The sequence below is a fragment of the Gordionus sp. m RMFG-2023 genome, chromosome 4, assembly GCF_954871325.1.
Source record: "Gordionus sp. m RMFG-2023 chromosome 4, tfGorSpeb1-WG-v2, whole genome shotgun sequence".
Lineage (NCBI taxonomy): Eukaryota > Metazoa > Nematomorpha > Gordioida > Chordodea > Parachordodidae > Gordionus > Gordionus sp. m RMFG-2023.
This window is the reverse complement of record NC_088778.1, coordinates 8,012,622-8,156,800: the sequence shown is the minus strand read 5'-3', so window position 1 is coordinate 8,156,800 and position 144,179 is coordinate 8,012,622. Positions and strand designations below refer to the sequence as shown.

Here is a 144,179-nt window from a genome sequence, read left to right as displayed (position 1 = left end):
AACATTCAGCTTTATCGATTTGATTCAAACTAAATAATTGTTTAACGTTTTAACAAATCTAGACCGGTATCCTAGTGGCTTCTAAGTTTTTTTAGCGTATATCGACATATCAATAGTCTATTTTAGTTGGGATTTTATGCCAATAAAAATACAAACGATTGTGTAATAATATTAATATGTTTTCCTTAACTTTGAAACGATACGTTTTAATTGAATAATTTTTTTAATTTAACCTATTTAATAACTCATTATTATTTTTTAAATCATTAATTTTTATTTCAAATAATAATATTTGGACTATTTTCTTATTAATGTGTTGTAGGTTTTTTTTACTAATCAATCAAAATTCATGGGGTGCTATAAAATAAATCATATCCTTCATACTCTCCAATCACCCTCTTCAAAAAAATGAATGAAAAACGAGCCAAAACCCTTTCATGGTAAAACCCCTCCTTAAGAAAATTTTAGATAAGCCTAGTATCATTTATCTACTTATATACATACACATATAACATAATGAACATGAGCAAACCTTGTATGACATGAGCCTAAAATTACCGTCAGGGGGAATAAAATTGAGTTTTTTCTCAGTTTCCCAGTGTTTGAGTCTCACACAGAGATGGAAGCTAGAATCATCTAGGATTCTGGGATTCGTGAAATTCATGGTGAGTTCAGGCATGCCGCTCAGTTTTATGGCACAGTCGATCTGATGAGGTTTTGATAAAATTGTTATGCATAAAATAATTACTTTTGTTGCTAGCTATGCTATTAAATACCAAATTATAGGGATTTAAAATTTCTCAATTATTTATTTATTGAAGGCAATCTATAGTGCCCACATTGTTGAATTATAATCATACCATTTATTTAAAGTTACATTATAAATGAATATAAAAAAATTATAAATTAAGAGAAATTCGAAAGTTCACCATAAAAAGGTTATCCGAAATTCATAATGTAAGCATTATATTCTGGAATACATTTTATATCAATTTAAGATTGAAATTTCGAAGCCCTATTAGATTCTATATTTTTTCTTTCTTTCATCTTTATAGTAAAAGAGAGAAATTAATATGAGATTATGAATAAAAATACATGTGTTTACACTTATATCAATTTAAAAACTAAAAATTTTCATTTGCTTGCAATTATGATGAAGATATATTATTCCTAACCATTAAATAAATTGTTAATACAATATTGCAGGAGAAAAAAAACAATTTTCATCCATATCTAGAAAGTTTGAAGGATCTTAAAATTTAAGATGGTAAATTCGTATATCGTCAAACTAAACTGGCATGTCTAGGATTTTATTTTAAGAGGAGGGTAAATTTTTCGAAAGAAGTAAGAGTTAAATTACTAATATCCTGCAACTCATATTTTTGAGAATACAGATTTTAATAAATAATTTTGGTGAATAAAATTATTGGTTTTTAAAAGTTCTTCCTCACAGTTTTTTTTAACCTTTATGGTTGAGATAACATCTTTAATCACATTTATATATATGTTAGCGCCATTGTTATTTTTTCAACTTTAAATCATTTTTTGAGCGCGTATTTTTAAATTTAAAAATCTGATTTTACCCGAAATGTAATCTATCATGTTTGGAATACCTACCCTATAATTCCCAGACAATTTTTACCATGAACTTTAGAACTTAATAAAATTATATTAGATTTTCCATAAACTTTTTGTATAAATTATAGATGTGACTCAAGGGTTAACAGCAAAATTGTCTATAATTCATAAGAGAGGTATTCCAAACAGGATGGAATGTATTTCCGGTAAAATCAGATTTTTAAATTAAAAAAAACGCGCTTAAAAAATGAATTAAAGTTGAAAAAAAACACATTGACGCTAACATATATATATATATCTTAATACTTGCAATCTTTAACAATTTGAAAGAAAAGAAAATTATATACGATAATATTACATTGCCTTGAACTTCTGAAAATATAACGGAACCAAATTTATCTATAATCGCATCAATTTCTTCAATAACATCAAAGTACGCTTCGTTATTTGAATATTTAATTCCTGTTCTTCTCCAGGGGACATTCGAGAGTTGCCCTTTGGGAAGATCGGAACTTAAACTATTATTTATATTATTTTTTGTAACATAAATTAAATATTCTACTTAGATTTTCCTGTTACTGTATTTGCAATCGTTCTCAATATATTAGGAGGCTTTATTAATTCTTTTAATATATTGGATTCAGTGATCAATGGAAAACCATTGTCAAGCATTTCATCTAAAACCTATGGAATCATAATAAAAGCTATATTTTTTTTTGTGCAGTAAATTAAACATTTATAAAAATTTTGTGCAGTATTTTTAAAAAAATTAAGTGGTAAAAAAAATATAGTTGATTAAGATTGCCCAGCTAGTATTGATTAAAAAGTTATATATTTAATTAATATCCTTTTTTAAAAACTATCAATAAATTTTTGATAAAATTGGATTTCGTTATCTTGGACCTACTCATATTTTCCATATTTATTGATAAAAAAAATTATGAATTTGATTTATTTTTACTAATTTTGATAAATTGACGTTGGTCATCTTCCTTCGATATTCAATTTATTTTTATCAAAATTTCTAGAGCTAAAGGTTATTTTTAATAAATTTTCAATTTGATATTTTAAAATTTAAATCAATATTAAAAAAATAAAAAAAAAAATGAGTGTTTTTTTTAAAAATACAATATTTTCTTTTTATTTATAAAAAAAATTAACATGTTATATTTGGTTCCCACTATTTTTTAGTAGTAAATATAATATTCTTAAAGTAGTGATTAACATAATAAAAATGGTATTAGTATTAATTTTTTTAATGTAATATATATATATTAAGTAATAATAATTTATGTTTAATAATTTTTTAAGAAAAATTACAAGGGAAGCAATCCTTGATTTCTATGAATGCTTCATCACTGATAATTAAAATAAAAATTAATAGATATATTTCATTTAATTGATTAATGGACAGTTTAAATCTTTTAATAAAATCATTCCACAAAGGAGAAGCATATGCTATTTTTATTTCAGCATAATTTAAAAATTCATAGGAACGTAATCATAATTTGAAAATATTACAAATTGGTATTGGTCTCATTTTTAAGGGTTTATTTAATTTTTTTTTGATAGTATTTATTTTTTGAATTAAATATTTTGATGTTTTGATCTCTACCTTAAAATAAATTAAAAACTTTAGGCATTCAGACTGATTTTCAAAAACTTTATAGGTTCATTATAATCAGCTGAATTGTGGGTATTTACTAATCACCAATGTTATCAAAACCCTATCCAATAGCCTATTTTAATCCCAGCTTGCTTGTCTATCAAGATAATTTTTTATAAATTACTATCTTATTAAAAACTGCACAAATAATTTATTATAAAAAAATATTTATATTACCTCATACACCACAATATAATTTTCTTTAATAATAGTTTCATTACAATCCTGAAAATAATCTATAATTGTATCAACTATTTTATGCAGAAACTCAATAATAAATAGAGGAGGGCCTAAATGATAAGTAAGATAAATTAAATAGTATATTTACATTCAGTAGATAAGACAGCTACAAAATATAATTTACATCTATGTATATTTATAAGTATATGTCGCGGAGTTGGAATAACAGGAGGTATAGTATCAAAGTTTGAAATCTAATTCATTGAATTTTATACTGATTATTAAATTAAGAAAACTTTCTTTTGTTCCTCAAATAAATAATCACATATAGAACGATTGATAACGCTCTTCCAATGCTTTTCCATAAATATATCACTATATTTGAAAATATATAAATTATTAAAGCTATTCTGATTAATATAATTACCCATGCTTATTAATTATAAATAAACTATGAATCATATTGAAATTTTATGTCTGTATGAAAAAAAAGCCTAAAATAGTATTACTTTTTAAAAATATATCTTGCCAAACAATTATAATGAGTTTGTTCTGTATAACATTTTTATGGTGGGTATTGTTGCGTTATAATCTAATTCTTTATTTTACTTTTTGTTTTTGAACTTTTTGTAATCTAATTTTTATTATTTTTTGTAATTTGATTTTATAACTTTATTGCATAACCTTATTTTTATAACTTTCGGCATAACCTTACTTTTTATATTTTATAATATTTTTACTTTTTTGTTTTTCGTTTGTATTCTAATTTGGACTTATAAAAATGTATATAAACGAAGTGTGAAATGGAAAAGAGGGTGATAATTAAGTTAAATATAAATAAATACATTTTTACTTTTATGCACATTATCATGTTACTTTGCAGGTATATATAAACTTTATTATATAATTGATATTATACTATATGTTTCGTGTTCTGTAAATCATTAAGGAATGTATAAATTACAAAACAGCATTTTAACTAATTTCTTACTATTTTATTAACTCATTAATTGTCAAGATTTTTCTGGTAGATAAAAATTCTCAATTTTTTCAAATTATATTGATATATGCTTAAATATGATATTCTAAAAATATCAGCCAAAAAAATAATCTTAAATAGCAAATTTAGCCTTGTGCATTTCTGTGCACTTAATCATTACGAAGTTAAAAAATAGTGTTGTTAAAAACCCGATTTGTGTAGATTTTTCAAAACAGTCCGATAAGATTTTAGCTAAAAAACTTCGAGATTTGGCAAATAGATGTCCAACCTTTCTGCCAGCTAGCTATGAGTAAATTCTTCAAGCTTATATAAAAAAAATTTATAATCATTAAAATCGACTTAAATCGGGCTTTTTAACAAAACTATTAAAAAAGATAAAAATTATGTATAATACCATAATAATGAGCACAAATTGAACTTTTCAGCGGTTTAAACTCAAATTAAAAAAACGTGAACTTAACTATATTTAAACTGAAACATTAATTTTTATTTTTTTAATATAAAATGTCTAAATATAAAAGAAAAAAAAATTATTTGGTGTTTAATTTAAACGAACATGTTTAAAATGCATTATTTACGTTAAAAGCTGTTAAAACGTTCAATTTGTAAAGATAAAAAAACAACAGAAATCTTTATTAAAGGAACTTCGTTTAACGAAGTGCGATTTGACATGTTTGGCCATATATCTTGAGTGCGTATGGCAATATCTGCTTATATCTATAATAGTGGATAAATAATGTTCAGATGAATCAGTATGGTTCTCACTTTGTAAATGAATTCTATATTTCAAATTTCGAAATTGTAATTGGTAAATTGTATTCAGGATTATTAGAATATTAATATCATGATCATTAGACCGAAACATCCTTTATTGTATGATTAAAGGATATCCAGTATAATAGAATTCCATAAATCACTTAATATCTGGGATGGTTATACATATATTAGTTCTACAATTAGGGAATATAAGTCTTTCGGAAATTAAAGAAAATATATCTGGTAGACTTTTAACAAGAAATCGTTTACAAGTTTTATTATATCTTTATCTTCCTCATTGAAAGGGCTTGTATAATACAATCTATTTGTCTACATTTTAAATTGGGATAAATTACAGAATTTCATCTTGTAGAAGATGGTCCTAGAATGGCGTCATTAATTGAATTATTAATATCTAATTCACCAGTATGTGAAAGTAAAACTTCAACATTTATTCACTCATTATCATCAAAATCTTCTTCATCACTATGCCGAGAGGTTTGTTGGAATTATAACTATATCTCTTTTCTCAATTGGTAGTTTAAAAAGGAGCAAGTTCTTGTCAACTGTTAGAAAACGATTCAATAAAAATTAATTAAATTTTTTTTAAATTAGTCATATATTATTTTCAATATTTTGATTGAATTGACAAAACAGGTGCATAATAAAAAAAAGTTAAATGAATATAAATTTAAATATATAAAAATGTTTGGCAAAAAAAGAGGTTATAAATTATTTTAAATTTTTATAAATTATTTCGAATATACATATATGATGGATATTTTAAAATAATTTTATATAATTTGATCAGAATGGATAATGTTAAATATAAAAATAAATGAATAATGTAACCTTTAAAATTTTATAACCTTAAAAAATTTACTTTCTTACTTATCTTTTTCTATATGTAAAAACTTTAAATACTATAAAATAAATCTTCTTAAATATAAAATTCTTCTTTTGTATATATGTAAATAATTATAAAAAATAAAAATATATATATAATGAAAATTGTAAAGAGAGATATATATAATTTAGATAAATAAAAAAAGTAATTTAATTTATTGTTTTTTTACTGCCTTCCTTGTGTTATCATGGTGGCAGCAAAGCTACTTCAGAGATTTTTTTAGATATTTTTTCAGAGACGAATTTTAGATATGATTTTAGCTAATGGAACATGGTCAAACTAGATGAAAGAGGATTCTGGAATGTTATGTTTATTTAATTCTAAAACACGTAAGGTATGATTAAAATGAAAAAGTGAAACATAAATAAAATTTTAATAATGAAATCTATAAAATATGAATAAACCAATATGGGAGCATCATAAAACAAAATCGGTAGATAAATTAGAATTATTTCATATATTATGATAGTAAAATTACTTTAAGCTTAAAATTTAATTTACCAGATAATTTATTTTTGGCTATGGAAGCAATGGTATCAAGATATGAAAGTTCAACTTAAGAGGAAGCAATGTATATATTAAAATGTTTATGTAATTATAAATCGGTAATGGAGATTAAAGAAAATTATCCTAATAAAAATTTTCAACCTCAAAATTATAAAAATAATCATAGTAATAATTATTATCGTGACACAGACAATTATTATAACAGAAATCAATATAATAAATTTATTAATAAAAATTATTATGAAAATAGAAAATTACATAACAAATATGATAAAGCGACACGTAACAATAAAAGAAATGATCATTATAATTATAAATCTCATAATAATAAAAATTTGAATAAAATTGAATTATGTAAATTAATAACAAATGATAAAAACGAAATAGATTCTTATAAATTAAAAGAGATAAATTATATGATAAAATTAAAGAAAAAATTGTGATTAAAGAAAATAATGATATAAACATTAAAGAAAATAATAAAATAAAAACTTTTATAATTAATAAAAAGAGACAAGGTAAGAGTTAAATATATTGATATTAAAAATATTTTTAGGAATGTGATATGGAGATCATATGTTAAAAATGGAAGGCGAAAGAAATTTTTTTCTATAAAGAACAATTTAAAGATAAATTTTGATATGAATGAATTGTTTGAATTGAAAAATAAGGGAGTAAAATTTAAATTTAAAATAAAAATAATTGAAATTTAATAATAATTAAAAAATTATTATATAAAACGCTACAATTCAAAATATTATATGATTCTATATCCCAAACCCAATGATTAATATTCTTATTCTATGAATGATTCCAATAAATTATTTAACCCACTATCATTTCAATTATTCCAAAATAATTTTATTCGATATAAATTGATCATAATATTCACTATAAACATGATAATTAAATATAAATGATAATAAATAACGATTGGAACAAGCTAATGTGATGATGACGATCAAGCGAATGATCAGACGATCATGATAACAAGTGATTCGAACAAACCAATGAAAAAAATATGACTGAGGCTAAACAACAAACATAATAACAAATAAAAATATTACACAGGTTTTTAAAGTGGGAAGAAGTGAAGATCAAGTTCAAGTTCAAAAATTACAAGTTCAAGTTTAAAAACACAATTTTAAGTTCAAAATTCACGAGTTCAAAGTCAAGCTCAAAATCGGAATTGTGACTTGCGATCTAGAAAAAAATGATGGTTATAAATAAATAAAATTTTTGATAAAAAAAATAAAAATTTGAAAGCGAAATGGAAATGGGAATGATCAAATACAAACAGCAAATCAACAAACAATGATTCAACGAACAAACAAGCTCAAGCCCTACTAACAAATGACTAATAGAGCAATAGATAAGATGATCAACTGAGGACTGAAGTCACTTAAAAAAAGTGGAATATGTTAAATATAAAAATAAAATGAATAATGTAACCTTTAAAATTTTATAACCTAAAAAAATTTACTTTCTTACTTTTCTTTTTCTATATGTAAAAACTTCAAATTAAACCCTTTTTCTTTAACCTTAAAATAAATCTTATTAAATTTTATAAAATTCTTCTTTTGTATATAGGTAAATAATTATAAAAAATATATATAGAATGAAAATTGTAAAAGAGAGATATATAAAATTTAGATAAATAAAAAAAAGTTATTTAATTTATTGTTTTCACACTGCCTTCCTTGTTTTAACAGATAAAATATTTTAAAAGGATCTCAATATATTATTCTATTTAATCTCAGGTGGGTCAAAAAATTTTTTTAAAATTATTTTCAAAATACATTTTATAACTAGCATTTTTAAAATGACCTTTCTTTGGGTATAAATAAATTCCTTCCAAACCCTCACCCTAGTGACGGTTATTTTTCTATGTATAACACAAAAGATTATGATTCATTATATTAGAATTGTAAGAATTTTTTAAAATAATTTATACTCGATGGTTGACCGTGCATATATGCACCAGTCAACTTTATTATGCGATTACCTATCAAAAATTTAAAAATTTTAAAACTAATGATAAATATCGATATATCTATAAAAGAATATACACACTAGTTATATCAAAATAATTTATTCCTATGCTCGTGATTACAATTAGAAAACTTTGTATTTTTTAAACATCATAAATCCGCCATGTTTGAGGGCTTTTTAGGGATATAAATAATTTTTTTTTCATATTTTTCTTTTTTATATTTGAATAAAAATCTCCGAACTATATTAAATTTATTTATATTATTTTTATGAAAACTACTATGTTTAAAAATGATATATAGGAGGAGGTATGTATGTGCACCGTTAACCAGTAACGGGAATTGAATATTGAAAACCTAAAGATTATTTTGCTGTAAATTCTATATAACGTTAATATAAAATATTCTTTTTAACATTATTTTACTCAATTTTTACGATATTAAACTTTTGTTACATTTTATATCACAAACATCGTTATTTCTTATATTGTGTGTGGATGTTAAATATTTAAAAACCCGCGAAATTTGCCTTTTTTCATTATGTCTTTGCAATCCACTCCTAACTCTAGAAGAAGATATGGAACTGGTACCTTTAAATTTATTAATAATTAATGTTTAATATTTATTTAAGAGGCAAGTTCTCCTATGCCATATGGAACTCCAAGATCATTGATATCTGGTGATAGAACGTGAGCCTCTTATATTGTTACTTATAATTTTTTAATTAAAGTCCAGGGACACCATATAGACAGAGACCAGATCTAGGTAGTAGTAATAGAAGTAGGGTGCTAACTTTACATGATGGCAATCAGGTATAATAATTTGTTAATTTTTTTAAAGACTTTTTTGATAGGATGAAAATCAAAATGTTATGTCTCCATCTGCTACCTCAGATATTAGTATTTTAGATAATGCAGCAGGTAAAATGGTTATATGGGGCACTGATATTAGTATAAATGAGGCTCAAATGAAATTTAAAAATTTTTTAATGACATTTACCCTCCAAAGAAAATTTGATGATTTAGATGATACTCTTAATGAAGATGACATTCAAACACCTTATTATTTACAAAAAATTGAGGAAGTAAGTCCTATATTAAAATTTTTATTTTGAATTAATTTGATAAATATATCACATAGATGCATTAATACCACTTTTTATTTACTAATATCAAATTTCATTAATATTTATAACAGAAATCTTTTTTCCTGGAACTCAGCCTGTCTACCTATATAGAATAGGCCACACTAGTGTGTAATTATTTTTTTGCCTGCATAGAATTTTTGTAAAGTTATTTAGCTTGTGATTAATTTTTATATAGAAAAATTCATATTGCTTACAAGCTATAAAAAAAATTTCTTGAATCCTGGTACTTAACCTTGACTTAATTCTTTTACGGCCAGGCTATGCTGACTAGACTAGATGTTTGTACCAGTGGGCAAATAAAAGATTCTAAACAATGGGTGGGTTTTCAGTTTAAAAATCTACCCTGTTCTATGGGTGTTTTTCTCTTATAATAACACCTAAAATTTAAATAAAGCACATATCAAATTTATAACACAAGTAAGGAAGTCCTATATTTATTTTGCTAAATAAATATTCATAAAAATTTTAGCCATATCTAGGTTCGACATTTTGATACTTATTTCTGTTTATCTTTTTTTTCTCTTTCTTTATAGGCTTTTTAGCATAATCTATATAGCTTAGTGATCTGCATTGAGCTTAATTTTTCAAGCCCAGTCAGGTTCCCGAATTTTTTTTTTAAATAAGTTCTGCCAGCCCAGTCCAAACCCCAAATATTTTTTTAAGAAATTTTACTGGCTCTGCCTAGCCCGAACTTATTAAAATATAGAAATTAATTTATATAATTACTCAAAATAAAAGCCATATGTTATGGCGTTTAGTTCTATCATAAAAAATTCAATATAAAATTGATAAATTTAAACATATTTAAAAAAAATTATAATGCCTGACATGACTCGGCTCAAATTTTATTTAAAAATATCAGGCCCAACCTGGCTGGAACCCGATTTTTTAAAAAATTAGGCTTGAACCTGGCCCAAAGCTCGTTTGGGACGGGCCATGTACGGGCCTGGCCTACTTTTGCAGATCTCTAATATAGCTAGCTTAACAGTCAGTTATTTAGTAATAAGTTGAACTAGTACATAGCATAAACAATTAAATTACTGTTATTTAATTATAAATCTAAAAACTTCAAGTGTTCTCCAAATTTCTATAAATTTATACTTTGTCATTCACTTACTGCAGTATTTGTCGAGGGACTCTTGACAAATAACCAATTTAAAAATATAAAGAACATGATATGCCTGCATTAATATCTGAAATGAGATTATTTATGCAATAAAACTTAACTAATTTAATTAATATTAGCAAGATTTTTTTACAGCAGTTGCCCAATTTATGATGCTATTTTCTAATACATAGTAGTTAATAGGAATTTGATTGGAACTCAAAATTTTAATCAAATTAGAGAGTTGTCTTATCAATAGCTAAATAAGACAAGTTTTATATTAATATTTTTATGAATAAACTTTTACTAGGAAATAAAATTTATTTCAAATAAATTTTATTAAAAACCAATCTATCAAATCTTTAAATAACCCTAGCCCATAGCTCTCTGACCTTTAATCCTACTCCTTGCTTGAGATACTCATTTAATTTTAAATATATTTCATCTAAATGAAAAATTTACATCAGTAAGATACATTATATTTTGGTTCATAAAATTAAACAAAAAGTATTTTGCTGATCCTCTAGGGGCAAAGAAAATGTATTTTAATTTATATATTTCCAATTTTCACACAAAATGACCTAAAATTTCATTTGTTTGTATGATTAAATTTCTTGAAAAGATATTTAGTATCCTAATGCACCTCTTTTGCAAGAAAATATTATGATTGACATTATTTCCATTATATTTCTAACAACTTTTCTTATAAAATTACAGATATAATTATGGTAAAAATAACGTATTGAAAAAATTAAAAAAATAAATTTTACATTTCGATTTTTTATACTAAATTTTGTTGGCATCAAACAAATTTACACTGTTTACCATGTATGTTGTTTTATCGATGCACTGCCAACCGCTTGTTTTAAAATGCAATCACCCCTCTTCACAAATCTACCATCTACCTATAATTACTTCATAAAATTTTAATATCTTAATTAACCCTTGACCCCAGTTTATTTATTGAATATGAATAAAGATTAAAATTTTTTTATTTTTACCGATTATTAAAAATATTTAATTTTCGCGTTTAAAAAAAATCGCGAATTACGTTTATTCCATTCTCATAATTATAGCATTATGTTCTTTCATGATGTCCGTCAATTTTTCTGCCAGACTGTTATCAGTAAACGACATTTCACCTCTATCGACATTTTGTCGCCAAGCCTGAAGTCCCACCTCTTTAACTACCGTCTCATTGAACTTCATGAAATCGACGCAAAAATTTTTATCCTTGTCTAGCACAAACATATTTTGAAATCGATGACCCCACAAAATACTAGCTTTTTAAAAAATAATTAAATCAATAGGCGTAATCTTATTAAATTATATAATATAATATATATACTTGGATAATACGATTTATAGACCTGGATCGGTATACCCGTTGGTTTAGCGTAACCGTTAACCATAAATAGAATTTGAAAGTTTTCGTTGATGATATCGTTTTGATTAATCGCCAAATCGTACAACGGCGATTTCGAATTTATGTGATGCAAAATAATTTGCGGTACCGTAAGATTAATATTCTCGCAATTTTCTTGCCCTTCCCACGTGTGAATGGGTAGGAAATACGGGTTGAAGGGTATGACCTCCCCTTCGTGCGTTATTTTTTCGCGAAATAGCACTGCCGTTATAGAAACGTTTGTTAGTTGGATTTGATTGGTCTCCGAGACTCTGGCCATCAGATACAAAAAACCGTTCCTTTGATTCACCACGCAATGTTCGCTAAAGATGATGCACTTTTCTTTCTTCTTGGGGTAACAAAACTTTATGAATAATATTCCCGTAGTCAAACAATCCACGATTACCCCCACAACACACTGGAACATTAAAAGAAAGATGCCCGACCTGCATCTATCGTCTAAAGCTTTGGTGCCATAACCAATTCGGTGCTGAGTCTCTATGGAAAATAGGAATATGGAATAGAAGTCTCTGATGCCAGTTATACATGTTTGAGGTGTCGACTCACTACGATAACTGAAATCGCCATGGGCATACGATACGAACCACCACATCACAGCGAAAATCGTCCACGATAAGAAATACGCGAACGCGAGTAAAACAAACACCCAAACAGCGTGAAGCTGCAGAAGACTATCCACGTAGTTTATGTATCTAGGAAATATGAACTGATTTCTTTGCGGGAAATTTGTCACATTGGAATGCGAATCCTTGTACGCCGGCTGAAAAATGTTATATTTATTAATTATACTTTTTATTTTAAATGGCATTTTTTTATTATTATAAGCTACAATTAATAAATTATTTATTAAAAATAAAAATTTTTAATTTTAGATTTGAATTCTTTTTACATATTATCTCATATCTCAAAAAAGAAAATTATATAGAATTGTTCCATTTATAATTACGGAAAATTATAATAGCAACAAATAATTCCAATTTTAAGATCTTTAAAAATATTCTTATTTTCTAGAAAATTGGTCCCGGAGGATTACCCTATAATGTTATTTACCCCCCCCCCCCCCCCCCATTGCTCGGAATCAATAAGTAGATTATTTATAGGTCTAACAACTAACATAACATTTTTTAAGAAATGCAATCCTATACTTTCGGTATCGATGGCCGATATAAATATAAGTGGCTGATATTCAAAAATGATAATTACTTTTTAGTCTTGGGTTCGCCTGTTATCAGCACGAGATACTATGTCTCTTCCAAGGGATGCGTAACTCATCTGAAATATAATTTAATATTATGCATTTTGTAACTTAACCGATTTAAAATAGATTTTCAGAATAATGAAAATAAAATGCATAAATTTATATAGGGTTTGATTGACACGGAATTTTTTTTAAGGAACTCTATAACATCGATGAAATTAAGGGTGCTTAAATAAATTGATCTATAAAAATACACTGAAGAAAAAAATTACAAATTAATTTTATTGAAATTTTTAAAATGCGTCGCGAATTTTTTTTTATCAGATATCGAATTCGCGCGTCGTCAGCCGCCATTAAAAATAAACCGACCATGTAGATCACGGCGCTCAGGTCTAATTATAAATTAAGATATTATTTTGAGAAACTATAAATTTGGGCTCGGTTTGAGCCTATTTTTAGAAATGGCTAACTCATTATTCCCACAAAAATATCGCCTAATCCTCGAGATTCAGCTATTGCCATCTATGAGCAAAACAATACTAGTCGAGGTTGTAAAAGAACACACTATATCAGTGTAAATGTGAATCAGATTTATCGATGAATTATTAATTTATTTTTAAATTTGAAGTTGATTAATATATTTATTTTAATATTTATCTTTGCCACAAAATAACGAAAAAATAATAAAATGATAATTTTTAACCAAAAAAAAAATGTTTGTATGTCATAAAGAGTTAAGAAAATAAAAGTTTCGATCAGTTTGGTTATATTTTTCGCGGGAAAAACGGGGTTAGAAGAGTTATTTTTTAAATAAAAAAACAATCCCGAAAATGTTCATATTCTTAGATGGATCTGATGCGACATGATTTAACATCTGATCGATTTTAAAAATTCGTTTTATGAGATCAATTTTTCTCTATTATTATTGATTTTAATAAAGAAAAATTGATATTTTAAACAGATTTTAAATCGACCAGCTGTTCAGATTTCACTATGAATGCGGTCCTGATCTCCGGTCCGCTATAACTACTCTTGCAAATAAGACAAAAATGTTTGAAAAACAATTAATTTAAAAATGATTTTTTGATTATACAACTATTAATAAATGATTTTTATTATTTTGAATCATATATTATTGTTATTTTATGGGAAAAAGAAATTCTACACTATTCTATATTATATTATACAAGTTAAAAAGATTCCAATGTCTATGAAGGATATGTTTAATAATTAAAAAATATATATTTCAAGATTTGAATAATGGCGAATAATTTACTATAAACGCGTTTTTAATAACCGCGCTCAAACGATGCATAATTTTAAAAATACATGTTGTTCAAATATGCAACTATGCTATCGTTTAGCAATAAATAGCGGATCGCTTGAGCGATGTCCCAGCTTTTTGCCTTTACTATAAACGAAGCATAAACATTGAAAGAGAACATATATCGATTTTCGCCAATGAATGACGCACGTTATTCTTTTTTTTTAAAAGACAACATTAATGTAAAATAAATTTTCCCCAAAGATAAGCATATTGGAAGATCCCTTTTTGGATATAAATTGCCTGCATATTAAAAGCTTCGATAGCGAACTATATAGACAGCTGATATGTTACCCGACAGAGATAATTTCTGCTTTCGACATTGCGACTAATGAAATATTTTTCGACAAATACATGGATACCGTTCTGAAACATCAGATTCAAGTTCGTTTTTACAATGCCCAGCGAACTTTCAACATGAGACAATTGAATCCCGAAGGTATGCCATTTTTAAAAAAATAAATATATATAATATTTTTTTAAATGCCGCCTCCTATAAAAGACATAGACAAGCTTATAACAGTTAATGGATTAGTTATACGCGTTTCCGGAATAATACCAGAGATGTATCATGCCTTTTTCAAATGTACCATATGCGAAAGAACCATGGGTGTAGATTTGGACCGGGGTAAAATAAGCGAGCCTACATTGTGCGACAAATGCAAAAGCAACCATTCTTTCACTCTAGTGCACAATAGGTCTAAGTTTTCGGATAAGCAATACGTTAAGCTACAAGAAGCCCCAGGTTAATATTCAAAATATATTGTATATTATGTTTTTACATGGAAAGCAATGAAATTAATGAAGGTGTTAAAATTCAAAAATAAATAAATCTATTATAAGGAAAGATATTTTGTTTATTTTAGTTAATATATACAGGAAAAATAGCAAAAATGCTATAAAGAAATTTTACAGGATAAATGTCTATATGGCTTTGCCTCCAATAAAATTGATTGTAAAAAACAGAAATTCAATGAAAAAGAATAGTTTCCGTAAAATATATATAGTATATAGTTATAACCACACTATAAGCAATAATAATATTTCTTAAGGGGGAGTGGAGGGATATTTTAGCATAATTATATTGAATAATTGAATAAAATTAGTTTTTTCTAAATTTAATTATTTGTTTTTGAAGATTTTCATTTTTTAATAATTTTGATCTTATTAAGAAAATCGGGAACCTTTTAAATTTTCATGTCCGGAATATTTTATATTATGAATAATATTTTTTAAAAAACGATATTTACCTTGGGTAATAAGATGATACGGGCTCTGGACACACTCCCCAATCGTTGACTTGTTGGGTATACTCGGATTTGGTAGATAGTTGCGAGCCAGGAGATAGAGTGTCAGTTACCGGTATTTTTAGGGCTAAGCCTTCTAGGATCAACCCAAGAAATCGGACAATAAGAGCCATATACTGCACTCATCTTGACCTGCTACATGTGAGAAAAATCACCAGACCTTCTGCATTAGTAGAGGATAACGCCGATAATATGGATAAGTACATATACAATCGTGTTTGTATATAATAATGTTACAATGTTTGTATCACAAAATCAAAGACTTTGATGGACAACACTTTTACCACCTTTTTAAAAAAAATGCTTATATGTTTAATTTAGACTTTTTAAAACGTTTTTTAAAATAATTTACTATGATTTAATAAATAGAATTTTTACCTAATTTTTTGGAGAATTTAAAAACACGTTAATGTACATTTGATTTTTTGTGCATATTTATTCCATATTCTCTCTATAATTTAATGTCAAATAGTATAAATTTTTATGTATTTAAAAGAAAATAAATATTTAAAATATCCAGTGTACAGAGGCATATTTTTTGCAAAAAAGGTTATTAACTTTTATAACGAGATAAAATAATATGATTATTTTTGTAGAATTAAATCACCATGTAAAAAAGGAAAAGATAAATAATAAAAAAAAATTACATATTTTCTTTAAAAGGGAGGAAGAAAATAAAAGAAATAATAAAAACGGCTGGGCCGATGATAAATTCGATGCTATGGAACGTTTGTCTCAGAACCCCAGGCTATACGATATTTTAGCTGACTCCTTAGCGCCATCCATTTACGAGAACGCCGATATCAAAAAGGGTATTTTGCTTCAACTCTTTGGGGGTACTAAAAAAGACTTTAAGGGCATAGGAAAAGGAAATTGCAGGTTTACTATTTCTGAGTGTTTACTTTTATGTGTAATTGACTATTCATGAACAGGAGCGAGATTCACATACTGCTATGTGGTGATCCTGGCACTTCTAAATCTCAATTGCTGCGGTACGTATATGGCTTGGTAGACAGGAGCCAATTTTCGTCTGGGAGGGGATCAACTGCAGTGGGATTAACGGCTTCCATAAGCCGAGATGTGGATACTAATCACACCGTTCTTCAAACGTATAGTATTTTTATAATTATAATTGATCATTTATAAACTGTTTACAATTTATACCTTAAGTGAGTAGTGATTAAGGGAATGACAAGCTAATCATTTTTTTTGAAAACCACTTTATATTTCATTTGAAGAAAGAAAAATTATTTAAAAAATTTAATCTTCTGGCAAATTATATTTTTTTTAAACAAGGGGCTTAACTCCATTCACAGTAAGCACGAATTCGCGGCGAATTATATAATATATGCTTGTTTTTAACTTCGTCATGAATTCACGCTAAATGTGAATGTAGGGTAACTCAATCCGATTTCGATCAAAGTTGATAGGTTAATAAATATTTATTTGAAATCCTTTCTTTCTTAATTTGAAATAAAATAATAAGGTGGCATTATATTTTATAATTATAAATACATTTAAGTTTACCTTTAAGACATTGCTCCTCATTTTAGTTTTGTAAATAAAAACCATCAAGTAAAATTTATTTCATTTTTTACACATTTTTCTAAGTGGAGCGTTGGTTTTAAGTGACAAGGGTATATGTTGCATAGACGAATTCGATAAAATGAATGACAGCACACGTGCAGTGCTTCATGAAGTCATGGTATAATATTAATTAATAATTCATTCAGTCACTTACCTTCCTACTCATTGTCTCCGTAGTTTCTCTGATTTCTAGGATGAAATAAAACTATTTTTTTTGGAAAAATTGTTATCTATTTTTTTTAAACAAGGAACAACAAACACTGTCAATAGCCAAAGCAGGCATCATATGTCAGTTAAATGCTCGGACTTGCATTTTAGCGGCCGCTAACCCAATCGATTCCCAATGGAACACGAAAAAAACTATTATAGAAAATATTAAATTACCTCATACTTTGTTATCCAGGTTAACATTAAAAATTATGAATTTAAATCTTAAAGAAGGGATGAATAAATTAATTAAAACTAAATTGTTTATATTTTATTTTAACACCCTTTTTATTATACACGCACCACTTTTTTAAGATTTGATCTAATCTATTTGATACTGGATTACCAGTCAGAAGTTTTCGATAGAAAATTAGCTAATCATTTGATATCACTGTATTACGACGGAAATTACACTAATACCAATGGAAGTTCTAATAGCAATTCCACTGGAAATGAATCTAATGCTGAAATTATTGTAAGGCAATTTTTTTAAAATAGAATATTTAGTATTAAAAAGGGAAAAAAAGAAATGACTATAATGATAAGGAAGAAATTTATTTTATTAATATTCCTTCTTTTTTTTAAGGATAGTTGCTAAAATAAACTTAAAACATCTAATACCCCTATAATTAGTATGATTTTTACTTTTCCTTAATAATTAACTTTCTCATAAAAAATCACGTTAATATTTTATAAAAAGATTGTTTAAAAATGGGGTTTTCCCTTTTTATACGACTTATCATCTTTTCTAATTTATCAAAATCTTTTAATTAAATTGATTTTTCTTTAATGTAATCATTTCTTAAATTAACCTCATGAATCGGAAATCTTTAATATATATTGATAAATATGAATTGATTCCATATAAAAGATTTTATTTGCTCCAGCTGTTAAATAATATCGCATTGCTTTTAGCATATATTTTGCCTTGAAGGCTGTTCGTCATAACTTTTTCACATTGCACTTAAGGGAAGTCAAACTCGGGGCATTTTTTGGGCAATTATTAATTTTTTTTGATAACAGTTGGTCCAATTTCAGCTATTTATTAACTTTTAATCTATTATATATATGACTGAAATTAATAAGATCTTACCGAGTATTATTATTATTATTCTACGAATAAAAGTTCCATCTTATTAAAGTTTTAGTGCATATGTGTTATTAACTTATATAAATCACAACATTGAAAACCACAAAAACCTTTTTAGAATTTTTATAGAAAAAACGTGGAATGCATTTTAAAACAAAGGGGAAAAACATGCTCCAACTGCCTCTCAAACTTTTGACTACAAAAATAATACGATTTTTTTTAAAAAAAGGATCAAAAGTTATTGAAAGATTACATCAAATATGCTAAAGAGAATGTTCATCCCAAGCTTAGCCCGATAGCTCAACAGACCCTTATAAACGCTTATACCAATATGAGAAAGGTAACTCATCAATTACATTAAAAATTTTATTAGAAAATCTTTGTAAACTAATCATCTATAAATTTTATCATTTATTTTCAGAAGAATTTTATAATATATAATGAATCTTATGTCTAATTTCTAATTTTGTCAATCATTTAAGATCGGAAGCACCAAGGGTTTTATTTCGGCTTACCCTAGGCAATTGGAATCTCTTATCAGGCTTTCTGAAGCTCACGCCAAAATGAGATGGTCTCCATTCGTAGAATTAAAAGATGTGGCAGAGGCTGAGAGGTTGATTTATTCATTCATACAATTAATTTATTATATCCTCTTAAAGATTATACAAGGACGCCTTAAAGCAAACTATAACTGACCCTAGTACCGGCTTGATAGACATGAGCATTTTAACTACTGGCCAAAGTTCTGAGACCCGTAAAAAGTATGGGGAATTACTGGAAGCTTTGAAAAGATTGTTAGAAAGCAAAGGAAAGAGTGTAACCATGCCCACATTTAAACTTTTCCAGGAATTCAAAGAGAATTCCGATATTGTTAGTATATATATTTTTTGTTTGTTTTTCACTATCCTCTTTACTTTATCTAACAAGTCTCCGTTAATTAATGTTTTCAAAATAAGAAAAATTACCCTATCCTATATAAATATTTTGGAAATTTTTCCCATAATATATTACAACCAAATATGTTTTTTAAACAGTTGATATCGAGAGAAATGTTCGAAAAAGGTTTAAAGGATCTGCAAGAAGAACATTATTTAGTCATCACTGGAAAAAATATAAAAACTGGTTTGAAATGAATGCTACTCTTATATTCGTTAATATTAAATTGAATTTTATACCTTTTTTTAAAAATATATTTATGTTATGTTTCATGAATCGGAAATTATATTTGTATTATAAATGTAATATATAGAGATTTGATTTTCAAAGTAAATATATTTTCCTTAATATCATTTTTTCACTTTTTTAAAATTAATTTATTCATTTTCTTTCTAGCCTTAAAAGTGTGAATAAATTAAGGGTTCTAATTATATTTATCAGAGACCTGTGAACTCGGACCTAAGCCCAGCTTGGGTATACAGGTTGGATAGGAACGTATGATAGAAAATTTATAGAATAAATTGTTAATGTATTTATTTCTGCATTGAATGTGATAAATAAATGTAAATTGGAAAAGATTTTTTAATAAGTAATATTTTTGAAGAATATTTTAGCCGGCATCTAAATTTTTTCGATTTTAAATTATATTGCATACATATAATTGATCTTAAGAATGCAAGGATAATCTATTCCTCTCATTTGTTCATTTACTATAAAATAAAGAAAAGCTTCTTTTATGTTAGCATCATGTGCCGGTATAGCAAAAATGAAATTTGCTATAATCAGTATTCGTTATGTTCAAGGATTGGGATATTAGAAATATTTGGCCCATTTTTGGTGAAAGGGAAGTTTTGCATTTTCAATATTACTCATTTTATTTGTAATAAACAAATGAATGTTGCAAAATTGGTTGTATAACTATGAATCATTTTTAAAAAAAAATTTTTATTTTTTAAAAAACTCTTTTATAAATTTGATTACTTTGGAATAGGTCAGTGAGAATCACGAGAGTATGAATAGATACCTCTGGCCTAAGGTTGGCTTCGTTCCATTTAACAGCTGATCAATTATTATAATCTGTTATGATATAAATTTGATGAAAATCGAAGAATTATCGATTTTAATATAAAAAAATTGATCTCATTAAAGGATATTTTAAAATGGCTCAGCTGTAAAATTGTGTAGGACATTTTGGAACCAGTCTAATCAATCTTTATTGTCGCGATATTGGTAGCGCATTTAGTAAACGGAATTACGTGGATGATTGTTATATTCTTCTAGTAAATATTCACCTTTATTCTGCTTTTTAAAAACTATCGGCGATTTTAAATTAGGAAATAGGAAATGGAGTTATTATCTTTAAATATAGCCATGAAAGATTTTTTTTAGCAAAAATTACTTTTTTAAGCTCTAAAAAGAATGATGATAGTTTAACTCAAGCACGTTCAACTTAAGGAGAATTTTTTAATTGGATGAAATGTTTATAATTAAACAAGTATAAACGAATAGAAATTTAAATAAATCAGCTATTGTAACGGCAATTTTCTTGAGTTAGACAATATTTAAAAAATTAGCTATATAAAATTTTAGATTAAACCCCTGAGAAACCAATTCACAAAATTGCACAACCACCCACTAAAACATCTATTCTACTATTTCCTATTCCAAATAAAAATTAATTTAATATTCTAATTATTCTATGAAATGTCTCTAAAAAAATATGTTCATCTATAAATTTAAACAATGTTCATCTATAAATTTAAACATTCTTAAGCCTAGCCAGATAAATTACAAGAGTAACCACATCTGAAGATATGCCATCTTCTGCTTTGTTGGTAATAATATCATTAGCAGCACATATTAGTATTTTATTCATCTATAACTTATTCAATGATATTTTAATATAAATTACAATTGAAAATCCACAAATATAGAAAGAAATGGAAATCAATTACTTCAATTGCCTATTTAAAAAAATATCTAATATTCGAATTCTATAAAATATCTCTTTAAATGAAGATGTTTATCCAAGTCTAGCCTATAAACGCATATTATGATTTTTACAAAATTTATAATCATCTTTAACTCCAATATTACTTATTAAACGTAGCACAAATTACACTAGAAAATCTACAACGTTAAAAAAAATGTTTGTTTTAATAGGCAATGGAAAAATTAATTTTGCAAAATTAAATTATACAATAATAAACCCTGAAGTTATAATTAATCATTTAAGAATGTAATTTTAAGGGAAAAGACAATATAAATACATTAGTTATACGATAACATTTTTATTTTCACGATATAAAGTTTTCACCTTATAATTTTATTTATATTATGTAAAAAATATATTAATATTCCCATAAAATTTTATTGTAAATATTATATTTCAAAAAATAAAACCAATGTAGCAAAAATATATAAAATTTGGCATACAAATTAGCTGGTATAAGAAGCTTTCGTTTTTTGGGGTGTATATCACTTTGCTATAAACTCCGAAAACAATTTAAATCACGTTAAACAATATATATTTTTTTATAATTATATCTGTTTCAGCAATGATTAGAATTTTTTTTAAGAAAGGAGTAAATAATTTATTTAGCTGAAAGATAACTATGAGTTTAAATTGTGCAACAAAATATCTAGAATGGCGCACGTTTAAACAGCTTATGAAATCTTCCAGGTTTCCATTTGTTAAACGCGAGCTTATGACCACCGGGCAAATGACTAGTTAAAGAAGTGGTCGAAGCCGAAAATTGAGACGAGAGCCCTCCTATATGTGTTCCATTGGAATTGAAATAGGAATCATCCATACTTATAATCCCGGATGATTTATTTGCAACGATATCGTTCCCCTGATCTGACGAACTTATAGTGAAATTGGCATTTCTACTATTAGAGGGGGAGTGGTTCGAAATGCTTTTTGTATTGTTATTGTCACTACTAGGACCGCTGGATAGGGGAGACGAAGAGAGCCTCGAAAGAGTATGATGAGGTGGGTACAAGTAATTACCGCTATTACCTACGTTGCTTAGATGGGATGTGAGATTAGGCCCGTATTTTAAATGGGATTCCTTCTTGTCACGGTAGAAAAATAAATAAAATAGACATAAGATCGCTAAAATTGCTATGCCTGATAGCGCCAGACTCAGCCTAGATAGATGATGCCCTCTGTATGGTTGGTTTTTAATCTGACCTTGTTGTTGACTCAGACTTTCTTCAAACAAATGGTCATTGATACGATGAGAGCTAGCTCCGAGATGGCTCGCATTGCTGGAATTAAAAACCATGTCCAGTATATTGAATAAGCCTTTAATTTCTTTCAACAAAAAGACGTCGAAACTTTGTTGTTTGGCCAGAATAGTAGCGATTTGAGCATTAGATAACGTGCCATTCTTCTCGGATACCTTCCCTTTTTCGTTTATATCAACCTTCGCTTCCTCTCCAGCAAAATCTTTAGATTCTTCAAAACTGTTTAAAGACATATTTTCACTGTGTGACATCGATTCTGTGGTGGTAAAGTCATGCTTTTCTTCGGGGCCCGTGTCCTCTTCTTCCCCAAATTCATGTATTATGTCAAAAGAGTTAGAGGAATAATTGTAAAGACCTCTATCATAATTTTTCCGACTATTGTTAATATGGGATTCGATTTCCCTAATCTCGGAATCACACATGAAAGCGTTCAATGGTGGGTACGATATAGGTACACTTATCATGTGTAAAGGTGTTGCACATTTGGCTCTACTCAGTATTGTCCTGGCCTTGAAACGATGCAAAAAAAAGAGGTTAGATATCCTAGCTTCCATCCACAGCCTAAATACTCTCATGTTACAATCACAATGCCAAGGGTTAACTAAGCGTAATAAAAAAAAAATTATAGAAATGTTTATTAAAAGAGAAAATTAAAAGATTTTAAAATCAAATGGTACGAAATTTGTATCACTGGTTAAAAAAAACATGTTTAAAATTTTCTTTATAATTGTCAAAGTCGAAGATATATGAAAAATAAGGCGGACTTAGAATAATATAAAATTAAAAATATTATTAAAATTAGCTCACCAAATAATTATTTAAAGAGATAATATCGCAACTTAAAATCTTTAAGACTTGTCAAATTCTAAATGATGATAACTAATATCAATTATATTTATTGCTTTAACTAAGTGAAACTTACATGATATGTCCATGTATGTTAGACTGTCTTGGCAATTTTCGAACAACTCGACACTCAAAGAAGTCAAGTTATTGTAACTCAAATCAAAAAGTGACAACTTTTTTAAATCTTTTAGCACTGCAGGAGCGATGTAGGAAATTCGGTTATGGAAAATTTTGAGATCGTGCAAGCTGTCTTCTAGGCCTTTAAAACTATTTGGCTCCAACAGGTATAAATGGTTTGAAGATAGATCTAAACTCACTAATTTTTTGTTATTTTCGAAACTGAATTTTTTTAGTTTCGCTATAAAATTTCGGGACAGGTCAAGTGTTTCTATGTTGGGCAATTTCGCTAAAGCATTTTTTGGTACATCGCCAAGGGAATTGGATTTCATTAGCCATGTTTTAACGGAAGAACTATTGGTTAGAATTAATCCAATGGAGCTTATCCTATTATATTTTAAGGAGATGAATTCTAAAGATGGCATATTATTAAAGCAACCATCAAGAATATGTACCAAATCGTTCCCTGAAAGATTTATGACACGCAGTTTGTTTAAATTTTGGAATGTTCTAGGGTCCAAATTTCTAAGTCTGTTGTTTTGCAAGTCTAAATGCACTAAAGTGGTACTCAATGGTTTGAAAGCAAAATAATGGATGTAACTAATATTACAATTAATAATAAAAAGTTCTTCTAAAGAAGAAAAGTTATTTTCAAAGTCATCATTATAAATTCTAACCAGTGCTAGACTCGATAGGGTAAACTTTTTGACTTGGTTAGTCACAACTGAAAACTTTGGGACGGTCTCCAAAGAATCACCTATCAATTGCAATTCGTAGAGATTCGGTGGTATGTTACCTGTACTATGGTAAGAATCATTGCTTTTAGCTCCAACGTCGCTTAAAACGGCGGACTTAATAATCAAAGTCTTTAATCGGATAAAATGACCTAAGGAAGTAATCGGAAAGGCTCGTACATTCGGAGAACTTATCTGCAATTGTTCTAAAGTGGTGGCAAAGGGGCGAATAGATTTTACCGGAAATTCCGAAAAGTACTCGTTTGGATTTAGATGCCAATGATGTTCCACAATTTTTATGCGTTTTAGGCCCCTGGAATTATTGCTATCTCCTGCTGACTTTAATCTGACATTGTTGAAATCGTCAAATACATCCTCATTAATGGATATGATCTTGTTGAAGTAAAAATAAAGCTCCTCGAGCTCGTCCAGTCCTTTCCCCTCATCCAGGAGGGCTATAGTCTTAAATATTTCTCTTTTAAGATAGGGTATGTTATTAAATGAGAATGTCAGGCTTGTTATATTGTAGACATAATGGTTTTTCTTTGTGGAGTTATGGACATTCATTTTGTATACATTATCATCAGTCACACTATTAAAATAATTATGACTGTCAATGAAAAATTTGCTGGGTGGGTTATTTGTTATCCTGTTCTCCCTGCCCCTGTTTCGTTTCCACAAATCATTTACCATGATATCCTTAACATTACCTATCGCTCCTTGATCTCCTTTAACATTACGATTATAATCATTTTCCGTGGTATTCTTCATACCTATAACCTTAACGTTAGTCCCTGTCACATTTTTCAAGGAGTCCATCAGGGTTTCGTAAGTCATGCTCCTGCAAGTCGTCTCGGACCTAGATCGGAATAAATCCAATTTGCAGCTGCATAGCGGCAAGCATTTTATGCTAAACGGCTGAGATGCTGAATGGGAGATTAAAGAAGGGGATAACAGCCAAAAATGTGTCGGAGATAGTAAGGAGTCCAAATGGTGGGATAAAGCACTTAGTATACTGTGGGCTTTTATTGTTTGATGAATGACCGACGTTCCGTTATCATCTTGAGGTTCTTTGTTATCGGATTCATCATTCGGGGATTCGTTATTGTGTCTAGCATAGGAGCTCTTTCCCTCGTCAGACTTGATCAGACTGCCCTGCCCGCCATGCGAATCCGAAAAATGTGGAATGTAGATAAACGATGATGTTTTAGGATTGTTAGAATTAGCTAATGATGTTATCAGTGGTGTTATGACCAAGAGAATAGTAAACTGAGATATGCATAGTTGATTATTGCAGTTCTTTGACATGTGCTAAAACATAAATAATTATATTTTTTAAAACTTTGGGTAATTAATGTATTGAACACGTATATGTAGATTATATAGAGGGAGGTGGGAGTGTATGTTAGCAATCGTATTTCAATTAATACTTAAAGTGAAGTGTTTGGTAAAAACATTGATATAAAAAAAATTCACATAAAAAATACGAAATTATATCTTATACTATTTGAAATATGATAACCAGTTTTCGCTATACTATGCTAGAATAATTTTTATATGAATGAGGAAAATTAATTAAAAAAATAAATAAATAAAGGATCTATATGGGTGGATATATGTAATATCTATTTTTTTTTACCCATTTAGTATGTTTTCCATTAGAGTTAATAAAATTAATGAATATAATGCTCAATCTTTTATAATAACTATTGTTATAGAAAGAGAAGAAAAAAATAATTAATATAAAAGAGGGGGAAAAAAAATTAAAATTAATTTAATCCTTATTTTAAATAAAAAAAAATAAAGCCATTAATTTATATATTTTTTAATATAAAAAAAATTTTTTTTAACCATAAAAACTCTAAAAAATTTTCTCAAAAAAATATATTTTTAAAAAATTAGTTTTCTTTCAATGAAAAAGCCCATTCACAATAATAATTATTATAGTAAAAGCAAACAGTTCAATTTTCTTTTCCTCTCAGGGTTTAACTAATGTTATAACATTTTTTTAATACCGTTGGCTAATAACAAACCCTTAAAATTTCATAAAACATAATATAATATATTTTTATCTAAAAAACTAATTAATAAATGTATAAAATATATAAGGTTCAAAATTAGGTGACATTTTAAAAAGGAAAGCAATTTCAACACTCGAGACATTATCATAATATAAAAATTATATTTACGTATATTTTGAAAGGGGTGTATAATTTTAAATAGTTTTAATTAAAATTCATTCTTGCAAGTTTAAAATAATACACTACGGTTAGTTCAATTACGCTATAGCTAGTAATTATTATAAAGGTTTGGTTTCCTATTTGATTTTATTTATAATCAAATAATATATCATGAAAGCTAATTATATGTAAATTAGGGATTGCAAATTTTTAAAATTGCTCCTATAATAATAAAAAATTAGAGGCAAAATGGAATTAAGGTTTTATTTTTTTTAAAAAAAATGATTTTAAAAAATATATAAAATTGATTTAGGAGTAGTGCTGTAAAGTAAAGTCAAAAATTAACGTCATTACTAACGGCGTATTTGAAGAAAAGGAACGTCATTCGTTACTAACGGCGTTACTATTTTTGAAGAAAAGGAATGCCATTCGTTACCTTCGGCAGCATTTCTTTTTTTAAGTAACGTTAAACATTACTAGTTACTTAAAATTTTTCTTAAAAAATATGGGGAAAACATATTTCATTGATTTTTCAAATTTTATAAATAATTTAAGCCGAGTTTTTAATTCACATCAACCACCATTTATTATTTTATATTTTTGTTGTTAAATTTTCAGTCAAGATTTTTAATCTAATAAATATTGAATCAACAATGTATGTATATTTATATTTATATTCTTATTAATATTATAATTTATTTTATAAGGAATATTATGTCAATTCAACATTTTCGTCAGATGAAGATGAGTAAAGCCTTCCTTGTTTTTATACCAATGAAGAAAACTAAGGGTACAAAATTTATACTTTGTAATTGTAAATTTTGTCCTAACTCAAATATTTAAACTTCAATTGTGGAATAAACATGGACATCCTCCAAACCGTGCATCCATTTTTAAGGAAAAATGGGATATCTGATTAAACTGGTTATAACAAGATGGAACTCTTTCTATAACTTCGTGAAATTAATATTGTCTTATTAAGGAGAATGATCACAAATTTGATGAATCTTGTGGTATAGATTTTCAGATAATGATAAGTGGTTCATAGATGAATATTGTATGGCTATATATATGATTTTATAGATTATGGAACATGCTCCTACGGCCATATTTTAAATTATGATTCTGATCCATACATTTGTGAACATTTTTAAATATAACTGACGAGGCTGATAGTATAAAACTGCATTGCACCAACAAATCTAATTTATAGGAAAAAAAAATTGCCCTACCCGCTGGTACAACATATTAGTTATGCTAGAAAGTATCCGTAGTGTTAACAAGATTCCTATAAATTATGTTCTAAATAAAATAAAAAAACATTCTTTGAAACTTTTCAATACACGGATTTAGTTGACCAGCTTTAGCTCAGATATGCTTTGTCTAAAATAAAATATGCAAAAAAGCTTGATCATAGCTTTCCAATTACCGAATTTCAAATAATTTATATATTTTTATTAATAAAATTTATATTTTGAAATTCGAAAGAGACTACTTGATCGGAGGTTTTAAAATCTTAAAATTGTTTTAGAATATTTAAATTCGAATTCTACACATTGCAATTTTTAGACATTTAAAACTTTTGGAGCATAATATAAATGCACATAGTGAGATTCAAGTTATAGGAAATGGTCAAATATCCAGTTCATATATACCCAAAATGGCTCGTAAACATTCCATTCCAAGCAACGATTATAACAACATTGCAATCTAGAGCAAGAATGCTATGTTTAACTCAAGTAACATAGTATTAACATAGTATACTAGAAGAGGATGCGCTAACAGCGACTGAAACTTCCTAGGCTTGCTAATTTAGCTGAGAAGGTTTTTTGTATACCTGCAACTAGTACACTGAAAGAATTTTTTCCATCGCTGGATTAATACTTAATGCAAAAAGGACTTCTTTATGTCCCATGAATCTTGATAAAATACTATTTATTCATGACAATTACAATTTTATAAAATCTGGTTTCTTATTAATTATATTTCTTACCAAATTTGTATTTTAATTTGTTTTGATAAAAATAAATTAAATATTACTAATATGTGTTGTGTTACTTTGACATGAGTAAAAATGAAATTCCTTAGTCTATTTCTGAGAATGAGAAAATATATAAATTTAAGAGTAATACAGGGAATAATTTAAGAGCTGAACTAAACATTATTAACAATGTTGGAGTGCCCAACTAAATTATAAAAAAATGTAATACATAAATTATAAACTAAATTAATTTAAAATATTTTAAAATAAATAGCGCGTTCGCGGTTAATTTGATAGGCGGCAGCAAAATCGGCGGGCCGCCGAACGTCGATAAAAATATTTTAAAAAACTGACCCTGTCAATTGAGGCTTCGGCCCACAGATCCAATCACGAGACTAAAGGGGAAAAATTTTAAGGCAAGTTAAGAATATTATTTTTTTTATTTTAAATAAGTCAAACATTCAAAAATTTTTTAAAAAAAGAAAAAGTTCGTATTTCCATTTTTGAAATAGTTTTAAATTTGAAATCGTATGTATTTTCATTTTTAAGATATAAAGAGCATATAGTTTCGCTTGATAATGAATGCTCTATTTACTACGTTTATTTAATATAATAAAAGATGAGAAAATCAAATTTCAAGATTTAATTTATTATCATAAATGAAAAATATCAAAGTTGAAGAGGATTAAGAATTAACCTAGCTTTATTAGTTTTTTAATGTTAAAGTCAAATTTTTTTGAGCGCGTTTTTTAATTTTAAAAAAATATGATTTTTAGTTGGAAATGATAGAAAAACTTGCACTGCGATTTTTAGAAAATTTTGTCTCGAACTTTTGAAATATAAATTTATATATGACTCCAAAGGTAAAAACAAAATTGTCTGAAATTCATAAGGTAAGAACTCTAAACATGCTGAAATACATTTCTGGTATCAATCATTTTCAGAATTATAAAAATGCGCTCTAACACATTGATGAAATAAACATATTGACGCTAAGCTAACATTGTTAGCGTATAAAATAGGTAAAATTTTAACATTGCTATTGAGATGCACTAATATATTTTTTAAATCAGAGTTAGATCTTCAAAAATTGGCCTTTTATTAATTATTTTTTTTTAAAAATAATATTTTAATAAACGATAATTTATTCGCCACAGTTTTTATTATTAATTAAATTCGAATATAAGCCCGGATCTTTTGCACCAGTTGTCTAGCCCGTTATTCATATGTTTGTCCGGTCTATAGGCCCAATAATTTTTTTTTTGCTAATTTTCCGCTCCGGCACGTTAAATTTTATGAGCCACGGACCGTTTAATTTTTAACGAATCTTCCTGACAACACATTTTTAATGCCTATTAGAGATCTGAGAGTCTTATTTTAGAAAAATAATTTCAGATCGGACTGGGTCGGGCTTAATATATTTTGAAAAATTTCGGGCCGGAACGGATTGGGTTTAAATAAGATATCATTACATTTTGTCAAATAAACGGATATATTTGAAAATTCTTACTAGAAACAAGGCGCCAATATTTTATTTTTATCTATAGAATATTTTTTTCTAATAAAACAAATTAAATTAAATAAATTCGAGGCAGGCGGACAAATATTTATCTTTATTTCGGGTCGAATTTTTTCGGGAAAAATAAAAATTCTGTTAGGGATCGGGTCAGGTAGGAAAATTTTTTAAAAAATATTGGTCCGGCCGGTCTTGAAAAATTAGGTGGATGCAGATCATTAATGTCTATATCTATCTCTCCTCTATGGCTATCTATTTCTATACCAATCAAATCAAGTGTTTTTGAATTTGGATCATATCATAAATAACTTATTTAAATTATTTTGTGAATTTTCTATTTTAATTTTATAGATTTAGTCTAATAATTATATGACTCTTGAAATTTAAAGAAATATAACACATTGTAATATTATTTTGAAATAAGTATTTATAAAATAATAGCATTAAATTCAGAAGAAGAAAAAAAATATAAAATTTTAATGCCTGGGTTGGCTCAATAAATTTTTATGAAAGAGATTTGCTAAGTCTGGCTAGTTATAATAATATCTTACCTGGCCCCGCTAGCTGGCTTTGCATATGTTTATAAAGGATATAAAGCAAAAAAGCATATATTATTATATTTTTAGGTCAAAAGACAGAATCTCACACAATCACAATTACAATAAAGGTCGATAACTAATGAATATCCTTAGCAGCTTTAACCGATATTTATGTTAAAAAAAAATTGTATCATAAGATAATTTTTTTAAACCTTAAATAATAAAAATATGATTTCTTATTCATTAATAATAATTACGTATTGAGCCTGGTCAGTCACTGCTAGCAATAGTTATGTTACCTATATTTATTTTAAAATCAAAATATAGTCGATATTCCAGCTACATTATTTCTTTACCTTTGACCATATTTTATATAAAAAATCTACCATATTTTTAAGAAATGGTCAAAAAAAACTATTCACTTATAAGCGTGATTGATCTGGTGAGAGAAATAAAATAAATTATCTTATTTACTACTTCATTCGTAATATAAAAAGAGATATTTTTTGTTACTAATTCAAGGTTTAGTTCATTTAAGGCAGACTAATATGAAACTATGAAAAGCTGCTCTTCACAAAATGAAATCTTGACTGGGCTAAAACCCCTGATTCCTTAACTACATTTTCCCATGAATTCTAATAACCCGAACGATGAACGTATAGTATGGGTTACAAAACCGATCGTATTTTTTTTTAATATAAGAAAGATAAATGATGAAAGAAAGATAAGACAAGAAGCAAAAAAATAATATAATTTAAAAATAATGATATTTGTTATCACATTCTACTTACAATAATATTAATTATTTTGACCTCTTTTTCTTTAAGTCGTAAAACATGTGAGTGATATTAAAATCATCATTTTTGAAAAATGAAGCATCAATTCTGAAAAAATTGCGGAACAAAAATTCATGTTGTTTTTATCTTTATTAATTACAAAACTTATAAAGCCATTTATACAATATCTTATGGAATATACCATATAAATATAATTATAAAAAAGGCGTTTTTTTTAGAAGCTTGTTAAAAAGGCGAAAAAGGATTTAAGAGCCATTTAATTTAATTAAATATAGATTAAAATTCAATTAATAAATAAGCGTAAAATCGCGTTTTATCAAATTATGAATACCGAAAGATAAAATTAATATTGTCATCTGTTAGGTCTCCTAGTCAAAAAAGAATTTAAAAAAATGAATTGTCCATATTCGATCTTGAACTACCATTCGTAATTATAACAATCGAATAAGGATAGTATATTTACACTTCATACTAAAACGCATACTAAATCATTAAAAGGGTATATTAAATGTGTTTGAAATAAAGAACCCGCATCGTAACTTTCCTGTACAAGCTTCGGGTCGGATCGAAACTATATTTTTTTAAGAATAAATTCAGTTCCTGGGTGAGGCTTAATAATTTTTTTTTAAAGGTCTAATTTTTTATTCACATACACGTTCGCCCATTTATATAAAAATTAACTCTCACGGTCCAGTTTTTTAAATTACTTTGATGGTTTGTTTGGCTCTTTATTTATTTTAGTGTATATAAACTTAAACTTATAAGTCTGTTCTGCCCCCCCCCCCCCATAGTAAATTACTTGACGGGAAAAGGAGGTAATGATCAGTGTTTTTAAAATATCGCGCTACTTTTTTCAGTAGCGGTAGCTTTAGCTGGCTACTTTTTTTAGAAAATAGCGATAGCGGTAGCTCGCTGCAAATTTAGGAAGTTCAATTTTACATAATAAATACTTCTAAAAATTATTAAAATATATTTTTTATTAAATCTAAAATTATAATCCTTTTATTTAATTTAATTTTGAAATTTATATTTAAAAATATGCATTATAAATCTAGTTAGCATTATAAATCTAGTTATTAAAAATGTGTGAGATTGTTGAAGATAGCGAAATTTTTTTGGAAAATGAGAAAAATATAGATTATCCTTTCCCAAAATTCAAAAAATACTTTAATCTTGAAGAAAAATTTACTACTGGATATCGGTTTCGATGCAAGATGTGTCGCAAAATTTTATCCTCAAATCATACAAGCAGTTTTAATTAGAATAAACATTGCACGGGATATTATGTTCCCACATATATTAATTACCAAGCTCAAAAGAATCAATAATCTAAAATTTTGCCAACCGCTGGTAGAGTCTATGCTAAAAGGCATTGAGAAAAGGTCAAAACAAAACTTTATTTTTATTTTCTATTATACAATTATATAAAATGAATGAATTTGCTTGATTAGCCATAATTTAAATTGGCTTAATTTACAACACAATCTATAATAATAATATATAGTATTAATATAAAATTCAAAATTAATATATTATTAATTACATGTGTAAAATTTTTAAAATCTTTATTTACCATAATATAATGCTATTCTAATATTTTTTTATAAATAATAAATCTCAGATAAATTTAAATTTTGAAAATTAAAAAGGTATTATTTTTTTATAATAAACACAATCGCTTTATTTAAATTAGATTTCCAGATCTGTATGATGATGATAATGATAATGTAATGGGTGCTATCGTTCATCCTAGTTTCAAGTTAAATTGGCCATTAATTTGACTAAATCTAAAGGGCAACTGGATAGGCTGATGGTAACGTTAAAAAATGTCATGCCTAACCACGATACTAATACTATAGTAAGATCGAAACCGCGGCCTACCATAGACGATTTTTTTGAAATTAATAATAATAATAATATTATTGAACCTCTAGATGCTTTATTTAAATCTAAAAATACTCATCTAAATATTTTTGATGATTTTTTTCATATATAAAGTGTGTTTACAAAATTTAATACTGTGTTGCCCTCAAGTGTTAGTGCTGAACGATTATTTAGTATGGCAAAACTTATACTTTCTGATCGTCGCTCTAGACTTGTGGATGACTGTACCCAAATGTTATTATTATTAAAGCAATAATAAATAAATTATATATAAATATATGTAACAAATTATAGTCATGTTTTTATACCAATATTTTATTTGTGGAATTAAAGTTACGTAAAAAATATTTTAAAAAAAAATCAAAATAGCGTAAAAAGTAGCTAAGCTCTAATAGCGCGCTACTCATTTGAAAACGATAGCGGTATCGATAGAGGGCTACTTTTAAAAGTAGCGTTTAACAACACTGGTAATGATTATAACATTTGGTTTATTCACTACAGTAGGGCCTCAACCTAGCTATCATCGACTATTAATTAGTGTTTTCTTCATATTATTTTGATACTATTTAAAAATGATTATATACATGATCTAATCTAAATATGATTACAAAAATTACATAAGAAAATTCTTAATAAATTTTATATTTACAGAATTTTTATGAGGAATAATGCAAATAGTGAATTTGTTGGAAGGAAAAAAAATTTTCCGAATATATGACAAGATAATAAGCAGTTTTTAATTAAAAATATTTAAAAAATAAAATAATGTCAATTTTAATTAATTCAAAAAATAAGAGAAAAATGGAACTACTAATTGATCTGAAAGCAGATAAAATGATGGACCCGAATTATATTGTGTTTTGATAAAATTTAAATAAATAAATTTCTCCGGGCACTAAAGTGCTAGAATATGCAGCATTTTAAATGCCAAAATTGACGAAATTTAATGATATAGCACACCAAAAAATAAATATTTTCCGATTGTTTTTTTTGCTAAGTTTATATTAGTAAAATTTAGGAGCAATTTAAATGAATTCAACTTCAAAAACTATTACGTGAAAAAAAATCAATAAACAAGCAAAGGATTTTAAAAAGTCAATTGATAATTATAAAACATAAATCACGACAAACTAAAGTGGCCTAAATAATTTTTCGGACAACAGAAATAAAATATACATAAAGAGGTAACATAAAGGTTGTATATATAATTTTATTTTTTTAAAATGAAATGATTATAAATTTACTTTGATAAAAACGTGAATATTCTTTCCTCGTCTATTTTTTTTTGAATTAAAAGCTTAAAAAGTAAAAAAATAATTAATTGTAAAAAAAATTTTATATTAAAAAAATAATAATAATAAATTAAAATTAAATAAAATAAAATATCAGCTTAATGTTATATTTTTAATGTTGTGCCCATGAGGCATTGCGAAACGAAACTTCATATCATTATAATATTATATGTGTCTTTTCTTATTTTCCAGGTATGAACGAAATTAATAATAATAATATTAAAATATAAAATGAATATTTTATGCACCTCGTAAACATAATTAATAATAACAGATTTGATGAGTAGTGAGATATATATAAAACAATGAGATTATCAACAATTTAGATATTAAATATGACATATTAAAATAGATATAAAAAAAGTGTCGCTAGAAGGGAATAAAAAAGGTCAAAACTTTAAGCATTTAATTTTAAAATAAAAATTTATTCCTTTATTTTATTTTTATTCTTTTGTCTCTTCATATATTTTATTTCCTTTACCCCGGATTCCCATGTATGAAAATTTGACTTTCTGTTTTCTTTTTACTTTTATAAGTCTATAAGAATTTTTTTTTTCCCGTTTTTAAATTCTTAATTTTATAATAAATAAAAATATATAAATAAGCAATTTTAACCTAATTATTTTGGGGAAAATTAAATTTTAATTTAAAAATAAAAAAAATCTATGTTTTAAATAAAATAAAAATGTAGATTTTCTTAATTACAAGTTTTATTCAAATCTAAAGAGTGTTGTAATTCGTTTGCTAATTAAACTATGGAAAAATATAATTTATATAGAAAATATTTTTAAAAGTTTTTTTAAAAAAAAATTATTACCTAGATCTTGTGCCACATGCTTAGAAAAAAAATAAAATATTTAAAATCTTCGATATTAAGTTAGCATTTATATAAAAAAAAGTAGAAATGCTTAAAAGAGGCTAATCTTAACGAGATGGATGCGTCTATGTCACTTCTTGGATGGATACTATCATAATCTCCTTTTAACCTTTAATTTTTAAGGAATTAGTGTCTCATTCGAGAAATTAGTTGGGATGGATAGCTGGTAGGAATAAGTGAGGATTAACTGGGATCGGTTAAGACTATCCCGTCATCCAAAAATCACCTTAATGACAAATAAAATAAAAATTCAGTTTTGGTTCTAAAATCGATCTGCTTTGCAGCCACTTTTTATAAGAAAATTCGGAAGATATAGTGGTCGGAAACCATCATAGTGTAAACCTTCATTAATTGGCCTCAGTAGAGTTTAGTTCGGCTATTAAAAAATCAAATGAAGATTATCAATTGGTATTGAAGACCGAGGATGGTATGGTAATATGTCGTCATTTCTAATTATGTTAAGAGAACTATAGTTTTTTCAAAATTAAGTTTAAAGTTCAAATAAATATTTTTTATAATGCAATATATTATATTTATATACCCTAAATAGTGTTGTTAAACGGCTTGTTTTGAGCCGATTTTTAAAAACGGCTAACTCAATATTTCATTCAGAATACAATTACGCAAGGCTGAAGATTTTGTTTGTAGAAGTAACAAAGGTTTAGATATCTATTAACGAAATCTCAAGGTTTAAGCAATATTTTTCTGGCCAAAATATTGAGTTAGCTGTTTTTAAAAATCGGCTCAAAACGAGCCGTTTAACAACACTAACCCTAAATTTAATTTAAAAGTATAAAATATAATATATTATTTAATAATAATTGTAAATATTTAAAATTGTCTTACCTTTTAAATTTATGTTTTATCATATATCAGTTTTTAGTTTTAAATTTATTATTAAAGTATACCCTTATCTTAAAGAATTCGGATAGTCAGAACCATGTTGTTGGAGTTTAGCATGAGCCACATCTATCCCGCCATCAACAATTACATTCGGAACAGAGTATTCAATAAACTCGACATTATTTTTTAATAGAAGTTTAGATTATCCATAAATTCATGGGGCTTTAAACCAGTCCCAACTAAAGGCTTTTTCCCTGACTGTGTACCCCAAAGTTTTTAGCAATGTGCTAACAGATCTTCATTTTAATTTATAATATATAAATCTGTCTTTTATCAATTGCTTATGATTGATTATGGCGCAACTTAAGGAAATCATTTTTAATCACATGACCTATCAGATTTGATTAGTTATTAATAAAAATGATTAAATTTTTTTTAAAAAAATTCTCTTTATTACATCTTACCCTCAACCTCAACCCATATCTCTTAAACCTTTAATTGACCCTTCCATATCTTTCGAACCTTTAATCCTACTTACTAGTTTAACTTTATATATATTCCACCCTATTAAAAAATTTTCTTAAGTTTCAGAGATTCCTTGAAATGGGTTATCCTTAAGATTATGAATTTAACATTGAAAATGGTTATAGTAAAAAAAGACTTTTTTTTATTTTATTATAAATTGGATTTTTAAAATATTATTTCAAAATTTAAATTTAAAAAGATTAATGACATTTTATATTTATATAATTTTTTACAATTTTTATTTAAAAATTATGTATAATTGCAATAAACATCTTTTAGTTTATTAACCAAGGAAATATGGGGAAAAAATTTTTATATTTGTTTTAGCTGTAAATTTTTTACCGCAAAATGGTGCTCTACATCTTTAGAAATGTATAAAATTTTAAACGATTAGGTTTTATACCAGATAAAAAATCTTGGATAGTAGACCAGTATTACAAAACCTTTGAGAGTAGTTTAACATTGATGGTGCCAATTACCTTTTCTCCTCAATGGGAAATGTAAAAAATTTTAAATAATTTGGGTTTGAACTGGATAAAAAGTTTTGAATACCAGAACAGTATGATAAAACTTTTGGGAATAGTCTCAAAAATTTTTTTGTACTTTAGAAGGGGAAGAAAAAAAGGTTTGGACAGAGGCAGTTTGAAATTAATAGTGCCAATTTCCCTTATTTCACGAGAAAAGTTAAAATTTGAAAATTTAAATCAATCATCTATCCAGTTCAAAATTAAGTTCTTCAAAAACTTTGACTTTTTTTATCGAGAGCTATGTATTCAGTTAAATTATCAAAAATACATATATGAATAGGAAATATAATGTTTGATGTAATATTAATAACGAAGAAATACTGCCAACAAAAAGAACACTAATCTAAATGTTGATGGATATATTTTTTTAGGCTATTTAACTATCTGATATTTATTCCTAACTTTCCAATGATAATAGCCATTTTACAGAATAATTTTTGAAAAATAAAGGTCAAAACATTAGATGCTACAAAAAAATAGAGTGCGCGACTACAATATTTAATTACTAGAACATTGTAAACTCAACTCCTTCATTATAAAATAAGTGCAGTCTTGTCACATCGATTGATCGAACACCTTATGACAATAAACCAGTAAATAGTGTTGTTAAAGACTCGATTTTTAATAACGGCTATCACAATATCTTAGCCAAAAAATATCACGCAGCCTAGAGATTTAACTCATAGATGGCAGAAAGGTTTAGATTTCTAATAAAGAAATCTCTAGGCTTGTGTTTTAGCGAAAATTTTAATTTAATTGTAAAAATGAACCATTTGCTAACACTACCAATAAAATTTACTCAGATCGAAAGGAAACCCTGCTATTATTCTTTTTTGTGGAGTGAGGGGCATAAATTTAAGCCATTTTATTGCAATTCTTAGTAAAGTGGGGAAAAAATGAGGGTGAAATCTGATTTAGTTTAATTTTATTTTCAATGATCGATGACTAAAAATAAATTGGAAGCCCTTCTCCATATAAATAATCTTGTTAAAAATCCTCTCAATGATATATAATAATACCTAAACGACGATTCATGCATAATAATGCATTTTAAGACGTCATTGAATGCAAATCAGCTGGAGACCACGAATATTTAAACAAAAATAATAATTATTTTTTTCAACATAAAACACAAAATAATTTAAAAATAATTTGAATTTGGTTTTCCAATACATATTTTCTTGTGAGAATATCCTTGGAATAATTGAGAATATTATTTTACTATATTTACATTAAAATTTAAATTTTTTTATATATATTATACAAACCAAAATGACGTCACAATGGCATCCTCAGTTGTTTTTCATTGATGTATACTCTTAATGAATACATTTCATTCTTGGTATTATTATATGTCATTAGTTCTACTATAAACGATATCTGAAGGCACGCGCTCTATTACAATCTTAGTAACTAATGTGTCATAAAAAAAATTTTTTATAGTAAAATAGCTGAATTAATTAGGAAAGCTCTCTTCTTATTGTTAGACATAAGTTCGATAATTCTAAAAAATTATTTACAATTAAATAACTGTTTTTTAACCTTAAAGTGCAATGAGTCTTTAGGAATCGGGAGAGAGCCAAGTTTTTAATTTCGTGAACACGACTCTTTCTTTTATTTGAAAAATCTCGTAATGCCACTGGTTGTATAACCACAAAAACCCTTAATTGATGAGGATTTAGTATATACATAGTGCAAGATGTGCCTAAAAAAATTGCAAACTTGCCCACACATGTTAATTCATTTTAGGAAAAGAACATTTGCAATCATTGTCTCGATTGGAAAACCTTGCTCATTGTTAATCTCAATGGTAATAACGATAGTAAATAGTCCGAGATAGGTTTTCGTAAATTTAAACAGTGAGAGTAAAAAAATACTTTTAGCAATTATCTTTCTTAAATAAAAGACGATATTTAAAAATTTGCAGCTAAGCCATCAATAAACAAACCGAAAGGTTTGGAGATAAACTTTAAGATCAATCAATAAAAAATGCCGGTATACAAAAAAATTATTAGATAGAATGTATGTCGAAACACACATTTACGTTTTAACCTGTAAACAACCCTTGGATTATCTTCTGATTTAACCAGAAAAGGAATCTGATCTATTCAGAAGCACCCTTCGTGGTATCAAGTGTAAGCCTATATTTTTAAAGGACCTAAGTAACCATTCCTCATTTTGTTCTTCATGGTGAAAAGACTTTTATAAAATTGCCGTAAGAAATTTGATTGTTTTGTTCTTGTAAAGCCCAAACTTCCGTCCTTCTTTCCTTCCTCCCTCTTTCCTTCCTTCCTTCCTTCCTTCCTTCCTTCCTTCCTTCCTTCCTTCCTTCCTTCCTTCCTTCCTTCCTTTCAAGATACAAATATTTGTATAAATAAGGTAGCGAAAGCGTAAATTTTTCCCCTTAGTGCAGATGATCCATAGGCTTTCTCCAGGACTTTGGTGTAGGTGCATTTCTGGTCATTTATTGCCGGATAGGAACTATTAGTTTATACATTGGAACATTTATTAAAAGAATCTGTAAAACTCTCTAAGTTCTGCCATCAGAGGATCAGGTTATCAGAAATCATTATTGTTACTATAGAAATAGGTTCAACAAGGTCATAAATATATTTTACCTCATATTACAAAATAGACCAACTTTTGCAAGCTATAATCGTAGAAAAGATAGATTAAATTCAATTCAATCTTTCGTAATTTCTAAACCTGATAGAACTTCAAATTTCATGAAAGTATGCTGTCATTTTATTAAATCTTAGAAATTAAGCTAATAAAAGCTTACCGACTGCAATTTGCGAAAAAAAGGGTTTGTTTAAAAAAAAAAAATTTGGGGATTTTCCCACACTATATCATATTATTTGCCGATAAACCTAGGCTGGTTAGATTGCGATTTGAATATATAAGACTGACTGTGAGGTTTCTAAATAGTATTTAACAAGATGAGTATAATTCCCATTATATATGCTTGGAGCACAAGCTAGAGAAATTATGTAAACATGGAACCCTTCAATTCAACAACAACTAAGGTACAATGAGCAACTCTAAAGTTAATGTTCATAAGAACAATAGCGTAATTACGGATCTAGGATTATTATGTAATGCGGTCGATGATCTTCTTGAGAAAGTACAGAAAGGGGTAAAGTACACAATAATTGATTACACACAAATAGTGATAGAGATTAAATCACAAGAATGTTGAAATATTTTGACACATAGGGCTACTTCAAGTATAGATGACTTCTGGGTTATCATGGACTCCTATAATCATTTCAAGGTATATGAAGAACTTATTGCGAGACTGTAAAATGACGGTAGTATGCATTAACAACGTAGTAGTGTCGGGTAAAAATTATAGTTAACATCTCATGCATCTAAAAGCAGGTTTATACAGGTTGCAGCAATCTGAGCCAAAAGCCAAAATAACTGAAGAAATTTCACTAATATGCGATTACATTTCCAGAGGTTAACCAAGGCAAATCGGGAATGCATCCAACCCTTAAAGGTCAAAGCAATCATGGAGGCATCGGCACTACATAATACATCAATTGCGAGATTTTTAGAACTAGCCAACTGATACGAACGATTCATTAGGTACTGCTATTTCATAGTTAAACAGAAATATGGTTCCCTTTGTATGGTGGAACCTGAAATACCAAAAGATAAAATATTGTTGGGTAGGGAGAAAAAAAATACTAATTCCGTATTCAATCAAACAATAATTCTGGAATGAAATGCTTCTCATGTCAAGAGGTTGATGCCGTTTTATTGCAAACTTTAGATGTAAAGGATTAAGTTATAGAATATGTTCCGATTTATTCGATTCGGAAGAGCATCCTGTTCTATTTGACAAGGAAAAGGTAACTTGATATTTGGAATGGAGAAGTTTAACTATTGTCTTGGTCGGAAATATAGTTTGATAGAATCCCAGATCTTTTGAACACGGAAAAGGAGTTCTAACAAAAATCCCAAGTATGTCTTACTCGATGGATGTGGAATACGGTTCAATATTAATATGATGTGTAAGTCAGGTAAAAAATGCTATGGCCGATGTCTTGCTATGATTATTTGATTTAATAAGAGCAACCAAATAGAAAAGCTGATGCATTTTAAATTTGATTATAGATATAAGCATCCTGCTGCTATCCAAGGGAAGATTTTAGAAAGAAAAAAAGGAACATTATGCTAAATCAGGTATCACATATATAGCAAAAGTATGGGAGTTTCGAAAAGATTGGAAACCCTAATTTGACCGAGTGAACTATTAGTAAATCAAGATATATTGAGTGGAGTTGAATAATAGTGATTCCAACAATTTTAAGAGCAGCTGTATTCAATTATATACATCGTGGACATCCGGGAATAACCTGTATGGAGTTCATATTTCAACTAATGTGCTGGTTTAAAACACTATTTGAAAAGCTATTGTGGGTGCCATGCGTACAGATTAGAAATATCAAAAATTATCCCTATTTTTCTATAATGTTAGTCAAAAACCGTAGGAATAAACTCATTTTGACTTTTCAAGATGTAGAATGAGTGTAGGGGAATTATGGGATTCTTCCTACTGATTTTATAATTATGGAAGTAAAAAGATCGTTGGACAAGTACAAGATTTGAAATATCAAAGCAAGTCATTTTTAATAATGGTTCTTTAGTTTATCTCTAAAAAGTTTCAAGGGTTTTAAAATTCGAAAAATATACTACAGCATGACTTCCTATTACCCAATATTTTTTAGGTGGTAAAGGTCAGCACAAATGGTAAACATAAATGGTAAACATATTTTTTTGTATAGAAGCTATTGAGTAAAATATGTAATGTTATTGTAAGTGGTAAGTAATTAAGAAATTGCTAAATTTTAAGTAAATTTACGTGTGTTCTATTTTTAAGCAGTCGGATTTAGCTGGACAACCTATACTATACGTAAAAAATATCTAGTTCGTTTAGGAAGATTTACGTTATATGATTGGTTGGCACATAAATATTCAGAAATAGTATAAACAGAGGAGATTTTTTTATAAACAAGAGGCGGCAAACTTCTTTCTTTTACACTTGCGTGGAAACTTTTTTTATAAATATAATTATATTATCTTGTAACCACGACCAGTGGCGTCACTAGGGAAGGGCTAGCAGGGTTGAGCCCCCTGAAAATTTGAATAGCCCCCTGAAGCAAAAAATTTTTTTTTTAATGGCTAGTGAACTAAAAATAAATTTTTTTGATTGCTCCCTGAACGATTTCTTTCATAATTCTATTAAGTAAAATATAGATCTAATTTTATTATTTAAAAATTAATAAGTCTATCTAAATTTTTATTAAATGAATACTATTTTAATTATTAGATTAGATATTATATTTTCACTATGTCAGCTTGCAATCAAATTGTTAAAAAAATATCAATATCACTCATTAAATAGTAATATTAGTTGAAGCTTAATTGACTTTTATTATTTAAATATATTTATAACCCTATTAAATTAATTAATCATTTATTAATTGAAAATTAACAAATTTAATATTGTAAATAGCTGAGTTCAAATTCATTAATCTATATAATTCATTTTTAAATTTAATTACCATGCCCCTTCTTAAAAATATTTTCAAGGTCCAAATTATTATAAGAGATAAAAAGTAAGTAGACATATAGTTTATAATCTTCTATTATATATAATTGTTTATAAAATATATTTGACAGTTATATAATATATTAAAACTAATATTTTAATATATTTTACCAATAAATGCTTTTGATAATAAATATAAGAAGCAATTTATATTCAATTCTTTATCGCATCTTTTAGTTTAAAAATATTATTAAAAATTAAACATCTTATTATTCATCCCAAAATGGATGCAATAAATTCTTTTTTAACATGTTTTAGGAAAGCTATTTTTTTCTTCTTTGAAAAACAGTTTTGTTATACAAGTGTATTTTTGATATTATTACAAACTACTATTATTTTAAGATATAATATTAACTAGAGGTGATGTAACAATAATATATAAAACCTTAATAGCTTTCATCATATCACTCTGGTTCTTATTTTATAGTTACAAAATGTTTCATTTCTAATATGGCATCCTTGCCATGTAAATAACTCAAGGCCTCAATATATTTGCATAATTTCTTCAAATTATTATAAGTGTTTTTGTTATCAATTTATCTAACATAATAAATTCTGATATGAGTTAACATTGTTGGTGTCATGGCTATGACTGCAAATTAGCCAGCATCTATTATTTGTGTGGCTATGTAATTTAAGATTATTACTATAGCTGCTGAGAGCATATTTTAGATAAGCAATAATGATCAACTGTGTAGTCGTTTATGTATCATTAAAAATGGAAGATAATCTTTTAGAATATAATATCTCACAATAATTTTCTAGTTTACTTATCTAGCTTGTCATCTAAGAGGAAGCTCTAAACTTCATATAGTTTTATAATTTTAATTGGTCGTTTTATTCTCTTCTTCAAGAATTGTTAATTTAGTTAGGCCTATAAATTTTTCTTTATTGGTTCATTCTATAAAACACTGTTGGTAACAGAGAGTTATATTAGTTTCAAGACCTTTTGTCAATGTAAGTTGCTAAGAATTATATTGACTTATGTGGTCTTTAAAAACTATTATCAATTGAGGCATATGTATGAGTTAATTAACCTTTTTTATAATTTGTAATTCTTTAGACGCAAAATTTTTTATATCAGCGAAAATATTTTATACTGTAATAAATAGATTTTGTATTAAAAAATATTATATTTAGAAATGCCTGTGACTGTAAAGGCTAGCGATGCCCCACTACGACGCATACTTATATATATATTGAACTGATAAATGAGATGAAGAATCTTACATAACGTGTGTCATATAAAAATGATTATACTATGCAAAAATTTATAAACAGATGTGGATGTTTAAAAATGACACTTTTATTGATTCTACTAACTAATTATCATTAGCATATCAAATTTTACAGAAAATAACAAACGAAATAAAACCCAATATTTCAAAATGCTATCCGAATAATTGGCCGAAAACATTTTTTAGAATTAGAATTCTTATAAATATCGAATTCTTTTCTATAAGTTATTTCTTCGAACTAATTTTCTCAAATTTTATTAAAGATTTCTAAAAATGCACAATAACCTCATTTTATAAACATCAAAATATAATACAGTAAATATTTAATTATCTAGATCCGAATTCGATAACCAGTTTTTAAGCACAAAGTCTTTCTAATGGTTTCTATTGAACAGTGAATAAATACTATAGAATAAATTGTGTAGATTGTATTGCATAATTAAGGAGGAATATTGAACAAGAATAAAGACTATAGAATAAATTGTGTGTGAGATTGTATTGCATAATTAAGGAGGAATATTGAACAAGATGTGGTCTTTTTATTTGATAAAAGGAGGAATATTGAACAAGAATAAATACTATAGAATAAATTGTGTGTGATTGTATTGCATAATTAAGGAGGAATATTGAACAAGATGTGGCCTTTTTATTTAATAATATAGTTATACAAAAGAAAATAAGTGGTCTTTTTTATTTAATAATATAGTTATACAAAAGAAAACAAGTGGTATTCTAAATTAAAATATATATCAATATATATATGTTTTATCGCCTTGAGATGTATTTATATACATGTTAATTTCATTGAATAAAAGATAATAACAATTTAAGCGAACATGCAACAGTTTCTTCCTTCAAAGACATTCTATTCTTCATTATCATATTTGTCCTTATTGAGAATAACTGCTCACATGAACCCCGTCTGTATGAGTGATACACCCCCATAAGTTACACTCCTATATCATTAATATAAGCTGCCATATTCAACAACACGGGGAAATCATCCCTAGAAGCGATAATTCATTAAGTTATATTTCAACGCTTATTGATGAGTTGATATTTTGTTTGAATATTTTATCCATGTTTGACTGGACTATTGTTTATCAGATGATGTTTATTATATTTAACTTTGTATTCATTATTTATTTACTTAAATTATTATCATAAAGTTTTTGCATTTATTTTATATTATGAGATAGGTATAATTGTTCAAAGAATTCCATTATAAATAATTTCGAATAATATAAATAATTATAAATATCGAATAATTTGAATTGAATATTAAAAAGTTTTCTATTCGACGAATACTTTTCTCATTATTCATATTTGTGCTATTCGTATTCGTAAAATACGAATCAAATCAAATAACTAATAATTCGTTTTAGGCCTGGTTCTCATATAAATCTAGATGCCACCATATTTGATGTTAAAAGTTACACGATAGAACCGGACTCTCTATCCCATCAATAAATCTCCTTTCCTTTAGGCCTATAGCCCAGAATCTACATGGAATGATATTCATTGGAAGCAAACCCCTTCAAGAACCTATACCGACCCACCCCTCTAAAAAATTTGTCAACTCCTGCACCGATAATCCCACATTCTTAATTACACATTTTTAATTATAATGGTAATCCCTTCATATATTTTAAAAAGAATAATTTAATTATCAACTCTAAATAACCAACTATCAAAAAATTTTAATTTAAAAAAGTTATTTCTTAGAACACATGAATATGAGTTTGCTAATAAATCTCTAACCTTTTTAAATGATAGCAGAAAATTATCCAGAAATAGGTTTTATATGAAAAATATAGATTTGGTCGATGTTTAGCAATATTATTTTTTTTATAATAGACCTATTATAAAAGTATAAAATAATTTTATTACATCAATATATTAGGCCTTATTTCATCTAAAAATTTAATATAGCCCCCCAATAAATTTATTTACCCCTTGCCTATCCCCTTTAAACTCCTTTCAAAAAATTTGGAAGCAAAATGTTCCTTCATTCCAGGCTCTTGTAGACCCTGATCTTTTACACCTGAGCAAGCCGGCGCCCCTAATAAGGTTTACGATAGCTCCTTCCAGTCCTTACGTTTCACATAGCAATAGTGACGAAAGGCATAGCAATATTGAACGATCGTATGCACGACAGAATCAGTAATGTGACCAACATGTTCAATAGACTGCCAATATACACAAATATCTGGGTATATAATTAAACTCCAATATTAAAGAAGTTGTGTCAATTTATAGTTACCTATAATCTAAAGCTCCAAACAATATGCACCAAGCCCTTCACATTCATTTTATGGTAATTATAAAATTGTCTTTTAATCCGAAAAATTGAAAGATGATAAAATGGAGATATTTCTATAATATGAGACCATTCTTGGTTTTTAAAACCATATATTTGAAATTTTTTATCACTATATAAAATTTTAAAAAGTTACTTTTAGGGAAAAAGGGGAGGGCTTTTTTAAAAATAAATTCTAAAATTAAATATTTTTATATCCCCATATACATTGATCTAAACTATATGTGGAACTGAAAGGTATATCATAAATCAGTGATAATGCCAAGTTTTATCTGCGAACTAAACTTGAGATTATATTGAAAAGGAAGAGTTAATGCATATTTTGAATACTATGAAAATAATATTGGAGAATTTTAAGATTTTATGACAATTTTATTTGTAAGTGTAAGAAATGAGTCCATTAATAAAGCACAAAACTGGTTTCGAGTAAACAAAGATGGATCGGGTTTGGTCAATAATATATATTAATTATAGTAAAAATTAGGGAATGTTAAAGATAAAGTAAAAATCCAACTAAGATGGGGGAATACCTGGCAGAAATAATTTTCAATTTTTTTTAATATTTATTTATTCCTGTGCCGGATGAATAATTTATTATTAACAAAATATATTTTTCAAAAAAGTGAGACCTCTAAAAATTTATTTTATTATATCGAATAAAGAAATAAATAAGAATCAAAATTTTCAGAATCGGAAATTTTACAAAATAATTTCAAAAAAAAGAAGAAGAGGACAAAATATTAATAAGAAATTTATAAGGGACTCGGTAAATCAATTAATAATGATAATTTAATAATTAATAATTATAAAGGATATGATTGATTTTATTGATTTAAAAAAAATATATTTTGGCAAAAGAAGTTTAATTAAATATCAGCAAATTTATTTTGGCAATCTATACCTTGGATATAATTTCATCTTATTTGGAAGCTATTTCGAAATTATTTTTCTTCTATTCGTTCCAAAAAAAAGGATAATATTTTTGACATAGCAAGCAGGTAATAATATTATAAACGTTTTTTTTAGTAAAAAAAAGTTTATTAAAATTAATTAATTATATTATTAATACCAAATGATTTTTTCAATCCGAACCAGGCCAAAGCCAGCCAGAAGCCGGGTAGGTAAAATTTTTTAGGTCTAGGTCTGGCCCGGGCTCAACTTTTTTATAAATGGAATTAAGATATTTCTAACTCAAAATATTTATTATATTATCATCGAACTTCGTAAAAAAAGGGGGGGGGGGTAAATGTATTTTTTTTTTACTATTGTTTCGTGATCTTGGAAAGATATTTTAATTTTATATTTGTAAACTTTTTTATGAGTCTCAAATATATATTTAGATTCAAAGGTATTGAATAAAGAAAATCGCTTTTGTAAAGATCCAATCGTTTAATTTACTCATATCTTTCTTTTCTTTCTGATTTAATTTAACGTAACTTTAAACATTTGATTTCATTTTAACTTAAATTTTAAAAATACTAAGGGTGTGTATATTATAAATAGCATCACTAAGGGAAGGGGAGGGGAGGCAAATTCCCCTGAAAATTTAAAAAAATTTATTTTGGAAATGTTACCGTTATAGAAAAAAAGTCATTGAAAATCTTAAAATATTAATCACATTTGTTCCACCTGTCATTGTAAAAGTTTAGTGCAGGGATGCGAACCCGGAAAATTTTTTGCCAGGGTTCGGTTCGAGTTCGGTTTAAGGTTAAAAAAAATAGGTGGGTTCGGTTCAGGGAAATTTTTTTGAATCCGGGTTTGGTTTCGGGATCAGCTCGGGCTTAAGAATTTTTGAATTGATAAAAAAAATATTCTCTATTTAAATCATAATTAAAAAACTAGACATAAATTTGGTATAAAAAATAAATTTTTATTTTATTTATAGGCAAAATATAGTTAAAAATACAAAGCATAGTCATGTATAGATTTAAAAAATTTTATTTAGACATATTTCTTTAAATTAACAATATCCAATATAATAATTTTACTTTGACTTGTTCACTTTCATTTTCCTCTAATTAATAATCTTTGAGAATAAGTTAAAAATAAAAAATAAATGGCATAAATGAATTTAATTGTTTGAAATTTATTAACAATCCAATAGGAATCTTTGAGAATATATTTAAAAAAATTTAAAAATGGAGTAAATGAATTGTTGTTTAAAATTTATTAACACACTTAATTGGAAATTTGAAAATATTATAAAATGTCAAGTAAATTATAAATATTTGTATTTACAATTATACAAATATCTTATAATAATTTAAACAATACACTGAACCCGGTTGAAACCGGGTTCGAATAAAATTCCCATGTTCGGTTCGGGGTTATGAAAATTTTATAAACGGGGTTCAGGATCGGTTCGAGTTCAAATTTTTTCCCCAAAACCAAAGTTTTCTTCTCCGGGTTCGGGTTTGGTTCGAACCCTTGGTTAAAAAATTATAAATCCTTGACAGAAAGAAAGAAAGAAAGAAAGAAAGAAAGAAAGAAAGAAAGAAAGAAAGAAAGAAAGAAAGAAAGAAAGAAAGTAAGAAAGAAAGAAAGAAAGAAAGAAAGAAAGAAAGAAAGAAAGAAAGAAAGAAAGAAAGAAAGAAAGAAAGAAAGAAAGAAAGAAAGAAAGAAAGAAAGAAAGAAAGAAAGAAAGAAAGAAAGAAAGAAAGAAAGAAAGAAAGAAAGAAAGAAAGAAAGAAAGAAAGAAAGAAAGAAAGAAAGAAAGAAAGAAAGAAAGAAAGAAAGAATTAGAGCAATTTATTGATTTTTCAATTATTTATCCTAAAAAGTATTCAATTGAAATTTTAAAGGCCAAGTCGGGTTCAGGCCTAAAAATAAATTTTGGGCTGGGCTTAAATAATTTTAAAAAAAATTTAGATCCGGCTGAAAAAAGAAAATTAAATATACGGGACTATAATTCTACTTATATAATATTAAATTTTTATCTTTATTTAGAAATTTTTTAAAGTAATCATTTATGTGACATTAGATAAAAGAAAATTTTTTTTTTAATAACGATTATTAATGGAAGTCATGTAAGCTAAAATGGTGTTAATCTTCTATCCCCAATAATTAATGTGGTTAAACTTATTAATATAGCCGATTTTTATAAACGACTAATTTAAGATTCTAGCCAACCAAGTTTTTTGATTTTGTCCAGAAACGGTGGAAAGGTTTAGATATGTATTGACGAAATTTTGAGGCTCGAAGTAATAATATTTTGGCTAAAATCCTGATTTAGTCATATTTAAAACAAATCGAGCCGTTTAACAACACTACCAATAATTAACCTATAAAGTATTTTATTTTTTAAAAAGAATATTATTTGAACTTTAAAAAATATCACATGTTGTTATAATTTAATATATTATCATCCATTTAAGTAAACCGACTTTTTTTTTCTCATTCTCTCTTATACAAACAAATTTTCTCAATAAAGTTCGATAGTTGGATGGAAATTAAATTTACTTAGACAGATGTGTGTCACCCTCTAAACCCTACAAAACATATAATACACCTAACATTAGATGACATCGTCCGATGAGGAGGATAAGTTTGAAATAAGATGCATAAAGGCAGAGGAGATTTATAGGATGCCGGAATGGATTTACAAGGAAGTAGGCTGGACAACTAATGATTCTACATTCCTAAAATTGTGTTATGATCTAGATCCTCATGGCTGGTTTGTGGCCGTCACCCCTATAGAAGGCATAATTGGTTTAATTTTGTTTATATATATATCAAATATTACAAATTTATATTCACTGACAAAGTCAAATTAGGAAAATACTATAACTGTGTGAATTAAACAGGTCATGTCAATTTTATTTTGCCGAAACAAATTTAATAAGGGGTACCATTTTACAACACCCGACCAGGAATTTTTTTTTAAAATTTCGGGCCCGATCCGGGTTCTATATTTTTAGGCTCTGCCGGACTTTTAAAAAATGTATAACATTTATTTTTAATTTTTATAGCTAATAATGGCGATTTGAAATATTCAGTTTAAAATATATGGCCCGGTCCGACCTAGGTATTTAAAAATATCTTTTTTAGGCCGGGCCAGGGTATATAAAAATTTAAAATGCGGCCCAGCCCGACCCCTCCAGGCTGGGTGCAGGTCTCTGATTATAGAGTAGGGCTTCCAATTGTGTTCATATTTAGGAAACAAATTTGTTCCGAAAATAATTTGTTGACCGGGGCTTGAATCCTGGCCTTAGTCATAATTTTTGAGCCAATCTAGCCTGAAATATTTAGAAATTCCGTAAGAACTATTAATTAAATCGCTACCATATATGTAAAAGATCATATAGGCATCTCTGAATAGTCATACGGCACGCAAAAAAACATTGAATGGATACTTTCAATAAATAAAGATATTAAACTTCTTAAGTTCCTACCTTCTACGGAAATAAATAAAAGAAGTGTCAGTTTCAGATTCATAAGAATATAGAAAATTTGTCCAGGTTTCTTAGTTAAAGCCATCAAAATTTTATACCTTATTAAAAAAAATATATATTCATAATTCAAGGAACCGTATTAAGTGTCAACTTAAACGATCATTATTCGTTCGCCGGTTTGTACTTAGTTTCGAGAAACCATAGGTCCAGAGGAATAGGAAAAAAACTATGGAACGCCATGCTAGGTCATGTGGCTCACAGATGCTTGGGGATCAATTCAGTCAAAGATAGAGTTTTCTCCAACCTCAAAATGGGAATGACACCACCATTATTCAAAGGTATATAAATTTAAGAATCTCTTTCGTCTTCGCTTTCGCTCTCCTATAAAAATGTACTTTCCTTTGATTATGTTCCTATTTTTTTTACTACTTTGAATATTTTGTTTAATGATTTTCAGATAGCATATCATTGCATGTAAATAAATATTGGTTAAATGTAATCCAATGAAATGGAACATTACAAAATGAAATTGTATTCTCCCACTTTTCAGTTTCCATATTCAACGGTTCCTTGAAACGCAACGCCCATATACTTCATTCCTCATTGAGGCGTTCTGAGGGCCCCTGTAACAATAAAATTATCAACGATCTCACACATCTTTCTACTTTAAACAAAACAACGTGTAATCACGAAATTGAGCACAATACTAAGGAGAATGAACATAATAATGAAAGCGATGTAATCGACGCCAAAAACCCTCACACCTACTTTAACATACAAACTAACTGTAAAAATGATTACCTGATAGACGATGAGATAGATTTAAAGGAAACTACAAGAAAAGGGTACAACGATCCCTCTCCGTTAGATGATAAACGTCTTTTAAAGGATCCATTTTACAATAGCTTGTGTACTAGGAGCGGAGATTTAGCTAGGTATAACGATAAAGTGAAGCTACAAAGTAATACCGGTAATATAAATGTGGTATTTATGGATGGCATAGATATCAATTTAGCAACCTTACGCGATTACGACGCGACCATTCACGGAGGTCTGATCAGGGAAAATTTCTTAAAGACCTTAATACAGCTATCTGCGGAGGTTTATTACTTTTTTTTGGCATATTGTAGTTTTTCTGATATTTTTAAAACATTTTTTTATACCTTGTATGTGTAATCGTGAACTATAAAAAATATTTTTCCTTTATTTTATTTTTGTCAAGAACATCAATCGTTATTGGTTAAAATAAATGGGTTATATACATTCTCACATATAACTAATATAAAAAATATTAAGGCTTAATTATCTCAGATACTATTACTACTATCTTTAAAAAAAACCTATTAAGAATGATTTGACATATAAAGTAAGATGTATAGTGGCTACCAAATTTGTCGAAATGGAAATATGTGGGTATGGAATTATACGACCTAGAGGATTGTCCATTTCCAAAAATAATAACGAGACCCATACTTGTCCTAACGCTAGGGATTCCGCTTCTCTAACAGCGGTGCATTACTTGATAATAGGTCCGCTCTATGCCGATAATCCAGAAATTGCTCATACATTATTGAAAGCTCTACTAGACTCCGTCCCTTCCGAATGGGAAATTAATGTCGAGTTGACGGTTCCTTTAAAGATGAAAGACGGGCACAATACTTCGAATAATTCAATGCTCAACACAAATTTCCTATACACGGCTGCTACAACAGAGTTAGGGCTAAGAACCGAAGAAGAGTGCTATAGAATGTATCAAAATAACGTTCCGCATACATTAGATGAATGCCAAGAAAATGCGCAGGAAAGCAAACCGATTAAAAGTAATTTCGAGGAAAATCATGTTGATAAAACACTAGAGTGTGTTCCTACGCCTGAAATTTTAATGGAAAAGATTTATTCTTTCGTAAGTTCGGATATGTTTTTAGATTAAACTAGATTATATAAATTTAATTTTTTAAAAAATATATGTATTATTATTACCATATTATCATATATCTGTTTTTAATATTAAATTGTGATAAATTTTATGTTTTATTGACATATTATTTATATACCTTTTTAAAATTTAATGACAATTTAGAATTTATTTTTTTTGTACACGTAATATATATATATATATTATTTTTTTAAAATAGCCCAATATTTTTTATTATTGACCCTGTTATTAGGTTAATTAAACTCCCGATTGATACAATTTTTTGTTATTAGTCCAACTCATTTTTTAGAAAAATAGTTATTAGTTATTATTATTAACTTATAATTTGTGATCATTTCATAATATTCATTATTTTCGCTATTTATATATTTTTTTTTAGAAAATATTTTACTCGTTCAAAAGAATCTTTATTCTAATGAAAACTACATTTAAAACAATGACAAATTAAACTTTTTATAGCGCAACACAGGAGTAGTGATAAACAATATGGTTGTTTTAAAATTTGATATATTTAATTGCTTACGACAAGTTATATTAGTTGTATTTGTATAATTTATTAAATTGATTGTACATGATATTAAATTTGATCTTTTAAGTAATTTTTTTTTGAATAAAATAGTTAAATATAAATATTAAAATAATTATAAGACTGAGTTATTATCGAAATAATGTTAGCTAAGAGAAACCGGAGAAATCAAGAAAGCTCAGAAAATTAAATTTGCAAATTTTGATAGCTATTTGCCTTTTTTTGGTAGAACCTCTCCCTGGTTCCTAATTTTTGAGATGAACTTTCTATTTTTTATAAAGGTAAGCTCAAGAGCACCAAAGGTTGTTTGAGTGGATTCTCTCATTGGTAAGTCTGAGAGAAGTCTGTAATGATTGAGTTGTTTTGTAAAATGTGTATCTCTTAAGCGATAAAGTTTGCATGTATATTCTATCTAAGGCTGGAAAAAAAATATAGTTAGATGAAAATTGGCTTTTCCAATCATTTTCGGGTTATAAATGTTTAAAAGGTAAAACGTACCTCCTTTTGGATCACTACCGAACATTATATATTACCGTATTGTCCAAACAAATATATGAGTGATGTGTCTCCTATAATAACCCGAATTTTAGTTATAACCTAATATTCCGGGTAATTAGAAAACAGGATAGCTGAAACATGCTTTCAGAGCAAACCCTTAGCCATGAGTGGATAAGTTAATAATGTGGTGTCCCACAATTACAAGCTATCGATAACTTCAAAATGAAAAGGAATTTTGTAATATCAAAAGTTTATCGATATTTAATATTAATAAATATTATTTAAAAAGGATGGAAATCATTTAAAGAAGAAAAGTGCTTATTAAGAGTGTTAAGATTGGTAATCTGAAAATTATTACAATTAAATATATTTATTATTTATATATTTTTTTTTATGAAGTCACGCCTTAAATATAAATTTGCCAAGCTTTTGGAAGCACTATAAACCAAGCTAATAAGCAATGCTGAATTTATTTTAGTTCATTTCCTCAATCCGTTTGGTAGACAATAATAGAAATGTTATTATCCAAATAAGATAATTGGCATCATAATGCAAAGCACGGTAGTAAAGTAATTATAATTTTAAAATAAACTGAAATACTTAAAAATGATATATTTCATTATATTATTTGTTTAAATATATTATATCTATTTCAATTATAATAATAAGTAAGCATTAAACTATCATACATGATAAAATTGAATTTCTTAATAATAAAATCTTTTATTTTATGTATAAATTAGTTTCAAATTTTAGTAAAAGAGAAAGAAAGAGAGAAAGACAAACCTCCCAGCCACTTTTGGCGCAATCTAATAATATAATTTTGCCTAAAATATTAATTTATTAGTTTTTTTTAAAAAAAATCTGTGAAATTAAGGTTTTTAAATCAAGTAAATGAGAGATCCTTGATTTATCAAGTGGTTCACAAATCTAAGAGTTATTTCCTAATAATTATCCATTAAAACTTGACTAAATTAATTCCGTTTTCTTTATTAATAAAAAATAATATAGGAGATACATACATATTGAATGAGTTATCTGCAAAACATAAATAAAATGATTTGATATCGATTGCTAATGAAATCATTAAAATTAGTTCATTCACAAAGTTGATAGCATATATCTTTTTCATAATTAAATACTTTACCAGTTCATATATAATATGCAACGCAACATGAATATTTCTCATATATTATACATTTTAAATGTTCAAAAATTTTACATTTTTATGCAATTTTTTTTCATCACATATTTAATTTTTATTGATTTACAGTAATTAGGCATTGCTTCATTTAGTCATTTCCCTAGAGTTTCGGAAAAGGGGAACCGAGTTTTTAGCTTAAAACCCGGAGTTATGTTAAGGTATTAACAATTGTCAATTTTATAGTCACCAATCCCTAATAAATTTAAGAAAATGTTAGATGTTATTTTAGATTTATTTTAAAATCAAATTTTTGTCAAAACCCTGAATTTGAAGTTTATCATTTATTATTAAAAGTTAAATGCATATATCATGTATATTTTTCATTTAAAATCAAAACACTAGGATAATTTAGAATTTAAGTGAACTTATATAGTGAAGACCCTTAAAAGATACGGTTCTGCAGGGTTATATATATAGATATTTATCCCTTATATTTTATAGAATATCAAGATAGATAAGTATAATAAATGGTTATAATTGATAATGTTAAAGGTCTGATTATATTCATAAACATAACGGGGTTATCCATTTTATTTATAAATATAAGGATGTTTTCATTTTCCATCTTTAATAAAATTTAAATATCAAGAGAATCTAGAATCAAATGGAACTCATACCATAGAATCTAAGAAATGATTATAGAATCTGATGATTATATAAAAATTCTTTTTTTAAAAAAATATATAAATATTTTTAACCTCCATCTTTTATAAAATTACAATATTGTGATAATCTACAATATAAAACGAATAACAGAGAATATAAGATAGGCGAAGAATCTGGTCTGGTGATTACTTAACAAATTTTTTATTAAATATAGAGATATTTTTAATTTCCATTTTTTTTAAAATAAAATTAGAAATCAGGATATTTAGAATAATATGGAACTTACATAGAATATAAGAAAGATAGATTGAGGCATCTGATGATTATACATAATAAATAGTTTTTAAAAAAATATCTAGATATTTTAACTAACACGCAACTAGGGAGCCCCTCACAAGATAAATATTGGAGGGAGGGGGGGGGCCTCATTTGCATGCATATAATAAAATGTTCTCCCCATATTAAAAAATTTGACCTGGAACTCTGTTTCTAGCACGGTAAGACTATGAATCAATTGCACCACTAAATATGGGAAGTAGTCTATATATAGTTAATATCCATTTTATAATAAAAATAGGAGGGGGAGGCTCAGCATCATAGATTTGAAGAGGGAGTCTAAAAGACTATGGTTCACAAAACTATTGATAATCAAATATTTTTTTCTGCGTAAATTTAAGAAACGTCAAATTTTTCAGCAATAAATCTGTCAATTCTAAAAATACAATTATAGATTAAGAGAAGCATAAATTATCAATATTTTCTCTGAATTTCATCATTCTATCAACAGGGTCCAAAGTTATGCACATTTAAAGCTGGACAAACAAACTTCTAACTTTCCAACATGTAAAAAAAATTCAATTTTTTTATTTTATTTATCTTTACATTTAAGCAGATGATAATGAAAAATGGTTTTCAAGACGACTTGAGTTTAATAAAAATTTTAAGAGAAGAAAAATATTATGGAGGCAAAAAGTTTTTGAAGAAATTTTCTAACAGGAACTGGTCTAGCGCAGCCTTGAATCGATTGTAAAATTGTGTTACCGGGTCAAAAAGAAAAAAGGTAACTGTGGTAGTAGAACATGCACAGATAGTACTATGGAAAATGTTGATTCTGTTGAAACACTTGTATTGAGCTAAGAAGCCCGTGGCGCCCACAGAACAATTCATAAACTATCCCGAGAAACAGATATTTCGCAAACCTATTGCATCATCCACAAAGAGTTGCAGATGAAATTGAGACAAGCCCAGGACTTAGCCAATGCAAATAGATTGCCCATCAATGAAGTTTTCTGTTTATTTTCTCGAATTTTATCAAAGGAGTTCATAATGTACATTCAAAGTTAAACTAACAAAATTTTAACTTTCCAACATATAATAATTTATTTATTTAACTTACACCCTAAGATTTATTGGTGGAGTTACTGTAAACCGCTGTTCATCCGTGAACCATATGAAATACACTAACCTCTGAGGGCATTTTCCTAGAGGTTGTTTGGTAAGTATCAGATTGGCTATCTTATTAGCATCGGTTAGGTCCTAGGCTTGCTTCTTTTTTAAATATTTCAGCGGCAGCATAATCCAATGCACTGAGTTTACAAAATACTAGTTACTCGCTTGAAGAATTTTTCACTGGGTGGCAGGTCGGTCTTCTTATCTCAATATGAGAGCTTACAGAATCACCATTTTCATAGTGAACTGTGGGTGGTCTAATACCACCCTACCATTTTTCTGCTGATCCGGTAGCAACAATTTTTGAAATCAATGCATGGGCCAGCTTCTGTTAGGATCCTTTAAAAAGTTTAATCTTATGCCATTTTAGTATTACCTGATCCACCTTCCTTGTATCAGTTTCATGTAGCCGTCCACCTAATCTGATTTAAATTACCCTACTCATTCAATTCCTAAACCTAGCCCTTTTTACACGTTTAGATAGTTATTCAATACAATATTTTTCTATGTAAATCTTTAAATATTTATTTCAATAAATTACTTAAAATTTCTTTTACATACCAAATAATTATTTTGATAATTTAAGTTTCAAAACTTACTGGCCAAGATTGCCGGTCTTACACATCCTTAGACTGTATTTAATACCCATAATCCTCCCTTTTATTAATCTCTATTAGACGTGACTTTTAGCATGGTTTTTATATGACCGAAGTATATATTTATACAACCTCCCCCACCCAATACATCCAGGCCTCCGTTTTTTTACACGTAAAGCTTTTATTAGACACGGCAAATCATCCAATATCTTCCTGTGTATATCATTAGAACATTTCCTACGCATATTTATAAACAAATGATTTAATAGTAACCTAATACACTATTAAACATTAACACCAATATAGTAAACCCATATATTAATATACCCTTATATATTTATCCAATGTTTCTAGGAGCGAGAGAGAGGGTCACACCTATTTATTATTTATATTTACACTGCCTTATTTCCCAATATATATCTTCTAATGGTGATAATGCTAGCTTTATTAATAGTGGTATTTATATTTTCTAGGTTCTCACAATCCTATATAAAAGTTAAATTAATTGGGCATGGGCGTTTTACCTCTCCTCTTATTTTCCATGGGCGTTTAAGTAAATAGCTTTTCCTTTTGCGCGCACAGGTTACTGGGGCCTGCCCAAAACCGTGTATGACCCTTCTTTTTATTATTTCCTGTCTTTTTATCCCATTTTAATAAGCTTTCTGAGAGAACAAAGCGTTGCTCTGTTGTATATATATTATAACTCTGTTATATTTATAACGCATAGGGGCTAGGCGCTTAATGTCATGTATCACATTAGTTTTACATGTGTATACAAATAAAATAGGATTAGATTGGAACGCAGTTTATTAAACTATATAATATTTTATATAAATAATATCGTGTTGAAATTAATTTATAACAAATAAATATACTATAAATTTTAAAAACTATACCACCAAATTGACCATAGCATGTTGCGATAAAAAATTAAATTTGATATATCACAAAATAAATATCTATACAAGTTTTTTAATAGAATAAAGTTTTGTTGTAGTTTTTTTTGAGGAGGAAATATGACAATAATAATATTTGAAAACATTTTTAAAACAGAGTCAATAATGATAAACATTGAGCTAATATATTTATAATTTATCATTACATGAATAGAAAAAAATCTAAATTGCCATTAAAAATGAAAACTTTAAAAAAATACAGGGTCAATAATTATAAATATTGAGCTATTTTTTTAAAAAAAATTAATACATGTATATAAAAATTCTAAATTGCAATTAGAAAGTATATAATAAATAATTTATTGTAAAATTTTGTTAAAATTTATCACAAATTTAATATATTTTTTATATTTGAAAACAATTAATAGCAATATATTTTTCAATCATTTTCCATATTAAAATATAAAGCTATTTTTTTTTTTTAAATTAGATCATATATAATTTAGTTTAATCTAAAAACATATCTGAACTCACGAAAGAATAAACCTTTTCCATTAAAATCTTAGGAATAGGAATACATTTTCGTTTTTCGTCAACATTATTTTTCTCAATATTACTTCCAATCGGTTTGCTTTCTTTAACATTTTCTTGGAACCCATTTAGTGTCTCCAGAATGTTATTCTGGTACATTCTGTAATAGTCATCTTCTTTGATAAGTTCCAATTCTTTTGTAGCAGCCATGTATAAAAAATTTAGGTCAAGAATGTTTAAAGTATCTATGGCTTTAGGTTCCATTTTCAAGGGAACGGTTAACTCGACATTAATTTCCCACTCAGCAGGGATGGAGTTTAATAGAGCGTTCAGCAATGTATGAGCGATTTTAGGACAATCGGCGTAGAGCGGGCCTATTATCATGTAATGTTCCGAAGATATAGGTGTTGAATTCTTCGTGCTAAGAGAAATAAAGGTCTCGTTATTTAGAGTGGTAGAGGAAATTCCTCCAGGTCGTATAATTCCATACCCACATATCTCCATTTCGGAGCAGCGTTTGATAGCTACTATACATCTTACTTTATATGACAAGTCATTCTTAATAAATTATTTTTTTTTTAAAAAAAGTAAAATAGAAATGATATAGCAAACAATTTTTATTTACAATCACAATATATAACTAAGTAAATTTTTCTTTATAACTCTCGGGAGAGCTATCATTCAAAAAAAGAAAATAAAAACCTCTGCAGATAACTGTATAAAAGTCTTTAACAATTTTTCCCTGGCCAGACCTCCGTGAATGGCCGTGTCATAATCGCGTAAGGTTGTTAAATTGATATCTACACCGTCCATAAATACCACACTTATAGCTTTACTTGGTAATTTCACTTCATGGTTATATCTAGCTAAATCTCCACTTCTAGTATTCAGGCTATTGTAGAAGGAAACCTTTAAAAATAGTTTATCAACCAGCAGAGTCGGTTGGTTACTGTCATGACCCCAATCTCTCGTGGTTTCCTTTATATCTATCTCATCGTCTATCAGGTAATTAGTGTCGAGGTTCGTTTGTATTATTCGGTAACTCTGTAGCTTTTTGGCGTCAATCATGTTGCATTCATGATCATGTCTATAATTAGAATTGCATTGATTATGATTACATGTCGTTCTTATGGTAGGAATAGGTGTGAGATTCGATAGTTTATCGTTGCCCGGGTTCTTAAAAAACTTACGAAGCATAGGAGAATTGCGTTTTAAGGAGCCGTTGAATGTGGAAACTTTAACGGTGAAGAATAACATAAATCATTTTTGTTTTGTTCCGCCATTTTATTCGATTATATGTTAATTTATTATTTATATATGCAATGTTCCAACCAGAGTTTACGACCTGGAATAAAAAATAGTTCTGGCTCCGGATCTGAAATTTAAAAAATGGTGGTTCTAATTCCGGGTTATAAAAATTTTAGAGAGGGGTTCTAGTTTCAATTCTTAACTCTGTTAAAAAGCAGCGAAAAAAATATTTAAAATAACAACTAAACCCTTTAAATAAATCATCCCAATATTTTTTAAATTATCTGCAGTTGCTAGAACCTGTATGTTTCCCCCAAAAACTTAACAACGAGTTCGGGTTCTTACAAAGAAAACTGATCTCAATTAGTTGGCCACTTTAATATGCTCACTATCTGTCATTTAAACTATTCTATAATAGGTAAAATAAATTTGTATACATAATCATAGGATCGTAGATCTGAAAGCAAGAGATATTGTCAAATTTATATATTACATACTTTTGAATAATGGTGGTGTCATTCCCATTTTGAGGTTGGAGAAAACTCTTCCTTTGACGGAATTGATACCCAAACATCTATGAGCCACGTGACCTAACATGGTATTCCATAGTTTCTTCCCTATTCCTCTGCGCCTATAGTTCTTGGAGACTATATACACACTAGCGAACGAATATTGATGGTTCAAGTTAACACTTAATACACTTCCTTGAATCATATATATTTTTTAAAAATATAGAGGAAACAACAATAAACTTATTTTGTAGTTTATAAACTAATTTGATATTTATTTTGAAAATAAATTTTGCAGGCGATTCATTTTTTAAAATATTTTTATTTATGAACTGGCCTTCCTATATACAACACATAGCTATCAATTTATTTTTACAACAATATTCTCGTCATCCTAGATATAACGTCTTATTGACCACGCGGCACACTCCGAAGGCGAAATATTTCAAGAATCCTCTAAATCAGTTCGGTGGAGAAGTCTCTGATGACATTTTTTTATATGGAAGTGGCAGCATTATATAAACGAGGACTCAATATAACTTTTTTTCTAATAAACATACTACAAGTCCTGCCTGATTTAACAATATTACTTAAAGAATATCTTCTAATTTCTTCATGTCAGCACATTTTTTTATTCTAAATATTTTCCAAGTTCAAACTTATTTGAAATATAAAATAGAGTGCCTATATATTCTCTATCTAATCATCCTCTTATGTCAATGTAGAAATGGATGTTGGCAATCAGTGCTAAATTAAATTTACTAAGAAGGTCATTTTATTTATTTATGGATAAAATTAAATTTTTGCAATTTCATGTAATTTTTCTTCATATTAAAAGGTCAAAGAACAAGGTCAAAGAACAAGGTCAAAGAACAAGGTCAAAGAACAAGGTCAAAAATTAAAACATATAATTTTATGTTATTTTATTTATAATATATTTATATAATAATTTTTAAAAAGGGTACCGTTGTAAAATAAATTGGCCAGATATTTTGCATAATAATTGTTTTATTATTATATAATTTCAAAATTTGGATAATATAATTTTGAAAAATAAAAATAGGAGGTTTATAATTTTTTTTTATAGATAAACATTTTTATTAAAAAGTAAAAAGTAGTTAAAAATTTACTTTATATCTTATAAAAAGATAAAGACCATCTATCCATTACTGGCGCGTACGCAGGAATTTGGTCTGGGGGGGGGGGGGGGTAATAAAATTTTTTAAGAAATATTATTGTTATTCAAAAATTAAGCATAAATTTATTAGGACTAATAACTTTTCTAATACACAATTTTAAATAAATGTGAATTACAAAAAAATTATATATATAAACCGGCATTGAAAAACTATAAAATAAATGTGAATTATAAAATATAAAGTGAATATAACCACGATATGAATCACTTAAATGACCCAAAATTGAAATTTGAATTTAAGCCTTTAAAATTTATAAATAAGGTATAAAATTAAATGTTGGAAACATAAATTAATATATAAAAAGTTTCTAGGAATAATTATATTTTGTATGTTTTGAGCTAATTTTTCAATTATCTATCCTTGCTTGGCGTTAAATGTCTATGAATATTTAAAAGATCCAAATCATTCAATCTACTTTCAGAAGTTGTATTTCATAGGTATGTTTTTCAGAGACTTGCAGGCCCGGCCCCCGGGCCAGACCGTATTATAATTTTGCAAAGCATCCGTAGCATTTTTTGGGACTGTATCAACTATAGTTAATCTTTTAATCATAGTTATTCAGCTAATAAGGTATCATAAGATATTTTAACATTTTCGTGATAAAAATCTAACTAATATTTATTTTTTTATCCATCACCATCTGAAAGAGGTTGGAAAGGCTTTTGTGGAAGTAATATCTGCGGATTTGTAGGTGCTGCATGATGAATTAAAAACCATTCATTTATTTGGGTTATAAATGTATCTTAGAGAGGAGCCATTTGTTTTATAATACTCTACTACTGATCCTATATAAATGTTTTGACGATGAGCTTGCTACAAATCGAGGGGGACAAATTTAAACACCCATAGCTCTGCTTTTAACTCAACAATAACATATAAAATATGTTCTTCATCAACATTAGCTCTAATTTCCTTGAGTTTTAATAAAATGCTCTCCGCTATTCTCATCTTTTAATCAAGTCAATGCCATGTTTTTGAAAAGTTTTACATAAAGTAGTTGTATAATTAAATAATACATTCTAATGAGAAAAAAAATTGAAATAAGTTATGAATCCAATAATTTTCTTGCTTCTAGGAAATATTTCTTTCAAGCCATTGTGAGATTTCAGTAATAGCATAAATAATCGGCTCTTCTAACTCCATAAAAGCTGTTATGCTTGATGGCGCAGACTCGATCTCGTTGGACAAGCTTGCAATTTCTTTCTTCCTGTTGGACAAGGAGTTTCAGAGATAATTATTATTTGACTAGAAATTTAGATAAATAATACGCCACTAAAATTTGAAAATAATAGGTAAATTACGCTAAGGAAAACTTAAAATCGAAATTAATTGATAAAATAACTTAGTAGATGAATATGATAAATAAATGTAATTAAATATACATATGAGATAGAAATAAATATTAAATATAAATTAATATTAACAATAATATTTTTGAAAAATTTAATCCGGCATCTGCATTTTTTGGCTTGAGGGGAGGGGGGGGGGATTTGTCCCCCTGTCCCCTCATGCTGCGTACCCGCCTGATCTATTAGTATAAAAAAGTCATTAGAATAAAATAAGTTTAAAAATAAAGTTTATAGTTATATTTATATGATATGACATGCCAGTCAAGTCAACGAACCAAAGATCAGAGTTCGAGTTCTGGTCCGCATCTTTTTTCAGGTCCTAAAAACTATTCTGATATCAGATGCGACCCATTGAAATTAAGCTGATGCGGTGCTAAAGCAGCCATAAGTAATCGCTTGAATTCTCTGGAGGGAACAAGCTCCACGTATAATATACAATTTGTTTTACTTTTAATAAAAGAATTAAATTAACCTATTTATAATGTTATTAGCCAAGTTCATTTTTTTGAAATAGATGATAAATGGTGTTCATTTTATTACTGAACTTTGAACGCTGACGCTTTCCTTTTTTGACCAACGCGTGGTGTTTATACGATCTTTCAATTTTTTAGAAAGATCTTTTTATAAAAATAAAAAATATTAATAGGATTATTTATTAATCAGCTGTTTCCCTTATTACATTTAAAATTTATAAACCCACGACTATTTCTGTCCTATAGTATAGTTTGTTAATTTAAATATTATATACTCGTTGGAAGATGCTGAAACAAGTTATTATTTTCACCTTCAAATTGCTATAAATGCAAGTAGTCACCATTTCTCCATCTTTGAAGCAAATTTAATAAAAAATATAAAATATAGATAGTCTAGTGGTTTTAACTTGTGAAAAATATTTCATAACATGGTGAAAAATCTAAATATAATTTAGCCCAGTATTTTTTTGATTCGGAATCTCGTCTATTTTTATGAATTAGAACTTCGAAAAACTATACAAGTTTGGAACCTCTTTAAACTGGCTCATACACTAAGTAAAAATAATCTTTAAACAATTATTATATAAAGTTCATAACGGTTTTCAAAAATATTTAATTTGAAATAAATCGTTTATATCCTTATATCAAAACCAAAGTTAGGCCGGATATTTTAAAACCAAATATTTTAGGCCCTCCCCTAAGTTTAATAATCTTAAATAATTATTATATAAATCAAAACCGGGACGTTTCTTTTTTATCCTCTTTTGTCTAATATATTTGCCCGGCCTGTATAATTTGCTTTTTTAATTTTGTTTGCTTCCAAAATAAATATACTGTAACTCCACGTATTCTTATGTTAGTTAAAAGTATTTAAACATTTCTGGGTAAAATTGTTTTAAATTCAATGTGTGAGGCCTGAATATTCCTTTTTTTATTATCTCGCGGTCAATAATTAAAATTTAATATTTCATCTGGGAATCTTTCCTATGGTTTTCCTAATTTTTATTTTTATTTTTATGTAAATTAAAAGTATTCAAGATTTTCTAGGCAAAATTGTCTGAAATTCAAATGTGTTGACACATAAGCTGAAATGAATCACTTCTATTAAGGTATCCATAGAAAGCTTTAATTTTGACGAATAAAGGCCCATTTATTATAAATGCCCAGTGTCATATTAAGAATATTTAAATTAATATCTATATTTAATATATTACTATTAATTAGGAGTATTCAATTTAATATCTATATTTACTATATTACTATTGATATAAAAAAAGAAAATCAATTTGAATGTTTAAATAAATTATTATTCATTTGTTTACACCTATTCCCTTATTCTTTTATATATCAAACAATTTGTACGGGTCGGCCCAGATTTTATTTATTCATAATTTTTATAAATAACTAGGAATACATTAACTAGGCATGCAAGGGAAAAATTTGCCAGAACCTAGAATCCCCTATAATTTCCCCAATTTTATTTACGCTTATTTGATTAAATAATATGGATATTTATCATATTTCCAGTAAATATTCCCCCATTTAGTCCAATATCATAAATGTGTAATAGCTCACCTCTATTAATATTCCGGGAATTTTTTTTATTTATTGACAGAAATATATTTAAAAATTTTAATAATCAATTAAATAAAGTTACGGAATAATATTAAAGCCTAACTAATAATTCATTACACAACAACTATTTTTATATTAAATTGCCTAATTACCATAATGCAATGTTATCTTTGCTTGTTATTTATGTACAACCAAAATACTGATTTTATTATTGATTAAAAAATATATAAATAAAGAACCAGTCTAAAGATATTTTTATAATGAGATTCATGTAGAGATATATAATTTTTATGCCCATCCTACACCCTCCCTCTCCACCAGATTTAACCTAAAAAAATAGAGATAAGTAACAGTGTAAACACCTTTTATTAGCTTTTTGATACTCATATGGAAATTTTATGTTTTAAATATTTTAGATTTGTAACACTATGAATTAAATATATTTTCTTAAATTAACTTTCATTTAATACTCTTTTGAAGATTTATTTCAGAGTAGGTTTTCACATCCCCACCACTCACATACTATACCCCCCCCCCCCTTATTAATGAGCTAAATCAAAGAATCTAGGTGAATAAATAACATACAAAAAATAACTTTCTTTGTTTTCATTTGATGTCCTTGTCTGATATTTCTTGTAAATGAAATATGAATCTCCAAACCAACTCGAGAGTGTAGATAGAAAAAACATTTTCCTTATTTTTCTTAATGAATATCACTTACACATATTACTTTATCAAAACAATTATTCCATTTCTTATAAAAAAAATATTTCCATTTCTTATAAAAAAATATTACAAATACAAAATCTCCTAAATTGTTTATTATACTATTGATGTATTTAGTTATTCTAAATGAGACACAAATTTACACTATATATTTTCGCATAAATTAAAAACCCACTATATTAACTCGCTCAAGGGTTTTATATTTGAATTTTATAGATTAGCATAAGCATGGTTGTCGTTATTTCATCATCATCATAATTATCTGATTCTGAATTCACTACCATGGCCCAAATATAATAAATACTTTATAATAACATTCTATATTCAAGGAATTTCAATCCTTACCTAATGAACCTTATATATTTCTTTTAAATAAATATTAAAGTATAATTTTATAAATATTTTAATAGATCATAGAATTTTTAGCAATTCCACTCACTATTTTAGAAAGGGGAGATAAGATGCATTCAACATTAACGATAATTATGTTAATTAAAATAAATTAATAGCCTAAGATTAACTATTGATAGATGAAATGGATTAATAAATAATATTAAACCTACCTTTGTCAAATCAATACTTATATTTTTTCAAATGTGAATATATACATGAAAAGCATTATATCCTTTCTGCAATTTACATCCAATCTTCAGTGGCCATGATAAAACGAAGATATAAAAAAAAACTTATAGCTTTATCGAGAAAGTGAGTTGTGAAAATAATAATGAAATTGCAAGAAATGTTAATTTCGAAATGTCCTTCTTTTTTGATAAGGAATTAGAAAATGGATTGAAGGAGGATTAAATATTTTTAATAAATTTTCCCATTAAAAGAATTATTATAATGCTGCAATCCCCTCATCTGCCCCTATAGAGCAAGTTTTTAGTGTAGCGAATGCCATATTAACTGCCAAGCTCTTGTCTATCAGGCAAAAATTTTGAACAAAATATTAGATTTGAGAAGGATAATGATTATATTTCCACATTTTTAAATCATTTCTTAAATTTATAAATAACAATTAATAAATCACTTTTTAAATTTTAATAATCTAATTTTTCCAGAATTTGAAAAAATCTTCCAAGAATTTTTTTTAAAGAGGAAAAATTTTAGATAAAATTTTAAATTTTCCAAATTCGTTTAGTAAAAAATAATTTATTCCTTTATAATTTTCATTCATAAGAACAAATTTAGATTTTTTATGTTATTTAAAATTTTTTTTTTTGTTATACTATTCATTTTGAACATGACTAATATATTGTGTTAAAAAATATAAGGCATTTATTTTATATTAAATGAAATTTTTAAAAATTTATTGAAAAAAGTTTTAAACAAAGCGTGGACGCTTTTCTTTTTTTAAAGGTAACTTTGAACGCGGATGCGTTTGATTTTTTTAGATACGTTTACAGCAATATCTATACATGATTCGCACATTCATCGCCATCAAATGGTGAAATTAAACAAATTATTTCTAGTTAGACTTGTTTTTTTTCCATTATATAGGATATATTTTCTATATATATAATATAATTATACCAATAATGCCTTCTTTAGGAGTAACGGCCACAAACCAGCCTTGAGGATCTAGATCATAGCACAGTTTGAGGAATGTGAAATCAATGTTAGTCCAGCCTACTTCCTTGTAAATCCATTTCGGCATCGCATTTATTTCCTCCGACTTAATGCATCTTATTTCTAACCTATCCTCATCAGAAGGTGATAAGGTGTATGATATTGTATATTTAGTAATTTGATTAGGATATGAGGATATCTACTAGTCTAACTGAATTTAATTTCCATCCAACTATTGAGTTTTTTGGTAAAAGAGGTCTATGGGCCAGGCCTAAAAAATTTTTTTCAAAATACCCCGGCCGGGCCGGGCCGTATATTTCAAAATCGAATATTTTAAATCGGCATTATTAGTTATAAAAATAAATGTAATATATTTTAGCCGAAAATTTTTTTTATAAAAAAAACGAGGCTCTGAGCGGGGTCGGACCGTGCAAATAGTATCTCTGCAGGTCTCTTATAATATTTAACATTAAACAAAATATGATTTCTTTTTAAGGTTTAATTAATCATCTGTGTATGACATTATAAGAATAACTTTTCGTATTTTATTTATTTGCCAAATTAACGGGATAAGGACACATCGGAAAAAGGCACGTATGGTCATTTATGGTAATTAAAGTAATCAAATTATTATTTTTAAGTAACAAATGGTGTGAGGAACTTGATGCAAGCAATTAAATTTTGCGCAAAAGTTAAGGGTTTTTGATTAAATATATTTCATTTAATTATTATTTATTATTTAGGTACCACCCCATAACGAATATCATAGATCAAATATAAAAATAAAATAATAGAAAACTAATTATAAGCTATAACAGTCAGAAGATGTCCTATCCTATAACTATGTCTAAGGTGCCTTTTTTTTATTCTCTTGCAAATTTTGAATATTTTTGAAAAAGTTTAAATTATTTTTTAAAATTAACATAAATTTTAGGTGTCAGTTAGCTAAAAATTGTGTTATCATCAAGATTTTTAGTTTTTAAAGAATTTTAGGGTTTTTACAAAGTTTTGCCTGATGTGCTCTAGCCTATCACTAACAATAAATTAAACTTTAAATTGTCGCGATTCAAGTCAACTAGTTTCTAGTCGAAAAAATGTCCCGAAGGAGTCGATTTTATATAAAAATGTAATAAAAGTTATAAGATTTCATAAAAAATTATATTTTATATATATAATCACCAATAAATGTTAATCATAGTTATCCAATAATATTATTTATAGGAATATCATAATGTTTTACCACCTTTTTTTTATTTGCAATATTTTAATAGGAAAGAGTAAAATAAACATTATTTGTATATTTTGGCAAAGCAAAATTTGATTGGCTAAATTAAGTTGTCAAATCCAAAATATTTAGATAAGATGCTGAATTAAACGACTCGAGTTTACTATAAAAATACAAGTCTTTACTGAAAAAACGGTAAAAAAATTAGACAGACTATTTCTTCCCACATTTCTATTTTTAGCTATTCTAATCTAAATAAAACTAAAATAAAAATTAATAAATATTTTCTGTATTGAAGGTAATCATAAACTACTGGTCCTCGAGTTCATAGCACCACCTGAAATCATGAAATTATTCGATCAATTTGGCTAACGATTCTGAGTCAAAGTCGAATAAACTTAAATATTTAACAAAACTAATTTCGACAACCTATCATTTTTCATACTATGTTGACAACATGTTTGACCATTAAGATAATCACGATCTTTTAAAAATGTCATGATTTTTATATAAGATATTACAAATCTTGTTTAAAATGGCTCGGAAGTCGGCTCATTAATTGGCTCATTGAGTCGCTCGAGTCGAAGTCATTTTTAGCAATTCCGGATCGAGTTATGAGTCAAAAAAAACTCTAAAAACGGCTAACACTAGAGATTTTGCTCATAAGGGGGAAAAAGGTTTGGATATCTATTAAAAAATTTCGAGGCGTGCATAACATTTTTTGGCTCAAATATTGGGTTAGCCGTTTTTGAAAATTGAGCCCTTTAATATTACTTAATCTATAACCGTTGTGATATTTTAAAATTCTTCAGATATTCTTGAAGTAGAAAATAAAATTATAAGAATAAATGTAAAATATTTTTTTATATCTTTTTTAAAAATTTCATAAAAATGAAATGTTTAGAATATTATTATATAAAATTCAAAACTAATATTAATTATAGAATTTAAAAAAATTATGTATATACTGTAAATCTGTTTTCATTGATATTTAACTAGAATAAAATAATGCAAAATTTGTGGTTAGGAAAAAATTTTTTTTTTAAAAATAAAAATTTTCTATATTAATTATACTTATACATATTTAAAATGTATAACCTTTATATAAGCCAAAAAAAATTAATTAACTACGATATTATTTTACATATTTAAATGTAGCCTTCATTTAAGCTAGAAAAAATAACAATTTATGTATATACTACTTGAAGTTTGCAAATGACAAAATTTTCAGACCGAGTCAGGTTAGGATTTAGTTTTCGCTCGGTCCGGCCTAATTGTACCCAACCCGCCTCAGTTTTATTAATCCGGGTCCCGGTCTAGTATTTTTTCCTAAAAAATATTTAAAAAAAGAAGTTATTTTTATAATATATTGTATTTTTTTAAAGTTTTATAAATATTTTAAGCCGAGTTTTAATTTTGATCAACCATTAAAGTTCTTCAATTTTATTTAATTTATTGCATTGTTGTTGAATTGTACAAATTGTTAAACTACCTGATTTTGAATCAATCAAGGTATGTTAATTTATATTCTGTAATATTATAATTTATTTTATAAAAAATATATGTCAATGGTACTTATTTCTTTAGATAATGCTCTGACTTAAATATCAAAAATTTTTTTACATAAATAAAGAAAATTAAGGGTACAAAGTCTAAACTTTGTAAGTGTAAATTTAACCTCGATGTACCTCGAGTCTAAATAAACATAAAGGTAAAAATATAAATTCCGATTAAATTATGATTAAGATAAAAAAAAATTGATGAGGATCTGAATGAAGATTCTTGTGAAGATAATCTATGAGGTTTTTTTTAAAAATCAAGAATCTTAGATTGAGATTGGAGGTATTAATATACACACTAAATTGATATGAAAACCAACAATAAACCAATGGAATAATCAATAATTTATTTTCAATTTTTATTAGTCATAGTACAAAAAAGTATAAATCAAAACTTGAATATAATAAATAAAATTCATATTAAATAGGTCTAGAAATCAGCATCAATTATTTTTACAAGTTAAAAGATTAATATAATGATTATTTACAAATAACGGGGTAATTAATGTTATTATAAAAACAATTATGTCTGCAACAATGTTTGGGATTAGCTTGTTTTGATGTTACTTGTAAAATATTTTTTATATCACTCAGGCTTAACATTTCAGATCATTTTTTCCATTCTCTTGATGTTGACTGAAAACATCAACCGTTTCTAAGATATAAAAATATGTAGATTAAAGTATTCTATCATGAAGATTTTTTTTTATGAAATAGGAGATAAAGTTCTATATAATACAAATTCCAAATTTTCAAATGAATAAAACAGGTCTCCTTTTATTCCATGTGTTAAAAATATAAAAAAATGATTACCTATGCTTGAATTAAGCAAGAAGATTACCAATTGTTTTTTTATATATCTGATGATAATTGCTTAAAATTTAGGAAATCAGATACGGGTTTAATTTAAAGTTTTATTTCATTATAATTAAAAATAACTGAGAAAAATGCTAAAGTTTCTAGGATCGAAGTAAAAAATTTTAAACGCTAAAACCTACCATTATTACTGAGAAATTTAAGTCTAATACTAGCCTAAAAAATATATTGTCAAACAATTAAAAGCCAAACAGTATAATGAAGCATATGATAGCAAAATTCTAAATAACACAAAAAATAAACACATGATGATATTACTCGAAACCTTAAATGTATATATAAAATTTTCTCGATATATAATAATATTTTCGAATATAAATTTGAATGTTATTATATAAAATGAGATGTAGAAATCGCGATATTTTATAGAAGGTCATTCGAATATTATAATTAATATTATAATTTATTTAAATTAATTTTATGTTATATTATATTTTTATTTTTATATTTTTATTTTACTATTTTTATTTTATTATTATTATTTAAATTTATTATAATTTTATTTAAATTTATTATAATTTTATTTAAATTTATTATAATTTTATTTAAATTTATTATAATTATTATTTTAATATTATTTAGATCTATTTATATTAATATTTTAGTTTATAAATATTATTTTTAACATCTATAACTAGAAGTATAGCGAAATAACGAACAACAAGATAACACACAACGCAAGCAACAAATCTTGAAACATTAAATGCTAGAATTATAGCAAAATAATGACGAACAAAGTAACAACCGTAAACATAAAATCCTAAAATATTTAGAGAAGCAACAAATATTTATAGCAAATTAGCAAACATACAACTTAAGGGTTAAACTATAGAATAGAAAGTGTATGATACAAAACTCACACAGTTATAACGAGACATGCAACTCAAACCAATGTATCGGAAGTCACAAAAAAACTAGACACATATTGTTCAAATCTCAGTTTTACAGGGTAAGACACCTCAAAATTTACCGACTCAAAGTGCTTCACTATATGCGACATAACAGGTACCGGAGCCTGATATGTATAAACAAATAACCCAAAATTGCGAGGATCGGAGTTAGGCATCTAAAATTTAAAAATCTGACCTCATTAATCTGTAGCTAAAGGTTTGGCAAAGAAGCACACTGTTAACCCCGTGTCAAAGTTTAACCATTCAAAGCCAAGGGCTTCACAAGCTACCCGCCTGCCATGAATAGACAAGTGACCCAAAGTTGTGAGGATCGAAATTCAGCAACTCAAATGTCAAAACTTTTCACCTTATTTTTCTACAGCTATAAGCTAAGTATTTTATAGTAATATTGTATATTTACCTTTTTGTATATTGTTTTGCGGCTATACGTTAACATAGTAGAAAATGTATATATTAACTCTTTTTGTTAAATCAAAATATATTTGAATTAATATAATTTATTTTCTTGTTGAAATGATATTCAGAAATTGATTTTTAAAAACGGCTAGATTAAGATAAGAAACAAAATAATATTATGTAATTCTGGAGATTTGGCTTATAGATGACAAAAAGGTTTAGACATCTATAAAATCTAGAGGTTTTCATAATAATATTTTGGCCTAATTAATCGGCCCATTTTTAAAAATCGAACAAAATTCGTTTTAACAATACACTAATTTTTGTAGATTATTAATGTACAATATATTTTTTTTATAAATAGTATATTTGATCATATCCTAAGTGTAGTCCACTTTCTGTAAAATCAAACATTTTTACCTAACTTTAGGGTCCACACTAAGGGCTCATATGGTATCGTGTTAGTCGAAGTGTATGATGGTTAAAAAATATTTTTTTATTATTGATATTTATATTTTATGCATTGATCGGCATCGTTAAAAGTGCGAGATGGATATATAAACTAGTGTCTGCGACCCCTAGATTATATTAGTTGATTTGAATAGACTTTTTTTAAATAAAACAATATAGTCTGGTATGAGATCGGATTATGTTTATAATTTATTTGCTAAAGTAAAATTAAATTTCACAAAATAAATTTAATCAACTTATAGTGTAAGCTAGTCATATGCAGAACTCTATGATCGTTATTAAAAATGAATTGGGAGGGCAATTGATTTTCATTTTATGCTAATTTTGATATGGATTGGAAACGGGTAGGGTAAAATATTCTCATTGGCTTAAAAATGTTGAAGTTCATATATGAATATGCATTGTCACACTTATCCACCATGCATAGTATGAATTTTGTATAAAACCACTAGTATGTACGAAAAAAAGTTCTCTGACCCATTGTCTTGGAAAACTTTTATACTAAGAATATATTACACCATACATGTATCACTAGATTGTTAATTTAAACAATGCCAAGTCACCATATAGTTCTTTAAATAACCTGCAGCATTTTATTTAAAAAAAATTGCAATAAGTCTTTTTCCCAGTGACATGTCATTTATAAACCAAATAAGTGTGAAAAAATATCAAGAGTCATAGATTTTAATAAGAGAAATTATGTTGATATTATGTGGAGGCGAAAATGATACTCAGGCAGGCTAATTTATGCATAATATCTGCGAACAAGGCCTGATCGCAAATTTTATAAAGCATACAATCAAGTAAATTAATATAAGATTACGGTCTGGGCTGAAGATTATTTCAAATATTTCCGCTGACGGGTTCCAAACGACTGGGCCCGGATAACTTTTATTCTAAAAGGTATATACCAACAATCAATTCTTAATTTTATGATGTGCTATCAAAATTTTTACCAACTGGTTCACTATTTTTTTACCCCCGCAATATGACGTAAGGTATATAGTAATAGCATTATTAAAGGGGGAGGGTAAGATTTTTTTAAAAATAGAAAATACCTTTAAAAAATGGTGATTGTAAAAATAATTTGATATTCGCATAACTTGATGCGCACTAAGACAAATCGAGAGTTCGAATATTTGTTGGATTAATAGAATAATATTTTACAATTAATATCTTTATTCCCCCCTTTTTAAGTATTATTTAAAACCCGATTTATATTTAATAAACCTTGATATTGTACCAAAGAGGTCTAAACATCTAGGTTTTATTTAAGCAAAATAAATGAGAGGTTCTTGATTCATTAAGCAGTCCTTATACATATTTTGACCATGATTTCCATTAGCACTTGCACAAAATAAATGATATTTCCTTCTTTAAGATGAATTAAACTTATATTGGAAGTGATACACCAAAATATAAATAAATGGATTACCTGCTAAATATATACATAAGAATTTAACATCAAATTCGAAATCATAGAATTAACTCAATCAAAAAGGGGATTGTATATTTCTTTTCGTAACCATACACCTTACAGGTTTATATAAAAAATTTTAAGAATATTTTTGTGTAATTAGTCTAAATTTTATATATTTGAGTTTTTTTTAATTATTTAAGCTCTTATTTTCTACAATAATTCTCATAAATTAATATATATTTTATTAATTATTTTTTAACTTTGTGCTATTTTTTTTTACCAGACACTTATTTTATAAAGCGATTCGTTAATAGTCAGATAATAGCCCCACTTTTAGCCTTTGAATAATAAGTTTTTCTTTTATTATTAGAAGTTAAATTATCATGTAAATAGAACTTATATAATGAAGATCCTAAAATGATAGAATTTGATGATACAAGGTTTATTTAAATATTTTTTTATGCTAGTATCTCTTATATTTCATAAAATATCAGGATGATCTAGAATTTAATAAAACTTAAAATAAAAGTAATGTTCAATTGATAAGATTAAAAATTTGATTATGTTAATAAATATAATAGATTTGCCATTTTGTCAAAAATATAAAGATGATTTTATCTTCTATCTTTTATAATAGTAGAATAACAGGATAATTTAGAATCCAATGAAACATATAACATAGAATATAAGAAAAGATAGGGGAAGAATCTGATGCCTTCTTATAAGTTTTAAAAAAAAGCATAAAGAAAATTTAAACCTAGAAACCTTGTTTTTACCAAGGTGGAAGTATACGACTCAGTTGCGCAATTAAATATAATGGTACCTGAGGTATCCTCTTAGTCAGTAAAAATTTTTTTTATGAAAAACAAAAAATAATTAATAAAAACATTAATATTTTTTGATGTCAGTATCCATATAATTAAACTTTAGAATAGCTTAGCTTCATAAAGGGGTGGGGTCTAAAGTGCTATGGCTGACAAAACCATTGATATATTAATATTTTTCGGTGTAAAATTAAGAAAAGATAAATATTTGAAATTTTTTTTAAAGTAAAAGATAAAATTTATTACAAAAATATATAATAAATATAACATAATATATAAATAAAATGTCGTTTTTTGTAAATAATTTATAACAATAAATATACTATAAATTTTTAAAACTGAACCACCAAATTTTTATTTAATATGACTAAAGGTGTTAAGATAGAATGTTTAAAAAAATTTCTATAGTTACAAATTTATAAATTTAAAATATCATAAAATAAATATCGATACAGAATAAAAAATCGTTGTTGCTTTTTCGTGAGGTTTTCTAAAAAAAAGAAAGTAAAATGGCTATTAAAAATAAATTACAATAATAATATTTGAAATACTCAGGGTCAATATTTATAAATATTGAGCTAATTTAAAAATAAATATTACTTGGTACAAAAAAATAATTCTAAATTGCCATTAAAAAGTGTATAATGTAGTAAATATTTTATCACAAATTTAATATTTTATATTAAGCAGAACAGCTATAATGATGTACAATATATTATAAATGTTTTCCATATTGAATATAGATCGTTTTTTTATCATTAAAACTTTTATTTTTTAATATTAGAGATATATATAATTTAGTTTAATCTAGAAACATATCTGAACTCACGAAAGAATAAATTTTTTCCGTTAGAATATGAGGAATAGGAATGCAGTTTTGTTTTTCGTCAACATGATTTTCCTCAATATTACTTCCAATCTGTTTGTCTTCCTTGACATTTTCTTGTAACCCATTTAGTGTTTCCAGAATGTTATTCTGGTACATTCTGTAACAGTCTTCTTCTTTGATAAGTCCCAATTCTTTTTTAGCAGCCATGTATAAAAAATTTGGGTCAAGATTGTTCAAATCCATGGCTCCAGGTTCCACCTTCAAAGGAATAGTTAACTCGACATTAATTTCCCACTCAGCAGGGATGGAATCTAATAGAGCCTTTAGTAATGTACGAGCGATTTCTGGACAATCAGCGTAGAGCGGACCTATTATCATGTAATGTTCCGAAGATATATGTGTTGAATTCTTAGTGCTAAGGGAAGTAAAGGTCTCGTTATTTAGAGTGGTAGAAGAAATTCCTCTAGGTCGTATAATTCCATATCCACATATCTCCATTTCGGAGCAGCGTTTGATAGCTACTATACATCTTACTTTATATGTCATTTCATTCTTAATAAATTATTTTTTTTTAAAAAAAGTAATAGAAATGGTATAGCAAACAAATTTTATTTATAATCACAAAATACAACTAAGTAAATTTTTCTTTATAACTCAAACCTCTGCAGATAACTGTATAAAAGTCTTTAATAATTTTTCCCTGGATAGACCTCCGTGAATGGCCGTGTCGTAATCGCGTAAATTTGCTAAATTGATATCTACACCATCCATAAATACCACATTTATATTACCAGCTTTACTTGGTAATTTCACTTCATGGTTATATCTAGCTAAATCTCCACTCCTAGTATTCAGGCTATTGTAGAAGGAATCTTTTAAAAATCGTTTATCATCCAGGGGAGTCGGTTGGGTACTGTCAATACCACCAGCTCTCGTGGTTTCCTTTATATCTATCTCATCGTCTATCAGGTAATTATTATCGAGGTCCGTTTGTATCGTTCGATAACTCTGAGGCTTTTTGGAGTCAATTATATTGCATTCACGATCGTGTCTATAACCTTTAGAATTGCACTGATTAAGATTACATGTCGTTCCATTTATTGCAGGTAGAAGGGTGAGATCGTCGATGAGTTTATCGTTACCCGGGCTTTTAAAGAACTTATGAAGCATAGGATCGTTGCGTTTTAAGGAACCGTTGAATGTGGAAACTTTAACGGTGAAGAATAACATAATTCATTTTTGTTTTGTTCCGCCATTTTATTCGATTACAGGTTAATTTATACTTATTTATATATGCAATGTTCCAACCAGAGTTTTACGACCTGGAATAAAAAATGGTTCTGGCTCCGGATCTGACATTTAAAAATGGTGGTTCTAATTCCGGGTCATAAACATTTTAGAGAGGGGCTCTAGTTTAAATTTTAAACTTTGTTAAAAAGCAATGCAAAAAATATTTGAACAATTAATAAACCCATTAAAATAAAGCATACAATAAGCTTAAAGTGAAGGTATGGATCTGAAAGAGGAGATATTGTTAGATTTATATTACATACTTTTGAATAAAGGTGATGTCATTCCCATTTTAAGGTTGGAGAAAACTCTTCCTTTGACGGAATTGATACCTAAACATCTATGAGCCACATGGCCTAACATGGTGTTCCATAGTTTCTTGCCTATTCCTTTGGACCTATGGTTCTTGGAGACTATGTACAAACCAGCGAAGGAATATTGATCGCTTAAGTTGACACTCAATACGTTTCCTTGAATGTATGTTTTTAAATATATATATAGTGATGAAGAGGAAAGGAAACAGCAATAATTATTGTTATAAAGCTATTTTGGATATTTATTTAAAAAATTTATAAATTTTTCAGGCAATTCATTTCTTTTTAAACATTTATGAATTGGCTGTATTTTATGCCACACATGGCTCTGATTTTGTTTTTACAACGATATTCTCGTTATCCTAGACATAACACCCTATCGATTGAGTTATGAGAGCAAACTCTGAAAGCAAAACTTAACAAAGGTTTATTAATAGGCTAACCTTTTCTAATATACATAAGTCCTCACTGATCTAACAATATTATTGTAAAAAAATTTCTCCTTCCTCCAAGTTAGCAAAAAAATTAATTCTAAATATTCATTCCATGTTTAATCACATTTGAATTATAAAGAAAAGAAAGAAAGAAAGAAAGAAAGAAAGAAAGAAAGAAAGAAAGAAAGAAAGAAAGAAAGAAAGAAAGAAAGAAAGAAAGAAAGAAAGAAAGAAAGAAAGAAAGAAAGAAAGAAAGAAAGAAAGAAAGAAAGAAAGAAAGAAAGAAAGAAAGAAAGAAAGAAAGAAAGAAAGAAAGAAAGAAAGAAAGAAAGAAAGAAAGAAAGAAAGAAAGAAAGAAAGAAAGAAAGAAAGAAAGAAAGAAAGAAAGAAAGAAAGAAAGGAAAGAAAGGAATAAAGAAAGAAAGAAAGAAAGAAAGAAAGAAAGAAAGAAAGAAAGAAAGAAAGAAAGAAAGAAAGAAAGAAAGAAAGAAAGAAAGAAAGAAAGAAAGAAAGAAAGGAAAGAAAGGAATAAAGAAAGATTTAAATTAACTATGTAAGACCTTTAATTTATATATCGATAAAGTTAAATTTATTTAATTTTATATATTTTTTCATATTCATTAAGGACAAGGTCAAAAAATAAAATGTTTTTTTGTCATTTTATAGCCAATTTATTTTAAATATAAAATATAATATTATGATATGTTTAATTTATTTATATATTTTTTTTTAAAAGGGACCGTTGTTAAATAATTGGCAGATATTTTGCTTAATTTTTTTTATTATGTACTTAAAAATTTTATTAATTTTGAAAAAAAATATATAATTCCCTCGGGGATTACAAAAAATTTATATTTTACTTCTTTTTAATTATCATATTTTTGTAGATAAGTAATTTCTTTTAATTAAAGTTAAAAAAAAGTAGTGAAATTAATTTTGGTTATATCTTATAAAAACTTTAGATCATTCATCCATTATCTTAAAAAAATTGAAGCTTAAAAATTAATAGAATTTTTTTTTAAAATTAATATAGTTATGACTGTGTCAACCTTAAGATCAGGGTCCATCATACGGTCAGCCCATTTTTCTCTCGTCCTAAAAACGAATCTGGTATTAAACGCGACCTCAGCGAACCTAAACTGATGAGATAGGGCTGCTAAAGCATCCAAAAGGAATCGCTTGAATTAGCCGGAGTAATATCAAATTCGTTTTAATTTTCGTAAAAGAAAGAAAATCACTGAAATTAAATAACTTACTCCTAGTTAGACTTGTTTTTTACACTATATAGGATATATACTATATATACCAATAATGCCTTCTCTAGGGGTGACAGCCACAAACCAGCCTTGAGGATCTAGATCATAACACAGTTTGAGGAATTTGGAATCATTGGCAGTCCAACCGACTTCCTTGTAAATCCATTCCGGCATCGCATTTACCTCCTCCACCTTTATGCGCCTTATTTCAAACTTATCATCATCATCAGAAGATGTCATCTAGGTGTATGTTTATTGTATGTTTAGTAATTTGGTTAGGGTCTTGAGAATATCTACTTGTCTAGCTGAATTTAATCTCCATCCAACTTTTGAGTTTTATTGATAGAAATTAGATTGTGAGAGAATTGGGGAAAAGTGGGAGCGGTCTACTTAATAGGATGATAATATTTAATAATAAACAAAATATGACTTTATTTTAAGATTGAAGTAGGGATTTTTCATTATTTTTGAGTTTTTTATTATAAGAATAACTTTTGGTTATTTTATAGTTTCATAATTTTGTCAAGGTAGTGGCAGGCACAACAGACAAAGGCATCTAGGACCATTAAGTAATTCCAAAACGGTTTGAACTTATACAAAGAAAAGAACCTGAATTAAGTTATAATACAAATAAAAATCATCTCAGACATTAAATTGTACTAAATTAAAGTAAGGGTTTTAATTATAAATATACTTATATTTATATTCGATCATTTATTATTTAGATTAGATATCCTCCCAGTATAAATATTATAAAATTACTATAGCAATTAAGGGATGAGCATTATAGTGTATATCCTAAATTTTCGCAAAATACATTCTTTTCAACTAATTGATTCTTCATTACTCTCAATATTCACGCGCTCCTCCTTAAAAAAAATTGGATGCAAACTGCTCCTACTCCCCATAAATAGGTAGGAAGTTAGCCAGCTTCATATCAAGACTCTTTTTTACAAAATCTTGTCCGATGTGCCCAGATCTCCCATAATAACAAATTAAATAATTTTAGAATTATTATAAGTAATTAATCGGGATGTAACCAATGAGCTCCTCCGCTAATTTATCCGTTTTCGGAAATATCATCTTAAACAAATAAAGACCTTCCCCCAACACTCCCCGTGTCTTCCCTCTTTATTTTTTTTTAAATACTATAAATAGAAATTTTTGAGATAAAAAAAATGATTAATGTATCTATCATTTTTTAAATTTAAATAAATACAAGTATAGTCTTTTTCTTCCCCATTATTCAAAAATTGTAGGGAATCCAAATTAAACAAATTAAAATATTATATAGCATATAAACAACAAATATTATATAAATGGCCAAATGTCCTATAAAGTATATAAATTTAATATCAAATAAATGTTCCTAGAATAGTTACAAAAATTATATATTAAAATAAAACAATATTCTATTATCACTTGCAAATTTAGTCTGGTTATAAATTTAAATATCATAAAAGTAAATTGGTATAGCTAATAGTGTTGTTAAACGGCTCTATTTGAACCGATTTTTAAAAAGGGCAAACTCAATATTTTCTCTTGTTCACAGATGACACAAAGGCTTGAACATTTTTTTGTCAAAATCTCGAGTCTTATGCTATATTTTTACTGTTCCGGCTAAAATATTGAGTTAGCCACTTTTAATGATCGGCTCGAATCGATCCGTTTAACAACACTAAGCTAAGATTTTTAAGCAATGCCATGATTTTTTAAAATGTATCATTTTAAATTTAATTAAATAAAAACAATTACAATCCAACATTAAAAAAATTGAAGAAATTCTTAAATCAATAATATATTAAATATGACGTGGATTAAATTAAGTTATTCCAATTATGATGATAAATTTATTTTATGGTGGATACTATATATAATAAAATAAATTTTTTAAAGAAAACTGGTGTTTTGCTTTTTAACTAAATTTTATAAACTCTGGACTGCGAACTCTTAACCCGAACCGGATTCAGGATTTTTTTTATTAAATTCGAACCCGAAATGTTGTTTTTTAAAGGGCTTTAACAGAGTCTGGGATCGGAACTAAAACCCTCGAAAATTTGTCAAAATTAATGAACCAAAGTTTAATTTTAAAATTTTGGTAAAATAGGATCTCCTTTTACGGCATTGAATCAAAACTCTCAGGTTCAAAGCTCTGACTACACCTCGGTCGGTGCAATATTTTAAAGAGGTAAAATAATGAATTTCGCATCCTAAGTCAATAGTTTCAGAGAATTTTACATAAATTTTAAAAGTATATATATATCAAAGACCTCAAGATGACACCATTTGCACAGCCCCAGCCTGGATTTCTAATAAAATATATTTATTTTTAATTTTTATAGGTAATAATGGCGATTTAAAATATTCGGCTTTAAAATATAGGGCCTGGCCCGGATATTTTATAAAAAATATTTTTTAGGCTCGGCCCCTAAAAAATTAAAATATGGCCCAAATGCAATGTTAAATATAATATTAATACATCATCTAATTAAACAATAGTCCAGTCAAACATGGATAAAATATTCAAATAAAATATCATTTCATCAATATGTGAGATTGAAATGAAACATATCTTAATGAATATATTATAATTTCTAGTAAGAACCCATTAGATTGGTCGAGAATGCATTTAGATCATTTTCCCCTGTTTTCAAAATAGCAACTGATATATTGTCTATTTATGGATCTTCGGCTTCATGTGAGAGGTAATTCTCAGTAGAGAAAAATATGGCAATGAATAATAGAATGCTTTTGAAGGAAGAAACCATTAGAAAGACCTTATGCTTGAAAAACTGGTTATTGTTTAAATTCGGATCTAGTAAATCATATCTTTTCTGTATTATAATTTTTTTAAATTAGATCATTGTGCTGTGCATTTTTAGAAAATTATAATAAAATTTGAGAATATTAGATCGAAGAAATAACGTATAGAAAAGAATTTCGATATTTTTATAATCAATTCTGATTCTAAAAATCGGGTGTTTTTTGCCAATTATTAGGATAACGTTATGAAATCATTGGGTTTTATTTCTTCTGTTATTTTCTGTAAATTTTGAATGCTAATGACAATTAGTAAGTAGAATCTATAAAAGTGTCATTTTAAAACATACACATATGTTTATAATTTTTTTTTGCAAAATATAATTTATTTTTTAAAGCTTTAGAAAAATTTTCGAATCGAATCAAAATTCGACGAACCGGATAATGATGGACCGGATAATGATTTTATTATACGTATGAATACGAATAAAGAATTATTCGTATCATACGATTACGAATAGCATAATTAGGAATAGTAGTATTATTCGATTCAATTCGTTTTTTTTGTAGGGATTATTTGTATTTCTTAAGTTTATCGTAAAATTTAAATTATTACTTTAACTTAAATCTTTTCTTGATATATTTGGAAATAAATCAAGTGCTTTGTAAAAAAAAATACCATTTTTCCGCTCTTTAAATCCCCCACATCTTAGTTAGTAAGCGAAGTTAGGAAGTAAAATTTCATTTTTTTTTCTCTCGTAGTTATAGTGTGCCAATATACAAAATTTGAATTCTGGGGGTCGTATTTAATGTTGATTTATGTGGAATTCACCTTTTATATAATTTATCATTATAATTTTGTAGAATATTCAATAAGAAACTTATCAAATGAACAAATAAAAAAAAATAATAGAAGCAAAATCACTTCCAAAAGAGAATCACATTTTATTTTAAAGTAAAACAAAACAAAACAAAACAAAAAAGTTCGAAACTAAAACTTAACGATAATAGTTTTCCATTATCGATTATTCTATAAATATCCAAAACAAAAAAATGATTTGGGATTTATTTTTTTTTAAATAAAAGAAATACAAAGCAATAACTTCTCCGCCCAGGTTTATTCGAAAATGAATGCGAATCGAATAACGAATTTATTCGGACATTCGTAACGAATAGTAAAAATATAATATTCTTATTGGTTAAAATTCCGAATAAATTAAGTATATTCGATTCCGTAAGGCCTTTAGCCAGATTACCTATTTTTTTTAAAAAAAATATTGTTTATAATGACGTATTGTACTCATTCTTTTTAGGAAAAGAAAGAGAGAGAAGTAGGGAATGGGGGGGGGGGCGTACTTCATTTTATTTTGGCTTAAAATATATTTACGAAAACTGGCAACTCCCCCCCCCCCCTATTACCTACTCGGGTATGCTAATAGAGGAAGGGGATTAAAGGCACTTTTTATTAATTTTTAGAATGTAAATTAAAATAGAATAAATCAATAATTTAAAAAAACTACTACCTGAATACAGGTCGAAGAATCCTTTAATACTATATAAATAGAGAAAGCGATATTAATTTTGTTTTTTTCTTTCTAACGAATAGCGAATATATTCTTATATTTTTTTTTTAGAAATTTTTATAGGAAATTTGAAATTATATTTAGCCAAGATAGATGGAACAAATTATGAATAAAATAAAATAATAATATTATATATTTTTAGTTTAAAAAAAATAAATGAATTATATAAAAAAAAGAATTTATATAAATTATTATTGAATAAAAGAAGAAATTTAAAATAAAAAAATGAAATGTAAAAATAATTTAAAATAAAATATTTGATGTGTATTATAAAATACAATCAGAAAAAAAATGAAAATATATTTTTAAAAACGATTGAATTACAAAATATATAATTATAATGAATATAACAAGTCTTGAAAACTAAAGCTAAGACGCTAAAGTAATTCGATATCTTCCATTTTCATTATACCTGTTTATGAACATGAAGTCCTAGGATTTTCGGAAAACTTGCTTAATTTGAGCAAGTAGGCAAATGCACAATTCCCTTTTTTTTGTCTTTTCATTCTCCATATGGCCCCATACGGAAAAACTATTTTGGGAAAGACATATACACGCCTAATTTTTTTTTGAAAAATACATAATCATAGCTCCATATTATGTGTATAGTTAAATCCTAGCAAATGAGACAAGGAATCTTTTCTTTATTAAAAATTGTAAATTAGCTTTATACTTTTGGACCAAAACCCTACCCCCCCCCCCCCCCCGCTTATTTATTTATTTATAATATCGCGTTTAATACAATCACTATCATTGTTGTTGTTTTCCTGATTTTGTTTATTTTATATATTCTTCACCATCTAAATTATATTAATATTATACTCCTTATCTAATCTATATTTCCGCGCTATTAGCTACAGCTACTAAAACAAGGAAATGTGCTAAATTATAATTTTTCAAATTTTTCATCCCGAAAGTGGCATATCTAAAATTTAGGAGGGGGTGGGATTATTTTTTAAGGCTTCGCCCTCAAACCTCATTTCCAAAATTCTGATCAGATATTTTCGATATTCCTGTAGTTTTTTAAAATATTTATTTTATTGCATTCATCCCCTTCAATCAGCCAGCCTTGGTCGTCGTGAATGGTTAGAATCACTCTCTAGTCATAACCTTGGTAATCTCTTATCAGACGAACAACTGAGAGTTCTCTATGGTTTAGGCTAAGTTGTGACATTGTACAGCCATATGTTAGAGTTAATGCATATCACCAATTGATTCAAAGGGTAGGCACGGCCTCCATTTTATATAAATTTAAAGACGACACCAGTGCAATATAGCAATAATTCAATAAATAGAGGTTTAATAGGTTATTTTTTTACTCTCATGCACTAAGGTTTAACGATTGTTAAGTAAAATAATACTAACACTAGGCGCGCCTCTACACTTGGAAACAGAAAAGATAACCTTTATTTTATGATTTCATACGAATTATAGCGCATAGTAAAAAAAATTTAAATGTGGAAATTATATTTAAAAAATGAAATATGCTTATAATAATAGCGTATTCTTAAATTTTTTAAGGATATTTTCGCGTAAGTTTTTTTTAAAAAAAAAAGAAGAAATTTTAAATATGATTTTATAGAAGAATAAAATTAAGGAGGAGGAGGTTTTTATCAATTTTTAAGTAATAAAACAACGTTTAATTTATCAATATAAAAGTATTATGCCTAAAAAAAAATAGTATTAGCCAAAAGTGCCATTAGTTAATTCAAATCATAGAAAAAAAATTTAAGAAAGGAAGAAAAGAAAACAAAAAATATTTGGCTATAAAAAATATATATATTAATTGATTATTCTTTTCCAGAATAAAGAAATAATAAATCGAAATAAAATACATCAATTATTGATCGTTTAATTTGTTAAAAAATGAGTAGGATTTGGTAATTCAATTTATTCACTTATTATATCATTCTGAAAATTCAAGATGATAATCGATTTGATTTGTAAAAATAGATAAAAATCCATCGTAAGACCGGTGTTACTCTATGGAAGTGAAACATGGGCATTAAACACTACGGAAGAAAAGTTATTACAAGCCACGGAGATGAGAATGATACGGTGGAGCTTGGGGTATACTAAACTCGACCATATGACGAATGACTGTCTCAGAGCAAAAATGGGTATTCAACCTATGGTGGACTTGATAAACGAAAATTTAAGGTGATATGGTCATATACTAAGAAGGGAGACTAATTATGTAAATCGAAAAGTATTGGACATGGAGGTGCCGGAAAAGAGAGGAAGAGGACGACCTCGTGTTACGTGGAAAGGTCAGAAGATAAATCCGGACATGGCCCTTACTCGATCAAGATGGAAGAAACTTATCAAAACAAACCCCACAACTGTGGGACAATATGCATGATAAAGAAGAAGAGATATATAGATGGCAAAAGAATGAAAGAAATTTTTAACCCAATTAAATATTTTATTTATTCATTCAGCAAAGATAATTTCAATAAATGAACCTATGTCACTTATATCTGCTCTTCTCTTGTCGCACCATGGTTTTTTCATGGCAAAGTTCTGCCAATGAAAAAAAATTGGTGCGGTAAAGAAATGATAGTGTATTTCATATTGTATATAAAATATACATTAGTATTTCAAATTACATTAATTTCCTTTTGCGATTAAAAGGAGATAACATGACAAATTATATTATATATTAATCAAAATGTTTCTTAAATTGTTTTTACAAGTTTTTTTTACTATTAAAATGGAATCTTTCCTATTGAAATAAAATGCTATGTATTTCATGGTATTCCTACTTTTAATATTGTTTTGTTTTAAATCTTTTGCTATATAATTAATCATAATTGCATTTAAGAACTTCAACACCCTCTATAAGCCAATACCGATCTTACCCCCTTAGAAAATGGTATCCCCCTAGTACTTACCCTTCCCCTCACAGGCGTATCCAAGATTTTTCTAGGAAGGGAGGTGGGGGTGTCCGCCATGGGTCTTTAGGTCTACTCTACACCTTTGGCTTTGTTAGATTTTAATAAAATAATTTTGAGTTAATAAAAATGGTATTCTTTAAATTTTGAATTAAGGTCATTAGTTAAAAATTTATTAACCTTTACTAAATTTTTCTTTCAAATTCTTTTTTTAATGTACATTGTATAAATTTATGGGGGAGAGTGCGATAGGGGGGGGGGAGATTTTTTATTAGTAAAAGGATATTTATGAAAACAGGCTTGCGATGGGAGGGGGGATTTTTTTCCCCGTTGGTTACACGCCTGCTTCCCCCTATCAACAAATCATAATTAGCACCAAATCAACTACCTTCCTCCCTCACTTCAATTATTTTATTCGAATTACTACAAAAACTTCCTAACTACATACCCCCCCCCCCAATCTCAATGGTGTAAGTCATAACACTCCTTCCCGGATTACAAAAATTTGGGCATTGTAATTATTTGCTAAGGTTATGGTTTGAGACATCAAAAGATTAATTATTAGCCTCTTAGTAATTTACAATGATTAATATATTTTTTTATATCCTTTTTTTAAATAGCAAGTGTGGCGAGATTCCAAACCTGAGTTGACTCCGGTTAATCCAGGCTTGGGATAAATTTAGTCAAGAGTCAGTTTTCAAGGGATTTTTTGAAAGATCTTGCTTTAGTTTTTCAGGGAAAAAGTTTCAAATGATTTGGTTGGGAAATTTCAAAATGATAAAATAAGACGCCAAGAAAAATATGAAATCGATATTAATTCATAGAATCAATTAGTAGTGTATTTATTTCTGCTGTGTAAGTGATAAATAAATGTAAATTAGTAACGGGATAAGAGGTAGGAATGATTTTTATAAAAATATAAATTAATAGTCATAAAATGGATATTTTTGAAAAATATTTTATCTGGCATCCGAATTTTTTGCCTTTGGGGAGATTTGTCTTCCTGCCCCACCCTCTCTGAGTACGCGCCTTAATGGAATAAAAAGTGAGTTTGAAATAAATCTCGCCCCCCCCCCGCCCTCCCTCATTTGACAAAATACTTTTTCTCATGAATGAAATATTAACATCAATAATTTAAAGCAATTAAACATTAATTAAATTTAAAATGGTCAGTAAAAATATAAAAAATATTACCTGTTTTGCTGTCAAAATAAATCATTTTCTAAGGTGTTTAGCAAAAAACAACTTTCAAATTATTTTTCATTTACTATCATTTAAAATGATATTATGAAATTAAATCCAATAAAATATTTTGCCAAATTTTTTTTTTTTATATTAAAGAAACCTTGTGAAAAATTGAGATACAGATACATCGTCTAAAAACTTATCTAGATCCAGATACAGATTCATGGTTATCTTGATACAGATACCATTTTTAAAATGTATCTAGATAATACATTTTTTAATGCTCTTATATAAGCTTTGCATAAACCTAAATTAGGATTCTATTGTGAAAATATATGAAATGAGCTAAAAACTTATTGATTAGATATCACATTTATCAAAATATAAGTAAATAATGATTTTTAGATTTTAATATAATATATGAAAATATATGATTAAATGATATAAATAATTAGATTTCAGTAATAAAATATTTTCAAAATTTTGGTCATTAAGGCATCCTCGTTTATCTGTAAAGACATTTTTAACTAAACTAAAAAGTTTTTCTACCAGGGTGCTTGAATGGATTGTTATCAAAATTGAAATTATTATTAACTACTGAAAAAAATCGGATATTAAATTATTTGTTTCTTTCATAGGTTAATTGTTTGCAATCAGTTGAAGACCTTGATAATTCATCAACTATTCTTTGTATTAATTGTTTTTTTCATTAACAGTGTATGATTTTTTCTCTTAAAATTTAAATTGCAGTTGTAAACATTTATTTAGTATCTATAACCTTAAATGTTTTACAATGTCAAAAGTTGTAACTGAAATTTTCGTATTCTTTTGTAGATATAGATATGGAAAACATTTTACTATCAGAGATCTGTTTTCTTAATTTTGAGATATTGTTTTAAAATATTCTCTATAAATTGGCCATAAAAAAATGTCTGAACTTGTTGATGCTTCATTGATTATTACTTCTTCCTCTTCCTCTACATCACTATTAATATTAATCTAAAATAAATTTTTAAAATTAGTATAATAAAATAAAATTAATCAATTCCATCGAAAATAAAAATGGCAGATTCCTTGAGTTGCATTGTAATATCAAAATTTGTCTGGTTTGTTGATAAACTCACACATAATATTATTTTTATATATAAGTTTTAATAATATTTTTTAATATACATATTTAAATTATATAAAATAAATTTTGCATTCAAATATTTTATTTATAATAAAAAATAGCGTATCTAAAAACAGATACAGATATGTCTAAAATAATATCTAGATACAGATAGAGATACTTAAATTCAAAATCTATCTAGATACAGATACCACATTTTTTATATCTAGATAATTTAACAACTCTGCTTGTGAGCACTGATGTTAAAACCCATTTTATCAATTAATTGGTAATCACTAATTGAAATACTCGCAAATAAACAATCTTCTAATATGCTTATTTTATTTTTTTAATATTTATTTATGCCCATTATTAGCTTTTTTAATTCCTCATTTCTCCTCAAACAGGATTTAATTCGAATTATTTCTTCATTCTCTAAGTACTATTATTCATAAATTCTCTTGTAATAAATAGACTTTGCACTCTTATAAACTCTCACTCGTATTACAATATGGTTCATATATTCTTCCTTGACAAATTGATCTAACTGATCAATCTTGGAGGCAATTTCCTTGTTTCTAATTAATGTTTACCCGCTCTAAATCAGATTTAAGAGACAAAACTTTATACCATTCTTACCATATCTGAAGTCTTGGTAATAACATTAAGTCGTTATATCAATTGTAAACAAGTATACTTATGGATTATGATAATTTGTTACAACAGGAATTCACGCCCTATTAAATATTCTATGCATTTAAACCCAACTTAAACGCTAATGCTTCTTTTAAATTTTTTTAGCATTATTAAATTGATTGGACAAAAATAACACCTATCTTTTAATATCATATCTTATGTATACTTATTTAATATATAATCTATTTTGTTGCGAAACTCTAATTCAAAAATTTCTTTTTTCTTTCAAATTCCTCCCTTTACTTGTTGACTTCCATCTTAGCTACCACTATTAGATCTATTTCTCTTCTATTCTCCTTCTATTTCTATTCAAAGTATTTTGTAGATTTAGCAGTTTTTCGAGAACTACATCATGTTTTACTTTTAACTAGGATTATTTAGTCTTATTACTATGAGTTTGTCTCATACCTTCTCAATTTTTATTGTTAATCTCAATGATAGTTTCAAACAGTTCCATCTTAATATCATTCCACCCTAAAATAGTTCAATCTTTATAGATGTGATGTAATCCTTAAAGTTATAATTATTTTTGTTAACTCCTGGCAACCTTAACCTAAAATTTTTACAAAACTAATTGCATGGTTATTTTACATCTTTTAATAAATTTATTTTGTCAGAAATTAAATCTTTAAAACTCTTCAAGATAATATTTAACAGAATCTTACAAAAATATGCTCAATAAAATTATTGAAAAATAGAAAGAAATTATAATATACTTATAAAAACTAAATGGGGAATCCCAAAAAAAAAAATCATCATCCTGGGCAAATTACCGGGTACTCACTCTATCCTTGCATCACTAATTCTAATGTAACACAGTTCTTTATATAAATATTTCTCGCGTGAAACTTACAACAATGATTGGAATTCATATTAGAAAATAAATTATTAGAGAAAAACCCCAAAAATGGATTTATTGATATCAGGGTTTAAAAAAAATCTTCAAATGATTTGAAGATTTTTTCACCCAAATCATTGGCGTACGCAGCGGGGGGGGAGGCAGGGGGACAAATCCCCCCCTCCCCCAAGCCAAAATGCAGATGCCGGACATATTTTTCAAAAATATTATTTTTTATATTTTATTATAATTATTCATATCTATTTCTTTTTAAATTTTTATATTATTACCTTTTTCATTTACTAATTTACTTTGTCAATTAATTTCATTTTCAAGTTTTCCTTGTGGCGTAATATTTATCTATTATTTTTAAATTTCCCGGTATTATAATTTTCAAATTTCTAGTCATGGATATTAGACTTTTTTTTAAAAACGCTGAAGGTGAAAATCATGCCAAAAAGCAAAAAAGTATAGTATGATAATTTAATAAACAAAAGCTGTGAACTGATGATTTCCTCAAAAGAATCAATTCAAAAGGGGGATATGATTCCCATTTCATCAATAATTGATAAAAATAGGGTTAAAATTGCAAAAGAAAATAGAGGCAAGATAAAACTAACTATTGAGGCTATTTTATATTGTGGATTGCAAGGCCTAGCACTTCGTGGCCACAAGGATTCAGGAAGCTTAAATTTTAATAATAATGATAACGAAGGTAATTTCCGTGGACTTTTAAAATTTAAAGCATTAGGAGATCCTGTATTAATGGAGAGCCTCATTAGTACCAATAAAAATGCTACTTATCTCAGCCCTAGGATATAAAATGAGATAATTGATATTTGCAACAATATCATTTTAGAAAAATTGATTGTTGAAATCAATTCTGCCCCATGCATCTCAATTTTGGCAGATGAGACCACGGACATTGCTGGTATTGAGCAGATGTCGTTGTGTGCGCGATATGTAGATACTCATAAAAACATTATCAAGGAAATGTTTCTCCAATTTATTCCTGTTTCAAGCATGACTGGGTCTGCTTTAGCTGATGTAATATTTGTGAATCTTAAAAAATTAAAAGTAATAATTAATCTTATAATATAATTATTTTAAAAAATATAGCTAAATATAAATATGATACGTGGGCAAGGGTATGATGGAGCACGTGCAATGAGTGGACAATTCAATGGGCTTCAGGCATTTATTAAAAAAAAATGCCCAACAGCTATATATGTCCACTGTACTGCCCATTCACTCAACTTACAATATCGGATTCATGTTCTTTACCATTGATATCAAATTGCTTAGGTTTTTAATTATTATATTAAATTTTTTATATTTATATCAGGTAAAATATCTAGCATCTATGAGATGTTTAGATACCCCAAGCGTCAAAATATTTTGAACAGAATTATATCTGAAACTCCTTGCCTAACAAGGAGAAAAAAATTGAAAAAGCTCCAACAAGATGGAGTCTTCGACATCAAGCAGTAACAGCTTTTATCGAGTTAGAAGAGCCGATTATTAATGCTCTTATAGAAATATCACAATGTCTGAAAAAGATATTTCTTAAGAAGCAAGCAAGTTACTGGATTCAATACTTATACCAAATATTTTTTTCGCATTAGAATGTATTAATAAATTATTTAATTATACAACTATTTTATGTAATACTTTTCAAAAACCTGATATTGATTTGATTGAGATGATGAGAATAGCAGAGACAATTTTATTAGAACTCAAAGAAATTAGAGCTAATGCTGATGAGGAATTTCATATTTTATATGTTAATGTTGAATCAAAAGCAGAGCTATACGAGTTCAATATTTGTCTCCCTCGACTTACAGTAAGGCAAACTTATCGTCTAAATATTAATATAGGGTCAATAGAAGAATATTATATGTCTTTATACCTCTTTTGGATACATTTATAACCCAAGTAAATGAAAGGTTTTTAATTTATCAAGAAACACTTATCAATCTGCAGATATTACTTCCGCAAAAGCCCTTTGAACCTTTTTCAGATAATGATAGAAAAAAAATAAAATATTTGGAAGATTTTTATCATGAAGACATTAATGTATCTCATGATGCTTTATTAGCTGAATGCCAACTATGATCTAAAAGATTAACTATGGTTGATATAGTTCCAAAAAATGCTATGATGCTTTACAGCATTTCAAACATCTTTTAGATTATTTTCGCAATATATTGAAATTATTACATATATTAGCAACTCTTCCCATTAGTACTGCAACTAATGAGAGAACATTTTCTTCTTTAAGAAGATTAAAAACGTACAACGAAGATTGGATTTTACATTATAAAAATATAATGTTTCTATAATATTTTTTGTGCTATCATTTTTTAATGTCTTATATATTTTTCTTTTACATAAAAAATATAATTATTCATATTTCCAACATTTAGATTTTTTATACTTTATATATAAATTTTAAAAGCTCAAAAAAATTTAAATTTCTATTATGGATTATTTATTTTATAGTCATCATATCCTGGTTATATCCACTTAATATTTTATAATTCAGATTTAATTAAAGTATTTATATGCCGCCGGTTATATTCGTTTCATATTTTTTAAATCAAATTTATTTTTATATATCGGTTTATATATTTAATTTTTTATAATTCATATTAATTTAAATTTGTATATTAGAATTAGTTATTAGTCCTAATTAATTTATGCTTGATATTTTTAAATAACAATAATTTTATTTTAAAAAATTTTAATTATCCCCCCTCCTCCCCCACACACCAAATTCCTGCGTACGCTACTGACCCAAATATACCTATACTGATAATATTATTTATATTTTCCTTTGTTTCTTTTAAGAACAGAATATCTAGATGTTCCCGGTTAAATTTTATAATTTACTTAAGCATAACTTTGAAAGAGTTTTTAAAAAACATATCAATATAAAGTTTTATAAAAAAAATATTGATAATAGAATCACTTTTCGTAATAATGTATTTAAATCTAAATATTTATGAAAAAAATATTTCACAAATAAAACTATACATAATAAAGCCAAACTTATCATTTATTAACGTTACAACATATATTTAAGAAATTGAATAAGTAAAATAATCTAGATCAATATATTTAAAATTGTATATGTGAAATGATCTTAACATTATATTAAGAAATTCCATATATATGAATTAATCTTAATCATTCTTATTACAGAATTATACTTCAAATTTGTTTAAAAAATTTTTCCATCAAATATAGCTTTACTTTACTTTACACTATAAAATAGCTAAGATCTTATATTTAAAGTATTCTTTGCAATAATTGTCTAATATATTATTTTTAAATAAAACTACTTGGAATAATTGTTGGATATTTTATAAAATTGTTTGAAATACTTCCTTAAATATTAAAAAAACTTAATAATTATTTGATATATTTTTAAAAAATGGAATTGTTTGATATATTAGAGAACTGCTTGCTTAGAATTCTATTATAAAAATTTGTTTGGATTAATGATTTTATTATTTTGAAAGAAATAGACTAGATGGCCAAAAAAATGAAAGTTTTATAATCAAAGGAGGTCCCATATTTATATAAATAAAATTTGAAGGTTTATAAGAACTATTAATATGTTGGCAAAGCTTTAAAACTTAAGCTGTCTTGAAAAAAATTATTCGTAGTTGCTGTGTGAACCAATTTTTACGAGAAAAAAAAGAAGTATAGGAATAGATATTTTATTATTACCAATATCTATTCTATATGATAATAATAAATAAATTTAACAAGGAGTAATAAAAAAGCCTAAATCACATTTCGCCTAGACTGTAAGAAACATAATCTAATTGCGCTGTCTGTGAAAATAATTAACAATATGGCCTTCAATGAAGATACAAAAAGATAAGTTGGTATTCAATAGAGTCATTGGAGAAGGGGAGAGGGCAGGAGCTCGAGTCCCATGAAAAATTTGAGAGGCCTCCTATTAATTCTGAAATCTTCTTTTAGACCCAAAAAATGTTATTTTGGAAATATTAGCTAAAAAAAATCATCTTGAAAATATAAGCTAAAAAATGGGTCATTTTGAAAATTATTTAAAAAATATTTTTTGAGCCACCTGAGATTGTAAAGGCTAGTGATGCCCCTAATGGTATTAACTTAATGCCTTGGTCTAATGGATTTTCACTAGCCTAGAACTACTTATTTTAATCAGCTTAATCAAACAATTCACACTTTACCCTGATCCACGCGTAAACCTTAAAAAAATACATACTCCAACCTTTAAAATGTAATTTTATGGCGATAGACTAGCAATAAAGATGCAGCTTTACAATAAATTTTTATCCTGGGAAAAAGTATTTAGACACCATGGATACGAATGTCACATAATAGATAATCTATCTATTTAACTTAATGGACATCCACATTTCTCTAGTGTGTCCGACATATTTTTTTAAATGATTATATTCCTCATATAATCCCGTTTAGTCACTTCTTTTAGCCACATTTATATCACTGGGTTTATTTTTTTATTTAGAAGCCATTTTTGGTTAAACTCCTATCTTCAATGACAAAATATAAAAAAAATAAACTTTTTCGCATTGACGGATGTGAGATGAGGATATATTCTCTGTTATTTATGTTATAAAATTCCATATAAGTAATTATGCTAATAAAAAATTATAAGTTGGTATATATTTTGGAAACATTTTAATAATATAATACATTCATAATTAGTTTTATTGTTTTTTGAAATCTAATAATTATTTATTTATAAGACCATAATTAAATTTTGAACATAGATTCCATAACCTTACTATATATACATATTTGAGCCACATTAAATTTCTTTTTAAGAAAATGTATACATTAAAAATATAAGGTAGTAAAGGTGTATATTAAATTACATGCTCACTCATCAATTCAAAATTATCTTTATTGATCATTACATTAATATTAAACTAGCCAAGGCTCTGACTCTGTTAAAATTTTGAACTGGGTTTGGTTCAAAGTAAAAAACATTGGGTTTGAAAATTTGAACAGGTTCACTAATTATTAAAATCTATATAATACAACTAAATTTACACAGAACCTAGAGGCTTTTTTTTTTATCTTTCTTAAAATAATAAGGATGTCTGTTTCATTGGTATTTCAGGATATACTTTCACTGTTTATATTTAAACCCAGATAAAATGCAAATTTATAATTTTATAAAATCCAGAGTACTTAATTGATAAAGGGTCAAATCACTATATGTCATGACATGACACCATCACATTGCTACATACAAAGAGAAACAGTATACAACAAAGTACAACTATGGTACTTACTATATGTGGATTTATGTACACTCTTTAAATTTAAAATGGGTCTTTCTGATAATTTGATTTCTCTTTTTTACAATTTGAATATTTATTCTTTTCTATAACTTTATTATTTATTCATTTCTACAATTTAGACATTTATTGTGATTTCTCAATAGATGTCTAGTTCTAAATTTGATTTTGTAAATGGATTTTGCTTTGCAATAATATCTTTCTAATTTATTTTGTAAACAAGAATAAAAGGTTCCTCATACATTATTTACTTAAATCTATATAATGATAAAATGAATTAACGATTAAACTTTAAAAAGGTTAAAGACATATGAATCTAATTTTTTTTAATAACAATGATTTCAGAGCAACCAGATTTTAATTTCATCTTTAACTTAAATAAGATTCAGATTTCTATTACAAATATTGATATAGTAATATTATAAAAAAAACATCTACTTGCACACATAATTTATTTCATATTTAAATTAATATTTTATATATACTTTGTTTAAATTTTTAATAATATACTGCCCTTACTATTATTATTAAAAAACATTGATATGTTAAATGAAAGAATATCATACAACTTTAACATTTATACAAGATGTCTAAAAATAAATTTTAAATATTATAAATCCTGAAATCTCACCTAAATAATTAATATTTTATTTATAATAGATGCCAGAGCAGACTATAGTTGGGTAATTATTATATTTTCTTTTTAGCTGGCTAAAAATTTGGCTAAACCAGCCAAAAACTATTAGGCTTTCCTAAAAATATAGCAGCTCAAATTTTAAAGAAGTTAATATAAATTAAAATGTCTTAATGTTAATGGATTTTCTCTGGAACACACCTGTATATTGAGCTGAATTAGCTGACATTTAGCCATTACCCAACTAGAATGCACACTAGCCTAAATTGACCTATGGAAATTATTTTTTAAAATTTGGTCTGGTCCATTAAATTCTTAACCAGACCAATCCATAATAGTTTCCAGGGATCATTTCATGTCAAGTCAAGTGCCTTTCAGCTGACCATATTACATTATGATAAAAGTATAGATGTATATGTTTTAGCAATACCTGAAAACAAAATTTTGGCTCATTAGAAATAATACAACAGAGATATTAGGAATTAAAGGTACAAAATTGGCTTTTTAACCTTTTACCAGTTAAATAATAAGTTTTAAATTATAAACGAAATTAGTTCCAATATTCAATCCTATAACTTAATGACCAAACTTAAATATTTAAATATTGGTCATCTTATATATTCAAACTTTTTTTATATTTATTTAAATTTTTTTAATAATTTCTTCAATAATTAGCATGGCTGGATAATTATTTTAAAAAATATCGCGAATAATATAATAATGGATGGCCCTATATATGAACATTTTAGTGTAATAATCTTTTATCGTTTAAATTCATTTCAAGGCATTAAAATTGATTAACGAGCAATAAATATGCATGTTGAAAAAAAATTAATAAATTTTATAAAAAAATCGCTTTTCCAATACTCGCAAGATATTACTCATAAATCAATTATAATTCTTTAAATGTTTTTAACGTTAGAAAAGGTCTTTTATTGTATTAAAACAAATATAGTGCCAGCCATCTACATTATTCGCGAGAATTTACGTGATACGTGATATTAAGTGCACTAGCCCTAAAATGTCATATATATCAAAGATATATATATAACAGAGCAACGCTTGGTTCTATAAGAGCCCATCTAACTGAGATAAAAGAATGGGAAATAATTAAATAAATAAGAGGACCATCCACGTTTTGGGCAGGCCGCAGTTACCTGTGCACGCAAGAGGCAAAGCCCCTTACTTAAACGCCCATGGGAAAATAAAAGAGAGGTAAAAAGCCCATGCCCGATTAAAATAAAACTTGATTATGGAAGGATAATATTGGCTATATTAATTTTATTTGAAATAATATTGAGAAGTAAATAATATAACTCGGCTTAAATAAATATAATAACATAATGTTAGGATAATATATTAAAAATAAGGTTTAAAACTTACGTTGAGCAACAATAAATCGAATAACCATCCAATGAGTGTACAGTATTAGGTTTAGGAATATAAAGGTTACGTAGTAAATTTTGGAATGGGCTTGAAAATGGTAAAAGAGGAAACCGCGAGAATTTAATTTTTAAATAATTATCCAGTCATGCTAATTATTGAAGAAATTGTTAGAAAAATAAAAAAAGATTAGGATGTACCTATATTTTTTATCGGATCGAGCCGATAAATGGCGTCTTATTTTTTTTAAAAGATATATATTATTAAAATAAGATGTTATAAAATTTTTAAAATAGCAAAAAACCATTTATTTTTATAAATTAGATCAAAATCCATTTTGATTATTAATTTAAATATTTATTTCAAATTTTATAATTATTTGTTTATTACCTATTTCTGTAAATTAAATTTTATTATAAGTAAGTGTATATCGAAAAAATATTTTATATACTTTTAGATTCATGAATATATAAACTATAACTGATCATTGCAATATTTTTAATTAATTATTTATCTTGTTAAATTATAGATGTTATACTATTAAAAAGTATATGAGATGATTAGCTTTGTATTAGCGATTATGTTTACAAAATACAAAACAGATATGATATCGGATTGGTAATTGGCCGATATCAATTTAATATCGGGTCGGCCTTTAAAAAGTGGTATCGGTATACACCTAGTAAAAGAATAATAAAAATTTAATAAATTGAAGCTCATAATATATTTAAATATTCGGTTTAAATTTTTAAATGGACATATGATGACCAATATTTAAATAAAAAGTTAATTTTGATATTTTCCCCATAATTATAAATTATTGACTAATATCATATTAATTCGAATTAGATTTTAATTTAAAACTAATTATTTAACATCAGTAAGAGGTTAGAAAGTCAATTTTTGAACCATTAATCCCCATTCTCTCAGATAATTTAATTGATAATTAGCTAGTTTTGCTTCAGATACTAGCACATATATAGCTTGCCCACAAATTTATATCGAAATTGAAGGGGATCGGCAGAAAATCTCTATTTTCTTGCACAGTTGAAATAGAATGATCGACCCCATGTCAAAACGATAAAAACCCCCATATTTTTATGGGACTTCTTGGGATTTGGGTGAAATTTTATATACAAACTAATGTGCACTTAAATAAAGCAGTGTTCAAATTTTAATATCCTAGTTCATATATTTTTCGAGATATTAATGGCGAAATATAAAATTATGACCTATTTTTACTATTGTTGTTAAACCGCTCGTTTTGAGCCTATTTTTAAAAACGGCTAATTCAATATTTCATCCAGAAAAATATTTTACAAGCCTGGAGATTTTTCTCATAGAAGGAACAAAGGTTTAGACATATATTATCGAAATCTCGAGGCTTAGGCAATATTTTTCTAGCCAAAATAGTGAGTTAGCCGTTTTAAAAAATCACCTCAAAACCAGCCGTTTAATAACACTTTTACCCTTAATGATTACCATTCAATTAAAGATTTACCAAAATCGTGATTCTAATTTCAATAAATGTAGGGGAGACCGGGGATAGTGTGTTCCCGGGGTAGGTATTTCCTTCTCAAATAATTTAAAAATTTATAAAGTTTAAGATTTGAAATTTAAGCCAAATATGTATTATAATAAGGTGCTTAAGTAGGTTCAAAATTGTTTCGGACAAAATTGCTCATGAAAAATTTTAAATGCAAATTTAAGTTTCAACATACCCAAAGTAACTTTTTTAAATTTTACATTTTCACGAATAACTTTTTTTATAAAAGTTGTTCAGACTTAATATAAATTCTAAATGATAAAAAAATCTCCATTTTATCATATATAAAAATATTGACGATCATTATGTTAATTTAATATTAATTTAATTTTTAAATGATCCTGTGGACCTGGGGAAGGTATTAGCGGGGTGCGTCTTTTCCTTTTACATACATTCATTAAAATATTGGTTCTGATTTTGTAAAATGGTTCGAACATATATTAGAAAAACTAACAAAGAAAATAATGATAATCAAAAGGTAAGTATTCTTCAAATGCTGAAAGATAAGATACCTTTGACAGTTATAACCATGAATACGAATTTAAGTTATGGGAGGTATAATTATATATTTAAATAGTATATATTTAAGAAACTAAGCATTAAGAGGTATAATAAATTGTTCAAAAGGAATGAAGATTTTCAAGAGCTATATCTTCACAGATCAGTATTTTCTCCTATTCAAGAAGCTAAATTAACAGATTATTTAATTAAAGGATCAAGATTATTTTAAGGATTATGCCCTAAATAAGTATTTTAATCCTTTGTTATATCATATATCTCTGTAAAATGAATTTTTTTATAATCTTTAAATTTATGCCATGGTATTTCTTTAGTTAAATAATAATAAACTTGAGAAAATTTTTTAAAATTATTAACATTATATGTTATAAAATACTTTAAAGTAAGAATTTAACTTATACATTAGAATGATATTTATTTAAGTGTGTATGATATATATGTAAATAAAATGATGCTGCCATTTATGTATAAAATGATGCTGCCATGTATATATATTAATTTTAAAATGATGCTGCCATGTATTAATATTAATTTTAAAATGATTTATTAATTGTAGCATTATATATATTATATCATGCATTAAATCATATCTTACCTATATATTAAAGATTTAATTATGTGTGTATGATATATATTTAAAATAAAATGATGCTGCATGTATATTAATTTTAAAATGATTTATTCATTGATTTAGCATAAATTATATCATGCATTAAAACATATTTTGGTTCTTACCTATACATTAGAGGTTTAATTATGTATGATATATTTTATTTATTAATTATAAAATAAATTCAGAATAAAATTTAAGAATTAGAATTTTAATTAAATTGCCTTAATATATAAATAATTTAATGTCTTATGTTTAAATTTAGGTTAGAGTTTTAGCTTATCAAATGGCCAAGAGGTATAGTTTACAAGTACCAAAATCTTGGGAAATAACTCAATCAGCTGGTGAAGACTGGTTTGGAGCATTTATTAAAAGAAATCCAACTATTTCTTTGAGAACACCAGAGGCTACAAGTATAGCCACATTGGATAGAACTGTTTTTGAACCTCTAAAAAAATATTACAACAGTGCCTTGGATTAGAATGCATCCAGGGAAAAGTTTTACTATATATGATATCCCTAGAGTAGGAAAGGATGTCCTTCCAAAAGCCACCTCAGCTTCAAATATTCAAAAGGGTTTTGAATCCTCAGGTATATGGCCCCTAAATACTTTAATTTTTAATGACGAAAATTATAATCCTTTATATTATAATAATAATAACGATCCTAAATGAGAATTTAAATTTATCTGAAATTATTTAGCAACCATCTGTCAGTGATAGTCCTGTTCCATCATCTTCTCACGTGGAAAAAGATTTTGCTCCAGAAATTATTAGTCCCCATCCAACAATATTTAAAAAAACAACATGTAATCAAATGACTTCAGCCATTTTAACCTCTTCACCTTACAGAAAAATGCCAGATCTATGACTAATAATCTGGAAAAAAAATCAAACCAATAATAAAAAAAGTTTAAATATGAATGCTGGCAAAAAAAAATTTTGTTCAGTGTGCCACAAAAACTATCAAACTCACCACCATAATGAAGATTGGTTCCAATGCCGTAATTGTCATTTATGGGCTGGATCATGTTGTGATTTTAATCCATTTTTTATATGTAATAAATGTGTTGTATGTTAATATTATATGTTTGTTATGATTTTTGTATGAAAAAAAATGAATAAAATGCTTAGAAAATGATAGTCTAAAACATGCCCCACAAAAGGATAATACGTCCCCCGTCTCTTTTTCATGACTCAAAAATTTTCATTTTTTTAAAATTTAAATTTAAAAAAATATATAATATTTTTTTATTAGATATTAATTTCTACCGTAGATAATTATATAAAGAATAAAATAACATCAAAATTATTTTGATAAATTATTTCTCCTCCTTTTCACAGCCTCTCAATTTTTTATGGACAATATAACCCCGGTCTCCCCTATATGCATTCAATTTAAAAAAAAAATTTTTTTTTAATGTGGCGGCCCATTTAATTCCATTGTAAAGTTTAAATCCTTTCTAAAATTCGGATTTTTTAAAAATCATAAGTAAATGTCACTAAAACCAATCTATATTTGTATTAAAAAGATCTAGAATGTCAAGTTTTCGAATTAAAAAAAACATACTGAAAGTAAATAATTATTTTTAAGCATAATATGCAATTAGTTCTATATTCAAATATTATTTTTGTTTAGATTCTATATCACATATTTGTATAATATTTTTAATCCTGAGAAATTATTTAAAAACAGTTAATTACATATAATTTAACTAAATATATCTAATAAATATTTTACATATAAATATAACAAGGGAAGATCATATATAATTTTTAAATATAAAATTAGTAGAGGCACAAATATATTTTTCAAACCATACAAGTTCTGAATATTTTTGTAAAATTTAAAATTTTGCAACAATATTCCTTTTATAGATTCTTCACTACAAAATATATAAATATATTTTTAAAAAAATTAAAATTATCTGTTGAATAAAAAGATATCTCTTGTTTTTTTGATGGGATTATTGATTCCTAATGAAAGCAAGAACTTGGAATTCTAATTTGAATCATTTTTTATATATGCTGACCCTTGATATCCCACAAAACTTAAGAGGTAGGATGATAAAGTTTAGTTTTTTTTAAACCTTAGTTTATATATGAAATTTAACCCAAATCTTAAGGTGTCAAGATAATCGTGATCGATTTAACATGCCTGCCTGACATAATATTTTGCACAAGTTGCCAATTAGTGTTGTTAAACGGCCGATTTGAGCCTATTTTTAAAAACAGCTAACTCTATATTTTATCCAGAAAAATATTAGGCAAGTCTGAAGATTCTGCTCATAGATGTCACAAATTGGACATTTATTAGCAAAATCTCAAAGTGTAAGCAATATTTTTCTGGATAAAAATTGAATTAGCCCGTTTTAAAAATCGGCTCAAGTTTGAAAATTTTTTGCCCAGTCTGTAGGCTAAGTCAACCTTTAACTGGCATTTACAACTATCTGATTATATGACTGAACCTATTTTGAGGCTTATATTAATATTATTTACATGTTTCAGTTTCGGTTCAGAAATAAAAAAAATTTTACAACCAGGGTTTGCTACTTCAGTATAAGTTTGGTTCGCAACCCTGAATTATGTAAGCATTATAAATATTTAATTTTCATCAAGGATTAGTTTTTGATCAATTTTAATTTTATTAAATAACAATAGAATGTTAGGATATATTTATACAATATAGTTTAATATCCCAAATCTTTTTTATACAAAAAATTTATATATTAAAATCAATAATTTATAAAATTATTATTTTTAAAAAAGCATATTTTAAATGTGCTACATTATTAATTTATGTTTTTTTAAAAAAAATTTTTTTTTATGACCTTTCAAATACATTTTTATAATTCCACAACCTTTTAGCAACAATTTAAATATAATTTTTTTTTTAAACAGATTAAGTTATAAACTACAAAGCCCATCCTACACCCCAACCAACCAATTTCGATTGTATGACAAAAAAATATATTAATCTCGGACTTTCATTTTATATATTCAAATAATTTGCTCAGAAAAAAAATGTGGCTAACAATCTCCAAATCCACAGCTTAAAGTTCAAATTCACACAAACATAATAGTCACCAATGTCATTTCAAATTGCTCAATTTTTGTTTTAGAAAATATTTATACTATATTATAAGTTAACCTATCTTTGTTTATTTATTTTTTTTAGAAAAAAAATTATTTTATATTGGTGCTTTTCATAAAAAAAAAATATTTTAAAACTTTATAGAGATTAATAAAAGAGAAAAAACAAAAATTAAATATCAAAATTATATTATTTTTTTATAAAACTTAATCAAATTTTACTTGTCTTTTAATATTATTATGAAATAATGAGAGGAATAAAACAAAAATATTTTGATTATTGATTGTATATTTGATATATACACGCTTTGATTTACATATTTCTACGGATATATTTGGCAACCCGATTTTGCGCATCGCATTTTTTCGCCGCTGTTTCTAATGATATTACTTGGAAAGGTAAACCATTATCTCATAATGATAATAAAGAAAAATGTCACATAATATCCTTCCGTCCAATTTCATCCCACTTTTTTCCTTCTCATTCCTTAAAAAAAATTAAATTTTTCGTCATAAAATAAAGACCAAGTCAAAATTCCGATTCATCTTCCAAGGAACAATATTTTTCATTCAGAAATTGGGATTGATTGCACAGCCTAACAATTTACAACACATACAGCATCCATTATTACATCTTTCCTCTCCCTTATAAAAACCGAATAGAAATTTAATAGATGGATTATCTATGGGCAGTAATTCTGGGCTTCGTCATAGCGATGATATTGGCCTTTGGGATAGGTGCCAATGACGTGGCAAACAGCTTCGGCACTAGCGTGGGGTCGAAAGTTCTCACCATATTCCAAGCGTGCGTTATAGCGACTATATTCGAAACGTTAGGAGCGGTTCTTATAGGTTTTCCTTTTCTTTTGCCAATTTTTTGGATAGAATATTTTAATGACATCCAGCAGGATGTATTTAAATCATTAATTTTTTAAAAAAAATATCAAAAAATTGGATTTTTTTTATATTTAAATCAGATTATTAAAAGGGGTTATATTTTAAATAATCAAAGCATTAAAACGTAAGGGGATTTATGAATAAAATTTTTATAGCATCTCATTTATGTGATATTTTTTTTATTCGTATTAAATAGTAATACTTTCATGTTTGTTTTAAAAGAAGCAAAGTAAATTTTAAACATTTTACAAATATAAGAAAATTAAGTTTACATGAAAAGATCTCAATTTTAAACTATGGATAATACATCAAACATGTTGTTAAAAATGAGAAATATTATTAGCATAAATTCTTATTTAGTAAATGTTTTAACTCATTGATACGCTTCTCGTAACATATTTTGATTTACTCTAATTGTTTAAGGGGTAACCATGTCATTCACATTTAGCTCAAATTTGCGGCGAAGTATTCCAAATTTTGCTGCATTAAATAATTTTAACTTATTAAACTGCTGAAATAAGTTTAAATAATATTTTTAAAAAAGGTGCTTGTAATAAAATGTAATGATTTGTAAATGATGAATTTTCATAATTATTATCTTTAGTTATAATAAAAATTTTATTTAAATCAATGATTTTTTTTTAGAAAATATTCTTATTTTCTACACCCTGAATGATATTCCTTTTAATGCAAGAACATGAAATATCTGGTGGGGGGGAAAAGGATTTTGATTAGATTAACCGAATATTGTTTACATTAGAGTGAGCCGTTTTTTAAAAATCGGCTCAAATAGAGCCATTTAACAACGCTATATGTGATAACGCCAACATATCTAAATGTACTCTGACAATTTTGGGTGTAAATTTTCTCAAAAATATGCACAAACTGAAAATAAAACGGAAATCTTAAATGGAGCGATTTTATCCTCCAGCAATTTATTCATGTATTCTAAAATGGTGATATAATATTAGTTATATTTACAATTTTTGCATTATATGATATGCTACCGCCGCAACGATAAAAATATTGATGCTACATATTACTGCAGATGAAATATAAATTTGAGTATTTTAGAAAATGGTTAATAAAAAAATTGAGAAGCATTCGTCAAAGTATTTATTTGCGAAAAATGTATAGTATTTATATTTAAAATACATTTTTTAAAACGTATTTGTATTTACATTCAAACAAGGCTTTGAACCGAACTCAGAGAAGAAAACCTGGGGTTTAAAAAAAAATTTCTGTACTCTAACGAACTCTTTTTTTTAAATATTAAAAAATCCGAACGAACCATAACATTTTTACCGAGTTCGCCCCTGCATTCATATACGTTTTTGAAAATTTGCTCAGCTTATAAAGTACCAGAAAATAGAATATTTGATTGACAATAGCAGTTTTTTTTAAATAAAATTAATTACGAATATTTTACAAATGATTTCCAAATTTCCAAATAATACGTGAAATTTTTATTTATTATTCTGTATCGATTCGCAAACAAAATAGAACTTTAATGCCTGAGAGATCGGTTAAAAACTTAGCCGAAATTTGATATCCGGTTAGGCCCGACCCGTTTTAATTTTGCGAATTTTTTTCCCTCTAATTATGAAATATTTAATTAGATTATAATTACCTAGAGGATTTTCTACAAATTAAATTTTATAAATAATTTATATCATAATTTTTTTACCTGTCATATTACATGTTGTTTTTTTCCGAATATATTATAAAATATGTTTAAGTAATTAAACTTCAGGCTAAATTAGAATTTTATAAACGCGTATTTATAAATAATACGCTTTTCCCCCTCCATTACATTGAGTTTTGAATATGATATTTGATAATTTATTTTGATTTTTTTAAATTATAACGACCACTAATAATTCATTTTTTTTCTGCTAGAAAAAGACTCTTAATTAAACTTAAAACAATGTCCAAATTTTTGTTAAGATCTTTGATCGACGTAACGTATTTAATATTGTCGTTTCTTCGATGATTTAATAAATTGAATTCCCCTTTTTAAATGATAGTACCTAATTAAATTGAGGGAAATATTACATTTAGAGGGGACTGTGGGCCCGAACCCGTATACTCGGCCCGGAACTTGCTGAAAAATGATATTCGTTTTTAAATTGTATAAATTATCCGACCGAATAATGGATAAAGAAAAATTATTTGACGAACATTATATTTTCCTTACACTCATATTTGATTCGATAACGAATAATTCGCTAGTTTTACTCCGACATATCGTCGTTGGAGTATCCATATGACCAATAAAATGTTAAAATATATAAAATTTAGAATAATCACTTATTTGCATTTATTATTGTGTAGTCTGTTTTTATAAAAATGCTCTCCTTAAAAATATTTTAAAAAATGAATATATAGAACACTATAATATTAACCCGAAGATATATGTCAAAATGAGAACCGGAAGTAGAATTTCCCAGAGTTGGTAAAGTAACGCGCTATCTTTTTTTGTTAGCGTAGCCAATAGCGCGCTACTTTTTTCCCAATTATTTTTTTTTAGCGCGTTCCTTTTTTTGAAAGTAGCAAAATATAGCAAAAATATAATGAATGTAACTATAAGCATGAAAATTTAAATATAATGTAATTAATTATAATTTTTATGGTTTATTTTTAATTTTGAAATTTATATTTTCAATTTGTATTATAAACCTAAATCATCTGTTGTAAATTATTTAAAATGTCATCGCAAATGGATGTCGAAATCGATGTAAGTGAGGCAGACAATGATAATATTAACGAAGTGGAAGGTACCCTGGAAGAAAATGTTATTGATAACAAATAATATAAATTTTCTATATCCAAAATTTGAAAAATATTTTCAAATTAATGTATAAACAAAAAGTGGTTACAAATTTGTTTAAAATATAGAAAAAAAATATATCCTCAGATAAATCTAGTATCTATAACCTCAAAAAACACCTAAAGGTAATTGTCATTTTTAAATTCTAATAGCATTTTTATTTTGTAAGAATGTTCATGCCAACATTAAAGAGATAGAAAAACATCTTAATAATTTTGGTACAGGGGAGGCTACATTCAAAAAGACTGAAATAAATTCAAACTAAATTGATTAATAATATTGCACATGCCAATATTTCTCAGAAACTGGCTTATAAAAGTCATTGTCAATTTTATAATTAATACAGTTCCAGTTGACAGTCCATCATTTACCATGATGATTAAAACTAGTCCCTGGATGCAATAATTTCTTGTCGCCAGACACTAACGATTAAGATAGCAGATGACTTTGAAGTGATGAAAGATGCTCTAATCGGTGATGCTAAAGATCAATGTGATAAGCTCATGGTAAAACTGAATAGTCTCATACCAAACAAAGAAGCCCTAGTTAGAACTACAAAAACTACTTCCACTGATAATTTTTTTAAAATAAAGGAATATAATAGAAAATCGTTTAGATGCGTTTTTTAAATCAATATTTTAGATAATTTTTCTATTAAAAAATATGTTTATAAAATTAAATAATGACTTTCCCTCAAGTGCTAGTGTTGAGAGATTATTTTTTAAGGCGAAACTTATACTTTCTGATCGTCGCTTTAGACTTGGGGTTGGGGATGATAGTGTGTAGAAAGGATTTTATTATTAAAATGCAACAAAATAAATTACATTAATTTTACATAAAAATTTTTTATAATCAATAAATAACTATATTTTAAATATTTATAAATTTTGATATTTATGTATTATATACTATAGAATTACATTATAAGCAAAAAATAAAACAAATTTTTAAAAAAATTTTTTTTAATAATTATTTAAAAAATTTTTTTTAATAATTATTTAAAAAATAGTAGCTAATAGCGCACTACTTTTTTTGATGGGTAGAGATAGCTGTAGCGCGCTATTTTTAAAATTAGAGTTTAACAACTCCGAATTTCCCACTCTTTTTTATTGAAATATTTAAAAATAAATATCGTAACAGTCCCTCTTTTTATTTATAATTATTACAGGAGGCCAAGTATCCAACACCATACGCAAAGGTATAATAGATGTGGATATTTACAACGGATCGGAACGCTTGTTAATCGCCGGCGAAATATCGGCTCTTATGGGTTTAAAAAAAAATTTATCGAAGTTAAAATTTTATTTTAATCGAAATCGATATACTATCTAATTAAGTGGACATTTATTAACAAAATTTTGAGGCTTTGCATAATATTATTTTGGTTAAAATCTTAATTCAAAATTGATGAAATCGAGGGGTTTAAAAACACTAGTATCAGTCAAAAATCTCCTCTTTCTTGCTATTTTTGACATAGAAAAGATTCGTTTATTTTTATAGAAGTAGATTAAATTTCAATTTTTTCATCGGATCTTATAAAAAAAAAAATTTATTTTCTAAATATTTTAAATTTATTAGCATAGCATATTTAACAATGTAATAAATCAGAGACCTGCAGAGTTACCTTTTGCGCGGCCCGGCCTAGATTTAGGTCCGACCTGGGTTTTTAAAAAAATATATTATATATTTTTATAGCTAATAATGACGATTTAAAACATTTGTTCTTAAAATATACAGCCCTGCCCGGGTATTTAAAAAAAATTTTTTTTTAGGTCAAGCTCAAGTATATTTAAAAAAATTAAAATACGGCCCGGCCCGTGTACCCGGGCTGCAGGTTTCTGTAATAAATATAAGAATTAGCCCAAAAAAGCGGTCAGTCAATAATTAATATTTATTTGCCAAATTTGAATTTGTAAATAATTGAAATCTAATTTTGCCTATTTATTATAATTTTTGGTCTTTTTTTGGACTAAAAACGAGTTTATGACCTTTAAATCGTTTAAACGAAACGACTTTGGAGTAAGGACTGGGTTTGTAGGTCTAAATTCTCTCTGATATTATGTCAGCTAGATAGTAGGATCCTGATAAATTATAATTTGTAAATAAATTGTCAATATAACAGTGTGTTTGCTTATAAATAAATGGGAGATAATTTATTAATTTTTTTTACATTTCGTTTACTAACAAAGAAATAAATATAATATTCTTTTAATTTTACCCCAGGTAGCGCCGTGTGGCTTATATTGGCTACTTTTTTAAAACTGCCCGTTTCGGCCTCTCACAGCATCGTGGGTTCCACCCTTGGATTTTCCTTAGTTGCTAAGGGCCACGAAGGAATTCATTGGGAAAAACTGGGGTACATTGGTTAGTCCTTGCAAATTAATATATATATATACTTATCTATGTTTATATTATCGTGTTGATCCATGTGCTCTTTGGATCCTTATTCTTTTGATATAGAGTTTTGAATCGGAAATCCTCTAAACCAATATAACCAGTAACTAGGAACCGGAAGTTAGAAACTTTTTTAGGAAAAAATATTTAGAACCGTTATTCACCAGGTTTAAAACTCTGGAATATCGTGGAAGCTTCTTAATTATATATGCCAACTACCACTATATTATTTCATTTACTATTCTAATAATATGTTCCAATTAATTTTTTTTTATAAAAGTTGCTTCGTGGTTCGTTTCCCCACTATTTTCAGGGATTATATCTGGATCCATATTCCTTTTGATCCGAAAATTCGTCCTAAATAGAGTTTGTTTGTAAATTTGACGCTTTTTTATATATTTTAAATTATTTTAACATATTTTTTTTTTATGGATATAATTATTTCTTAAAACTTAGGAGAAGAAAGATTGAAGAGGTAATAATAATACTACTATTTTTATTTTTAAAAAAAACTATACCAACAACTATATTATGCAATTAGGAATTCAAGAGATGCATTATTGTAACTTAATTATAAGTCTTTCAGTTCAAAGCTATATTCTTAATGTAGATAAAAGAAAGATATTATTAAATTAGTAAAAAAAAATTGGCTACATTCTTATATTAAATATATAATAAGAACGATTCATTAAAAGCCGGCCTTCGAGTATTACCTTACATCTACGCTATCACTTGCGCTGTCAACTTATTTTCCATATTTTATAACGGACCCAAAGGTTTGATAATTACAGTACTAATATAAATATTGCTTACTTATCGTTCTTATCTCAAATAGGAATGTGGGGTGTATCGAATCGATACTAAGCAGGACTGTGAACTCGGACCTTAACCAAAACCCTTTGAACCCTGATGTTTTATTTAACCACGAACCCTCTTTTAAATGTAGGGTTCAGGGTTCAAGAATTTTAAAAATAATTTCATTTATTTTATTCTTTATTTATTTATTTTATTAAAATTTCTTTATTTTATTTTAAAAACATATTAAATATTAAAAACATCATTGTTTTTTTTTGTTTTCAATATTAGAAACATTTTTTGTGAAAATCCTATTTCGTGGAATCGTATTAGTGTGTTCATTTTATTTAAATTAAAAATTTCCTGAACCCCAATCGGGTTCAAAGATTTTCACTCAACCCAAACCTGAACCCTTTTTTTAACCTTTTTTCCTATATCCTTATTGTAAAATGATTTTATCATATTTGTTGTTAAAATTTAAGGATATATATATAAAAAATAGTGATGATTATTTCTGTTTAATAAATATTGATTGAATATTTTATTGATATTATGATAAATTTATTTGTAGTTTATCGCAAATATTGATATAATAAAAATAGTCAAATACTGTTAGCGCTAAAATTTAAACATAAAGTATATATACACTCAGAATGTATTATAAAATTAGAAATGGACAAATATATATATTTTTTTTTTTTCTCTTTAGCTTTCACCTTTTCTGGTGGTAAGCTCCTTCAACATCTCTCTCCACTTTATGTTATTCGTACAATCTCTTTTATCTATTTTATACTTCTTTATATTGGCTCTAACTTTATGGCCCCATTGAAGTTTTGGCCTTCCTCTTTTACGTTTGCCCATCACTTCCAATCTTTCAACTTTATTTCCTATGTAGTTCATAGGCCTTCTCATTGTGTGCCCATACCACCTAAGTCTGTTTACCATTAACTTAGTCTTAATGGGCACTACCTTTAAACTATTTAGTATTCTTGTACTGCGCACCTTATCCTTTCTTGTTACCCCAGCAATCATCCTCAGCATTCTCATCTCCATAGTTTGTAGACTTCTCTCGTCTGATTCTTTGGTTGGCCATGTTTCCGAACTATATAGAATAGTTGGTTGTACTATGGAACTGTAAATTTTTCCCTTTAATTTGTGTGGGATTCTTTTGTCAAATAGCACTCCAGATAAAGATCTCCACTTTAACCACCCTTGATTAATCTTATTCTTTATCTCTTTTTCTATTGTGCCGTTTGTTTGTATAGTGGAGCCCAAATATTTGCAGCTTTCAATTGCGGATATCTGCCAATCATTTATATCAATACTCTCCGTTTCATCTCCTCCTATCACCATATACTCCGTCTTTTCTCTATTTACTTTTAATCCGTGCGTTTCTAGGATATTTATCCAATTCACTAACCTTTCTTTCATTTCATCCTTGGATTCGGCAAGTATCACAATATCATCTGCAAATATCATATTCCACGGGACTGTTTGAGGTATAGACTGTGCTAATACATCTATTACTGTAATGAAGAGAAGTGGGCTGAGAGCCGACCCTTGATGAACTCCTTCGGCTATTGTAAAGCCTGCTGAAGTACCTGTTGTGCTACGGACCATTGTTGTATGTCCCATATACATATCCTCTATTATTCTTATATATTTTTCGGGAACTTTTTTGTGGCGTAGCGCCCACCAGATAAGTTTTCTTGGGATTCTATCAAAGGCCTTTTCTAGATCGAGAAAGACCATGTGTAGCTTTTTGTTCTTTTCCCTGTATTTTTCACTCATTTGCCTAATTGCATGGATAGCATCGGTTGTTGATCTTCCAGGCATAAAGCCAAACTGTGTCTCTCCTATTTCGATTATATCTCTTAATCTTTTTTCTATTATTTTTTCGTATAGTTTTAGACAGTGTGACATTAGTTTTATGCCCCTGTAATTTTGACAATTGTGTGGATCCCCTTTATTTTTGAAGATAGGAACTAGATAGCTCTGCCTCCATTTTTGGGGGACCTCTTCATTTCCAAGTATTTTATTGTACAGATTTGTGAGGAGATGTATTCCATCATCTCCTAGTGCTTTAAGGCTTTCTATTGGAATATCGTCTGGACCCCTAGCTTTGTTGTTTTTCATATGCTTGAGGCATGTGATTATTTCTTGTTCTGTTATAGGTTGTACAAGGTTCTGACAAGGGGAGTGTTCGTCGAGATGCAATATGTGGGAATTAAAGTTGAGAAGCTCCTGAAAATATTCTTTCCATCTATTCATTATTTCTTTTTCCTTTATTATCAATTTCCCATCTTTATTTTTGATTACTTTCGGAGCTCCGTTTATATCCCTAGAGTTCTTTTCTCGCTGTTTGGCTAATCTGTATATTTTATTTTGCCCTTCTTTGGTATGTAGATCTTCGTACATGTCATCGTATGCCATAGATTTGGCCCTAGCCACCGCCTTTGTAGCTAATCTCTTGGATTTTTTGTATCTTGACTTGTCATCTGCATTTTTGGATTTGTACCATATTTTATAAAGGGCTTTTTTCTCCTGTATAGTGGTTTGTACCTCTTGATTCCACCACCATAGTTCTTTGTGTGATTTGTTGCCACCTCTTGTCAAGCCTAGCGTCGATTTTGCAGTGTCTATTAATCTGGATGAAAGGTCTGTCCAAATGGACAAATATATATAATTTTTGATAATACGTGATAAAATACTTTTTGATCAATTCAATATTGCTAATTTAACATGGTTTATTTACAAATTCCGCGAGGAAAAAGAATGTTTAATGTACTAAAATATGCCTCCCTAATTATTTTCCTCCGGGAACTTAATTTTGAAAAATTGCTTGATTTTTATAAAAAAAACACGCGTTTTGGCAACCATTATTAATTTTAACAGATTTCGCGCTACATTCTCTTTATTATGATAACAAGGCTAACTTATTCCTTTTTGGCATAAAAAATTAATTTTATAAAAAAAATATGATTGAAAAATTTTATTTCACCCTGGTATCGCGGTCCAGTATTAATAGCGATTGAATCGATGCATCTCTGGCGTAAACCTTAGTCATTAAATTTAAAAGAACTGAAGCTGGGCGCAATGCAATGATTCATAAATAATTATTTTTGATGATGGTAAAACAAAGGGGGGGGGGAATTTAGAATGGGTTCATAAGTTCGGCTTCTTATCATTGGTATATCATTATGTAACATTTATTTTTTTAAAAAATATACGTTATTTTGATTAATTTATTTGCATATATAGTTCTAAAGTTAGACCAAATACCTACTTATGGCTCCATCATATTAACCCTAGGCTCTGGCTTACTAATAGGCATAGGAGTTCAGTTTTTATTGGTTCCTTGGTATAAAAAACGCATTTCTGGTAAATAATAATGTATTTAAAAAAGATGATTAAATTATTTTCGTTTTCAATATATGTATTTATACAATTCGACTCCAAGATTAAGATTAGATAGTCAGATAAATCTGCCAGAAGTACTGTTATATATTATGTCTGATTCTTGTAACTTGCTGAAAAATAAATGACAGCAATTCTATGGTATATTCTTGTAAAGAAAACTATCCCAATTTTTTTTAAATCGGTTAGAATTTTTTTTAATCTTTCATTTATTTAAAAGTATTCTTTTTTTTATTTTTCCTAAATTTAGAAAACATCGCTACATCCGTTACCCTCCTCAAAGAATCTGGTAGAAAACCCTCAGATGGGCCTGCTGTAAGTTCTATATCAACATCACCTAAACCCTCGTTAGTCAACCATACTTCAAAGGGTGTCAATCAAATGGCTAAAGTGATCGATATAACCGACCTGGGTACCGATCAAGACGTCATTGATGCTAAGGTTAGAAAAAAAAGGAAAATATATAAGAAACATTGGGCTGTTGATCATTTTTAAATAATATCTAATAAATGTAGGTAATGAACTCTTATCCTTATTGCATAATATTTACCAGTTATCCAATCAGAAGAAATCCGTCGCATTTTGCGAGCTGCCAGCGCGTGAAAGAAAACTATCAGACGCCGATAAGCTGTTTATAGGATACCTCCTGCCTGGTGATATGCAAAAATTCGAGGAAGCTGTCGAAGTTGAAAATGAAGGTAATTTCCCTTCCCCCTTATTTTTACCTTAATATACATTTATAATACTTTGAATGAAAAATGGTTATATATCAAATTTATAATATAATCCCCTGATAATTATATTATTCCATCTCCACTTCTTGTAAATTTACAGGATAGCAATTTTTAAAATCAAGCTTCTATATTTTCAATATGATTGTAATGGATATAATTTAACTTATATAAATATTTAGTATTTTTTATGTAAACTAGTGTAATTATAAAAATTTGATTTAGTCTAAAAAAAAGTGCATATGGAATAGCTTAATTCTTTGGTGACGTTATGTTGAATGAAAGGTTATTTTTCTCACAATAAAGGTTATTTTTCTCACAATATGCCATATAAAATGACCAGTTATAAAAAACCTTTTCTAGGTCAAATATATTTTTGTATTTAATAACGGATAAAATGACGCAAATAAATTAATAGCATTTTTTAAAAAATAATTTACCATATACCCTTTCTTATAAATTTATATCAAACGAAAGACATTTAATCGTACTAGTTGTATATAAATTTATTTAATTAATATAAATATTGATCTGAATTACGCGAGTATTTTATCATTTCCCAATCCAACACTCATCAATACTTTTTATTTTTTGTCTAAATATTAGATGAATTACTTTTCGATGAAATGTTGCACTTAAAAAATTTATATTTTCTTCCAAAATTTATTAAATATTTTATAATTAATCGTAAAAAATATTTATTGTTACATTTTATACCATATTTAATAATTAAAAATGTCCATCTCTTGCTTCACTCTTTTTTTTTGGCTCATTAATTAAAAAGAATTTAATATTTTTTCGTTTTCTTCTTAAGAAATTAAAATTTTTATTATATATTTTCCATCTGGCCGATGCCATTCCAAAAAAAAAATGATTACAATCCGGAAGAAAGGAAGAAAAATAACTCATATTATTTAAAAAAAATATTGATTATATATATTTTGTATATTTTTTCCAGTAATTCTTTTAATAAATAGAACGATTAGAAAGAACTAGGAAGGTCCTTCCTTCCTTGTTAAGGCTCAATTTAACTCGATTTTTAAAAATGGCCAACTCAATGGTCATAACAACTTTGTCTATCTTGTATCTATGAGCAAAATCTTTAGCCTTGCTTAATATATTTATGGATAAAATATTGAGGTTAGGAATCGGCTCAAATGGGTCATTTAATAACACTTCTCGGCTATACCAAAATAAGTGCAATCAGTGGTTTCTGATTTAAACGAATCAAACGATGTCGAAATAATCATTTTGAAAATTGAACTATATAAAATCTATTAAATTCTATAAAATATTAAATTCTTGGATCCAGTTTGCCATAGAATTTTAATTTGACTATATAATAAATATATATATATATTCAAAAAAATATATAAATTTCTTTTTTTTTAAACTTTACTTTAACCAGAAATATCTACAAACGGTAACATTTCATCCAAAGTCAACGTTTTAGAAAATGCGATTGTTTCGCCAAAAACCCCAAAACATAATGTACCCGCTCCCAAAAACCGATATGCTATAGCCAAAATTTTTGGCGGATTTTTTTCACGCAAAAAAACACTCGACAAAAGCCACGCCGATTCCATTATCGATTCCAAGCTGGCCATTCCTCTTACTGGGACAGAAGATAATCCTCATGGAAACGTAAAAGGCGTTTCCAAGCTCTTCTCCTTCTTGCAAATATTGACCGGAGCTTTTGGAGCATTCGCTCATGGAGGTAACGATGTTAGGTTTGATATTACTGTTTAATTATTTTTATTAACATTTTCCCTCTGGCATGTATAATATTTAACAATCTGATCCCCCACCCCTCTTTGAATCATTTGGGAAGAGTTTATTTATTCCAAAGCAAGTTTTGATATGATTAATTCGTTAATGAAATTATAGGAAGAACGAGTTGGTTTAAAAATCTTTATTCTTTCGGCACTGATAAGACTAGCCTAAAAAGGAACACACTTGAGCAACCCCACTAATTGAGGTTTAAAACCATATTATATTGTAAATAATCATTTTTTAAATTTATAAGCAACTCCATCGGTCCGCTTATAGCGCTTTGGGAAGTAAGCAAAACAGGCAGTGTGGCCCAGATCGGTGAACCTCCCTTATGGATATTGCTATACGGTGGCTTAGGAATCTCCATAGGACTTTGGCTTTTCGGTCAGAGGGTCATGGAAACTATGGGCAAGGATTTGACTACTATCACGCCCGTGAGGTTTTTTATATAATTTTTTTTATGAAAAGGAAATTTATTTAATCTTTATGGAATAACATAATTAAACCTTATAAATTACAAAATTTTTATAAACAATATCCAAAATATATAAAACAAAAAACAGCGGTTTCACCATTGAAATAGGAGCCGCCCTTACAGTCCTGTTAGCCTCTAACATGGGAATTCCCATCAGCACTACTCATTGCAAAGTAGGGAGTATAGTATTTGTGGGTTACTTGAGGGCCAAAAAATCCGTCGATTGGAAACTTTTCGGGAATATCGTAGCGGCTTGGATAGTGACAGTGCCCGTTTCTGTAGCACTCTCGGCTTCTTTCACCGCTGGTCTTAGGCACGTAGTCTGAAAAAGACGCCTATGTAGTTTGAGAAGAAAATGTGTAAAAAATGACTGCAACAATACAAATTATATTTATTCCATCAAGATTTGGATTTTATACATAATGATCATGTTGATAACGATTCTTTACTTTTCTTCCTTTTTTGTACTATATTTAGTATATCTATATTACCTTCTTTTATAGGTATATCCCATTACAATTTTGAAAAATAATTTACTACTTGTATGATAAGAATATTTTTAAGAAATTGAGTATTTTTTTTTATGAAAAAACGGCAAATAAGCCTTATTTATCTACAGGTTTAAAGGCAAATTTTCATAAAATAAACTTATACGGCCATTCATTGTAATGATATAGTAAAAACATGTTAAAGAATCCGCCATGTTCAATTTTTTATTACGTCTTTTCCAAATTTCTTAAAGATTATTTTTCACTATAATGCTAGTCCTCCATTTTCGTTCAATTTATCTTTTAAAATTTCGGTGAATTTGACTGTACACATCCTTATTTTCATATTTAGCGAATTTATATATAAATAAACCATATTGTAATAATATTAAATTATGATCAATTTTTTTTTTTAAGAAACGAAATATATAAATCAATTTTTTTTTATATTTACGTGTGTTTATGTACTATATTATTCCGTGTAATAAAGACTGAGTTTGTTTGGTTGAAACTTCTATTTTTTAAAAAGTCAAATTTCGATATATTTACAAAAAAATTTATAGTTTGAAAAGCAAAGTCTATTTATATTTAGAGTAGTTTCTATCAAACTTCTAATCCTCAGTTTTGCATTTATCTGCCTCCCAATGATAAATTATATATCCACGGTGCAACTTCTTAGACTACTTTGGATTAACTTCTTTCAAACCAAGAAGAAAAATTTTCACATCTCGCTCTTCCCAGACACTTACTAACCATGTTCATCGCGCGCGCTCGACCTCATGCATGCTTTTCCATACAAAAATGTTTTTTATCTGGCAATTCACTTCAGCAGATTCCGTCCTTCTTCGATAATCATCGTGGTTTTCCAGTATTTGTCTTTTTCCATTTCTATATCTTATCCTTAAATTCTTCTCGAAAATACTATTTTCCAATCGAGTTGTACATGTCAGGCATTCAACTCTACGCCATTGTTTTTATCATTTCCATCATCAATCTAATTTAGCAAATAATCTTCCTTCAGCTTTCATTTTTACAGACTTGAGTCATGTCCTTTCAATTTCTAAAGCACTAACATTTAATTTTTCCATATATTTTATTTATTTCGGTTTTCTTAACTTATTCGTGATGTAACCTTTTGCATTTCAAATTAGTTTACATCTGCCTACTCTCATTTAATATCAAATCAAATACCTCACATAATTGTAGGCACGTCTTATTTGTTCTAGTTAGATTAAAAATGAAATCTTAGCAAGTGTATTATTTGAGATAATGGGAATCTGTGGTAAAAATTTTTTTTACCATTTATCGCTGATAAATAATTAGTTATTAAAAACTAATATTGATTATTTAATTATATATTTTTAACTGAGTCAATGATTGGTACTGAGGGGAAAAAAATTGAAAACATGGTCACTCGTAAACTATTTTTACTAATTAGCGTGGCTGCACAATTTTCTTAAAATATAAATGATGTGAATAAAAATGTATAGATGGCGTTATATATGGATGATAAAATTCACATAATAATACTATAAACTAATTATATTGCCTTAAAATGGTTTTAAACAATAAAATAAAGGATATTGGTTTATATATAGCACTATCTATTTTTTTAATACATTATCCGAGATAAATTTTGAGCCGAAATTATTCTTAAAAAGCCCGGATTTGCAGAGGTCTACATGTGTAACATTCCTTTATCAGAAATAGAAACAACAGAAATTCCCTTATTTTGGATTTAAATGTATTAGATATATTATACAGGTCTACCCATTAAATAAATGTGCACACAAATTTGTTTATTTTGAACCCTCTTTTTGGGCTGTGACTCAATTTCTCACTGAGATTATTTTTACATTATTTTGATTGTTTCCTTTTACCAGTGTAATGAATAAATCTAGTTTTGCCCAATTTGAGAGTATATGCATGCTCAATTTATAATGATATATTACAATGCCTCAATTTATAATGATATATTACAATAAAAAATAATATGAAGGGATAAAATTAGTTTAAATTGTAGAGATAGCGAACATAACAACAATGATGTATATCAGAGTTGTTAAAAGATACTTTTTAAATGTATCTAGATACAGATACATCGTCTAAAATAATATCTATATACCGATATTTTATTCAAAAATCTATCTAGATACAGATACAGATACCACATTTTTATATCTAGATCCTTTAACAACTCTGATGTATATATACTCTTAGATCAACGATTCATACAGTAACTGCATTTAAAGGTGTCCATACATGGGAATCAGCTGTAGAGTATTCAATAATAATGTGGATTCATATATTAAATAAGATGCTAGACGTGCAAACCACAAAATGGCGCTGCAGCTTACTCCTATGTTAGGGCACTTTTAATTAATGAAACGTCAATCTTGTAGTGTACAAATAATTGCTTAACAAAAGAGTACAAATTAAGCACTATTTATTTGTATAAATTTTAATTAATATAAACGCAAAATTCAATATTAAACATTTAAAAATATATAATAAATATCTTTGAAAATCTTTATATATTATCTTTGTTTATTGAAGTCAGGATTTTGAATGGCAATTAATTTCCGAAATGAACCATTCTTATATTAATAGTAGTGTTGTTAAATAACTCGATGAGAGTCCATTTTTAAAAACGGCTGAGAAAATATTGTCCAAAGCCTCGAGATTTCGCGAATACATGTTCAATATTTGTGCACTCTATTAATAAAAATTTATAAACTTGAATAATATTTTTCTGGATAGAATATTGAGTTCATAGGCGTAGCCAGGGGGGGGGCAAGGGGAAAGTCTTCCCCCTTCAGAAATTGATCACTTTTTGTAAATATCATTTTTAGCTAATAAAAAAATATCCCCCTTAGCTCTCCCCCCACTCCCTGACCCTCAAATATGTATGCATATATCTTAAATTATAATTTAAAAGAAAGAATGTAAAAGTTGATATTTTTTTATAAAACTATTCATCATAATTTATAGATTTTTGGGAAAATAAATTTATAAATATGTAAAATGAACCAAAAATGTTTTTTAATAAATGGAATATAAGCCAAAAATAAGTCTTAAGACAGAAGTGAAATGTATTATAATTATTAATAATAGATCCATAAAATTACTAAATAATATAATATATCAAATATAATTTTTTATAAAATGAGTAAAGTAAAATATAATTATAAAACTATTGATAAAATTAAGTCATAAATTAAAAAAATATTAAAGCACAATACAAACAGTGGAATATTATATGTCGTAGATTTACAGTATATCTAATTATCAAATGACAATCAAGTAATTTTTACCAATATAGCGAATTATATATTTTACAGAAAACTATAAAATATTGATAAGGACATCAGAAAATATCTTTTAAAGATATTGTGGGATGAATAATATGAAGATTAAATATAAATATCATTTTCACTTAAAAAAATAGATGGCGTTAAATAATTGAATTTAAATTGTTGCTATATTTAATATCAAAAGTAGTGTTGTTAATCGACTGAGTCGAGTCGACTGAGTCGAAAACTGAGTCAAGTTTTGGGTCAGTCGACTAGAGGACGAATATTTTATGAACTTGAGTCGATTAGAGGACGAATATTTCAAATTAGATATTATTATTTAAGATATTTGTTGTTATTTACTTTTTAATTTAGACCTCCAACTTGAGTTGTGAATACAAAATATATAGTTGTCGACTAGAGGACAAATAGTTCTCTGAACTTGAGTCTAGTGTTCTTAATTTGCTTGTAAAATTTACGATCCTTTTATGTGCTCAGGCCGACCCTAGGTCCAGACCCGGGGTCGTGTCGTGTAACGATTTAATAAACAAGTTGATAATTAAATATTTTTTTATTGTAATAATAATAATCACTGATAGAGGGCGGGTCTAGGTCTTGGGGGGTCAGGAATAATTTATCATAACAAAATATCGATATATGGGTAAAATATAATCTTAATATCTTTAGATTGAAAGTATTCATTTTTTATTATTGTATATATTTTTTATTATAATCAAATTTTGAAAATAAATATATCTGTACTCGTAACCCCAATGTTAATATTCTTGGTCATACTCGGGGAAAATTTGTCCATAAAAAATTGAAGTGCTATAAAAAATGGACAAAGCAATTTTTCTAAAATGTTTTAGCGTAATTTTATTCTTTACATATATTTATAAGGTAAAAATTAATATTTAAGAAAAAAATCATTTTGTTTTTAATTAATGCGAAATTTAAAAAAATGAAAATTTAAGTTTATGAAAAACATACGGGGTATCTATTATCCTTTCACGTTTTATTTTTAGATTTTTGAAATTTTTTTATATATAGGTGTTAATTCTAAGTAAATAAATAAAAATAAATCGTCAAATATGTTAAATTAATTAGGGTTCATCTATATCACGTATATCACCTGGAACTGGAAGTACTTGTTGTCACTTAAATCTGTCATATAATTATAAAAATAAGTCAATCATAAACATCTTTATATTGTCATTAGTGGTAGTCCTAGACAAACTACTGACTTCTAATTTGCCCATCAGATTCGATATAAAATGGCATCTTTAACAAAAATAAAATGTTAAAAATTTTAAAAAAAAAGTTATATCTAAAATCATTTATTTTTATAAATATAATCGAAATCCATATTTTTTTAATATTAATAATTAATTAATAAACATTCTGCCATATTGTTATTTTTTTGCGCATTCTGTTTATAAAAGTGTGCGATAATCTCTTCAGAATCTGTTTTTAGTGAATTTGGTGATATTGACTTGACACATCGCCGTAAACGTAACTGATTTCTGATAAATAAGTAAATTTTGGTATTTCTAATAAGAAATCTTCGATTTATTAATGTTAAATATTGTTTAAAATATTTATTCTAATTTCATAATATATTTGTTTATTATTTATTATATATATAGATTAATGTTACTTATTACTTATATAAAAGTTATTTAACAATAAAAATATTTTATATACTTTTAGAATTGCAATAGAATTGAATATAAACTATAACTGATCATTATAATATATTTAAATAAATGACATAAAAATTAGAAATGATATCGGATCGGTAATCGGTCGATATCAATTTAATATCGGGAATATCGGATCGGGCCTCCAAAAAGTGATATCGGTACATACCTACTTAAAACCCAAATTTATTAGTTATACCTTTAAAACCCGTGATGATCCTGGATAGTTGACATCCCTTTAAAAATTATGACATATATAATATTGGGAATATAACTTTAATATAATAAAGAAAAACTTTTTATTGGCCATTATTTCATCACAAATTATAAATTTACATTTCTTTTTATTATTTATACATGCATGAATGACGTTGAATTTTCATATTGGTCCACATTAAATTACAATATCAATATGTGTTAAAATAAAATTTTACTTTTTTATTTTTTTTCCGTCATGCATGGGTTACTCTTTTTAAATATTTACTGATATTTTTATTTTACCATAAAAATTTTTGATCAAAAGAAAGTCCCCAAAAATGGTAAGAAAATGAGAATAAAAAAAAGCTTTATTAATTTAGAATGAATAAGATAAGAATAAGATTTAATTTAAGATTAGAAAATGAAATTTTTTTTTTTAATTTTCATTTATCCGAGCCCCAGGTGTAATTCATAGGTGGGTCTGAACCCCAGGTCTGAACCCCGGGTCTGAACTCCAGGTCTTGACCCCGGGTCTGTGCTCGGGGTTCGTGCTCAGAGCTTGTTTGGTCGATTATTTAGACCCAAACCCCGGGTCTGGGTTTTACACAACCAACCAATTAACAACACTAGCAGTATGTCTATATTTAATAGTATCGCTATGTCCTATCATAGTTCAGAATTAAGTACAAACTTTCTGGCCAGATTTGTTTAATTTTATCGCTATTTTTTAAACACGTATATTTATTTTTTTCTTTTTATTTTATATATGTATCTATAAGTACATTTGATATTATTAAAATATTTTAATAGTTATTAACCATTAATGACTAAATAAAATAATTACCTAAAAGAGGTACTATAAATATACTTAATATATATTAAATACAGATAAGGAGGAATGCTAAAGAAGATCCACCCGTCATCTCTAGTTTTGATTATTATCACATGTCTGTCTTATATAAAATTCAAAATATGGTTGAGATATAATTTCAAAACATTCAGATACCTGCAAAATATTTTATTATTTGAGAATTTTATTCAATCAAAAAAATGTAAATAAGAATTTTTTTGAGTATTCAATCAAAAAATGTTAATAAGAATTTATTTGATCAAGTAAAATGAGGAATAAGTTAATGAAGTAAATAATTGGTATTCATGATTCAAGTTGGAAGTCTTAAGTAATAAAATGTAAATAACAGATCAAATATCTTAATAATTAATTTAAAATATTCGTCCTCTAGTCGACACAAATTGACGACTCAAGTTGAAATTTTTAAGTACAAAAATGTAAATAATAGAATCTTAAATAATAACATTTGATTTGAACTGTTCGTCCTCTAATCTACTCAACTATATAATTTGTATTCACGACTCAACTGGAAGTCTAAAGTAAAAAATGTAAAAACAAAAAATATCTTAATTAATAATATTAAAAATATTCGTCCTCTAGTCGACTCATGTTCAAAGAACTTTTCTTCCTCTAGTCGACTCAACTTCAACTATATATATTCACGTCAAGACTCAAGTTGGAAGTCTAAAGTAAAAAAATATAAAAAACAAAAAATATTTTCATAATAACTAATTTGGAATATTCATCATCTAGTCGACTCATTTATATAATTCTTCTCAGTTTTCACAATTCAAATTAGAAGTCTAAAGTAAAAAAATGTAAAAAGCAGAAAAAATATTTAAAATAAATTAATAATTAATTTGAAATATTCGTCCTCTAATCGACTTAAATTGACGACTCAAGTTCAGATAACTATTCGTCCTCTAGTCAATAACTATATATTTTGTATTCACAACTCAAGTTGGAGGTCTAAAGTAAAAAGTAAATAACAACAAATATCTTAAATAATAATAACTAATTTGAAATATTCGTCCTCTAGTCGACTCATGTTCATAGAACTATTGGTCCTCTAGTCGACTCAATTATTTAATTATATTCACGAGTCACGACTCAAGTTGGAAGTCGAAAGTAGTAAAATACAAAAACTATCTTAATTAATAATAATAAATCTGAAATATTCGTCCTCTAGTCGACTCAAGTTGACAACTCAAGTTCGTAAAATATTCGTCCTAGACTTGGGTCGACTTGAGTTCACGACTCGAGTCGACTTGAGTTCACGACTCGAGTTCACGACTTGAGTTTGAGTTAGTCGATATATTCGACTAACGACTCGAGACTCTGAGTCTGAGTCGGATGAACTCGACCTTTTAACAACACTAATCAAGAGCATTGATTAGTAAAATTTGTTAAATTATTAACTGTAATATATTCTCTAACTGTCAAATATGTCTGTAAAAGTGGAATTTTACCTAGTATTTTATAACTAATTCTATATAATAGAGTAAAATCAACTATATGTCTACTTACTTTTTATAAATAAATTTCTTATAATTGTTTGGAATAAATTATTACCATGCTTTTATATTAAGGTATATACAATACAAGTATTTTATTATATTTTTATTTTATATAAACTAATAAAAATATATTTTATATTTGTTCCAGGCTTATTTTAAAATTTGTAAAAATATTTTATGACTATATATAGACTAAAGTAACCCGGCCGAAGGCCGGGCCCCCTTATGAAAATCCTGGCTACGCCTATGATTGAGTTAGCCGTAAAATCCGTTTAAATTTAGAGGTTTAACAACCCTTACTAATATGTTATATATATTTTCCTTATAAATAACAATGATTAAATATATAAACAAAATTTTATTTATAATATAGCACAATTCACTAATATGTAATTTTGTTACATTAGATTAGTCTGTATAAAAATAACTCAAATTTAATTCTTTCATTCATTCATAATTTTGCATCTGATTTCCGAGAAATGGTGATTATTAAATTTTATAATTATGATATATTTTTGAATTAGGCCGCTCATAAAACTTTTAAAATAAAACAAAAATTGGCCAAGAAAATTAAACAAAATAGACCTATACCACAGTGGGTTCGTATGAAAACAGGCAATAAAATACGGTACTATATTAAAAAATTTCAAATCTTTAATAATAATTTTCTTATATTGTAAAACAGTTACAATGCCAAGAGGAGAAATTGGAAAAAGACCAAGCTTGGATTTTAATTTCCCTAAATCATTTCATTTATTAATATTTATAATATGTAAATAAAAAAGTTGATAAACTATTTACATCATGCATTTATTAAGTTACATATAATTCTCACACAATTTTTAGTTATATTTTATAATATACTCACCCACCTATGGTAGACTCATGATTCTTCAACCTTGTGGCTGAATTTTTTTAGCAACCTTATTTTTTTGAGGCTTTTCCCCCATCTTTGGCCTGCCCAAGTATTGCTATATAATCTTTTAAGCTTATTACATCATTTTTTTATTTCATATTTTAGTCAAAACAGCCAAAATAGTGTGCACATATATATAGATTAATAAGTATAAATGTTTTTAATAAATAAGAATTCTCTCAAATTTATTTGTAGTACATCAACATAATTAAAAACTTCAATTTAAACCCTAATACTAGCACTCATTTTTTTTCCTATTAGTTTTAATTTGCTTAAATCTGTTTACATGTAGAATTAGTGCTGTTACTATAATATATAAGCAATAAATATATTGGTGTAGTTATAATATAGAGATTGTAATTATATTTAGGCAATTTTACTACTCATTTTTTATCCAAAACTTCTTTGAATTCTAATGATTTTTTTGTAGTTTTTTGCAAGATTTTATTGCAGATATCTAGTTGGCTAAATTAATTCTTATCATGATTTATTTACTAATATGGCTATTATATCCCTTTTTGATACTCTTTATTATGCCCAATTTATTTTAGACCCTTTTAGAAATCTTTTAAATATTATCAATTAAGACTGAAGTACCTTAATCTTATAAATATCCATTATTCCATCTATCATTTATATTCATAGTTTTCTTTTTATAGATTCCCTATCATTTAGATGCTAAATGATAATTATTAAATTTTATTGAAATAATTTATTATTAAATATATATCACAAAGATGTTTGTAGCATATATAAGTCATCTTTTATGATAAATTTTCCTCCTCATGCCAGCAATGATTTATTTATTAATAAAATTAATATTTAGACCTATATCCCTTCTTTTTTATATAAATTTAATGACAGGAGTATTAAATTTTAGCATTTATTATTCTAATCAATATTTATAAAATTTAATTTTGCATTTAATGGAGGGGTGTTATAATTTACATAAATATTTTATCTCCTTTGAAAGGGATTGTATCATAAATTAAACCAACTATGATTTGCTTGATATTTCTCCTTCCCTATATTTGAGGGTGCTGCCCTAGGTGAACAGCTTATCTTTATTTAACATCATTTTAATTCTGAAAGTTTTAAATAATACATTTCAGAAGAATAATATACTTACAAGGTGAAAAGGCATCAAAATTATTAAAAATGGGTTTTCATTTATTTATATTTTAACTTAAAAATTTTATAGTAGCCTTGAACTTAGTGATCTACAAATTTGTCTGGCCTGATTCTGAAAGGATTTTTTTATTTTTTCTGAAAGCCCTACCCAAAATAAAAATTATTTGTCTACCTTGCCCTAAATATAGAAAAATTTAATTTCTTTTATTGTAAGTAAAATATTACCACCTTGCTTCTTGCGAGAATTTTAAAATATTATTTGACAAAATGTAATGATATCTTATTTAAATTTGACCAAGCCCAAAATTATTTTTTTAAATGGACCTTGTCCAAAACTTGTATGGGCAAGGCTGTGATTTGCAGATCTCTACTTGAACTAGGCAGTCAACTAGATATTACTTGAAATTTGTAAAACTTAGTTTTAATTATAATATAAATCTGACTTGAAACTAGGTTCTGTTTAAAAAAAATTTTTAATCTAGATTGAATTGGAAAATAAATATAAAAAACCCCTGTGTTGGGTTGGACTTTTTAAAATAGTTAAAATTTTATGACATACCTGTCAATCACACTTCATTTTTCATTTAAAGGAAATGAAATAATTAGAGAATTTCTAGATGATTCTGATGAAGCATCAACATCTACCAATGAAAGTTGTAAGGATGAACTTAAAAGATTCATCACTCATAAAAAAAAAATAACAATGACAATATTTTGAAGTTTTGGAAGCATGAAAATTCATGTCCTTTTTGAGAATGTTAGCTAGTAAAATTTTGTCAGTCCTGGCAAGTTTGGCTTCTACTGAAAGGTTATTTTCTATAGCCAATCCCTTATTAGTGGAAAGGCGAACACAATTGAAATAAATAAAACAGCAATCTTTTTTTAATGTTAATTATTTTGTGTTATTGATATGGAATTAGAGAAATAAAAACTGATAGAATAAATTCAGTAAAGTATATAGCAATAAGTTCTGAAAAATTAATTTTTGGATGTGATCAAAATATTGTCATTCATGAGTGGGTCGGGTCAAAGTTTTTTTTATTGCCAATGTTAGTGGGCCGACAATGAATAAAAAATTAGGCCCGCCCAATCTCCAATCACAAGTTTCGAATTCATTTACCATTCAACATTAATAAAAACAAGTATGGTTTTTTTGACAAAAGTGATCAGAAATATAAGTTACAGCAAGTGAAAAAACATAAAGAGTTCGGGATCCTCGTTTCCATTGTTTTGAACTAACCAATGATGATATATTATAATTGCAGAATTCAATATATCGTTGTTTTAACCAATTTTATGAGAACGTGTGATAATGCACAAAGCTTCTTCAACATTTGATATGACGGAGAGGCTTATCTGCACTAAGCTATAAATATGATCTCTATAAAACATAGACCTCCTATGAGTGCAGCTTTGAAGAGAATTTGGTTTTATTTTGGAAAAACCATTTACTTAACAATAAAAGCGTGGAAAAGTTATTTTTCATAAACTGTAATTTAATATACATCATAAATTGATACTAATATATTATATAGTTATCTTAACTCCTGAAATTTTACAAAATGCAAATATATCAGCAGATAGCGATATCATGATAGAAGAAGAGCATGAGTTGAACTGATGTATATTTAGATCATTATAATTTCTAGTAATAAAAGTTTATTCATCAAAAATTAATATATTATAGTTTAAGAATTTTTAGTTTTTACTCTATTTAGTATATCTAATTCATTCGAGTCAAGCATATCTCATTTTAGGCGAATTTTATTTTTGAGTTTTAGCATATTTGGGATATTTTTACAAAGTTCCCCATAATCCAGGGAATTTTACATTTGTAAGGTTTACAATTTAACATTTTTAAAATTTAATATAAATTACCGCTCTAATGGCCTCCGGAGAGCAAAATCTTAGGATACTTGACATCTCACATTTTCCAGCATTAAAAAGGAATATTTGAATGAAACTTTTTGAAGATTGAAACTGAATAGAATGATAATATGGTAAAATTAAAATATGTCCAAAATAGAATATATTTACTTAAAACCGGGTCTTTGAAAAATTTTCTTAGATCAGTCTAACTCACCTTACTCAAATTTAATAATATTACATCTGTTCTTTGATATGATCACAACTTCTATGAGTATATTTGTCTTGGTAGAATACATTCTATTCTGTGATAAGTAGTCACACAACTCTCGAAGAAACTATTAATGGGTGAATTATTATAATTTGACAATAGGAATGGTATAATATTATATTTATCGATGAATAAATTAATGTTAATTCGGGTAGTGTTATAGATTCTGTAGTAAGGAATAGGCAGCTATTATCTTCCTCAGAGATGCGAACCCGGCAAAATTTTTGCCCGGGTTCGGTTTAAGGTTAAGAAAAAAATAGGTGGATTTGGTTCAGGGAAATATTTTTGAACCTTGGTTTGGTTCCGGGTTCAGCTCGGGTTTAAGAATTTTTGAATTGATAAAAAAAACTATTCTACATTTATATCATAATTAAAAAACTAGACATAAATTTGGTATAAAAAATAAATTTTTTATTTTATTTATAGGCAAAATATAGTTAAAAATACAAAGCATAGTCATGTATAGGTTTAAAAAATTTTATTTAGACATATTTCTTTAAATTAACAATATCCAATATTATAATTTTTACTTTGACTTGTTCACTTTCATTTTCCTCTAATTAATAATCTTTAAGAATAAGTTAAAAATAAATGGCTTAAATGAATGTAATTGTTTAAAATTTATTAACAATCCAATAGGAATCTGAGAATATTAACACTTCACTTAATTGGAAATTTGAAAATATTATAAAATGTCAAGTAAATTATTAATATTTGTATTTACAATTATACAAATATCTTATATTAATTTAAACAATACACTGAATCCGGATTCAAATAAAATTCATGGGTTCGGTTCGGGATTTTGAAAATTTTATAAACAGGGTTCAGGTTTGGTTCGGGTTCAAATTTTTCCAAAAACTCGGGGTTTCTTATTCGAGTTCGGTTCAAACCCCTGACCTTCCTTGAACATCAAAATTACTAGTGATGGGTTGCAAAAGACTTACGCTTTATAAATATTGTAATAAGAAATCAGGAGCTATTCATCTTGACTCTTAAAAGGACAACGAAATTCCCAGATAGTGTGGGGTTTTAAAAGATTTAGGCTTTATAGACAAACTATAAATACCACAATATACGAATTTATTAATCGCAATATTTTTTCCTATCAAGACCACTTATAGAATGGAGCCTCAACCCAAATCAATTAAAAATAGTTCATTGATACATTCTAGAATGACCAGCAGATAGGATGTTGATCATAACTTAAAAACATATAGGGAATAATAATTAAAAAGAATTAAGGATTCTCTCATGAAAAAAAGATATCATAAAATATCAGACAATTAAATCGAAGGGAGATGTAACCAAATTTTATAAAAAGGCAGGTAAACAAAGGCAACTTTTTCCATTTCGATTCAGCAATCCTTGTTATAGATGGCGAAATGGATACGATTAGCCTATTAGCCAATAAATTAATAGCTAAATAGCTGTAGTCATAAAAAAACAACTATGGCTAATACCTATAACAATTTTAAATAGCTCTATAGCTAATGGTTTTTTTGGTAATTCTTTTTAAAAATAAGCAAGGCTATTTAAAATTTGGGGATGGATGACTATTAATCATATTAATTAAAATTGGCTATGGCTATTCTGGCTATAACAAATAGCTGTAATTTTTTTCATAAACTAGGACTTAGTCAAAATCGAATAAATCTTCCTCATTTATAGCCTGGATAAATAAATTTATTGATATATTTGAGTTGCAATAGTTTTTTTCTTCATTCGGACAAATTTAATAAACTTAAAGTTAAGTTTTTATAAATGAAATTGGTTTCATCATTTTATCTCTAGCGTAATGACAAAATTTACAAATACAAAGGATATTGTTATACATCCATTTGGATTATGATAAGTATTCCTTGTGGCTGTACATTAAAGTTATTCTATTTAAAATAGTTGATTATGAGTGTTTTTATTTTTAATGTATAAAGGAATTTATGTGTAATCCGTTATTGCACTTTAGGGAATAATAAAATCTTTAAAATTAAAATTATTTATAACATAGCGCGTAATTTTTTATTTTTATAGATTTGATTTTGCTGGAATTGTATTCCAACAGGTGTATAGTACTTACCTTGTGAATTTCCGACAATTGTCCTCAAATTTTATAATCAATTTTCCCTTCCCTTACCTATAAATTTTTGTAGTGTTAAACGTCTCGTTTTGAGTAGATTTTTAAAAACGGCTAACCAATATCCCATCCAGAAAAATATTACGCAAGCCTGTAGATTTTGCTCATAGAAGGAGAGGTCTAGACATATATAAACGAACTCGAGGCTTAGGCATAATTTTTTGGCTAAGATATTAAGTTACCCCTTTTAAAAAATCGACTCAAAATAAGCCATTTAAGATTTGTATATAATTATTAATTCAAAATTGTCTTGAAATTAATTGTAATTTTTAAAAAATGTGCTCTAAATTATAAATAAATATCCTCCAATCCGTCTTTTAAAGAAAATCTTGATTTCGTATTATGCTATTTCAACTACTCCTCGATTTGGTTCCCTTTATATCTCTTAAAACAATCTGGCATACTCATTCTTTAACATATTTTATAGCGTTCAATATCAACTGGCAAATATATAACGCTCAAATAAAATAAAAAAATATCACACATAATTTGAATTATTTTATGTACATATTTATTTATATTATTTAATTATAAAATAAATATATTTAATGCGTTACCTGAATTATTATCGTTACTTTATAAAAATGTTTTTATGAATAGATAATATTACAATAATTTATTATAAACGAACGAATGAAATTAATTAAAAAAATCATCAACTTTTAAAACTTCAAAATAAATAAATTGATAAAAATAAATATCCCTATAATGTACAAAAGAAATAATTGCATTTAGGAATAGTATTTTCGCTATAGTTACGTAAATCACATGAAAGAGGACAAGGTTATATGTTAATATTAAATATAAATTTGAACAAAAATTTGAGTATCAATAAATAAATAAAATTGGTAGAAAAAAGGGCAAGACAAAAATTTTTTAAATCTTACCTTTAAGGCATTATAATAAATATACATATTTTTTTAAATGTATCATACTAAAATTTGAAAAGGAAAGCATTGAATAAACGAATAAAGATATAACATAATATTGAATAGAGATTTTTAAATTTTGACAAGATATATTTATTATCACAAAAATGACATTTTTTCGAAAAAATATTTTTTTAAATTTTAAAAAATAATGACTAAGTGAAAGAGTGGGGGTAATATTTCCACATTTATTTGATTTTCTAAGATAATTCTTAGAAGCAAAAGTTATTTATGGTGACCAGATGATTTTTCCCTAAGTTTTTTGTTGCATATGAGGTAGCGTTTTATAGTAATCCATGAAGACTTTCCAAAGGACGGAAAAGGTGAGGCCTTGTAATCCATTAACGGCTATCCTGGTTCCCAGGCCTCTCATAAATATACTGTTCCCTTTATATTTAAAAATAGACAAATTATTAATGATAATGTTAAAAATGGTCATCAAAAACGAAGAGGTTTTATTAAGATTTATTTTATCGAATTCTTAAAATTCTCGTGATATAATCTCATTATATACTAAGAATATTATTATAATTATGACTATATTTCTTATAATGGTCAGATTCGTGGGGACGAGTAATAATAGAAAGAAATTAATAATTAAAAAGAAAGAGTCAGAATTCAGAATCGCTAAAGGGAAAAAGGAAGATGATGCAAATGGGAATAATGGAAAGAATGTTGAATTATGTTGACTCGTAGTTATTTGTTTATTTCGAAAAAAGATGTAATATTTGTTGACTTGTAGATATTTGTGTATTTTGAAAAATGGTGTAATATTTGTCCTTAATATTAAAACACTGTTATTTTTTAAATAAGTTCATAAATATTTCCTAGTCCAGGAACCTATTTGTTGTATCTGTCAGTTTGTAATTGACAATTATGGACGTTTTTCCCATAAAATATTTTCGGTAAAAGCTCATTTTTACATTATATTTTTAGGATGTGAAAAATTATAGCAAAAAATTTAAAGGTAAAGGGAAAGTGGATGAAGGATTGGTGAATAATTATAATAAATAGCGAATAGTAAAAGATAAAAAAAAATGATGATAGAAAATAATAAAGATGATAAGTAGAGTTGTTAAAGTAGCGAGTTACTCTTTTTTTTTGTAACGACAGCGAATAGCGCGCTACTTTTCTTTAAATAAAAATGTCGATTTTATTTTCATAATTAATTCTAACATGATAATCTTTATATGCCGCCATAAGGAGACACATATGAAAGAGAATTTTGAGAACAAATGATAATAAAGCAATTAAATTTCACTAGAAAATAATATTCTGGAATTTCTTTTTTTCCAAAATTTGAAAACTATTTTGAACTTAATAAAAAAAATTAATATACAAACTAATAAATTAAAATTAATTTAAGTTCATTATATATAATCTTTACAATAATAAAAATAATTTTGTAAAATTAAAAATCCAATAAAAATTGTTGTTTTTTAAACAAAACAAATATCTATATCCTCAACATTGATATTTGAATTTAATTATCCCTTCTTTTCAGTTCCTAAACGATTCCTAAGTTTAGAATGCACTACAAATGATAAAATACTGTTGCTACTGAAGTTAATGATGATGTAAATATTACTATTTTTATTCTGAAACGTTCTTATGCTACAGAGGCCTTCATCTGCAAGTTTACGTCCCATACCGGGTTTGACCCATTTTAATTTAAATCTAGCTTAAAATAGTCGTTAATGTAAAAAAAAATATTGCAATTTTTTTATTCTAATAATAATAAATTTCAATATTGTAAACAAAATGATTTGCCTAAATGCACTAAATATTGTTTATTTTCATTAAATACAATAAATTAAATTTTTAAATGTGGACTTGGGAAAAATTTTTGAAAGTTATTATGAAATTTTTTTAAATATTAAATATGGGCAGTGGCCTAAAAAATTTTTGCTAGGGCCGAGATTGATCAAAAAATTAAAGCCCACGAAAATCTCTGACTAACCACACAATTGGTATTGGTTTATTTATTATTTAACCTAAAGAAGAAAAATTTTATTGAATGGATTAGATCTAGTTTGGAATTCCAAGATATATAAAACATTGGTGATATAGAAATTTTCCATTTTTATTCGTGTCTAATTGTTAAATTTAAAACATCGGGTTTAGATGATAGGATAAGAAATAGTATTTATGTAATATTTATTTTATAAACAATTGCCCATCAATAAAATAAATTACCTAAATTTATCATTAGGTGCTTTAAAAATCTAGAACCTCAAATAGGAAAAAATGGGGGGTTCATTTTCTCGATTATGGGATTACACCAAACAATTGATGCAAAGCTTGTCAACATCTTTTTAAAAATGATGGACAATTAATAACTTAATAAATATTCCCCTCGGCACTTTAAATTGGGTTTAATGCATCCGTAATCAGCAAAACCATCTTATTTTATTCGCCAAAAATTACAATTTTAAATTTAGTAAATCCAAGAAATTAAGGAATTGTAGTTTTAGAAAAAATATATCGATAAAGATATGATGTGTATGGTTTCTTGTTTGGCAATCGACCTTTAAGGAAAAAGTTATCAATTCCAAAGCTTTTATTTTTAAAAAAATGATATTTATTTACATAATTTTTTATATTACAATAATTCCTTACCCCCCAAAAATACCGATTTGCCTCCTTTAGCACTATCTTTCTTGATGAGTTCCATAACGCCCCTGTAACTAAGTGAACTCCCGCTGGTTTGCTTAACAGTCTTTATTACTCTAAGGGAATTCGTGACGGTGTCCGAAACGACCGAAGCCATAAAACCAATGAAAGCTTGCCTACTCAATTCTTTCATCTTGAATTCCAGATTCGGGCTAGGTTTGAGGTTGATAGTGGGGAGAGAAAAGGGGAGAAAATCCGGTTTGGGTATGCCAGTAATTCCGTTAACTATTAATATATACATTATATAATATAATAAAAGAAGATGAGAAGGGTGAATACTTTACATTATTATGGCTGTGTCCTAAATTAAAAAAACTACTCAAAAGATTTAAGAATTGCATAACTTTAGTAAGTTTTGAGAGATACGAAACAAGTCCCGATTTTCCATTAAATTTTCAAAAGGATTGTAAATTCTCCATCAAAATAATCAACTCTAAGTCACTATTATACCTGTCTAATATTTTCCACAATATCTCATTTATCTCGAAAAATTTCACAAATTATAAAATGATTAAATTTTCAAGATTCTTAAAACTTTTTAGAATCTCAAAACATTCTTAAATTATAAAAAAAATCATCTAGGACAATATTTTAATTTTACATTAAAAATGGCTTATATTTTTTCCCCCGCTATTCACGTAATTTTCAAGTTTTAATTTTTTTTAATATTTAGGAGCCTAAACAAGCTCAAACCAATCATTTTAATTATCCCCAGTCCATTTAATATATTTATAATTTACATCAATCAGTGTTATTTATTATATTTGGTAAAGGTTTCATATTAATGGTTATATTTCTTCTTAATCAGCAAATATATTTTTATTTTGAATGACAAAATATTTCGGTAACATTTTGTTACCCCTTTCGATCAACTCTGAAAAAATTTTTTTTAATTATTACTCAATCATATTAATCTCTTTATGATTTATGTAAGTGTATCATGCACAATTTAATATATATATCGATCATGTATTACTTGGAGTCACTTCTTTGCCAACAACATCGGAAGAAATATTAGGTCTAACGGGTTTTGGCAGATGCAATGAAAGGTAATTGTAGGTCACGAACCATGGGTAGTGTCCGGCCAAAGTAGCAGCAAAAGTGGCGCCCACCCCATGGTACAGAACTTTAGGGCCGTGAGTTTTAACCTTTTGAAGGAGGATAGAGGAACCTTTCAGGCCTGATAAATTATGTGTATATTTAAATTTTATATTCCTCAACTTACCCTTTCCCTTTCTTTATATTCAAAGGTTTATTTAAAAAAAATATTTAAAAACCTTCGACTTGTTTAACGGTCTTCCAGGCATCAATTGGCATAAGCCCTATCCTCCAAACTGCGGCCATAACCGAAGCCATACCGGTTTTAACGGCTATGGGCAAGTCCGATAACCAGTGGTCATCTGTATCACTTATTATCGATCCGTGTTTGGTATGTGATGATCGTTTTTCAGTCAAGGCCATTACGACTTCGTTAGCGGCCGCGTCCCCAAAGCGAGAGGCAGGGGCTTGTAGCATGGCTTGGGGATATCCCCGATATAGCCTTATTATTCCACCTTTGCAAAAAAGAATTAAATCATAGGATTAAGCCGGAAATGATTCCATTTAATAGGTTCTAAACGGTACCAAATTTTGATCTTTCAGACAATTCTTAAGTACGTTTTTTACAAGTAAATCCTGGAGAATTATGATCTGATACAGGTTGATACTTTTGATATCGATCCTATCTCATAAGAATAAAACAACCTACAAAATATAATTGTTGTGTATCTATTATTAAATTTAATTAATGTCGTTTCGGGATATAGAATCCATGGAAATTCCAAAGCTCTTAATTTTGACTCATACGAGAGAGATTTTTTAAATTTTAAACATCTGACTTGACTGGAAATGTATTTAATCGTGTATAGAATACCTAAGCTGTGGATTTCAAAAAAAACTTTGCCGCGAACTTTTATCTTTCATAAAATTATTTTAAAAATATACAAAGATTTATGGCGAAGATTGTCTGAATTAGTGTTACGTATTCTAAACATGCTAAAATACATTTTCGGTAACATTTAATTTTAATTTTTTTTTAAATCGCCTCTCAGTAAATGATTTAAAATCGAGATATTCTAAATCCAGTATAAACTCTATATTCCCAATAAGACATATATTATTATTTAATCATGTTATTGTGATATTATCTGTAGCTAGCTGTTATAACTTATGAAAGATGAATTTTAGCCAAAAAGAAAGATAAATAAAAACATTCCAATGCGTATGATAGGCGCAGCCAGGATTTTCTGAGGGGGGGGGGGAGCTATTGGGTGGGTGATTTTCTTATAAAATTTATTGGAGGGCTTTAGGGTCTAATTAAGGCAGGTCTTTGATTGGATTAATACTTTTTCTCTAGAATACTCAACAGCAAGTATCATTATTATCCGAACTTTCGTAAAAATATCAACTAACAACTTTAACTTGTCAATAACTCCAAATCTAGGTAACGTTTTTTTCAAGATTTTTATTTCATAAAACAACTATCGCAGCTTAAAATGTCGGATTCGTAAATTAGTAGATAAAGTCCTTAATGTTAAATAGCCAGGTTGAAGAAGGTAGTCCTAATAAGCAATTGAGTACTATTTGACAAATAAGACGTACTATCGACAAATGTATGTGGACATTGCAAAAAGGAAATTTGTGTGAAAAAAAATCGAGCAAATTTTGTATGAATTGCAAACGCATATAAATAATAAATTTTATATGGTATATATGTTTAAGTAATTTCAACCATGATGAAACCGAAAAATCTTGATAAATTTTTAATAGCAAAATTATTTTCGCAATAAAAAGGTAAGGTATTATTAATAATATTTAATTCCTAGCACAAGAATTTTAATATCTGAATAATTAACCACGGGAAAAATTAAAGATATATAATAAATTTTTATTTTTAGTTTATATAAAAATTAAAATTATACAAATTTTGAAATTGAATAATTTTATAAAATATATGTAGGATAATTATTATTATTATATCTTTCACTCAGGCTGCAATTAGTGTTGTTAATGGACTAACCTAAAATTATAGTCAAAAAAGAAAAATTACGCAAGCCTGGAAATTTAATATTATTTTGAAAATATTCATTTAAATAGGCTAAATAGCTCCGTTTAACAAGCACTATTGCGGCATATAAATAATGTAGACATTATTAAAAATAAATTTCATCATAAAATTGTTGGCATGAAATTAGAATAAATACTACGCATTCATTTATAATTCTTGGTCATAAAAATGATATTATTTTAAGGTTAAAAGGAGAGAGAGAGAAAAGAAAAATGTAATTTATAAATTACAAGGACATTTTGTTATTTTTTCATAGTAGATCTCAAAGAAATATTAATTATGAGTAACGAAAAATTAAACTATAGGCCATTCATCTACTAAGATTATTAGTTCCAACTCCGAATATCTTCGAGTGACGTTTTATAATTACAAATAATACTAAAACCAAGAGACTATTTATACCCAAATATTATATTTAAATTTCACTTTTCTAATAAAAGTGAAAATGAAAAAAAATATATTGAAAAAAGTGTGTATAAAGGGTTGTGCAGATATCTAATCGGCTAAAGCAACGGTTTTATAGCAGTATCAGAAAATATCGGATCGGTCGAAAATTGATGGATCGGCAAAAACCCTATTAAATTTATTTATGAGTTATTCTTATTAATTATTAATCAAATCGTTTGCAAATTTTAAATTTTTTCGATTTAAAGTGACACCTTTCTTTTCTTTTTTTTAAAAAAAAGGGTTATATGTATTTAATAAAACTATTTTCAAAAAAAAAATCGAAAATTGTTATTTATTTCCTCATCCTGGAACATTATAATGAACATATTATAAAATTAATTTTTTGGGAATTTTTTTATATTTTTATATATATTATATATAGTATTTTAAAGATGATATGCAACTATATTAGTAGGATTCTAAATGACCTAAATATGTCAATTAGCTCAGATTACACCTTTTACTAACACCTTATGAATCAATAATTACAATGGTAAGTCCCCATATCTCTGGTCTTTTCGGGTAGCTATACCTTTCGTTTAAATACCGGTTCCTTCAATGGAACTGAACTGAACTTATTTGTTCAAGCTTGGTTGGCGAGGTCAAATCAAAAATTATTTTTTAAAAAAATATTTATATCTTTTAAATCAAGCAGTACATTATTTACAGTGCCTTTTTATAAAATTATTTGAAGAGATGCTGCCACGTCCGATTTCTTTTTTCTTTCTTTCTTTCTTTCTTTCTTTCTTTCTTTCTTTCTTTCTTTCTTTCTTTCTTTCTTTCTTTCTTTCTTTCGTTCATTCATTTATATAAAAAAAATCAATTAAAGTTAAAATTAAGTTATTTAAATGTTTTTAATAAGGAAATGGCGTGTATATATAATAATAATAGAAAGGTGTTGTTATTAAATAAGTATAAATAAAATAAAGAATTAGAAAGTATTTGTAAGAATATATTAATCCACTAAAAGAATAAGAATAATACAATATACTAACAATCAATGGTCTGCAACTGGCAAAATTATAAGGCCCGGCCCGGTGGAAATTTAACTTTTACCTGGCCCAGTTTCAATTTTTCATTAAGATTCAAAAATAAAAAACTATTTACGATCTTGAAGAGTGGTTAAAGACATTATACTTCATGATATATCACTTCGATGAAATATCAGGATTAATTCAAATATATATTTATATTTATTAAAATTTGCCAGGCCCGTTTTATATTTCTGCCTGACCTGGCCCAAAACAATTATTTTCAGACGTTACCCGGTCCACCACCATGGGCTGGGTACTGCAGACCACTGCTAGTGATATGATATACTTAAGTAGCGAAAGCCAATCACGACTACATATAAATTTTATTCATCTAAAATCGTCCGGCGACCAATTATTTAAAAAAATGGAATTGTGAAGCGGTCTGAACCGGTTCTGGTTACTCTCACTCACTGACATATAATTCTTACCTAAACTGAAGATTAATACCTTAAAAAAGAGTTTCGAAGCGTCGTTGAATAAAATCAGCTAGTGACACGCCATTTTGGTTTCCAATAACTTTCTTAATTATAAATTGAAACACTGATTTTTTTTAAAACAAGTTTTAATAAAAATTTTACTGTAAAACTAAAATGGGGAGCCACAGGCTGATTTGCAATGAAAGTTTATACCATTTAAATGAATGAATCATCAATCTAAGAATTATTAGATGTCAATGCTAAACTATTACATACACATCACAAACATGAATGCATCACGACATGCAAAACCGTCCTGAATCCTGTCCCCTAAATGCGTAATTTTGAAAAGTAGAGCAGGACCGACAGTAAAAAAATTACAAACCCCAGCTGTACCTCATTTTTTTAAAAAAAATTAACTTAAATTTTTAAATCAACTAAATGAAAATTCACGTGAAACATTCATTCATTTGTCGCTTCTTTCATTTCCGTCGGGAAAGCCATTTATTAAAATACAGTCAAAAATTTATAAAAATGACAAATTATATTTTTTTTAAAAAAATCCGAACCCTTGGAAATGAGAATTTTTTAAAAGGGACAGAGCCGAAAAATTCGAATTCTGGTAATTCAATATCTATATAACAATTATCGCCAAAGACATCTATCCATTATTTAAAATTTTGTCTATAGGCGTTGAAAATATTTTCAAAACCTGCACAGCCCTTTAAAAACATTTTGTCAAATTTGTTCAGCCCTCCGATAATCTTTTTGTACGGCGGCTCGCACGGATTTCTGGTCGGGCTGCACTGACTTCTGGTTTAGTTTGCTCTGTTTAGTAAGCTTAAATCTTTCAAATATCCTAAGTTCTAATAAATTATGTATCGATGGCCATGATTTAAATGGAGCAAAACGTGATGCAGATTATATTATTTATTATATAAATACTAATTATTTCATTAAAAATATAGATATTAATAAAACCTTCTTTTATTAGTTTACGGGCGGCCGTGAAGAAATTCCCAGCATCTACAAACCTGTATTGATAATTCATAACGGTTCTCATCCACATAAGGGATGTTACTTGACAAGCCATAGCCATGGAGCCCGTTAGCCCACCTCCCAGGGCATGTTTTAGGGCGTTTTTCATATGGTTTTGAGGGTAGGGTTGAGGGATGGTAGAGATGAGAACGTGATTATTAGAAGACATCTTCTTTTCGCTAGTTGAATCCGATGAGGAGCTAAATTCTTTGCGTGTGATGGGCGAATTCATCGTGGTTTGGATAAATGAATGAACTAGCTCATAGTATATGATGATTAAATGAGGTGAGGAGGGAGGGATATAGAGAGTGTTAATACGAGAATTCCAGTCAAGAGAATCGGGAAAATAAAAATTATTTGTTAGGGTTGGTTGATTTTGAGGTAAATGGATGCATGGGCAAACCTACCACCTAAAGCTGGATGGAGAGAACTGTCTGCATATTATATAACTTGTGCGAAGGATGGGATAAAGTCACTAATAATATTTTTTGATATGATAAATATTATAATGAAGTAATAGTAATTAGAGATCTGTAAAGCCCGGCCCGTCCGAAAGTCTGGGTTGGGCTGGAAAAATAAAAAGGGTAAGGTCTAATTTTTTTTTTAACGGGCTGAGCCATAAATGCATAAAATATTTTCCGGCCAGGTGTACGCCAGAAAATTTATACATACGGCAGGGCCCCGAACAATAAAATTTTGATATATTTCAAGCTAATATTTTTGATTAATACTATTTAAAAATATTGTAATTAAGGAGCTGTCGAATTACCTCCTAAATCTATAAATGATATAATAAACTTATAAAAAAATTAAATAATCAATTTATGAGATGATACAACAAATATACCACAATACATAAGAGGTCTGCAAAGGGCGAGTTTTTAGCCCGAACAATAGGCAGGCGGGTTAAGCAAAAATTAACTTTTGTTTGTTATATAAAGTTTAAAAAAATATGCTCCGTAAAATTTAAACATTTTTAATAGCTTCTCATAAATGTGGATGTTGTCGTCGGAAGAAATTAATGAAAAAAATGTATCAAAAACATGTTGGATTTTATTTGCATGGAAGAATACAATATTGGCGTGGCTGAAAATCTGATTTTACCCGTTTCCCCAAAAGCAAAGAGAAAATGTTTGAAATAGATAGCATCCACGTCAAAATTAAATAACAGATGGGAATATGTGGCTGTAACAGAGGAGAGCATTACCTAATGACAACAAAATCTTAAAGTAACGAGTTTTTGTATAATTTAACAAGATTTTAGATTACTTTGTTTAGTTTAAGTTTACAATTTATAAACAATTAATTTATATTAATTTTATTTATCTATTAAAAATGGTTTCACTTTTAAATATCTCACTTGAGGAAGAGGATACTTCAAACGGATATCTGTGGAAACGATAAGAAAACGATTTATCAAAGTTATCAAGATCAGCTAAAAAAAATATTTACAATTCCAGCAATTAGTGCTTCTTTTGAACGAGAAATTAGTATTGCTGTAACATTTTAGAGGAAGAATTTGTTTGAATCCCGAAAATGTGGATTCATTATTTTCATATTTTTTTCATAGATATTTTATTAGAACAAATAAATTCCTTATCCGCAATTTAAATTGAATATATTTTTATGCGTAATAATAGTAATTTCCTAAATTATAAAACTTTTTTATAGGGACGGCGCTAAAACTGAATCATTTTTTTTTAATAGATGCTTAAATAAATTAAAAGAATGAGCGTATTAAATTTTATACGGGCGGAAGTGGGTTAAATTTTTTTTATAAATAGTGGGCGGGTGGGTAAAAAATTTTAAACTAATAAATGTCGGGTGAGTAAAAATTTTAAATGGGCGGCCGGGTATATTTAAAAACTATGAGCGGGTTAGGCGGGGCTGGCGGGCTCATAGCTAGAGGTTTATTACAAACCTAGATATAACAACAATTGATTTAGTTGTTGTAAAAATAGATAGTCATAAAGGATAAATATATGAGCCTATTAAAATTGAGAAAAATTAAATATGGATACAAAAAATTAGATAGTAGTACAGAAAAAAAGACTGGGGCAGACTTTTTGAAAATTTTTACAATCCTGGCTGGGCAAATATTTCAAAATGGGCGGCCAGACAACTTGTGCAAAAATTCATAACAGGCCTTAACTGCATTTGCAGACCTCTAATAGCAATGGTCAGATCATAATAGGATATTATGGGATGGGATAACATCTTGTTCAATATGAGTATGTGAATTAAAGATCTATTGAAATTAAATATTGTGCATGCCCCAACATAATATAGACAATTATTCAATGAGATTTCAATTATTATTTTTTTTAATAAGGAAATTATTGATTTAATTTATGATTAAATTTCCTTTAACAGCAACCATAGCTCAATTTATGTTTTTTAAAGTAATTTATAGAATATTTTTAAATGACATAGAGCTTAAGACTATGTTAGTTAAACATGCTTCCTTAAATAAATTTTAAATATAAAAATTAAATTATTATATTTATGAAGGGCAAAATGATTTATAAGTATATATATTTTTTTTCACAATTGTTAACCTTGTCCTTTTAATTTTATAAACATTTTTAAAAAACTGCAAAAG

The 144,179-nt window shown here is 27.0% G+C and overlaps 8 protein-coding genes across 23 annotated transcripts in view; 3 read left to right on the top strand and 5 right to left on the bottom strand.

The window, feature by feature from the left end:
• Positions 1-3,925, bottom strand: part of LOC135929149 (AP-3 complex subunit mu-2-like) — an 8,927-nt gene extending 5,002 nt beyond the window's left edge. The window contains exons 1-7 of the mRNA XM_065465666.1: positions 3,852-3,925; positions 3,721-3,799; positions 3,573-3,678; positions 3,422-3,534; positions 2,141-2,262; positions 1,937-2,096; positions 533-706 (exon numbers count right to left, since the gene is read on the bottom strand). Of these exons, the coding sequence (XP_065321738.1) occupies positions 533-706; positions 1,937-2,096; positions 2,141-2,262; positions 3,422-3,534; positions 3,573-3,678; positions 3,721-3,799; positions 3,852-3,886 (789 nt within the window). The 5' untranslated portion in view covers positions 3,887-3,925. The remainder of the gene's footprint in view (positions 1-532; positions 707-1,936; positions 2,097-2,140; positions 2,263-3,421; positions 3,535-3,572; positions 3,679-3,720; positions 3,800-3,851) is intronic.
• Positions 3,926-9,125: 5,200 nt separating this feature from the next.
• On the top strand, positions 9,126-20,109 carry LOC135928588 (DNA replication licensing factor MCM4-like). The gene is made up of 16 exons (XM_065465044.1): positions 9,126-9,171; positions 9,217-9,274; positions 9,316-9,397; positions 9,439-9,669; positions 14,990-15,224; positions 15,288-15,530; positions 16,049-16,292; positions 16,756-16,971; positions 17,025-17,201; positions 17,704-17,797; positions 17,928-18,082; positions 18,202-18,361; positions 19,206-19,316; positions 19,459-19,589; positions 19,636-19,846; positions 20,011-20,109. The coding sequence occupies exons 1-16, from the start codon at positions 9,126-9,128 to the stop codon at positions 20,107-20,109; spliced, it is 2,493 nt and encodes an 830-aa protein (XP_065321116.1).
• Positions 20,110-22,253: 2,144 nt separating this feature from the next.
• LOC135927970 (uncharacterized) lies at positions 22,254-35,121 on the bottom strand. Its single transcript, XM_065464259.1, has 3 exons — positions 35,003-35,121; positions 24,087-26,172; positions 22,254-23,765 (listed from the first exon to the last, which is right to left on the bottom strand). Exons 2-3 carry the CDS (start codon positions 26,167-26,169, stop codon positions 22,555-22,557), a joined length of 3,294 nt encoding a protein of 1,097 aa, XP_065320331.1. The 5' UTR covers positions 26,170-26,172; positions 35,003-35,121; the 3' UTR covers positions 22,254-22,554.
• A 12,780-nt stretch (positions 35,122-47,901) lies between these two features.
• LOC135928587 (uncharacterized) lies at positions 47,902-53,321 on the top strand. Its single transcript, XM_065465043.1, has 5 exons — positions 47,902-47,998; positions 50,431-50,708; positions 51,523-51,729; positions 51,942-52,492; positions 52,740-53,321. Exons 2-5 carry the CDS (start codon positions 50,519-50,521, stop codon positions 53,319-53,321), a joined length of 1,530 nt encoding a protein of 509 aa, XP_065321115.1. The 5' UTR covers positions 47,902-47,998; positions 50,431-50,518.
• Positions 53,322-59,583: 6,262 nt separating this feature from the next.
• On the bottom strand, positions 59,584-70,562 carry LOC135927855 (uncharacterized). Of its 8 annotated transcripts, none has more exons than XM_065464071.1 (5): positions 70,475-70,562; positions 68,246-68,409; positions 61,379-61,585; positions 60,336-60,868; positions 59,584-60,191 (listed from the first exon to the last, which is right to left on the bottom strand). In XM_065464071.1, the coding sequence occupies exons 1-5, from the start codon at positions 70,489-70,491 to the stop codon at positions 59,610-59,612; spliced, it is 1,503 nt and encodes a 500-aa protein (XP_065320143.1). In that variant the 5' UTR covers positions 70,492-70,562; the 3' UTR covers positions 59,584-59,609. The 8 variants fall into 8 exon arrangements, with proteins under 8 accessions (XP_065320143.1, XP_065320144.1, XP_065320149.1 ...); XM_065464072.1 differs by lacking the exon at positions 70,475-70,562 and adding an exon at positions 69,461-69,483 and having other exon boundaries at positions 59,585-60,191; XM_065464077.1 differs by lacking the exon at positions 68,246-68,409 and having other exon boundaries at positions 59,595-60,191; positions 70,475-70,547.
• A 5,707-nt stretch (positions 70,563-76,269) lies between these two features.
• Positions 76,270-84,534, bottom strand: LOC135928971 (uncharacterized). 8 transcript variants are annotated; one of them, XM_065465431.1, is made up of 7 exons: positions 84,370-84,534; positions 83,526-83,678; positions 82,357-82,395; positions 80,137-80,326; positions 78,346-78,552; positions 77,453-78,000; positions 76,270-77,344 (listed from the first exon to the last, which is right to left on the bottom strand). In XM_065465431.1, the coding sequence occupies exons 2-7, from the start codon at positions 83,526-83,528 to the stop codon at positions 76,766-76,768; spliced, it is 1,566 nt and encodes a 521-aa protein (XP_065321503.1). In that variant the 5' UTR covers positions 83,529-83,678; positions 84,370-84,534; the 3' UTR covers positions 76,270-76,765. The 8 variants fall into 8 exon arrangements, with proteins under 8 accessions (XP_065321503.1, XP_065321506.1, XP_065321508.1 ...); XM_065465434.1 differs by lacking the exon at positions 83,526-83,678 and having other exon boundaries at positions 76,271-77,344; positions 80,137-80,472; positions 84,370-84,533; XM_065465436.1 differs by lacking the exon at positions 83,526-83,678 and having other exon boundaries at positions 76,271-77,344; positions 80,137-80,412; positions 84,370-84,533.
• Positions 84,535-95,640: 11,106 nt separating this feature from the next.
• LOC135929125 (sodium-dependent phosphate transporter 1-like) lies at positions 95,641-118,470 on the top strand. Of its 2 annotated transcripts, XM_065465639.1 has the most exons (12): positions 95,641-95,798; positions 104,067-105,110; positions 109,154-109,255; positions 110,209-110,349; positions 110,660-110,745; positions 111,059-111,155; positions 114,436-114,555; positions 114,842-115,032; positions 115,145-115,289; positions 116,731-117,052; positions 117,349-117,529; positions 117,659-117,809. In XM_065465639.1, the coding sequence occupies exons 2-12, from the start codon at positions 104,933-104,935 to the stop codon at positions 117,671-117,673; spliced, it is 1,578 nt and encodes a 525-aa protein (XP_065321711.1). In that variant the 5' UTR covers positions 95,641-95,798; positions 104,067-104,932; the 3' UTR covers positions 117,674-117,809. The 2 variants fall into 2 exon arrangements, with proteins under 2 accessions (XP_065321711.1, XP_065321710.1); XM_065465638.1 differs by lacking the exon at positions 95,641-95,798 and having other exon boundaries at positions 104,449-105,110; positions 117,349-117,534; positions 117,659-118,470.
• A 14,039-nt stretch (positions 118,471-132,509) lies between these two features.
• LOC135929183 (uncharacterized) overlaps positions 132,510-144,179 on the bottom strand; it is a 12,582-nt gene continuing 912 nt past the window's right edge. The window contains exons 2-6 of the mRNA XM_065465730.1: positions 141,521-142,052; positions 136,814-137,089; positions 136,513-136,716; positions 135,483-135,761; positions 132,510-133,250 (exon numbers count right to left, since the gene is read on the bottom strand). Coding sequence (XP_065321802.1) covers positions 133,117-133,250; positions 135,483-135,761; positions 136,513-136,716; positions 136,814-137,089; positions 141,521-141,809 — 1,182 coding nt within the window. The 5' untranslated portion in view covers positions 141,810-142,052 and the 3' untranslated portion in view covers positions 132,510-133,116. The remainder of the gene's footprint in view (positions 133,251-135,482; positions 135,762-136,512; positions 136,717-136,813; positions 137,090-141,520; positions 142,053-144,179) is intronic.

Bases quoted from the DNA above. Each gene is read 5' to 3' on its own strand.
- LOC135928971 (XM_065465431.1), bottom strand. The intron at 78,553-80,136 runs GTATATATAGTA...CATACATTCAAG, and splicing joins CCCTAGAGAAGGCATTATTG to GAAACGTATTGAGTGTCAAC. The intron at 77,345-77,452 runs GTTTGAGTTATA...TAATTTATTAAG, and splicing joins TTATACAGTTATCTGCAGAG to AATGAAATGACATATAAAGT.
- LOC135927855 (XM_065464071.1), bottom strand. The intron at 60,869-61,378 runs GTATGTAATATA...TCACCGTTAAAG, and splicing joins GACACCACCATTATTCAAAA to TTTCCACATTCAACGGCTCC. The intron at 60,192-60,335 runs GTTTTTATTTTC...TAATTTATTAAG, and splicing joins TTATACAGTTATCTGCAGAG to AATGACTTGTCATATAAAGT.
- LOC135928587 (XM_065465043.1), top strand. From the start codon at position 50,519: ATGACATCGTCCGATGAGGAGGATAAGTTTGAAATAAGATGCATAAAG. The intron at 50,709-51,522 runs GTTTAATTTTGT...TCATAATTCAAG, and splicing joins CCCTATAGAAGGCATAATTG to GAACCGTATTAAGTGTCAAC. The intron at 52,493-52,739 runs GTTTATTACTTT...AAACCTATTAAG, and splicing joins TAATACAGCTATCTGCGGAG to AATGATTTGACATATAAAGT.
- LOC135927970 (XM_065464259.1), bottom strand. From the start codon at position 26,169: ATGTCAAAGAACTGCAATAATCAACTATGCATATCTCAGTTTACTATT. The intron at 23,766-24,086 runs GTAAGTTTCACT...TATTACGCTTAG, and splicing joins AACATACATGGACATATCAT to TTAACCCTTGGCATTGTGAT.
- LOC135929125 (XM_065465638.1), top strand. From the start codon at position 104,933: ATGGATTATCTATGGGCAGTAATTCTGGGCTTCGTCATAGCGATGATA. The intron at 110,350-110,659 runs GTTAGTCCTTGC...TTTTTATAAAAG, and splicing joins GGAAAAACTGGGGTACATTG to TTGCTTCGTGGTTCGTTTCC. The intron at 110,746-111,058 runs GTTTGTTTGTAA...ATATATAATAAG, and splicing joins GAAAATTCGTCCTAAATAGA to AACGATTCATTAAAAGCCGG.
- LOC135928588 (XM_065465044.1), top strand. From the start codon at position 9,126: ATGTCTTTGCAATCCACTCCTAACTCTAGAAGAAGATATGGAACTG. The intron at 9,275-9,315 runs GTGAGCCTCTTA...TTTTAATTAAAG, and splicing joins TTGATATCTGGTGATAGAAC to TCCAGGGACACCATATAGAC. The intron at 9,398-9,438 runs GTATAATAATTT...CTTTTTTGATAG, and splicing joins CTTTACATGATGGCAATCAG to GATGAAAATCAAAATGTTAT.